Source organism: Echiichthys vipera (assembly GCF_963691815.1).
Source record: "Echiichthys vipera genome assembly, chromosome: 12".
NCBI lineage: Eukaryota > Metazoa > Chordata > Actinopteri > Perciformes > Trachinidae > Echiichthys > Echiichthys vipera.
Window position 1 is genome coordinate 23,442,326 of NC_139837.1, and position 109,560 is coordinate 23,551,885.

A 109,560-nucleotide genomic window follows, 5' to 3' on the forward strand; every position below is an offset into this window, starting at 1 on the left:
AGAACGGACCTCGACGGAGACGCTATGTCCGTTTTTTATACAGTCTTTGGTGTCACTTAGGGTTCTTGTGACTCTGTTTCTCATTATTTTCACTATTTTTTTCTAACAATCGATAATGGAAAAAATAATTAAATTAATTCATAATGAAAATAATAATTAATGTTCAAAATGAGCTCAACTACAACAGTAAAACTTTACATGAATGCATGAGTAATATATCCACAAATATACATAACACTTAAAATAATAGGATAACAGTCACAGGTTTTATACTTTTAATACTTAACTACATTTTCCAGATTTCAATCAACTTATAACAGAGGTTTTTTTTTGTTTGTTTTTTACAGTATTAGTATGTTTTACTAAAGTTAAGGTCATGAATATTTCCTCCACCACCGTCTTGTTTCATTTGAATAACATATCCAGTATTTCATAAGGAAAATAAAAAAACGTACATTATTTTGTGTGAGAGCTGTCTCTGGTTAGGAGCCACTGCTGTAGGGAACAAAATGTGCGTCTTCATTATCTCCTTTGTTGCAGGAAAATTACAGGTTGTCTCTCCGAAGACACGAAACACCCTCAAACAGACAAACCGCTCTGCTTAACATAAACCAGCAGCTCTATTAGAATAAGTAATAGCTTGTTTTTATTCATTACAATACATTAATATTCTTTTCAGTGTGGCCTGCACACTTTAATTTGGGCTAAAAATAAAATAAAATACTTGTCTTTTTCACATTTCACATTTTCACATTTTCATTGTTGGATACATTTATGGTTTAAAATATGTTTTAATACAGTTGTGTTTGCATTTCTGGGTATTGGACAAGTCAGATCCATTAATTTCAGTGCTGTAAGCCTGTCTTTAAGTATTATTAAGCAGATTAACGCCCACTTATACTTACAATGTCCTCCCTTCAGCAACCAGTCGTCTGGCTCTGCGTCAAACACAAAGAAACAATGTGGCAGAAATGATCTGCAGAGGAAAAAAATGGCTGTTAAGGAATTTGTTTAGCTTCTTCTTGTCACCGTTTCACAGCTAAATCCCACAAAATGTAAATTTACGCACATGCAGTGATGGAATGTAGCTAAGTACATTTACTCAAGTACTGCACTATAGTCACACAAGTGCTATGCATTTGAGGTACTTTTCAGGATTCACAGCATTAGTTACTTTACAAATCCCAGCTTTATCAGACAAATTAAATATTAAATGTATTTACAATATGCAGGACTTTTACTTGTAATGGAGCATTTCTGCAGAGTGGTATTAGTATTGTACTGCACATGACCTCAGGGTAACTCAGTCTGGTGATGAAGGGCGGACGTGAGCTCGAGCTGAGAGAGACCCAATGTTGGTGAAAGGTCTCCTGATCCCACACATGGAGTGGAGGCGGCCCGGCGGTCAGAGACCGGAAAATATGACTGCGGTCTTGTCCCAGTGCAGTTTCCTCCCTGGTGTTATCATCACTGGGAAAACCCCACAAACCTCAAGTGCTAAACTGTGAAAACACTACACTATCAGTAAACTAACAGTCTGCATTAAAAAAAAAAAACATACTTAAGTAAAAATATCTAAGTTTTATCAGCAAACTACTTATTGTAACAGTATTGATAGTGCAGTAAAAGGATTTCCTATTATATCTGAGGTTTCTGGGTTTATATTACTGCTGCATTATGTTGTATTTTAACTCCTTTATAACGTATATTGTCGGGTAGTTTATTCTACAGCAATGCATCATATTCAAAAGGATATTTATGTTTGTTTTGTCTAAAATACGTTCAGCTGATGCCCCAATCTGAAGCGGCATATTAGCATAGCTTCTGTGTCAGTACCATCGTTCTCCAGTTGGTAATAGACTGATAAATATAGTACCTCATACAACCGTACTTCAAATACCTAAACTATCCCTTTAAGTAACTTTTTTAAAATACAAAGCAGTATTTTCAAATTTAAGGAGAATTGCTATCGCCGTTGACAGTTAGCTACCTTGTGTTAGCCACTGGGGCTAACTAGCTTACTGTGACTTCTGCTATCTCACAGAAAGATTAATCCATAATTATTTCTACAGTAACTTTGAAGTTGATATGATGGAAAGGGCTGTCTGACAGTAACGTAAAGCTATGAAAATATAGTGTACTCTCTCACAGATATTTACTTTTTTAGGTGTTTAAAATACGTTCAGCTGCTGCCACCATCCCAAGAGGTACGTTGCTAGCTTCCGTGTCAGTACGGTTTGATAAGTGTACATACAACCCTACTCTAAATACCCAAACTATCCCTTTAAACGCCTTTTTTAAAAATGCAAAGCAGTATTTTCAAAATTTAAGGAGAATTCCTATCGCCGTTGACAGTTAGCCACGTTGTGTTAGCCCCTGGGGTTAACTAGCTTACTGTGACTTCTGCTATCTCACAGAAAGCTTCATCCATAATCATTTCTACAGTAACTATAAAGTGGATATCACGGCTTCAGTTAACCGTTGGGAAGGGCTGTCTGACAGCAACGTAAAGCTGTGAAAACAAAGTGTACACTGTGACAGATATTTACTTTTTTAGGTTTTTAAAATACGTTCAAATGCTGCCACCATCCACAGTGGCACGTTGCTAGCTTCCATGCTGGCTCTGTGTGATTGTTCAGTAAGTATCTCATACAACCATACTTCAAACACCGAACTAACCCTTTAACAAAGCTGTCATGTGACTGTGAGATCATAGGTTTGACTCCTGCAGCTGACGTGTCCTGTCAAAGTGCCCTTGAGTCAGAGACAATTTGAATGCCCATCTTACAGCAGAGAGTGAGTTTGTCTTTTTCTCCAGCCTCCCTCTGCAATCATGTATGTTTTCTTAAAAACAACCCAAGAGTCAGCATTTCAAAAGTTTGCCTTTTTAAAAGAATCACACATTAACATAACACTGATCAAGACACGGCATCTTTATTTTGCAGTGGGAATACAAATTGAAAACACAACCATCCATGGAGCATTCACACAACTTCTTTTTTTTCTCAGTCTCAGTGTGCTTTTTGTACAAGCGCGTCTCGAAAGGGAGAAACAGCAAAAGCCCGTCACAATCAACGCAGTTAAAGGCGACTTAAGAAAACATATTGGGTAATAAATGCAAATACCTTCTTTTGACACATTCCTGTCATTTGCAGAAAGAAAGGCAAAGCAGTAATAACCAACAGTGACTAAGGAACGTTAAAAAAGTGCGCTTTAAATAAAATTACTTTTTTCTAAAGCTCAAAAGGGAAGATAATTCCCCTATTAAGGATTTCAATCATAAATCGTCATTTTTGCTTTCTAATATAATAATATGTACGGTCTGTTGTTGGATCGAGCAGGATGTTGCACCAGTTTTTGAGTAAGTCTGAACGTAGCGGAGCAGTTGTTATAACTTAGTTGAAACGGGTTGTGCCAAACAAATGAGTTACATTATAATTCAATGGACCCTTTGACATTCTTGGAAACATACTTGTTCACTTAGTTAGATGAGAAGATTGACACCACAAGATTGTGTAGTATTCAGTTTGCTGCTGTTTACACGTATGAGAAAACCTTAATAATTTAAGATAAGAGCATGGACGTATTGTGAGACAGCGGGCCCCTGGGCACAGACATGTAAGAAGCCCCCCACTCTGTCTACGTAGGAACGAGACACCCACATTCAAAGAATCGACTTTTAATCGTTCGGTGGTCGTTTTGTTTCGCTTTGTGGTCATTTTACGTCCATTTTTAGTTGTTTTGCATGTCTTTGTGATTGTTTAGCATCTATTTTTAGTCATTTTGCATCATTTTGTGGTGGTTTTGCATCTATTTTGAGGCGTTTTATATTTTCATGTTGTTTAGTTTTCTCTGTGGTCATCTTACATCTATTTTTAATCATTTTGTGTCTTGGTTGTCAATTAGCATCTCTTCGTGGTCATTTTGCATCACCATAGGAATTTTTTTTCCCTTTGTGGTCCTAATTGGTTGTTTTGTGTGTACTTTTTTTCAGCAACATTTTTGAGTCAGGGTCCCTGGGCCTGTGCCCGGTAGGCCCGTTCACTAATCCATCTATGAGCATGGATGGTGCAAAAATTGAGTTTTATGTGAAACTAACGAGCTAAACGTAGCAGTTAGTGTTTACTTACGAGTCACAGATTTAAAACTGGTGCAACGGGTCGCTGATCTTTAAAGTGTAACTTAACAACAAGCTCAAACGTGTTTGTTGCACCTTAAAACACACCCAGCATCATGTTGGGGTCAGTTTTTCAGCAGGTGTTGAGGCGCTCTTTTAAGATTTGTCCAAACCCTCCACCTTCTTCCCTACCACCATAATCCTCTTCTTGTCACGGGAAAACTTAAAGTTTCTGAAATCAACTTTGTATTATGAAAGACAAGACATTCCTCAGTAACTACATTCAATCCAGGAAAGGAAAAACAACACCAGCATTTGGTGCAGATGCATCATACAGTAAAGAGCTGGTGGACGTCAGATAGACAGCTTTCTATACCCAGTGCCTCTGAATCTTTTAAAGTAACTAATGGACTCCAGTGCCACCAAGTTCAGATACTCTGGACGACCCCAAGCTGCTTTTAGTGTGAGTGTGTGTGTGTGTGTGTGGGGGGGGGGGGGGGGGGGGGGGGGGGATAAAGGATGTCTGGGTGGAGATGAAGACTGTGAATACCATTTTTGTTTACTTTAGGATTGGAGGTTTTAAATGCTTCAAATCCAAACCACTGAACAATTCACTTCCTTCTAAAGAAATGTTCTTTTAAAGAAATTAGTCGACTGAAATTTTGTTTTCAAAGTCAGTTTTTAAAGGATACGTCCGCTGATTATCTACATTTTTATTCTTGTCAACAAATTCAAAAAGACCAAAACCATCAATGAATGTATCTAAACAGCCTTGTATATCTTCTTCCTCTGTGCCGTAGAGCTGCATTGTTGTTTAAAATAGGGCTGGGCATTAATTCCATATTCAAAATCCTTATTAAATCACATACCGAGATACCGCGTTACACAAATGCATTGTCTAAATTGATAATAAAAAGCACGTATTAACTCAGAAAATCTGAAGTGAAGTGTTTTGCGTCTATATTTTGCACTAAAGTTCTTAATAAAATGAGAAAATACTCTATTTGTTATGTATTAAATTCACTCAGGATTATACAAAAATACCTTTACTGTGGTTTTTTTTTATTTATTTATTGCTATACTGTGACATATATCAAATGATCGATATCGGGATAGAAGATTTTGTTAAAAATACAATCAATCAATTAGCCACATTTTTTCAAAGTACCATATTATAAAAGCAAAATTTAATAAAATTTTCTCACTTGCACAAAAAGCTTTCTTCACTTGCTCTAGGTGGTGTTTGCCTTTAGTGGAAAAAGGGTTGACGCCTCAGCTCTTTCTGCTGCTGGCATCCTCACAGATATTATATTAATGTATATTAATTTACGGCTGCACGTGGACATGAAAGAACAATTAAAACCAAATTCCCGAAGACCTCTCTCCGTTTGTCTTAATCATGTGTACGGTGATATGGCCATGGTGAATTGCTTTGTTTGCGGTTATCAACCTCTTCTTGGAAATGCGCCTAATTCACATTTTATTTTTTGAAACATTTCAAAAAGGTAGCTTAAAATGATCGTGACGGTTGAAAGGAAACGTGATCCTCCATCACCACGAACACACACACACATTTTTTTTTACTGATACTAGCACTCCTGATCATGGCGCGTTACATTAACGCAACCACCGGCACAGATGTGGATTTTTTATTCTTGTAAATTCTTCTTGTGTGTTTGTCTGTGTGTGACTTTTTTTAAGTGTATTCCTTGGGTATCATTTCTGTACATTTTTGTACATTAGCCAAATTCCTGGCAATAAAGTTGATTCTGATTGTAGAGCCCCCAAAGTGGATTAACTCGCCGCTGAATCTAGTCCCCAACAAAAGCACTTTAAATAAAAAAACTACAGTGATCAGCTGAGGGGAAGTTAGTGATTTTTACTGCCCGTTTTCTAAAGTTTTGCATTGATTTGTTGACACACATTCTTGGTTTTGATCTTTTTATGAGATTCTGTGATAAAAATAACACATGAGAATATCAGCAGCCTTATACTTTTTAAACCTGACGTATATATTTGACAAATGTTCACACTCATAACGCAGAAATGCTTTCTTTCAGACCATCATCATCATCATCAAAATGCATCATAACGCGTCATCGATTCTTCTCAGATCAGAAGAGAAATTGTTTTGTAAATCTACTTGGAGTCCGTATATATGCACAGCACAGAATAAAAAAGGAGCAGTGGTGATAGTCAGGTTTCCTTTCTCTCTCTCGGTCAGATGACCTTCAGCCAAACATTTAGAAAAGGCTGCTTTTCGTCACTGGTTTGTACTTTTGAACCACAGAGTATAAATTTGTTTGGTTGCCAGGACGCCCACTAACACTCAATAAAACTATGATGACAAGACAAAAAAAAAAGCTGGGCAACATTTCTCAATACAGTGTAAAACCTATGATAAATATACAGAAATACCATGACTAAATGTACACACATATATTACTGCATAAAAAAGAGCGTGTGAACTTAAGGTGTGTTCGGGTTGGTTTTGGTTCGCTGTGAGGAAGCATGTGTTACAACAACAGCAGCCAGGCAGACTGACGATGTTTACTGAACACTGTTTAATCTAATGTTCCCCTGTATGAGTCAGCTCCATTACCCAGGAGGCCACACTGCAGGCTTTGCGCCAGAAAATGCTTCTAACGGCGGCTTAATGCACGTGAAAAAGGGGTCTGTGGGAGTTCATGTTTTTTGGAAAAAGCAGCGAAACACAGGACTGCTTTCTAGGCAACAGTAGCTTTGTTGCGTGGAAACTCTCCGGACAATTTAACCCTTTTAGTTTGTGTTCACACTGCGAACAACCAGCATGGACGAGTCGGAGGAAAACTATTCCCACAGAGCAGCATGTGTAAATCATGAAGCAGATGAGAGCCAGACAAATCCCCCACTTCACCTCGAGGTCCAAAGTAGGTGTTGTGGAGCTTTCTATCATATCTTCATCAGCAGTTTTCATGTGAATGTAAATGTTCAAATTTCCACTCTTCCTCTGAGCACTTGTAATATAAAGATGTAACCAAACTTTACACACTTTCAGCCGACATTAAACTTTTCACAGGTCAATAATGCAGAAATCAGGGCTAAGACTAGGTCCTAACCTCCTGATTTAGGAGTAACTCTTAAAAATAAGGGGTGTTTCACTCCTTATTTTAGGACTCCTAACTTTTTAAGAGAAGTGTAATTCACAAAGCATATTGGTGCTAAAGGTAGCTCCGAAATCTATAAAAACGTCCTCTGGAGAACTCCTAGGTCACTCAGAGTAAATAAGGAAGGATCCAACAGTCAAGATTTTGGAGAGATTAAATGATAGTGAGCTTTTAAAAAGGTATGGCCTTAATGGAGATGGCATTATGAACGTGGTAGAGTTGGTCAGGGATGCCATCACATCACCAACCAATAAAAACCACCAACATCACCGCAGATTCAAGTTGGCACAACTCTCCACTGTTTGACCACAGGGAAAATGCAGCTGTGCAGCTCAGACGATCTTGGCGTCTCTTAGTTTAGGCCTTCCCATTCCTCAGTAAAAGCTGGTCTCAGAGGCTTTAGGAACAGGTTTGAACAGGTTTCTGAACTAAGAACTTTTACTGAGAACTCTTAGAGCTAAGATCAAATGTTCTGTGAATACGGCCCTTGGACACCACAGATATCGCAGCTTCTACAATTCTTACGGTTATGAAACCGTGGTACTGCCAAGGCCGGCGCTCTCTATCTATTGAAGTGTAATGAACACAGGTGTGCAAATGGAGGTCTATTGCTTTTCACCATGAGACAGTAAATTTGGGATTTTTTCCCCTCTATTTTGAGAAATGCTCTTTGCCTTGCTTCGTGAATGAATAGATTGGCATACCCGACTAAAGTTACTGCCCTTTGTCACGTTTGTTTTTTGGTGAAAACAGAAGAACAAAGCAGCAGGAAGCGCATCATCCAATTGTGCATTAGCAACTGAAATCAAAAAGGTGCGACATCGCTAATTTGAACATCTATATTTTTTAGCTGATCAAGACCATGTGACACGACTGAAAGCTCCAGAACCTAAGTGAGGTGAAAAAAAACTTCAAGATATCATTTTCAGAGGTCAGCAGGGAGCTCTGAGGCACTGTGGGTCGTCATACTGTTTTTGTTTTGTCATTAGCATTTCTCTCCAAAGATCATCATCATCATCATCGTCATCGAGGCTGTTTGCAGTGTGAAAGCACAATGTGACTTGTTTTATGGCCTGCTGCAAAAAGAAGCCTCGTCATTCTGCTTTTCCACAAACCATTGACCAGAACACCTCCACTTTTTTACCATCGGGGAACAAATACTGATTCGAAAGAGCCTCAAATTTCTGACAAGTAGTGCAAATTCCTTGTGGCTTGATAACGGCCAAGGTGCTCTCCGTTAACACATTCAGTGCTTTATTTAGCGTTCGATACGTTATGAAAAACGAGCAGCCGCTTGTTCTTCTCTACTCAGGCTGCCGTTTGAACAAACCGGTTCACAGGGAAAGGGTGAAAATAAAGGCACAGAGATTTTGGACTTCTCTCCCAGTCTCCCTCCCACCCTCTCAAGCAGCAGCAGCGGCTCAGAGAAGTTTCTAGAAGGCTCTGTCGACCGCAATCACCATCAACACTCTTCTCTGCCGCGCTCTGTTGCTGCCCCTGTGAGCTTCAGCCTTGATGTGTCAATCCAGAGGATATCAACCGCCCTTCCTCTTCCTCTCCCCGGGGGGCCCTCTCACAGTCGCAGTGGGTAGGAGCAAAAAGCAGCAGCGAAAAAAAAAAAAAAAAAAAATCCACCTTCTCCTCCTTCGTCTATCTCTGAATTTTAAAAAACCTGATCCATTTATAGCCTAACGCGATCATACAAACGTCACGACAAACACTTGAAACATAGGACACAAGCAGCGGGAGGGGGAGGGTTACTTTTATCTTTTCAAAAACCTTTACAACATCACAGGTGTTTTTTTAAAAGGTTTCTGCTAATTTTATCTGCATCTCCCTATGGTCGTTTGTCCGCTCACCAACAGCAGCTGTGGTTGGCAGAATTTTTCGTGTTATTTGGACCGCCGCCAAGGAACGCGCAAGAGAGGATAGACAGTGACCTTCCATCGATAATGCAAAACAACGCCTGACTGTTTAAACACAGGTCACCTCCATGTTTGTGGGACACGCCTCAGCTCTGCCTCTAATGTTGCACGTTTTTGACGCTTTTCTCTTTTCCACCGCAGATTCAATTTAACATTTGTGTATGCCATCTGCTTCAGCCCAAATTGGATTATTTTGCTACTTTTTGGAGACAAAAATCTGCACATTACCAACAGGTATCACAGTCTGGAGCGTGCCCGGTAACCATGGACGACTCCCCCTAATTAGGTCGCTGTATTTCACACATGCATAGACTGTCTGCGTTGGCAACTCAAATTAAATCAGGCCAGACGGGGGAAGCTATGGGGAAGCAATCCATCACACTGAATCGATATCAAGTGCAGTCTGGAGGATACGACCACTATAACAGGCATTATTTTAGTGCTTTGACAGCACACAGACACACACACAGACACACACACATACCCCAAATGACAGACGGCAACTGGCACGCGCACAATTCGGGAGATTTCAAGATAAAATGTTCCAAAAGCACAAGATCATTTCAAAGTGTTTGACAAAAGGAGTTCCGTGTTGTCGATTCTTCAGCGGCCACAACCACCACAAAAAGAGACGAAAAAAGAAAAGCGCTGCTGCAGTGCATTCTGGGTGTTTGAGTCAATTATTTACAGCCCGTGGAATGATAACGTACCAGTTTTCTGTTTTTATTTACACACATTATCACCTTCTTTTAATCCTGCAGCGACGTCCAATCCGGTGTCTCCGCCCGCCACCACACTGTGATGTTTTCACTTTTTTTTTTTTTTAAATGAATCAATACTCCCACTGGTCCGTCTTCATGTCCAGGTAGTTCAGAATGTTCTGGGCAAACTTCACTGCCTGCTTCCGCGCCATCTTGGTGGTCTCATCGCCCTGCGGGTCCACGGCGTCCAGCGTCAACAGCTGTTTGGTCAGCAGCTCCTCTAGCATCATGTAGCTCTTGTCGACCCGCTTGCCGTCGAAGCCTAGCGCCTGAGCCTGGAGGTCTGAGAGGCTCCCCAGGACCAGCCACACGGCCCGGTGCGACGGGTGCTCGCTGGGGCCCAGCTGGCGGCGCGCCAGAGCCTCGCGGAGGTCCAGGAAGGTGATGATGGCTTGGACCTCCACGACGGCGCGGCGGCGGGCCTCTCTGATGCACGGGTTCTTGGCCGTGTCCACCTGGTCCAGGTGAGTCAGGAGGCTCTGCAGCTCAGCTTTGGGCCTGAAACTCAGATCCCCCATCACGCAGTGGCGCAGGACGCCCTCCCGCAGATGGGAGACGTGAGCTCGCACCGCCTCGATCTCACGGATGGAGTTGTTCTGACCCAGATCGTACCTAAAGACACAAACACTGAATCACTGAAAAACTCCTGAACATCAGACTACAGCTCCAGAAAGATCAAACCTGTATATAACGTCTTTACTGGCTGTAGGATCAGAATCAGTATTTTTATAGCACTCATGTAGTCTGAATCTAACAGATTGTTTCAGGTGTCATTATTGCTACTTGTTACTGTCTTGAGAATTACATGAGATCAAATTCTTTATGTGACAATCAAAACTAATTGTGTTTTTTTATGACAGTTTCATTATAATGCTTAAAGGGATAGTTGTTATTTTATTTAAGAGTGGAGTTATGTGGGGTAATTTTCCGTAATTGCATTATCTACAGTAGATGACGGTTAGCACGCCTCCAGAACCGACATGAAAGCTAAGCAATGTGCTGCTTTTGACGGGGGCGGAAGATAAATAGATTTTCGACACCTTAAAACAAACACATAAAGCATCAATCAGTTTCGATATAAGCTATATTTAGAATATTTTCAGTGCTTAATCCTATTGTCAGAAAGTCCTATTTGAGTTTATAAGGGGGGACCTGAAGTGTTATCTCTGCTCCCTTTAAAATCACCAGACTCCATTGACAAAAACAGTAATTGAACCTCACAGAAACACAGGAGTTACAGGTCTATCGCTGCCTTGCTTGGTTTGTTATTTTTGTTAGATGCTAACCATTTAGCAACACCAAAGTCACAGAATAACACAAACAAACTAACCGAACAAAGCAGCAATTCTTGTGTACTGTTACATAAAAATTCTATTTGTATCAATGGAGTCTGGTGGCTTCTACCAGAGCAGAGCTAGCACTTCAGTTTTCCTGTGTAAAGTGGTGAAAATAATCTAAATACAGCGTACACTTAAACTTACATGTTTTTTTTAGGTGGCTAAAGTACGTTGCTTGGCTTATACATACGGTAGCTTCTATTCATTTAACTTTCTTGATATCTGAATGGGCTGTACTTCGTTGCAGAGAAATGCTTTTAAACCAGGAGGTAAAATGTCCCAGCTGTGCCAAGCTGAGGTGTCTGAAAGCGAAGGAGGAGGAGAAGCAGCGTGTCACACCAGCCAGAGAATCACAAGGAATCCCGCCAAAATAAAAGCACAAGTCAGTGATTACCATTATAAATCTATATGCTCAGGAGTCATTAGGAACCTTTTCTATCAGTCATGAAACACAATTTTCCTCTAAAAAAACATGAAAATAGATTCTGTATTCCATTAGGATATGCATTTCAGTGCATACTGTAGCAAACCTTTTTTTACACCGTAGTTTGTAACAGCAGCAGAAAGAAAAACATGGATGGAGTGGTACTTGAATCGTCGCTCGAGTCTGCTGTTCTACATTGCAGAGTACTCAGTGGGCGTATCATTGTTATCAGTGCTTCTCTGGTGATGGGAGTCTAAATTACTTTTGAGAGTGCAGCCTGATTCAAATCAAACATCAACAACAATCCTCAGTCCCTCCTCCACCCAGCACCACCCAGGCTCCTGCAGATGTACTGTAACATCTGCACTGCCAGGACAGCACAGTGTGTTAGAGGTGGGACAAAATATCGATATGGCAATACATCGCATTGTACGCCATTCGATAATAATCGATAATTAAATTAGTTGCAGCCCTGATCCATACCTGCGCGTGTCATCTCCCTCCCCCTCAAGATCCAGATGTTTCAGGAGCCCGTTTATCTCCTCCACGACCTGCTTCCTGTAGTTTCGGATGGCGGCGTTCCCGGAAACATCCAGAGCATCCAGCTCCACCTGCATCTCCGTCAGGATCCGTGACAGGTGGGCGCAGCTGTCCCTCCCGCTCAGCCCCATCAGCAGAGCCACCAGCTGACTGCGCGCCACGCTCACCTTCACCATCACCTGGTTGATGCGGTGCACGGCCTCGTGGGTGTCCCCCGACAGCGGCAGGGAGAGGGTCTGCTGCTGCGTGCGCCCTTCGACCACGTCTTGTACGGCGCACAGGCGCGTCAGCGCCCGGTAGCGTGCCTTGCGGAGCGGAACCCTCCCTTCGGTCTTGATTTGGGTAAGCCTCAGCACGATCTCCTGCAGGGCGTCCACCAGCTCATCGTTTATTTCGGCCACCCCGCCTGAACGTTGAGGCGCCACCACGCGGTCATCCACCAGCTGCCGCGCCGCGTTGCTCAGGTCCTCGATGGCCACGCGGGATGGATGGGTGGCGTTCTCCTCCAGGTAGCGCAGGAGCCCCTCCACCTCCTGTGCCGCTCTCTTTCGTGCCCCCTGCAGCTCCGGTTTACCCTCCGTGTCCACCTGGTCCACATCCAGCAGCAGCCGCGTCAGCTCGCGCTCCAGACGCTTGTAGTCGCGGTCGTGCTGCAGGCCACTGAAGGTGCAGACCTGAGGCCCGAGAGAAGCCACCTCCTTCTGGACCTCGTACAGCCGCATCATGGCAGGGTGGTGCTGATGATACGGCTGCTGCTGCTGCTCCATCGGATGTTGCTGCTGCTGCTGCTGCGGGCCGCCATGGTCCATCCTCTTCCCACCATCAAAGGGCTTTCCAAACAGGCTGGAGAACAAGAAAAAGGAAGCATGAAAGGAAAATCAGAACAATACGCAACAATCCAGCAGAGCCTCAGCGGAGCTAACATTGTCAACTGGCCATAACGGGTGGATTATTGTAGAAGTTTCCCTTCAGACACTCTCGGCCTGAACAGGACCTCCGACTTATGTCTGGATCTCCGCCAAAGCCACTGGCATGAAGACAAAATCTACATTTATATCTCCACCAGCTCCAGAGGACTTTACAACAATGTGGTCGGATTTAAGTGCTCTTAGCCCTGTTCTCACAGGCTAGTGAATATGTAAATAATGTGGCTACAGCTGCAACAATAAATGGAATATTCAATTAGTTGTCTACTATTGAATTAATCACCAACTACTTCTTAAATGTGAATATTTTCTGCTGTTTTTCCTCCTGTGACGGTAAACTGAATCCCTGTGAGTTGTCGACAATACAAGACATATGAAGACGTGATCTTGGGCTTTTTGTTAAACACTGATCCACATTTTTAACCATTTTCTGGATCAAACAACTGATCGATTAAACTTTTGATGATTTTCTCCATTAATCAACAATGAAAGAAGTCGTTATTTGTCCTAAATGTGGAACAAAAATAAGATTTTGGTGAATCTTCCTCTGCATCTCCAACATTCCTGCATTCCAGTAACATACGACCTTCTGATAAAACCACGACGGCTGTTACGTCCGCCCACTGGCACATGAATAGAAATCATACGACACATAAAAATCAGCCAAGGATCATGTATCACTCATTTGCAGGCAGTTCTGTCCTCATTAACATGTCAGAAATCCAGCCTGAGGGGATTAAAGAGTCATTGAAAATGAAAACAATCCATTTGAAGTGTGAGCAATCCTCTCGCTCCACCACCGTGCTGTCACTTTGCAACCTGCTGCTGCTGCTGGTCTCAAGGTTCGGTTTGTTTCGGGTTCAGTTTGTAATTCCTTTTGTCATATCTCTAACGATATATACCACAATATTACGACAGCGTATTAGGGCCAAGTATGAATTTAATTTAAATTATGGACACGGGGAGTGAGGGAAGAAAATCTACAAGAAAAAAGGAGCAGATTTATGAGAAAAAAGGACAGAAAAATAGTGTTTTCTTTTACACTCCCTGTTGAACTACTCGCTTCAGGATCACCACAGACGCTGCTGCATGCCGTGTACTTTGTCTGCAGCAAACTGGGGAAAAGGGTGGCTACTGATCATGCATGACGTCATCGGACCTTGCACACAGTCTTCATTCTTTCTAAACTTCAAAAACCCAGTATTTTCCCCAGTTTGCTGCAGACAAAGCACATGGCATGCAGCAGCATCTGGGCTGATCCTGAAGAGATGTAATTCAACTGGGTTTGTAAAATAAAACACTATTTTCTGACTTTTCTTCCTGCATACAACTGCAACTTTTTTCACAAATTATTCACCCCCTCCCCTGGGTCGTACAATATAGCATGTTTTCTGGCAACTCAACAAATAAATAAATACCAGGTTATTTCATTTGTGTATGCGCCTGTGTGAATTACACACCTGACAAATTAAAAATGCTGAGTATCTTCTCATTTTATCAGAACTTAAGTGCAAAATGAACATAATGTGCTATCGATCAGAATATAAAGCGTCGTCAAAAGGACGGAAATATTGTCGCAGTTCAGCTGCTGTTTTTTGGCATTGCGACAGAAACAATATAGACAAATATATATATTATTACACATTTTTCTACCGTTTTGATGATATATTTGGTCAAAACGATCACTCAGCCTCTCTGGAGAAATATCTAAAGGTGACGCCTTAATTAGCCTCAAAAAAGCCCCAAAAGTACTGATGCATCGGCAATAATTAATGTTCTTAAGGATTTTAAACATTCTCAACTTTCTATTTATTAATGTTCTCTTTAATTCTGCCTTGTAAGGTGTCCTTGAGTGTTCTGAAAGGCACCTATTAATAATAATAATAATTTTAATAATAATAATAATAATAATAATAATAATAATAATAATAATAATAATAATAAGCTACCCACAGAATATTTAACTGAAGAAATCTTGTTTCTGCTGACCTGCAGTGATTTCACCCTGTGATGTGAAGTTTCCACACCCAACAGTAAAAAAGGAGATTAAAGACCGAGAAAAAAAGTTAGTATTAGTATAGAGGTAACACCCTGAATAAGTCTGTTGCAACTGTTTTTTTGTTTTGTTTTTTACAGTTAAGAGGTAAAGGATGCAGTTCTTGATCTTGAGTTCCTCTATAAACATACAGTACATGTATTGGGGATTAGAGCTGCAACTAACAATGACTTTCTCCAATAATTGATCAGTTGTTAGGTCCAGAAAACGGTGAAAAATGTGGATCAGTGTCTCGCAAATGTCTTGTGATGTCCACAAACCAAAGATATCTAGTTTACTGTCACCGAGGAGGAAAGAAACCAGAAAATACTCACATTTAAGAAGCTGAAGTCAGAGAATTTTGACTTTTTTCCCCTCTTAAATTACTCAAATCAATTAACTGATCAAAAATAATTGGGTTTAAATGGTTTGGAGCCGCTAAATCAAAACAGCTTAGTATAAATAAGCAGAACACTATGACACAATAACCCTACTCACATAAAACACTTTGAATACTGTATGTCCTTCTACACGCTCTCAAAATGACTGAATTGTGATTGATCTAATTGCTTATTGATGATTTATTTCAGCAAAACACGTTAACGTTGTGGTTTGTGGCAGTTTAGTAAAAAATAAGTTAATAATAGATGGTAAAAGGTTTGGAAAAGTCCCACAGAGCTTTCCCTGCAGCACCGAAACATTACACAGATCTCTGGGGTCAGAGGTGAGGGTGTGTGTTGCCAGTAGACGCACAGTGAGGTAAAGCACGGGTAAAGACGACTAGTCTGCAGCTTGAAGTGAAGAGAGAAAGAATGGTTCGTGGTTGCTTCTTTACCGGCTGTGAAACAAAAATGAAAGCTTCCAATCCAGAAACTTTTCATAGGCTGCCATTGAGGTACGATGACCGTGCTCTGATGAACCAGTGGCTTATTGTTTTGGATCTGGACACTGAGACGCTGATGGAGACGCTTAAAGGCCCTACACATGATACGTGGTAAAACCGCTTTGCGCCGGCCGTCCCATTCATTCCCTATAAAAAAGGCGTCAGCGCCCAATGTAGCGCCGCGCACCGCCCGGATTTACCTCTCTGCCGCTGCTTGAACTTTGACCTTGTTGCTGCTGACCTTTCAAAAACACAACCAATGAGATAGAAGCTTTGAGTGTGACGTTTCCTAGGCAACCAGAGAGCGACATCAAGCGGGTTAGAAAGATGGAGGAAAAACGTATAGTGTGTCCGAGTTTCCCGAACTATTTAACGTTACATTAAAGTAATTTCACGATCTCAGAAGGGTCTCTGCGCCCAACCTTGCGGTGAGCCCAGCGCACAAAGATGATCATGTGAAGGCCCCTTTAGGCAGAGGGATTACCGTGTCTGCAGCAAACATTTCGAAAAGGTTCTGACCCAAAGAACCCAAAGAAGGCGTGCTTGAAGAAGAATGCCATTCCACGAGTACAGCAACTGGCTACTGGATGGACTCAGGTAATCCACTTGAATGGACTTTACTATGAGAGGAGCTGGTACAGGGGCCAGAAGGTAAGTCTTTAAAACACTCTTTTAATAAACTCTGGGTTCACTAACTACACTGTTGCTGCTTTGTTTTCTGTGTAGGGACTCTTCTCATGCTGCTGCAGAGGTTTGCTGTTATTTGAGCAGTATTAGTGGTTACAAAAGACGTTTTAATGCCTTCACCGTACTGCCCCGAGCTAATGAGTGTTTTAGCAACATTTGACTGTTAGCGTCTGTCCGGATTTCTCCGTTAGTAGTTTGTACAAGAATAAAAAAATGTCTCGAAGGCTTATTTGATGAGTGTATTTGTAAGAGCCTGGGATGATTTTACACCGGAATTTCACTTTAAGGTTCACATAAGACAGAATATGAGATGCTTTGCCCTTTACAAATCATGCAAGAACATGAATGAGGTTAACCTACATTTTCGACAAGAGGAAACACCCACACGACAACCCTTCAGAGTATTTCTGAGTGTTTCTATCGAGCTCCATGTCTGACACTACTGTGACGGCTGTCCCTTGAATCCACATAAACAGGATCCAGCCTGTCAACAGACTTTAAACACTGAGGGGGAAATAAACTGACCAACATCCAAAATATGAAAACAGTTTAGCGAGTCAGTGTCCACGCTGCAGGAAGTGTTTAAGTGTGTCGCAGGAGCCTCGAGCTGAGAAATGTATTAAACACTGCTGAGACATCTGCCATCAGCACTTCTTACTGGGATTAATAACACGTTTCTCCCTTAAGCACTTTAAATTATCTTCAGAGCCAAAAGACCCAAACTTTTGCTCATATCAGCTTCTCCAACGTGAAGAATTGCTGCTTTTTCCCCCTCAGTTTTTAATCATTTTAATGTATTCTTTTTTCGGGGCAAAAAGTTGTCTTTAAGGTCCCATATTGTAAAAAAAAAAAAGGAGATTGTAATGTTTTTTTCTTATTAAAAAGCATGTTGAAGTGCTTTCTAAATACTGTGAAAGTATAAAAACACTCAATTCCCAGAGAAATGCACACAGCCTGTACTCAGAAACTGAGTCTTTAAACGAACCGTCAGGAGTTCCTGCACTGTTGTGATGTTAAAGTCATTCATTTTGCAGGTGAACCAGAACTCTCCGGTGTGGCTGCTGCTTCAAGAGCTGCACCTGAACATCAGTATTTACTTCACACTGAAAATGAAGAAAGACTGGTCCAAAGTTTCCCGCCATTACGGACCCACACTGAGCAGAGATATTATACAAAACACTACTATGTACATGAATGGATTACTAAACGGGCCAACTGGGCACAGAGCCGGGGGCCCTGACTCATAAAATGCTGCTTGAAAAAAAACACAAAATGATCACAAAGAGATGCCAAATGACTGAAAATTGGCACAAAACAACCACATAGACAAAAATTTACGACAAAGACTTGCAAAAGGATTAAGAATGGATGTAAAATGACCACAAAGAGAAACAAATCGATGACATAAAAATGTAAAATGACTAAACATAGATGCGAAACCACCACAAAAAGATGCAAAATGCATAAAAATAGATGCAAAACCACCACAAACGATGCAAAATGACTAAACATAGATGCAAAACCACCACAAACGATGCAAAATGACTAAACATAGATGCAAAACCACCACAAACGATGCAAAATGACTAAACATAGATGCAAAACCACCACAAACGATGCAAAATGACTAAACATAGATGCAAAACCACCACAGATGCAAAACAATAACAAAGACAAACAAAACAACTACACATTGAGGTAAAATGACTACATATAGAGAAACAAAAGGATGACATAGAAATGTAAAATGATTAAAAATAGATGTTGCTGAAGTTGATGCAAAACAATTACAAAGACGAACAAAACAACTAAAATGGACGTAAAATGACCACAGAGAGACCCCAAATGATGTGCAAAACGACCCTTTGAATTTGGGTGTCTTGCTCCTACGTAGACAGAGTGGGGGGCCTCTGACATGTCTGTGCCCAGGGGCCCGCTGTCTCATCATCAATGACTGTGTATAAAATCTGATGGGAAACGGCCAGAAGAAGCCTGAGTCACCGGTTCTGTTTTCCATTGAACTCTGTGACTTGACAACATCCACGTTAATCACAGTCCCTTCACACGGAGGCTCCGACCCCTGCGGGCCCCCGGACGCTTGTTATCCATCCACGACTACAATGCAAATGTCTGCTGAAATGAAAAAAAGAACCACCAGCAGCATTCAAATGAATTCAACGGAGACAAAGAAAAGACAGGAAAGAGATTTGATTCTTCAACATCTATCCGCGAACGCCTGCGTCAGAGTGAACTTTCTACGTCTGCAGGGTTAGAGCGGTATAATATGCAGGATTAGGATGAGGTGCTGCAGTTTCTGCAACAGAACGTGAAGCTCAGGAGGAGAGACGGGTGCATCACGAGACAAGCTCTCATTATCAGCCCTAAAAGCATGATGCCATTGTTTCGTATGAACCAGAATGGGATGCTTTGTTATCCACGCCACCAAATAATTGGAATAGACAGGATTATGTTATCAGCATTGCCCTCAAATACTTTTACATAAGAGGTTGGAGGGGCTGGGCAGCATTTTCCAGGATAGACTGTGGTGGATGGATGCACGCCGGAGCCAGAGCTTACAAATCTGAGTATTTATTGGGATAATCTCAGCGAAATCCACTCCAGCCTGGCAAAAACATTTCAGCCTCTTAATTTGATCCCAAAAAACAACAACAACAAGGGAGGCTGATGTGATAAAAAGCTAAGAATAGGTTTGCTGATGTGGATCCTTTGAGTCACACATGAGCATGCAGGCTAACTGAGCTGGAGGTAACATGCGAACCAAACCTCCTTCCTTTGCTTTCCTTTTTTTTTTTTTTTTTTAATATTGGCACCTTCCTCCCTGCACGGCTGCATCACGCACCCGGTCCTGCACAGGGCTTCTTTGCGCATTATGTTACCAAAACAAGAAAAAAACCCACCTCAATGCATTCTGCTACACACACACACACACACACACACACACACACACACACACACACACACACACACACACACACACACACACACACACACACACACACACACACACACACACACACACAGTTATTTCTCACCTTTTTAAAACTCCGAACACATTCGCACACATTTTTACGGATGTCTGTTTCCATCAGCCGCAGCAGTGGCATCCAGATGTCCAGTCACAGCGCTCCCACAGTGTCAGAAATAAAAAAAATAAAAATGAGAGAGAGAGAGAGAGAGGGAGATGCTTCAGTGATGGTCCGGTCAGCTTCAGCACCAGAAGAACGACCGACCGACTGACTGACTGACTGCGGTCGGCGGTGTCGCCCCTCCCACACAGGCCACCAGAGAGGCTCTTCTGGTTTAAATCAACTCACTTTAACACTAGAGACCTCACCACAGCTCACATACGATCTAAACAGCCTTTCCGCACCAGATAAAGCTGCAGCCGAGCCTCGTTCAGCGCGCACGCAGCTCCGTGAAAGCCATTGTGTGTCTGTGTGATCACCTGACCCAGCCCCACCTCACCATGGGCCGATAGCTCCGGTTTTTATGGGCTTTAATACACAAACAGCACTCTGTCCCTGTGGTGGTTTTACCCTTACCTGCATAGCCAGCGCACAGCCATCTGAAGTGTCGTGGGGAAGTGCGCACCTCCTCTTGGTTAAAGCTAAACATTAGCCTACCTAAGCTACCTTCTAGGAGTTACTTTCCGGGCCGAAGTGGAGCCAACTATCGCGGAGTTTCTCTGAGCTCGTTTTTTCGGGAGGAACAAAAGCGTTTCACCGGCGTTTGTTTCTCTCGATGATAAAGAACTGTTGATGGGTGTTTAGTTAAAGTGTGATAAATCCACACCGACGTGGGAGAAGTTACACTGACGTGTTATTTTACGCGGTGATCGGGTTAAATACTTTTAACGGAGTGTAAGTTTTTGGTTGTCCAACATTGGCTGCGCTTTATTTTGACGAGGGGCCGTGCCGACCGGAAATAGGCGGGCGGGTGCTGTGTGTGAGGACTAAACATGTCTCAACAAGTAAATACATACATGTATGAATAAATAAATACAAAAAAGTAAAAAATAAATAAATGATAAACTAAATAAATAAATATAGAAATAAAAAAATGAATGAATAAATAAATATATATATTATTATTATAAATAAATTATATATAAATTATAAATAAATCCATAAATAAATGTATAAATAAATAAATACAGGAATAAATAAATGTATGGATAAATAAATGAATTAATGAATAAATGAGACCTCCTGGGAATGGCTCACAGAAATACAGAAATATATAAATGTAGGTGAAAAAATGAATGTAAAGCATTTATGTATGCATTTAGTTATTTAGTTATTAGACATGATGTATAGACCAAATCAAATACTTGATGGTAGGATAGAAACTGCATTATGAAGGGGTTAGCTGCATATGTCTGACAGATATGTAGCTCCAGCCTGGAGTAGGCCCACCTGAATCACTCTGTGTTATGAAAAACTCTCTATAAATGAAATGCATATAAATGCAATAACATGCACCTATGGAGAAATATTACCAGCCTATTTGTACTTGAGTATTTTCATTTTATGCAGCTTTATACTTCAATACAACTTCTACTTCATCTCAGAGGGAAGGAAGATTTTAACTTTAATTTTAAGATGATGGAATTATTAATGCAAAATATAGCCTAAGTCGACTAACACATTAGTTGGGTCTGTCTGACGTTCCTGCCTGATAAAGGGAAGGTTTTGGTCTCCACCGTACTCTACGGGGGAATTGTTGGCTCTATGTAAATCTAAATAGGTTATAGAGTGTGGTCTTTACCTACTCTGTAAAGTGTCCTGAGATAACTTTTGTTATGATTTGGCACTATAAATAAAATTGAATTGAATTGTATTGAATTTAATTCAGAAATAAATATGATCCTTAAATTGCTTTTACTTTTTTATTCTTACTTGAGTCAGATTCTGAATGTAAGACTTTTAGTGTTCCTGAGGTTTTGGAGGAAGCCCCGCCCAGCTGGCTGTATCCGGGGCTGCGCCTGTGAGGTCTTGGAGTAAACCCCGCCCAGCTGGCTGTATCCGGGGCTGCGCCAGTGATGTTTTGGAGCACCCCCTTTCTTTTCTGGTGGAGGTCATGTGACCAAACTGCTGGTTGTGCGCACAGAAGGACACCGACATGAACTCCCCTCAAGTAAACTGCAGGACAACATGAGCCACACTACGGGTGCTCTGTTACTGTGAAGGTTACCGACTCTCCTGCAACATTACTGTAGTGTTGCTTAATAACAATGTTGTCAACAACAACAACAACAGCAGCAGCAGCAGCAGCAGCGGGCTGTTTATGGAGGGTGTTCAGTCCTTCCACCCTCCACGCTGCACGCAGCTCACCAGCACTGAATATGCGGCAGTGCAGCTCCAAACTGGCAACCCAGCAGGACAACATATCAAAGGTGCGTGCAGAAAGTCAGCAAAACATGCAAAATATACACAATGTAATGTTGAATATTTGACTTACAGGAAGTGTGACGTCCTCGGCAGCTCGACTAAACTATGTGCGTGCGTGCGTGCGTGCGTGTGTGTGTGTGTGTGTGTGTGTGTGTTGCTATGATACTGTTGCTTGGGTGGTTGCCATGTTTTAATTATGTATGCACAATAAGATGAGTAATAACAGTGAACTTGTTCATGCAGGTAAAAAAGTAAAGACCTTTTCAACGGAATTCCATTGCTAGGCAACAGCTGTGTTCCCCGGTAACTTCCTGTCAGCTGATGTCGTTCACATACACTGCAACAGGAAACAAACTTTATGTTGATGTTATCTTTGAAAAGGTCCATAAAAGTATAAAAGCATCAGGATTAACCAAAAGTCAAAAGTAGGCTACTCTGTATGCAGAACGCGCCGTTACAGCATTTTATTGGATTATAATTAGGAATGCATCACTCTAATGTTGCTGCAGGTAAATGCAGATTCAATTAGATAACTTTATAATACATCAGAATTTATTTTTTTGTTATTAGAGGTGTCACAATTCCATTTCGTTTTTCATTTAAATATTTTTCCCTCAACTGGTTATGCCCTTGTTTAATTTTGTTTAATGTTTAATTATGTGCACAAACCAGATGCATTGTCTGAGTGTTTTATCAGTAATTCGCGACACAAACAAATAATAATGAATAAATAATTATTTAAATGAATAAAAAGTTAATAAAAAAGGAAACATACATCTTAAAAGTTTGACTCCCCTCCGTCTCTTTTCATGTCGTTTATCTCGTCTTAATTGGTAAAGTAAAGATGAATAGATCGTTGCGTTTATGCCCTCACAACTGTCACATATTTACATTTTTTCTTTAAAAAGATGGACAGAAAAAGATTTATACATGTTTTTTATGTGCCACATTAAGGCCATATTGTCTTTTTTTTTTAATTTAAAATGCTGCTTTAGATTCAATAGATTTTCCAAACTGTGACACCCCTGTGAGTTATTTTAATTATCATAATCTACATCTGCAAAGTCACTAGAACATGATGTCAAATAAATGTAATGGATTAAAAAGTGTCATATTTCCCTCTGAGACGTAGTGGAGTAGAAATATAAATATATAAAGTAAAACATGACCCTGAGTAAAGGTACTTAGTTACATTCAGTACCTCAGTGGAGTATCATCATATTGAGCCTGTAACAAAAGAGGAAACCACACACGTGAACTCAGCGGCTCACACTTTCCTACCTGTTTTCTGCCTCGCCGCTCGTCTCATCGCTCAGTCTGCTTAGAAATGATGAGCTGGTTCTTTTTTTTGGTTGGCTGTTTGTTTAAACCACATGACCTCCGCCTGTTTGTGTGCGTGCAACACTTCTACTCTGTTTGCTCAGTTTATTCAAACGAAACTCTTCACTCACTGACACCACACCTGCACAGCGGCCTGCCCTGCCCTTCAGTCCTACACAAGGAAAGGGCACGTTTTACAGTTTCATTTAATGATTTGATGATTTGATGTTAAACACGTTTGTCAAGATAAACTTTCTCTCGTGGAGAAGAAATCTGGGGATGCCCCTAAAAGTGTGATTGAAGAGCAAAGATTGCCGCCAAGATTTCTAAAAAACAAACAATTATATTCAGCACTTTAGGCCAATATTCTGATCCTAAACATGCAGCCATCATTTAATTTGGATTCACTCATTAATGATAAGCATTTAATTATTAATTTAGTTATCATATACATTTAACTTACATCTAATAGTCTTCAACACACACATTAAGATTAGATTAGACTAGATTAGATATTCATTACAATTTTTATTTGTTATTTAAATGATCAGCAGTAGACTGTTACTGAAAATGTTTATTTAGATATATATTTTATTTTATTAATACTTTATTTAAATGATCAGCAGTAGACTGTTACTGAACATTTGTTTATTTAGATATATATATTTTTTTACTCTTGCTGTGAGGCGACAGTTCTAACCACCAGAACACCGTGCCGCTCAAAAGCTTGAAAATGCACCTTGAAAATGCTTGAAAAGTGCTTCAATTTGATTTGGAAAGGTGTAGGAAGCCTTTAAAGGTGCAGGGTGTTGAGCTCTCTGAGCCACTGTAGAAAGGTCCATCCTCTCATCAGTATAAGTGACCTTGTTTCTTCTGCGTAGAGATCCGCCTTCAGACCAGCAGCCAGCTCCACGCACGACTGGATCGGCCCACCGAACTCTCTCTCCAACCTGCGGCCGGTGGTTTACCACGTCCCCGAGAACGAGTCGGAGCTGGAGAAACGTCTGAGGCACCTGAGACAGGAGACGGAGGACTGGAACCACAGCTTCTGGACCAAACAGAACATCAGCTTCAGCAAGGTTATTACAGAGCCCATTCCTCTGCTGCACAAAAGTGAGGGATTGTTGTGTACATTTATGGACAACAGCTTCAGTTTATTAGGAATATATACAGCAAAATATCATACATACAAATACAAATAATATCAGAACACATGTTGAAAATAAGGAAAGTAAAATCATGTACGAACTCTGCACAAAGTTCAATTTACAATGTATGTTTGCAGGAGTTCAATTTGTCTTTTAAAGTATTTCCAAAATCAGGAAAGTAAAGATAATAAATGAATTATCTGCATTAACATACACACCTTTTTGTGGTAGAATGCTTTCTTATATACATAATAACCAGGATAATGATCCATCACAATAAGCAGCGAATAATACGCCCCAAAAACGTAAATATAATATAATTTTAAGCAAAAGAGATCTGCAACAAACAAAAGTATATCTCAAGTAAAGCTGCAAATTTGTTATCAGTTAATCTGTCAGTGATCTTTACTGGGTCTTTAACAGTTTAAACCATTTGTCCAAAATATAAAATACTATTTCTTTTAGTTTTTTGTCCTCCCATTTTTATTTTTATTGAAAAACAAAGAAAACAGTATGTGCAGAACAGATGCCGTGCAGACAAAGAGCAAACAAACCAAACCAAACTAAACTCAACAGAAAGAGAATGCTAATGTATGTATAAGTTGATAACCGCATAAAATAAAAATCAGTTTACACATAAGAAGGAGAGCATACACAGGACCAGATAGCGTACTAAGAATAAATAAAAAAAATCTGTTGCTGGTTGTTATTATTCTGTCGAACGATCACTGAGTTTAGTTGACTCATATTTTCAGCCGTTATTCACAGAAGTATCAAGTTAAACGTGGACGTGTTTGGGTGAAGCCTCTGAATCCACAGACACCCGTCCTGCTGCCCAGCCTCTGAGTGGGCTCCAGAGCTGCTGACCTCTGACCCCTGGACGTGATCTCTGTCATCAGTGTTATTGAGCATAATTTGCTGTGTCAGCGGATGTTGGTGTCCTGCTGCAGCATGTGGGTTCATGTCTCCACCAGCAGAGAGCAGCATCGCACAGCAAATGGGCTGTTACTTCTCAATAGATAACAACTGATGATGTCTGCAGCAGTAATCTAGATTGACTCAATTATTTTCAGAACTTAATGTGGTTTACTTATTTAATTTAATTAATTTTATTATTTGAAATAATTCATTATCCATCCATCTTCAACCACTTCTCCCTGTCGAGGTGGACTCAGCCGATCCCAGCTGATTCATTACTTTTTTTATGAATATTTTTTCTTTGGATTTATTTATTTATTATTATTTATTTTAAAAAATTGTATACTCCTATTTGAGTCTTAGGGTTGGGTGGGAACTAATTCAAATGTATGATGCATTTGATAAAAAACGATATTCAAAGATTTATCAAAAACATATTTCCACAAGAACACAACATATCGATTTGTTTGTTTATGTTGTAATATCGATATGAATATAAATATATAAACTGTATGATTGTGTGTCTCTGCAGGAAAAAGATGCGTTCATCTTTTCACAGCTGAACTCAAAAGGCTTGACTGTGCGTGACGAGCAAGGTGAGGACCTGCTTTTTCTCTCTCCCACGTCTCCCCCACCTTCATTCCCTCCCTTCCTCCTCTTTGCTTCCCTTCCATCTTTTCCACCTCACCTCCTTCCCTCTGTCTTCCCTCGCTCCCTTCCTTCCTTACCTTTTTACCCTTGTCTCCTCTCCTCCTCCTCATTTCTTCTCCCCCACCTCCCTCTTCACCTTCCTTTCCTTACCTCCTCCTCCTATCTCCTCTCTTTCCTCATCATCTCCTTCCCTCTGTCCTTTCTTTGTCCCCCCCTCCCTGTATGAAATAAATAATCATGACAGGGTAACGTAGTCCTCTGTGTCCCTCCTCTCCTCCCCCCTTCAGGACGACGGCGGAGCCTGAACAGTGAAGAAATGGCCGTGTTTTACAAAAGCTTCCTGGACACAAACAGAACACGACATGCGGATTATAACAAGTGAGTGGTTTTGCAGCCGCAGATCTCCCAGGGTGCATCAGGGCGGACGGACGGGTCCCTTTAAACCACTCAGACAGTCGTTTACTTGCCGTTTACTCCTATTTTCTCCCCCACCTTCATTTCCTCCTTTCCTCCTCACCTCCTTCCTTCTGCCTCCTCTCTTGCCTCCTCACCTCCTTCCTTCTGCTTCCTCTCTTGCCTCCTCACCTCCTTCCTTCTGCCTCCTCTCTTGCCTCCTCATCTCCTTCCTTCTGCCTCCTCTCTTGCCTCCTCCCCTCCTTCCTTCTGTCTCCTCCTCTCCTTCCCCTTTTCTCTCCCTCCTCACCTCCTTCTCACCTTCTGTCTCCTCTCTTTCCTCCTCCCCTCCTTCCTTCTGCCTCGTCTCTTTCCTCCTCACCTCCTTCCCCCTTTCTCTCCCTCTTTACCTCCTTCTCTCCCTCTTTACCTCCTTCTCTCCCTCCCTCCTTCCGTCTCTACTCCGTGGTAAAGAGATGGTTAAAACTGGGTTTAACTTCTCTAACACACTCCCTCTAATCCTCTCCTCTCCCTCCTCCTCATGTGCAGTGAATGGTATCGACGTAACTTCACCATCACTTTGCTCATGGCCCGAGTCGCCCTGAAGAACATGTGGAGGACTGTGACTGAGCGACGCCGCAGCAAGAACAGCAGCAGCACCACCACCTCATGATCAATAAAGCATCCATCCCTCCTCCTAACTTTGTTTTTCTTCATTGTTGTGTGCTTCTGTTACTCTCTTAGAGTTAGAAATCACCCGCTCATAGCTGAGGGAAGATGGACATCTCTCTTTTTGTCTGCCTTGTATTTCTGATGTGCGGCTGATTCGATGAGGGTCCCTCTCAGGTACTGAGATAAGTTTTCACTGCTCAGTCGGAGACAAAAAGAAGAGCTGCTGATTTGATTTATTCCGTCTCTACTTTCTTTCCTATAATTACATTTTAAAGCAGTCTGATATCTTCAGTGCTGAGTGTGTTTACACACATTGGATACACTTTACTACAAAACCCACAATGCACCACCAGATTGTCTACGTTTTATTTGTTGTTGGACATCTCATTGCAATTTAAGATTTTGGGTCAAAGAGGTTAGTGATTCAGTGGAATTTGGCAAATCTTGTACGTTTTACTCCACTAGATAGAAGTGTGACATATTTAGTTAGTTCATTCATATTATTAGGTTATTAATACTAAATAATAGCCTAAATCAACAAATAAATATGATTTATTGTTATAGACTACGCTACCCAGTAGTGTATAAACTCATTAATTGCTCCACATTTATCAGCTGCAACATTAAAGTAATGAATACATTAATACATTGACAATTATAATACATAAATATTTTAATTTTTAATGGGCCATTCTGCCGAATAAGCACTTTTGATACTTTGAGCATATATTCACTTAAAATCAAGAAACTTTACTTGTTGGGAGGGGAAATTCAAGAGCACATAGGGTTGAGAAAACAACAAAAACAGGGCAAAATGAAGCAAACAACTACGCACTAAAATGATACTAGCATCAGGGCAAAATATAAAAACAAAACTAAATATATACAATAATATAGATTTAGGTGCATGAAATATCTACAATGATTACAGTTTAAGGTACATATTGTAGTTTTGAGGATCGTAAGTAGGAATTGTAAGATTTTGATGCAGAACTTTTACTTTAAACATAGTATTTTAAACTGTGGTATAGATAATTTTACATTAATACAAGATCTGAGTATCACCATTAATAACAAATATATAAACAACTAATAATTATGATATTATATATTACTTAGCAGTTTTTAAATAGTTTAACTATTCTCCACCTTTACAAGCTGCAACATTAAAGTAATGAGCAGATGAATGCATCAATAATTATGATCCATTATTGTAATGATTTGAAATTGGCCATTCTGCATCGCCAATGAGCGCTTTTACTTTTGGCACTTTTATTATATATTTTCACGTTTGTAAATAGGATTTTTAATGCAGGATTTTCACCCTGCACTGTGGTATTTTACTTTTTACAGTTGTACAGTTCTGCCCTCACGTTACCAGTATCTTTGTGCATCTACTGTGGTAACTATTGCATTAAATAAATAAATCTGGCAGCTCAGTTCGCAGCGCAGCTTCCCCTTTAATCCGCGCAGGAATGACATCATTACCGGGGAAGACTGAGGGGGGAGCCGAGTGACGCCATTTTCACGCACCGCGCAGTCAGCCAGTCAGTCAGTCAGTCAGTCAGCCAGTCAGCCAGTCAGTCAGTCCGAGAACCAGCGAGCTGTCATCGGTTCTTTTAGCCCTATGAAGCCGACATCAAGTTAGTTTTCGCGGACTCGTTCCTGTCATGGAACCAGAGGAGAACCGGCTCCGACTAAAGCCAGTGTGTGTTTTTGACAGTTAAGTGGCTAACAGCTATGTAGCTTTAACGGCGGTTGATGCAGTGAAACCAGAAGACACAGTTTGGGTATTGTGTTCCTATAACTTCTATATTTTTTTTACACTTATCGTGAGGAGTTGTGTGTCAAAGAAAGCTCCATTTAAAAAAACAGAGACGTTAAAAAGGGGCCAGAAGAACGGACGTTACAGTGACGTTACAGTTACTTGGCAACGGATGTCCTAGAGAACGGTAAGGGCTCCGTGTATTTCTTGGATTTGTATCATTAACCAATGAACCCCTGAAATGTTCATGTTTGTTTTCATGTGTCATTTTGTCAAACCACCAGCATTTGAGCCGCCATACTGTTTTATTAGTTTTAAAAGATGTGTGGGTCCGTGTTGACAGTTAATTTGCAGGAATTAGACACCCCTAAAGCCAGAGCTCCTCAACAGGGGGTCCTCTGAGTTACTGCAGGGATGGAGTACTGAACGGGCCTACCGGGCACAGGTCATGGTCCCTGACTCATGAAATAATGCTGTAACCGCCCCACAAAATTACCGAAAACATGACCAAAAAGGGCACATAAGTGGACTATAGGGATGCAAAATGACCACGAAGAACCTGTACACAAAACGACCACATAGAGACAAAAAATACCACAAAGACACTCAAAATGATCAAAAATAGATTTAAAACAATTACAAAGACGTACAAAACAACAAAAAATGGACGTAAAATGACCACAGAGAAACGTGTCTAACCAAAAGTAAACACAAATATGACTAACAATTACCACAAAGGGGCAAAAATGAGTATAGGAAGGCAAAAATAACCACGAAGAAATGCTAAATAACTGAAAATAGACACAAAATTACATAAAGACAAAAAAATGACCAGAAAGACACGCAGAATGATAAAAAAAATGTTAAAATGGCCACAGCAAGATGCAAGAGGACTAAAAATAGATGCAAAACAATAACAAAAATGTACAAAACAACTAAGAATGGACATAAAATGAGAGAAACAAAATGGCCACACATAAAAAGGACTAAAATAAGGTGCACAATGACCAGAAAGAAAAATAAAATGACTAAAAGTCGACTCTTTAAATGTAGGTGTCTTTTTCCTAGTGGGGGGCCTCTTACATGTCTGTTCCCAGGGGCCCGTGGTCTCACAATATGTCCCTGGATCCGCCAACTTTGATCGATTGATAATCGTTCCAACGTTTTTGTTTTCCCCCAAAATATGTCTGAATATATTCATTAACGTATTATTAGCAAAAATAAGATGTGTGAAAAAGTAAAGGCTTACGGGCTTATAGGCACTAAGGTAGTCATGCACAGATACAATTGAGCTGAAGGATTCAATGTGCCTTCCAAATGTGTGTTTAACATTAACATATCATGTATGGATAAATACATGAATATTAATAATGATCATTGTAATATCTTAGGATTGTATGCACCATGAAAAGCTGTGTGTATAGGCTTTAGACCCAATTTAATATGCAACTCAATTTATTACAATATAGTAGGGGGTCCCTGCTTCGTCTCTTTTTCAGCTAAGGGGTCCTTGGCCTAAAAAACAATGAAGACCCCTGCTCTAAATGAAACTGTCACTGAGCGTGCTAGCTCAGAGTTAGCCCTGGGTTAGTCCGTGTGACAGCAGGGAGGTACTGGCTAACTGGTTCTTCAGGTTAATCCATTTGTAAGTGAGGTAGCAAGGACAAAGCTGGAGGAACTATACGGGGCATGGACTAAACAAAACATGCCTGGGAAGATGCACTTGTTAGGCCAGTGCAGCAGCACCCGGAAGTCTTGATGTTTGTCATGTGATAGCTGGATGCCCCCCTTTCATTGATATTCAGAGTGGGGCTGAGGGCTGTGAAAGCTGCCTGTGTGAGGAGACGGCTTCAGAGAGGGGACAGGGGATCAAGTGTGGGACTCACAGCTGGGAAACGCTGAGAAGTGTCTATATGAATATTTTAGATTTTAGCACACAGTCTGTGAGTCTACGTGACGGAGAAATCTCAGGAACACCCACACACAAACACACAAACACGTTTTGTTTACCATGCCCTGCAGTGTTGTCATGTTTAATCCACCCAAAGGAGGGACTCCCCATGACAACCTGCAGGGCTCCTCCTCCAGGCTAACGCACCTCTCTGCTCTGCTGGGACGGCTTGTTGTCGGCTCAGAGATCCCACAAGGTTTTGGTGTGTTATACTGCTGGTGGGAAATGATAATTTTGTGTTGTCGCTGCAGATTTTGTTGTAACGCTGCAGGCACAGAGCCCTTGCAGGTGAGGCGTGTACACCAGCACACAGTGAAAACACTGCAGATGTAGTTCTGTTGTGTACTTTGACACATGACAATTATGGTTTTAGATTTGAATTGAAACATTGACAGTTTTATTATTGGACGATATTCTTTTTACAGAAACACAAAGGATTAGCTCTCTTTTACTGTACTGTTTCTTAAGTAACTTGTAAGCCTTTTAGTAATTCTGTTACTGTATCTTCTTGTTACTTATTGGCTGCCTGTATTAGGGCTGGACAATAAGATTGACATTCATTCATTCATCTTCAACCACTTATCCCGGGGTCGGGGTCGCGGGGGTGCTGGAGCCGATTCCAACTGACATCGGGCATGAGGCGGGGTACACCCTGGACAGGACGCCAGTCTATCACAGGGCACATAGAGACGCACAGAGACAGACAACCATTCATACCTACGTGCAGTTTTAGAGCCATCAATTAACCTAACATGTGCATGTCTTTGGACTGTGGGAGGAAACCGGAGAACCCGGAGAAAACCCACGCAGACACGGGAGAACATGCAAACTCCGCACAGAAGGGCCAGGCCGGGATCGAATGCTAACCACTACACCACCGTGTAGCCTTAACGATCAGAACGTAAAGCATTGTCAGAATGACAGATATATCACCATAATGTTGGACGCTGGTTTTTCATCGCATGGAAAGTTTCTTTTTTAATATATATATTCTTGACATTTTTATATAATTTTGACAAGATGTTTATCTAAGCACCCTACTGGGGCTGCAGTTTTCAAATGATATCCCTTCAGGTATTTCAGATAGCATTTTCTGAGAAATTCCAGTTAGTACGTGCTCATTATTATCAATTTAGACGACGTATTTGTGCATCACGTTAGCTTGATGTATGATTTCATTGAAAGACGATAAATGATCATATTTAATTATTTCCTATCCTAATCTCAGCTGATATACTAGCCTGATTTTGTTTGTTTGTTGTTATTTTGTTGACTGTCCACAGGCTTCTAGAAAAATAGGCAACATTAGAAATATCAATAAGTTATTGTTGTGGTTTCTGTGCCATCACCTGCAAACGTGAAATGTTTCTATCAACCATGAGAAGTGTCTGGTTAAAGAGGCTCAATTTAACACATTTAATAATAAAAAAAAGGAAATCAGGAGGAACTCGTGCTGCAGTCTCAAAGTGCTGTTTCATCCCAGTTTTTGGTAACGCAGTCTTATTCTCTGCACAAGCAACTTATATATGAAAGGCAGTGTGTGTATTAGAAACTTTTCTTTTTTTATTCTCTCTGTATCTTTCTCTCGGTAGCCTTCAGGGTGCCGCAGTAAAGAGCGGTGCCACCACTGTCTCTGTGGATCACAGCGTCTTAAACCTCTTTCACTGATTCCAATGATAAATGCAATCTCTCGCCCAGAGCTCGTTCATGGAAATATAAAAAAAGTTATTGATGCTCTTGATGTCATGTGAGGTCTTACCAGAAGTGAGTCTGCCACTCATCTGTAGGAGATGACACACACTTGAAATCAGCTGTAAATTCCCACAAAATCAGGCAGTCATGTTCCCGTGTTGGGTTAATAGAGTATAAGATGTTTTCAGTTTTCAGCTTTATTGTTCTGTCGCCTGTTGGACACCAAATTTGTCCATTATTGACATCAAACGTTGACATTTCCTGTGTTTCAGCCGCGGGGCGCCGTGTCTCGTGACGGCTCGATTTAGTAACCCTTTTCTTTGTCCCTGAAGCTAATTGCTATTGTCGTCACATGATGCATCAGTAAAGGCTTTAGTAAGACTGAAGGAATAGTGAAATCTGCTGCATGTTGAGGCTCACAAAGTGCAAAAAGAACAGCACAAGACATACGTGAATGACCGTGATCATATTATTTTTGCATCAATAAAAGGATCACTTGACTACTACTGCATCTATCTGCAGTTTCCTCCAGCTGCTCACAGATTTATAGCATTTTTAGCTCACTGTTTTTGTTTTTCTGGACTTAAAACTTAACCATTTTGTCTAGCTGGTGAGAAAGAAACATTCAGCGGTCAAAAAAAACAAAACAGAGCCAAAATAGAGAATTAATACTGAACTTTAATTAGTCAGGTGGCCAGAGACACAGCATCTAATGAATGCTAATGTAGCTCCAGCTAAAAAAGAAACTGGCTCACCATTTTAAAGATGTTATTATTCACAGGTTGTTTCTGTGTCCAAGTGGCCAAAAAGTTGTTTTCTTGCGTAATTAAAGTGAAGGACTGGTGTTAGAGTTTTTCAATCAACTTATTTTTGAGGTGTTCTGCACTGGACTTTCCTTCTGTAGTTTGCACTCTTTTTTTGTTTTCAGCTGCTGCAGACACAGCTGGTGTTATTATCTACCCTACCCAGTTTTTAAAGCTACTTATACCACACAGTATGGCTGCATAATACATGTTTTTTTTTTATCCTCATTGCAATGTAAAGTTGCACAATGGACATTTCACGAAAGACTGCGACACATTGCGAAAGAAACTCAGGGACCTTTCATTAATTGAAAGAGAGTATTCATAGAAAACCCCACTTTAAAATACAACTATTCTTCTTCTTTACTGGTGCATTTTCCGTTTGATATAACTGTTTTATTTATTGCGATATTCAACAAAGTTATCACATATTTTCCTAATATCGTGCAAACCTCCCAGACAAACGGAGAGAAAATCAAAAATGTTTTCTCTGACAGGACACAGAGGAAAAACAACCGTTGCGTCATTTGAATCACGGATAGACAGCAACCAAACATGCACACATTTATGAGTATGTTAAAAAAATGAACTGGTGAATTACACATGTAGAGGCTCTGTCAGACTTTCTGTCTTTAAAAATGAGGATGTGAATCACAGCTCTCATCGTGTAATAATGACTATCAGCCCCCACATCGCTGACAAAGATAGTTTCCTTGCAGGGCTGCTCTTCCTGCTTCCTGCTTTATCCTCGTGAGTGAATCCCAGAGCAAGCACTTACTGTTCCTCTTCTTTTTCTTCTTCGTTGGTCCCAAAACACAACCCACCCCCTCATTCGTAGCCTCCTTATATCAGTGCCATAACCTGCTTACATGAAGAGTTTCAGCGTCCCCAAGCGCCCTGCTTCAAGCCAGCTATTTACATTTCAAAAGTGAACTTCAGAAGTAGTTTTCTGTGGCTTTCCCTGTGGTGCTTTGTGTTCAGAGTCTGATGCCAGAAATAAAAGACTGTTAAATGAGAGCTGTTAAAAAAGCTTGTGCTGTCACTCTCACTTCTGTATTACACAGCCTGCAGTGGCGGTTGTTGTCTCTCTTGTTCTTTGGCATGTTTACCGTGCTCTGGGTTGTTGGAGTATAAAACAGGGATTTTTGGATATATTTTTTCCGTGTGGAGTCTCTTAGCTATTGTGTAATTACTTAATCATTTAAGTCATTCTTCAAGCTAAAACACAAAATGTTACCTGGCTTTGGTTTCTTAATTGTGAGGATTTTTATGGTTTTCTTTGTCTTATTTGATAATAATATAGAATATTTTGGGTACTAGACTGTTGGTCAGACTAAACAAGTAATTTGAAGATGTCACCATGCACATTTTTTACTTTTTCTGGCATTTTACAGCCCAATCGATCAGCAGGTTGATCTATGATGAAAAAAGTTGCAGCTCTAATTATTTTATTTTTAGGTGTTTGTCATCATTGAAACTGATGGTGAATTAGAGAAACAAATGGAACACCAAATACAAGATAAGTACTGATACCTTTGCTTAATCAGTTTGCCTCAGTTTGAGGTTATTATAATCTATACTTTCAATATTATTTATATTTGTGCTGCACAGCTCTGTGCACCTGGAGCTGCTGTTTTTCCATCTCCTCCTGCACACAGTTTCCTGCCCAGCTGTCAGCTGATAGGCTGCAGGCTGGTTGCTGAGTCACATGGAGCGATCAGAGCTATAGCCCTTCTTCCGTCTTCCTCGTCTGCTCCGGGCAGTCTTCACATATTGGTTTTTTTATTCCACACTTGAACTAAATGTGAAATCTGGCAATTCAGGACACGTACGGGGAAAAAAAACGTTTTTCACCACAGCAGCTTTTATACTCAGGTGGGCACGCTGGTTCAACTCATCGTATCATCACAACAGTATGGATAAGACGAATGTGAAGTCAGTCACTCTCAGTGTTGGTTTCATTTCTGTTTATTTTTTCTCCACAAAGCCATGCAGTTACTCCAGTCAGTGTGTCTGTAATTATTCAGTGTGTCATTTCTGTTTGGTGTGCTAGCAGAGATTTATTAGGAAGCTCACTACAAGTGCTGCCGAGGCGCTCTGTCATAATCCTCTTAAGTGTGTGTGTGTGTGTGTGTGTGTGTGTGTGTGTGTGTGTGTGTGTGTGTGTGTGTGTGTGTGTGTGTGTGTGTGTGTGTGTGTGTGTGTGTGTGTGTGTGTGTGTGTGTGTGTGTGTGTGTGTGTGTGTGTGTGTGTGTGTGTGTGTGTGTGTGTGTGTGTGTGTGTGTGTGTGTGTGTGTGTGTGTGTGTGTGTGTGTGTGTGTGTGTGTGTGTGTGTGTGTGTGTGTGTGTGTGTGTGCGCGTGCGCGTGTGCGTGTGTGTAATAGTAACATCTGTTTTACCTTCTTCACCTGATAGTCTGCCTCCTTAATCAGGATGATGCTGATTCAAGATCTGATTATGTGCTATGACGACATTATAGTAGCACTAAGATGCTGATGAGTGTTTAGGGTCAGTGTTGGGTTCAATTGTGTTTTATGTGGGATTATTGTGAGAGGAGGAATCAGCTGCAAGGAAAATCGTAAACGTGGCCTCCAAGATCATTGGGCAACCACAAAAGCTATTCTGTAAGAGGAACTTTTTAAAATGACTAATGAGCCGTTTCACCCGCTGCAGAGTGAACTAAACTGTTGCCTTCAGGGGGACGTAATCGTGGAAAGAGGGCAAACAGAAATGTCTATAAACAATCCTTTGTTCCAAATCCTGTCAAGGCAATAAATAAAATCTGGTGTTGTATGATGCAAGCAGGTGCTTTGAACAGTATATAATAGTGTATTTTGTAGACGTGTGTAAGTGTGCGGTATTTTTTATGTGTTGAGCTTGTTGTCTTTTGTTGTTTTTTTTTTACAGTGTTTTATGTTTTCATGACATATTAAAACAAAAGACCAATTCATGCAAAAAAATTGTATCTGTATTTTTCTGGTGGTTTCACGCTGTATGACAGTATATTTTTATTTTTCGCCTGACTGGAACTTATTATATTGGCGTATTCTACTGTCAGGAGTTCATACTAGATTATACAAACATGCTGTTCTGCGGTTTCGTTTTGTAAATGCCTGTTGAGGATTTACAGTAGATGTTTCAACTATGCACCGGTATGGCAGTTATAGAAAAATTCATATCATAAGGGAAAATAAAACTGGTATACCGACCAGCGCTGTGTATGTGATTTTTCTAAAGTTGTGGCAACTGTCTGGATAAAGGGAAAGCTAAAGATGCAAAACTATAAAATCCTGAGTAAAAAAACAGCTCAACAAATATGACGATTACTAGCAGCCACTCGTTGTGTGATTTAAGTTCTCTACTTGTTCCTTTTAGAGGTTTCCTCTCTAACAATCCTCACCTCCTATCTGTCATTATCTGTAAACCACATGCAGCCCACAAGCCACAGATCTGGATTTAAACTATCAGCAGGCTGCAGGTTTATCGTCCGCAACACCAAAGTCGCCCTTTTCCTCAAAGCATCTTAAGTGATGATGCCTCAGTATTTGAGAGCACTTCAGACTAGTTTTTACAAATGCGACATTACATTTAACCTTTTGTTAATTCAGCTTTTTTTCCAGTTGCTGCAACACCCTGCTGCTGTCAGTGCTTCGCTCAAAGGCACCTTGAGTGTCACTGAAGTGGGAAAAATCTCTCAACCTGAACCAAGAATTATTTACTCACACACATGATCTGAACTTTTCTTTAAGCCAGTGTTGTTTCTCGCTCTGAGCCTGGTATTGATCGTAAAGGGAGATGAGTCAGGCTGTGTAATGGCCACGAGACAAGAAAAGGTCAGGAGGACACAACTTTGAATGAAACATCTGAAGGCTACGTGCTTGCCCTTTAATGATTCTCTACATCAATACATCTACAGAATATCACAGGTATCTGGTGAACGGCAATCTGTTGCTCCAGGAAGTCCCTTTTCCCTGGTCGTCCTGTCTCTGACATCTTTGCAGTAATAAACATTAACCCTGATTAAACCTTTGTTGCGTTATATGTAATTTAGTTCTTAACAAACATAGATGTCATGAGACGAGTGGATACTAATAAGAGTTCAGAGTCCTGAGAGGACAGCAAGAGGCTTTCAGTTTCCTTGTTTTTGTCAGAAAATTATTTCTCCTGATGTTTGTTCTCTTTAGTTTCATGAGGATACCCCACTCAGATTAATTTAATGCAGTCTTTTTTCTGTGAAATATTGAATTTCCTTGATTGGATTTGTCGGATCTCTGGACACATACTGTATAAAACTGCGCAAGTTAAAATTAAATTAAATTTTATTTATAGTGCCAAATCATAACACAAGTTATCTGAAGACAATTGACATATAGAGTAGGTCTAGACCACACTTTATGACTTATTGATTTACAGAGACCCAACACTCCCCCCCTGAGCAGCAACAATTCACACTATCTACTACTAAAAAATAGTAATAATTATTATAGCTATTGTATACATAATTAATCCAGCAATCATGTGCACACAGTGGCAACAAAAACCTTCCCTTTAACAGGCAGAAGAGAACAGACACAGCTCTATGGAGGACGGACATATGTCTGCATCGGTTGGGGGGGTTAGAGAGAGAAAGAGATCAGACAGATCGAACAGAAATAACTTTAAAATGGATCTATAAATAATTTTGACTTTAACTTTCCTCTCCCTGTTGATAAATGGGCAGGATGCGTGAGGACATGTCCACCATGGTGTGCGTGAAGGAGGAGGAGGACCCTGGAGAGAAGATGTCCCAGGATGAGATCATCTCCCGGACCAAGCAGGTGATCCAGGGACTGGAGGCCCTGAAGCAGGAGCACCACTCCATCCTGGAGGGCCTGCTGGGCACGCTGCGATGCCTGAAGCAGGACGAGGAGGGCGTCCTGGTTGAGGAGAAGTCCCACATGATCCGCAAGTCCCTGGAGATGCTGGAGCTTGGGCTGAGTGAGGCACAGGTGTGTGAACACAGCACAGTCAATCAGTGGTGAATCAACTGAAGTATGAGGCGTGTTCTATTGTGTAGGGGTCTGTTATTAACCAATTACAAGGGCCTTGTAAATAATCTGAAAGCATTCACACACAGGACGTACACACACATCCTGTATTGATGCTGTAATTACCAGCCCACCAAAAGATCGAGACGGAATGCTGAATAGCCTCGGCTTCAACTGCCTATAACGTCTAATATCAATATTGATTTCATTCTGTTTATATCTTAATAATAATACAGTACCGGCATGTCATGTTATTTGAAAAAAAATGCTTATGAGTGGGAACCACAGCTGTTTAGTAACAGCTCCAGCAAAGATTTAACACTCTTTTATCTGAGGGTGTGAACCAGTAAACCAGTATTTCTTCTTATCTCAATGTTTGTGCATGTTTTGGATTTTTTTATTTATTTTTTGACCAATGACAAGCTCAAGATGTCTGTAAGACATGTGGAAACCTTCAGAAGCCAATAAAATAAACAACATTTTTGTTGCCTGAGCTCTACCTTTTTACTAATGTCAGACGTTAAGTGTATGAGATTTGTTTTCAGGAAGGCTCTGTGAGAGAGGTTACAGATGAATAAAGAGATTTTGGTAAACAATCATAAAATACACACCCGAAGACAGAATGCACCTGCAAATTGTTGACGATTAAAACACACAAAAAAGACATAGACAAGTCTAGCAAGACCGACAGGTGCAAATATCCATCCACCCACATAAAACAAATGACTTAAAAGGACAACACTGAGCCCTCCCTATTCTATAAGACACTATTTGTGATACATTTCTTTATAGCCCTCTTAAAACTTCTCTCAGCCTCAATGAGTTTTAGATATATTGGAAGTTTATTCTTTTTAATTTCAGCCGTGGATGAAAACCTACAGGTCTGGATATTTGTTTAAATTGAGGCGTATTTGTTTCATGGGAAAGAGGAGTGACAGATTTCAAAAAGGCTCCAGCAAGACTTCAAAAAATGCTTCTATTGTGGAAAGACCTTCAGTTGACAGCAGTTTGTCTTGTACTTAATAACACACCAAGAAAACAAAGCATACTTATAAATTCTAATGCAGAGTTCAGTGGCCTTTTTCTGTCTCTTTTAAATATCTTTTTATTTATACAAACGGTCTTACAGAGATCTTAAGAGAGAAGCTTTTATAGCCAGAAATAAAACATGATAAAATGCTGATTTTTTTCTCTCCACGGTGCTGCCTTCTCTACAGGGAGCGAGATGAAACAGAATAGTGTTGCATTGGGAATGTTGCATGATAGACGACTGTACCTTTACAGTAGCGAATACCACAAATGAAAACAAAATAAATGCAGATTTATTCCAGAGAACATTTGAAAACTGCCAGTTGGTTTATGTCGTTGCTCAGTTGGCAAACACTGGCACATGAGTCACTGATAAGTCACTGTTGATGCTGTAGCCTCTCATCGTCTCCCAGCAGGCTTTGCCTATTAAATATACAATACACTGCACCATGCAGACTCTAATAACGACCTTCAGATGTTTGGGTAGCTTGCAGTTTTTGTAAAGAAGAGTGCGATTCATATTTTTCTGCATAATGTTCCTGCTCTAACATCCCAAATGTCTTTATTCCTCAAACTCTTTGGGTAAAAACATATGTTGTAGGATGAAAGGCTGGGAGGGGTGTAATTAGACAAAGTGCCTCACAGGGACATGTACACATATTTAGTTCTGCAGTGTACTATTATCACAGTTTTAGTACACACACTAACTTACACATTATGCTGCCACTGAATCTGCCTCAGTCCGCCTTAGAATTGAAATATTTAATGTTGAATATAATTAGTGCATAGTATTAATAGCACAGCGCCCTTATGTATCAAATATTCTGATATTATAGCATTTTAAAATCATCAGATACCACAGGAATCAAAGAGATTTAGTATCAATGTTTTACAAAACAGCCCAGGATGATTGTAGCAGGGGATGCAGGGAATATTGTCTACTGCTGCATCCATAATATGCGATATGATTTACGCTTCCCCCGTCTTGGTCCAGGTGATGATGGCGCTGTCGAGCCACCTGAGCTCAGTGGAGTCAGAGAAGCAGAAGCTCCGGGCTCAGGTACGCCGGCTCTGCCAGGAGAACCAGTGGCTGAGGGACGAGCTGGCCGGGACGCAGCAGAAACTGCAGAAGAGCGAGCAGAGCGTCGCCCAGCTGGAGGAGGAGAAGAAGCACCTGGAGTTCATGAACCAGCTGAAGAAGTACGACGAGGACTTGTCCCCATCTGTGAGTGTTTAACATAATGTTTGACCAGACATCTCACAGTATATGCCACAGTAATACTTTGCTTCATCTCCTGCCAAAGGAGCAAGTTATAAGAATGCTGAAAACAAGGCAGAGGTAGTAAAATCAGCAGGTTTTTGTTTGGAGTAGTAATCTGCTCACTCGTGTGTCACATTTGCAAACCAGAAGTCCTTCAGAGAGCACATTCTTCTTAAAAGACTGCATAATAATAATATAAATTACTCTGCATTATAATCAATATAACAAATAATGCCTGACAATTATGGGATACATGTCCCAGATTTTGTGTGTTGTGAAGCAGTTCTTGGCAAAAATGTTCATAAATGAAATTCAGAGTCAAAACGTAAGGACAAAAAATGTCTGAAGTTGTTTGTAGTGGTTAATTTTCTCTCACTTTAATTATCATGTCTCCACGGTAACCCTGAGATGTTTTTAATCGAGTTAAGTTTGTTTCTTCCTTTTTTTAAAGAGTCTTATTTCTTCCTGGAACTTATCAGCAGCAGAGGTGATTTAAAAGTTATCAATATAAACTATCTCAAGTATTTTAACACTCTGAAATGTGCTCGACTGGATCCAGAGTGCAGAACGACTGCATCAGCAGATGAGTCAGAACTTATATAGAAGTTTATAAAACAATGAGTCATTGTCCTCCTTCTCTCCCCTCTCTCTCCCTCCCTCCCCTCTCAGGAGGAGAAGGACTCTGATTCCACTAAAGAGACTCTGGATGATCTTTTTCCAGATGACCAGGATGACCAAGCCCCAGGCAGTGAGTGTTCCTCTTCTTCCCTCTTCTCTCTGGGAGATTCTCAAACATTATCAGTCCTGGACGCAGATATGAAGTGTAGTTCCTGGCCTCAGGGACACAGATGTGATTGTAAGGGGTGCTCCTGTCAAGTGGAAAGAAAGATATTGAATAGTTGAAAGGCGTAGTTAACTTTAGCTTCTACAACATTAATACTTGTAAGTTGAAGGCGATGACTAATGATGCAGGTTTGTCTTCTTTTTTTTGTCTGACGGTTGCAGTAATATAAAAAAAAATGTCACTGCTGTAAAAATGATTCGTGCTCTCGAAACGAAACGTTCATCTTTCAGCAGCAATGCTCATGAATCGAATATACCAAAGTTTAATCAGTGGATGTCCCCAGAGTCACAATATTTATCACATAATATATGGAAGGGGTGTTACAATTTTAATTCTATACAAACTCCCACTTCCTTGCAAGTGTCTGAAGTAAAGAAAACTCAGCAACACACAGCGTTGTTTAACATGCAGCTAAAGATGCAGCATACGTTAGCTTACCAGTAGCCTGCAGCTGCACTTTTCGACACTACATGGCCAGAGTCGGAGAAACCACAGAACTAGAAAATCCTCCTGCTTCACTGAAGTCACCGGTGTGGCAACATTTTTCCTCTCCTGTGAAATATGTAAACAACAAACGGTAAGGCATAAAGAGGCTTCATGGTGCATTCAGGTACACCTTGTAAACTTATTGTGCATTCATGTTAAGTTGGCAAAAGTATCGATACTTTTCCGATGCCACGTGTTTAAAATGATACGATCTCTAATAATTATACATGTAGTAGCATCGAGAGTACCAAAACTAAAAATTAAAAAAAACAACAACAACCCAGACAGCACGTTGTAGCTTACTGGCTGTAGCATGCAGCAAACATTAGCTTACGAGTAGCTGCACTTTTCATGACGCCATGGCTACTGCAGGAGTCGGACATGATGGAGAAACATCAAAACTGTTAAAATCCCTTCCCTGGAGTTGCCGGTATGGAACTATTTTGCCTTCCTAGTGAGTTATGTAAACAAACAACAAACAGGACTTTGTGGTGCATTCAGGTGCACCTCTGAGAAACTAAAACTGTTGTTGTAAAGTACCCTCCTGCCATATAGGAGTGTGCTTAGGACTGTTGATCCTTTTCGCCGTGGTATCTAATGAGGTATTGAGCATCCTTTTTTTTATACCAGCATCGTATCAAAGTTTAGCAGTCTGGTGTTGTGACCAACCTTACATACATGTGCACCTAAACTCTGAGAAACTCAGACTTGTTAAGTACCCTTCTGCCATCTTATTGTGGCTTAGCTGTCAGTGCTGCGTGAAAAAAAGAATCATGCATTTGGAGAATTGGGATAACCCTAATATATGGTGGTGGTTTTTCTCCTGCCATACATTGCAATTCTAAACTTTTCTGAACTCTCTGAAGCGTCATAAATCTTTGTTTCTTCATCTCTGTCTACTTAACCTTCCCTGCCTCGCTCTGCCCCTCTCACTCTTTACTCCCACTCTTCATGTCCATCTCTTCCCTCAGTGTTTGATGGGGTGGTCTTTCAATAGCTCAGTAGCCCAGACAGTACAGCTGTGTTGGCAGTAAAGGGCCCATTAGTCAGGACCTAGTTTGGCCTGGAGGGAGGCCAAATGGGGTGAAAACCTCCCAAACAGATTGGTGCAATATAGTTCCAGGATTTCAACAGTGTGTTCTTTTTGTGTGGCTGTATTCAGGTGAAATGATGTTTCACCAAAGACCACAGCAGTGTTGAACGTTGGCTTACAATACAAAAAATACTTAAAATCTAAACATTTGGTATCGTATACCATGGCAAAAAAACATTTAAAGCACATAAAAAAGAACCTGTTCTTCTTTGTGAAACCGAATATAAAAGCCTCCTTTCACAGGGATTATAACTACAGTTAAATAACAGCGCCCCGCAAGAAGAGCTACAGCACTGATTTGGCTGAATTAAAAGAAATGCACCATAGCTTTGAGGTTGTTTGGGACAACTGGCAGACTGACCTACAAGCCTCTGGTCTCCAAAACAAAATAGCAAACATTTTCTTCCAAAACTTGGCTTTCTATAAGAGTTTTTTTAAACCTTTTTTTTGCACCAAGGTGATTCCCGTTTGGCTTCTGGCATCAGTTTGTCAGCCAGTTTAAATTGCTGACAAATAGACCTCAGACTGGTTCACACTCTGCAGATAACTGTCTGCGCCAGACTGCAGCCCTAGAATATCGCCAGCTGTGTCCTTTTTTCAAAAGGAAGAACGATCAAGAAACAAAAATTTCAGCTACATATTTGCAGCACATTTTAAATCTCCTTTTTTATTTTTATATATGTATACCGTATGTTTCTTCTTTCAAAGAGACCAGTGTCCAGGGGTTATTCCCTGCTCTTGCAGCAGTGTTTGGTGGGTGTAATTTTAGGTTTTGATTCAGACTTCTCTTTGGCCTAAATTATGACTGCAGTGCAGGTTTTAGCGCAAATGAAGCAGAGCAGGTTGTTTTTGGGACACTGTGTCAAATTATAGGACTACATTTCTTTCATGTTTTAAGATGGAAAGCTGGCTTTGTTATGCTGTTTTTCAGCATTTTCCCTCACGGTTTTAATAGGGCTTTTGCTGACTGAAAAGGAATATGAGTAGACAGGAGAGACAGACTTTTTAATAGAACATAGCTGTGAGAAAGATTGACTCTCTACCTTTTTTTCTACAGTCTATGCTTTCTACAGCATGAATCTCAATAAACAGGGTGTCAGTTTAGAGGCTAAAACTGCATAATGATTAAAAAAGAAAGTGACATTTCTCCTCTGAGTTATAAAGACCGTAGCGTCAGTGTAAAGGGTTTATGTCAAAAAGTCCTGGAGCTGCTTTCTTTCTTTTTTTTTTTAAATTTATTTTGTTAATGTTTTAGGGCTTGGCACTAATAAACCCAACTCTTAATATCCATTTGAACAAGTAATGAAACATTTTAAAATAGTTATCATATGTCAGATAACCAGTTTTTCTAAGATTAGAAGATGCATTTAATATTGGGAATTGTTCAGAGCACTTACAAAATTAACTGTTAATTAACTGTAATTATAAGGGAGGTTTGACATAAACACAATTAAAAAACAGCATATTTTAATGCAATAATTATGCAACCTCTCCCATTTTTTTCGCATAAACATGTCTCATTGTTGCACACACCCACACACTCCTGCTCACACCTACTTCACTGCTTACAGTAAATACAATTCGGCTACATGTGAGGAGGGTATATATACAACAATTAATGGACTAAAAATAAGAAACAGATGGGTGGTTAGCCTGGAGGGTAGAGAAGCAGTAGTTTATTGGTGTATGTTGCCAAACAATCTCTCATCCTCCTCCTCGGCATCAAATCAAAGTTCAGAAATGGATGAAATGAACAGATGACCAGACTCAAATTGTGCTTAAATTAACATGTGTTTTGAATGAATGAAGAGTTTGGATAGACGACAGAGAACGGTAGGACAGTAGTAGGTCGTGCACTGTGAAGAAATGCACCATAAAATGCTGCTTCCACTTACATTAATCCTCTCTCAGAGCGAAACAGAGCTGTCTTTATGTGAGTGTGTGTGTAACGAAGGAGTAGATTAGATGTCTGATTCAGAATGCCTGAAAAGCTTTTGAGGTTTTAGTAAATTGCCTTCAGCAGGGAAGAAGATAATGGTGATGACGGCTCTGCCTGTATTTGAAGTGGCCTTAGGCTTATATACACTGATTTCTCTGTGCAAATATTTACACTCAGTCACTCAGTGCGTTTAAATGCAGTTTGAAAACCTGATTATATTCAGGTTAAGGCAATACTGTGGTTTCTCAAACGCCATGTAAACACCGTACCCCGGGTGAAATCGGAGTTCTCATATCCCTATTAACAGACCTAGATAACTACTTCAGTACCCCGATATTTTGTGCATGTAAACAGCGTTCCCAGATTATGATAAAGTGACACATCTGCACGGCGAGTAACATCACAACCAAGAAGACCCGTTTCTGTCATAATTCTGGCGCCCCCCCCCCCCCCCCCCCCCCCCCCCCCTTTTCCAAATTGTTGCCATGTTGACAAATGTTAACCGGGAAAAAAAGCAGTATCCCGTCCAGTTGTATGTTGGCGGAGCGCCACTTACGGCACCAGAGATATAGTTACTCCCGTCATTTTCCCATTCTCTACCACTCATGTACACGGGGGAACTTTGATGAGTTTTAATCGAACCTGCAGCATGTATTGAAGGAGTGACTGTTGCACCTCCATAAAGAGACTATTAGCCTCTAATATAGTTCAAGCGCCTTCACTTCCCATAATGCAACTTGATGGCTTTTTAGCCTGACTCGTATTCTGTGTAAAACTGGTTGAGTTTGGGGTGTCTCTGCGTGCGTGCCTGCGTGCGTGCGTGTAAACAAATACTGTTTTCTGTTTAGTAGCTGGTGATGGATGTTAATACTGATTGTCGGTACACTGTGTTGCTGAAGATGCCGTTGGACACATTTCTAGTTCTGGCAGCATAAAGAGGTCTTGAAATGGTCTTTTGACAGTCATATTGACATCATAACAGCACTTTAACTACAGTTCCAATGTGTTTATAGGATTGTGTCAGACATGGACAAAATGTAGCTATTTGTACTTAACTCAACACTTTCTGTTTTGTTTTTGTGGAAAGAATCTCAACCTCATCTGTCTAAAACAAATATAATTGACATTTGTAATGAAAATGTATGAAACCTTCTATTATATATGGCCATAATCAAAGGCAAAACTTGTGTGTGTGGACGCGCTTGTCTGCTCATGCACGTAGTCTGGCCCAGCCGTTACTCTTGTGTAGGTAGAGGCATGCAGCTGTGGTGTGAGTGGTTCTGGTATCACTTGGAGTTGGGACATGTAGAGTAAATATAGAGCTGCCTGCTGTTTTAACAAGAAACCCAATCAGGTGGTTTCCTGACCTGTTGCTCACACACACATTCGTGCATTCTTACATACTCACACACACACACACACTTGCAGACAGACAGACAGAGAGAGAGACTGCATGTCATGAGAGACATTCCTCACCATGTCCACTCGACCCCATTAAACGTGACCCACAGAAACCAGCACATTTGCTGTGCACCGTAGCAGAATGACAACATTTTTTATGTGTGAATAAACTTGTTTGAGGGTCATATGCTAACAGCAAGTGGCCGTGTGTTGGTTTGTTGTAGTTTCAGCTTTTTACTCATTTGTAGGAACTCAAATAACTAACTGCTTCAGAGGATGGTTTTAAACACATCACATAAAATTAATAATAATAAGCCAGTATTTAACATGCTTATTTTGACCTTTATGTCTATAATGCTTGGCAGATTGCTGCAGTATCATTTTCTTTTTCAGCATCATTTTATATAAAAACTACTAAATTAACCAACAAGGAATGTACAGATGAGTAGAGAAATCATATCATCATCTATTTTAAATGCTCAAAAACATTACTTATTTCCATCCTCTAAGTCATGATGGTTTCGAGCTTTTCTTTATTTCATGAGACAAAAAATTTAATTTCTTTGGGTTTTGGCTAGCCTGGCTATTGCCAGACCAAGTTCAATCTACGATTGCACGTTGGCCTGGGAAGGCTGCCGTCATTTTCTTCTATACCAGAGCGGGCATAGTACAGTCCTTTAACCAATCAGACCAACGATCTGGGTGATGTGCTCCATTTGTTTGGCCACCAGCGGGTCAACTGGTAGATTAAACATCTACCTAAAAAACAGTCGGCAGTAAAGCTAAATAAAGTAAATACTTCTTTTCTTTGGAGGAAGTGCTCCAGGGCAAGGTTCTGCTCAGTTTTCATAGGGCACACTCACACTGTCGTTCTCTCCCGGGCCAAAACCGTTTTTTCAGCTAAAGCCTAGTACCTTTAAGCAGTGTGAGTGCACCCGTTCTGCGCATAACTGCGGCCAGCGGGCCGTCCACGGGCTTTAGCAGAGCCATTTGCACATGTACGAGCACGAGCGTGCGCACGTGTACGAGCACGAGCACAAGCCCTACGGCGGTAGCGGTATGTGCGCCTGTTCGGACATAGAAAATAGAACGACGGACCATGCGCGGACATTTAACAACAACAACAATTGCGGTGAAAGGTTCACGTTGGTGTGATGCGGAGGTGGAGTGTTTACTGCAGATTTGGTCAGATGAAAATATTCAAAAACAGTCGGACAAGACGCACAAAAACTCCCAGGTCTACGGAAAGATTTGTAAACAAAGCCACACACACGCGATGAATGCGTGTGACGTGTTACAGCGTGAGGATGTATGGACAGCAAGAAGCATTGGCCGAGGCCCAGGCAGTGTGAGTACAAACGGGGCTGGGGCGCGGGGGGAGAGGGAGGGGGGACAAGTACCCTAAAGCCCGGGTCGCGGTGCGGAAGGACAGTGTGAGTGCGCCCATAGTAAACTTGCCACCAAAATAATTTAAACCTACAGTGCCAGTTGCATCAACGGGTAGCGGTTGCTGCGCTTTGGTGGCCGCCATGTTAAATATAAATTGTATTATGTGTCATTATTCACAATTTCATGGTACAAATGACAACAAACACTGACTCTTCCTGTGATTTCTTTTCCTCAGATCTCAGATCATAAGAAATAAGACTTTCTAAATGGGTCAGACATACATTTCCTTGCTTCCTAAACACAATGCAGTTCTACTGAAATGGTCAAAAGCACAGACGTGTGTGTGCTAATGTCTAATCTTTTCTTTCTCTTTCCTCCGTGCGTCTCCAGTCCAGCCGACTCATGGAAGCGCTGCAGCAGCGGCCGCCCAGCAGGGGGGCTACGAGATCCCGGCTCGTCTGAGGACCCTCCACAACCTGGTGATCCAATACGCCTCCCAGGGCCGGTACGAGGTGGCTGTGCCCCTCTGCAAACAGGCCCTGGAAGACTTAGAGAAGACCTCTGGACATGACCACCCAGACGTGGCCACCATGCTCAATATCCTCGCCCTTGTTTACAGGTGGGTCCATGAGATATTGTAGTGAGGTGAAGAGCCAGTTCCAAAAGTCGAAGGCGTTTGTGTCTCTGGTCAAGTGCAGAAGCAGGAGGTGCTGTGTGCACGCGAAACGAGGACTACTCGAGGAATCGAGAACTGATGCCCATCCCTAGTATTAAAAAAAATTCTGATTGCATTTTCAGATGAGTTTGTTAAAATATTTTTCAAAGAAGAAAAAGTTGCCAGACATCTAACTTTATTGCGAGAGCAGGCTTACTACGCACACACCACACATTATCTGTTTTGAAGACTCTGCTGAGCTCTTTTTTTATTTGCTCTGGCAGGTACTCTCACAGTCAGACACATTTTCAGCCAAACAGATCCTAGGCAAGCAAATCACATCCTTTTAGCTCATGTGTGGTGGGTTTAAGATGGTGACTGACAGAAGAGCGTCATGCTTTACTGCCGTTACTGAACGTTAACTGGCATACTGCGTCAAGAGCATCTTATCAGGCTCACATCAAACTGTCGAACTAGGCAGTGCTGATCAAATATGAATTGAGATTCTGTAACTCTATTGCCTATTTCTTGCATAAAATGTTATCAGAAACAAGGTTAGTGTACTGTTTAACTGTCATTTGATAAAGTTTGTGACATTTTTTTCTGTTTCAAAATGGTCCAAGCACCGCCCCAACTTGCATGTGTCACTCAGTGTTGCGTTGTTTCATTGCTCTGGTTGGTTGTTGGTCTGTCTAATTGCTTCCAGATGCATTTTGGTCTGCACAGTTGTTGATGCCCCTTGGAAACTGAAAATGAACGGAGAGGTTCCAGTGATGCCAGGCTAGTTAGCCTCATGAAAACAAAGGTCTTTTATTGGCTTGTAAATCCTGAGGTATTTTACAAGCCTTCCCAGGATTTTAGAATGGACTGAAGCCTATTAGTAAATGTTGAGATGGTGTTTTGGTAGGTGTCTATGAAAGGAATATTTTTAACCTTGTTGCTGTCGTAACATCATTTGAAAACCCTCAGAACCTTTTAACAACTCTGCTTTTTTTTCCAAGAGAAAGATGTGATAATAGTTCCAGCATGTTGTCGTTCTGTCACCCTCACAAACACAGTGGCACGTCTCTTGAAAACCTTTGGGTAACATTTTTGTGTGACAGGGATCTCTATAGGTCCTCCCAAACGATGGTTGGATTCCTTTCTAGGCCAGAAGTGTAACACAGCAAACATAGCAGACACAATCAGAAGATTTACAGTATAGTAATAGAACTGGGGAAGTGTTCATTTCCCAGCTCGAGAAGAAAAGAACAAAAGTGCTGGACATGTCTTTTTACAGTGGTTGGACCCATGTTTTCTTTCTTCCACAAATCTTCTCCATTGAATAGTCAGGAATGAGAGAGTAGGTCGTCTTGTTGTCAGCAGACTGTTGCATTGACTGTGGGAACTGCTGCAAAGCTATTTGGACTGCGCCACCTGAAAATAATGGTCCGTTAATGGAAATTGTTAGCATAGTTTTATGTTTTCTCTGTGCTTGTCTTGTTCTTCTGTGTCCGTGTCTTTCTCTCTGACTCTGTTTGCTTCTGTCCGTTTCAGGGATCAGAACAAATACAAGGAGGCGGCAAACCTGCTGAATGACGCTCTGGCCATCAGGGAGAAGACTCTCGGCCGAGACCATCCAGCTGTGAGTACATCTGTCTCTGCACAACTCCAAAGTTATTCAGTTGTGCCCTGTTGTTCTGGACAATGTGTTTTTTGTGACCTTGCTTTAATCAGTTTTATTTTTAATTATTATTATCATCTTGTGTCTCAGTTTAACACAATAGTTTGTCGGGTGAATTGTCTTTACAGTCAGGTGCAGAAAAACATGTATATAGACATAAATAAATACTCAAAAAGAGATTTAAATGTTAGATATACACTTGACAAATTTCTGTTTTTTGCTTAGAGTTATGTGAGATTGTTTGTATGGAAAATATGAAGCTACAGAAATATGTGTAATCCAGGACAGAGAATGACTGGGACCAGAAAATAATTGTTCCTTTTCAATAGACACCAATGTACATTTTTCGGGAGCTGAGGTCCCATGGGGGTCTACCGGGAGCTGTATTACAGGGGTGGGACTTGCCAGCCCTAGGGCTTTTATTGTTAAAGGGAAGAACGGAAGGAGTGGATCTGGTACGCGCTGCCCTTGTAAAGGTTGAAGGAGTAATACAGTTTGCTGCCCTGCTTTAGAGCCTCCATGTTGTGGTTTTATAATCGTCATAAGTCGACAACACAATCAGATTGGTTTATGACTTTATTTGCGGTGCAAAAGTTTGCAAAAATGACATCAATTTTTCAACATGTGATATTCGTCTTATGTGTGAAAGTCCTCAGGAGAAAAACAACAGTTTGAAAAAATATAGTGATAAATTAATCACACGCAAAAAAAACCTGCCCCGGTGGAGGCTTTTACTAAAGCCAAAGTAGACAAACTCCACCTCTAAAGATCACTAATTATCACGTTATATCTTGTTTATTTAATCCAAACAAAAGCCCAATATTAAAAGAAAACATGTTGTGGTGTTATGAGAGGTTATGTGCCTGGGCTGATTTTGTCCATTCCCCCTAAAGCCAAGCAGTAATTTTATATTTACTGTTCAGTCATGAGTGGTACTGATTTCTAAGCAAAAAAGAGCATTTCACCAAACGTCAAACTATTCCTCTAAAATAAAGAGCTCTAACGATGAATTATTACCTTTACTGTAATAAACATTTTAAAATGAGTTAGTGCAGTTAATGATAGAAAATAACAGTTCTCTATCTCGTTAAACTCACTCACTTTAATTTACTCTTTAATCCACACATATGTCTGGCTGCTGCAGTGTCCCGGTTTCCCCCTCAGGGATCAATAAAGTTCATTTAAAAATATTTGACCCTGCCTTCCATTCAGGTAACACACATAATAACACTAACAGTCGTAATAAGAGTGCAGCCAAAGTAGTGTTTGATTTACAGTTTTGATGCATTTATCATCATTAAAGAGCCCATAAATCTATGAATGAGATTCAGAGTTGCTAAGTGGTACACTGAGATGCAGTGTACTCCTGTTTCATGAAAGTGTAATATTAAACTTGTTCTCCGGTTTCCTCCCACAGTCCAAAGACATGCAAGTGTTAGGTTAATTGATGACTCTAAATTGCCTGTAGGTGTGAATGGTTGTCTGTCTCTGTTCGTCTCTATGTGCCCTGCGATAGACTGGCGTCCTGTCCAGGGTGGACGCCGCTTCACGCCCGATGTCAGCTGGGATCGGCTCCAGCCCCCGCGACCCCAACAGGGACAAGCGGTTGAAGATGAAAGAATGAATGTCAGAAAATGGGTTGGGGCTCAGTATCTGTTTAAAAGGACCAAACAGATGCTGAGTTTCCTATGATAGCAGCAGGGTCATTTAACCATTTTATAGCATAGTTTATTACAGTCAAGAACAACACTTTTTGCAGTCGAAGACAGTAGTACATGACACCCTAAAGCTTCTCGGGAAATGGTGGCTGTTTTCACACTTTTTTGTCCAGGGTTGTGACTGCAGTGACGATCAGGGTGAACACAGTAGATTTCATAAGTAATTAACCCAATCCGGTTCTCAGACCGCATTAGCTTGTGTTTGTCAGAGAGACTGTAAATATACAGCAGGTCGACTAACTGTTTTAACCCCAGCAGGCCTGTTTCTCCACCGTCTGGACCTCCATCATTCTCCAGTTTGTGAAACTGAGGTTAGCCCTCCTCCCCACTCCTCCCTTCCCACCTGCCAGCAACACCTGATCCTTCTTTTCTATTAGGAAATTTTAAGTCATTTATCACCAGAAAATCGTAGTTTCGGCAACAATGTGGCCATTATCTGAAACTGATTCTTGCTCTTGGTCTCTTCCTTCTGATCTCCTCTACTCGCCTTTCTTTTCACCCTAGTTTGAATGTTTGCTATTATTGATGCCTACCAACACACTAGGGGTGCAGTTGTTCAACAAGCTCGCAGTTCAGTTTGTGTTGCCGTTTTTTAATATTTGCAAGAATACAATTTTTCCTCTATCCAGAGAGAACAAATATTATTTTAAAAGCAAAAGGGTTACTCAGCCTATTTCAACCCAACTTAAAATATGATTGTGCATCCTCAAACGTTACATTTTTTGCCTCCACGTGCCATCCCCACTGATCTCCACACTGCACTCTTTACTCTCAGCTTCTATTAGGAGCAAGGGAACGGACCTAATAACTTTTGTTTACTTACGGAATAAAAAAAAAATGCAGCTCACATGTGAAAACGGGGCCACGGTTTGTGTAGTGAACAGCTCCAATTTTTAGGCTTTGGTTCAGTTTTGTACTGTTCCGTATTGCATCCCTACAACAAATGTACATAGTGTTTACAGAAAAGCTAATTGGGTGGTCTGGAGCTTTGTCAGTTGGGTGGAAGGTGAAGGTTGAGCCTGGTAATGTGTATTGTCACCTCCCTGGAGGAGAAGTAGCTGAAGGTAGTGTGAAAGGTGGAGTGGTTATTGAACCAGAATCCTGGACAGGTCCAAGGTTGTTCCAGGGTGGATGTAGGGAAATAGTTAAGTGCCTCTGTGCCCCCACCAAACAAGAGTCAAGAAGCCTCTGATTGTGGTTTCTTCCTACGCGTCAAACAGCGCTTTTAAGTATCCAGGTCTCAAGTCTTGAAGTGGGTTCCTCCTGGAGAGGGTGCCGCCTGGGGACACCGTGGATCTGCAGGCAGATGGCCAAGAAACTTGAGGAAGGGCAGGAACAGCCTGTTCTGCTTTTTGACTTTTCAACTATTTTTAAACATAAAAAAAGAGTTTTGTAAGTGCGATTGCAGTAAACTTCCTTCCCTCTATCGCTGCTCCCCGTCCTCCAGTCACCTCCCCTCACCCTTCTGCTCTCCCTCCCTCCTCCCTCCTTTCTCCCCACTCTTCCCCACATGGCCACCAGAGCCTGTCTGAATCAGAGATCAGAGGTGACCTCCAGACGCCTCCGTAGTCTCCCTCCTCCTGAGTTCACCACATTCATCATACATGTGATTATGCCCACCATAATCACTTCCTGTTCCCTCACGTCTTCTTCCTCCTCCTCATTAATTCCTCTCTCACCAGATCAATGGCACTTTGCTGCTGTGGCGGAGTCTTGCGGTTGCACTTGGGTGAAAATGATTGAGGCTTCATCAACAACAATGAATAATTAATGACATAATGAATGTGTTTGTGCTCCTGCTGTCAGGTTGCTGCCACCCTCAATAACCTGGCCGTCCTGTATGGGAAGAGAGGGAAGTACAAGGAAGCAGAGCCTCTGTGTAAGAGAGCGCTGGAGATCAGAGAAAAGGTAGGTCAAAGGTCGTCACACACAAAACCGATTCATTAGTGGTGAAACAGATGATAGGAAAGCTGTTTCTGTTCGGACAGAGGATCATTGCTTTTCTTCATCAGACTTAAAACTTTCACTTCACTTTTAGAAAAACTCTGTGTCCTACTTAGTCACAAAGCAGTCAAACACTAAGCCCTGAAAGTTTCACTCAAGATGACTCCCATGAGTCACTAGTTTTAAAGGACAAACCCTTACTGTTGTTGCTCTGCCAGGTCAAGTTTTCCATTTGAGCAGTTTACAGCGATAACAATGACAGATTTGCCACTCGAAAATTCAAAGTCAAACGATGGGGTGAACACTTCACACAGAAGTAAACAAAACAGCTAATCATCTCCAGCTGATCACTGTGAATTTTGTCACCTGAAAGTACAACTGTAACTCAGTTGTCTCAGCTGTAGTTAACTAGAATAGGATGGGTGTTTTTTTGGTAATGTTTCATGTGGATGTCCCATCAAGCCATGATTGGACAATCACTTACCAGTAACCCGAAAATGGCCTTACCCCGGTTAAGGTAATAATCGGATTATTGAAGTTCCCCTCGTATACATGAGAGGGGGTAAAATGGGAAAATGACAGAGTAACTCTTCCTCCTGTACAGTAGGTGACGCTCCGCCAACATACAGCTGATATGAATACTTTTGAACAGAATTACGGCCGAAAGGGGTCTTATTGGTAGTGATGTTACTTGCTGTTGCGAAGTTTTCCCTCTGTATAAAAGTAACGCTCCATTATTATCTATTAATATAGTTTTTTTGCACGTTGTTTTCGGTACTGTTGCTTCCTTATTTATTCTATTTCCGGGTCAAAAGCCACTACCACAGAGTGGGGAGGGGGGAGTTATAACTCCGGGGTACCCTACCAGAAACCCTGGTATGCCCTTAACCCATATATAATCAGGTTTTTAAACTGCATGTAAACGCACTGACTGTTTAGGGGAGGGGGCTTTAACTGTTGAAGAAGCGATCAGATACTCTAATTGAGGCCATTGAGGTAAAAATATTACTATTAATATGTCACATTCATGTTGTTCTTGTTTGACTCAGTCCGGCTTATTCTGCCTTTGTTTTGTATCGTTTAAAGATGTGTATCTCTATATATCTCAGGGGAGATGGTCAGTATTTTGTCTGACCTCTAGTTTGGTGCTTACAGAGGTGCTGCTCAGCAATCCTGAAAGTGCAGAAAGCAGTTTTTATTCACTGCTCAGTGTCTGTTCCTCTTGCCTTTGAACAAACCCTCCTTCTCTCTCCTTCTTGAGAATGAGATGTCAGCTTTGGTTAAGCTGAGCGGTTTCATTTTTTTCCCTTATGCTTACTTAAACCTCGGATGATAATGCTCTCGCTTAAGCTGAAAGATTTGGGTTTTTTCTGCCCAAGGCGAGCTGGCTGCTGCAGAGTTGCTGAATAGGAAGGATTCCTTTCTCCTGCAGTGATATAGAAGCTCAGGAAAACTCAGTGAGTTTGGTTTGCATCAGGGAGAATAAGGGATGAAGCTTTAAACTGGTAGAGAAGATTCTGAAACTATTCTGAAACGGTTTATTTGAGAGGAAATAAAAACATGTCGGCGCTATGATCCAGTATGATTATTTGAGCCTGTGAATATTCTCATTTGTCCAGGTCATCGTTATGCCCAAAGCAATTTCAGTCAAAAGCAACTGGACTTGGTTATTTGTCTAGGAAATAATGATTATGTGCTTTCTTTCTGGATAGAAAAGTTCAGATGTGATGCTGATATAAGTGATTATATTGAGTAGTTGATAATATGAACACTGACTTTATATTTGAACAAACAAGTAATACGTGTCATCTAGCTACACTGCAACAGTGACTTAAAGACAGTAAATGTGCCACTAAACTCAACTAAAGGATAACTCTGATGATGTTTTATTTTACTCACTAATACTCACTAGAGTTTTGTATATAAAGCGCCCATCTAGGTATGGGCATTGCAAATGAACATATAGGCAATAAAATCCTTGCTGTGGGCCTGGTTTATGCTTCATGCTTGTCTGAGCACCAAATGCTGAAAATAGTCCCCAAAAAACACCACTTTCCTCCTGGTTATTTCATTAAAATAAAAGTGTATGTCCTCAGTAAGGACCAATAGGCCTGGGGCCTGAGTGCCACTGAGTGTCTGGCAGGGGACGTTAGAAAGTATTGAAATACTATTGTTTGTTGGTTTTTGTCTTTTTGTTAGATTATATGACATTAGAAAAAGTATATAATATTAGCAGCCTAATCCTTTTAAATCAAACAAAATGATGAAAGCCTATCTCTACATGTGTGAAGAGTATAATTATCTTTTAGTGCATGAAAAAGTTTCCCTCAAACTTGAACCACATAAGGAGTATTTAAATTGTAAGTTTTCTTTTCTGCTCAGATGTCTTTGAATAAGAAACTGAAGCCCCGCCTGCTGCTGGTGTCTTTGTGAAGACGGCTTTGTTGAAATGTGTGCGTCTGTCTCAGAGGGATAGAAACTAAATCTCTTTGAATTTCTTCAAAAAGTCCCCATATTCTGTAAATTCTTGGATGAAACGTGGATTCAGTAAGTGCCCTGTGAGTAGAAGCATTTCAGCTTAATCTTAGACGAAGGTAGTGTTTCTAACCTTTTGGTATTTCAAGACACGGCGTCCGTCGGTCAACACGATCAATTCCTCAGTGACCCAGACACCGCTGTCCTCTGCAGTTTATGGCGATCCTTTTTATTGACAGGAAAGCTGTCAGATGTGTTATACGCAGGAGGAGGAGGAGGCGAGGACTGAGTGAATGCCGTAGATGCTGGTAGATAGCTCTGCACCATCCTGTGGATCACTGAGACACTGTCAGTCTCCAGCAGGGAGGGGGATGATCCCGCAAGAGTCTGATCTCCTGCAGACCTCCTGCAGATTTGTACCTCAATAATCTCAAACCCAAAGCTACTTGGGTTACTTTTTTATCTCGGATGCTCTTTAACTTTTCACAACATGTTATTCTGTCTTAGTTTTCCCCCTGCCTTCCTTTTGTTCCTGTCCCCTTTCCCCTGTTTTTTTTCATGAAGTTATTTCTCAATGCAGCAGCAATCAGCTTTTCTCTGACTTAATGTCCTTTTCTCTTTTGCATTCTCTTCTCTTCCTTCATCCTCTTTGGAAAGGGACGTACCAGGAAGGAAAAAGAGATGCAAAGTCTCAGCCCTGTCTCCTCTTCTTTCTCCTCTCTATTCTGCATGTTTCAATCCCTCTTCCCTCTCTGATCTCCCACTCTTTACTGCACTCCGATGAAACCCTCTCTTAATGATCCGTCTGCATTTCTCACACACTCGGTAAACTGTCCTCTAATGGCGTTAAGCCTCCTCATCATGCAGGAAAAGCTCATATCCACATTAATGCAAACACATCCACTTTTGAAAGATTTTTTATAGCTAGGCCTGTGGACATTCTCATTTGTCACCAGGCTTTGGTCCAGTCCCAGCCTGGTCAGTTGCGTACATGAACTGATGAAGCCTTGGATGAGAGGTGAAACGTCTTCCTAGACAAATAACCAAGTCCTACTTTGTGCAAAGAGGAGATGACAATATTGTTGCCTGTGTTAAATGCCTGTTTGTTGTTGCATTGATGCGTTTGCCCACTGGACTCTGCTTTTATTTAATCAAGCCGGTCAATAGTCTGCAGGTCGAAATCTTTTAGGGGACATCTCGGTGGTTCAGAAAGCAGGTTAGATCAGTGTGAACAGCAGTTGCAGATTTAATTCCCAATATGACTTCTTGAGTCTATGGGTCTTAAGTAGCATGTGTTGTGCAGGTGGTGTGTACACCACTATTGAGAGAACTGCTATTAGGAAGTAATATTAGACTCCAAGATCAGCAACATTTCCAATAAGCTGTAGAAAGCTGTAGAAAGCAGTGCAAGCATGAACGCAACCTGGCAGGAGATGTAACAAATATTCCCGATGGCCAACGATTTGGCAGCTTAGTCTTCCAGGGAAATTCAAAATTATAATTATTAAGTAGACATGAGAATTTAAACTGGGTTACACATTTGCACCTAAATATTGATTCAGAGAATAAAGAAAACGAATTACTTATCAGTGAATTTCTAAGCTTTCTAGCCACTTATGCATTGGATTTATATGAGAATAGACAAAGTGCTAAATGAGCAGCTACAGCATGAAGCTACAGGCTGTCGACCAAATGGCTCAATGTGAGACACAGGTTGTGGTCAGAAGCTCATTTTGTTTGATGTAACGACTGTTGTTTTAAACCCCCACCTCCTCTCCACTTGCTTCCGTCCCAGGTGCTGGGGAAGGACCACCCAGATGTGGCCAAGCAGCTGAACAACCTGGCCCTGCTGTGTCAGAACCAGGGCAAGTACGAGGAGGTGGAGTACTACTACATGAGAGCGCTGGAGATCTACCAGACCAAACTGGGCCCCGACGACCCCAACGTGGCCAAGACCAAGAACAACCTGGTGAGAAGGGGGTGGAGGCAATATTTCACTGATGGAGGAAAGCTGCTTTTGTCAATAAGTCAATTTAAATCGAGTTTAAATGCTTACCACTTACTAAAGAGTCATCATTCTGTATGTTGGCCTGTAACACTCTTGGTATGAGAGTTAACTTGCTAATGGAAACAAACACTGTAGAACTGAAGCTCAGTAACATCAGAATATTGCACAGCAAAATTCATGTATGTAAGGTTCTCGCCATAGACTGCATAAAAAAATCGACGCAGCCTCTCTGTCGAGGTCCATTCTCTCAACTTGATCCAATCGTCCTCATCTACAGGAGACGCCATCTTGTCAGACTTTAACTCCGCCTCATTTCCTCTTACCAAGAAAGGGCATGTTGGGGGAGGGACATACGTCCATCTGGCTGCGGCTTACACTCAAGAGACCACGCCCCTTATTATTCATAAACCTTAACCTCCAATAAAATAAATCAGACCTCCACGAACTGTTCAGCAGCATCTTTAATATGCGTCTCAGTCGTATATAAATAGACATCAGGACCGCTGTCAATGCTCATGCTCATACATGTGCTATCGTGCTTTGCTAAAGCCGACCTCTCTCAACCGGGCAGCGGCCGGCAAACATGCCATGTCTTTTTATTGGCACTTCCTTATTGGATCAACCAGGAAATAGCAGTGGTTGGGGCTTGGTTCTCACGCATCCTGGAAAATCTGGAAAACATGGAAAATGAGAGAGAAAAAGTCGAATGTCCTGGAATTATTTCAGACATTTGCAATACAAGGATTGGTATTGAAACGACTCCTGCCAAACAGTTCCCGTCATAACAGCCTAGTTATTTATTAAGACAGGTGCCAGATACTCTTGCTGGCTCTTTTTTTTATACTTAATTTTTATTGTTTTAAAGAAAGAGACGGTAGACAAAAGTAAGAGTAACTCATTGCAACTTGGTTATATTAATAAATCTAAAGGTGACATAATTTCTAAGCATGTAAGAGATGATCTCAGAGATAAGTTTAAGCTACAGACTGCACACCTTTTAAAGTAAGACTTTAAAATGTTCGTGAAAAGTGTCCTCGAAAATGATCCCAAGAAAAGAGTCTGGACCCTGTATATGTGGCTCTAAAAGATTGGTAACGTAGAGACTACTCATACTGTTTAAAATGCTGGTGTATTTAGATGAGAATGAACTATTTTTATTTATCTGAAATGCTAATCTTCACTATTTTGTCCCTGATTTGATTACAATTATAATTTTCTTAGTGGTTTTAGAGACAATGATTTTAGTTTGACATCTTAGCTCAACCTCCCGTATGTTTCAGTTGTTAGTGAGTGGTAGAAACATACAATACTTTATATTTATATTTAAAGAAATGGATCTGCTGTGAGTGTAATATGAAGGAAAACCTCTTTATCATTCACGGTGTCATGCTGACTCTTAACGTTAAGTTATCTTGTGTTCCTCAGGCTTCCTGTTACCTGAAACAGGGCAAGTTCAAACAGGCTGAAACTCTGTATAAAGAAATCCTCACCCGCGCTCACGAGAGGGAGTTCGGCTCCGTTGACGGTACGATAACCGCACACATTTCAGCCATTATCCTCTCTTCCAGAGTGACTTAAAGCAGCACAAACACATCCCTTATTCTAATGTAAAGGCTAATATTCTCAGGCTGCTGTTATCATTTTTTTTAGCTGTAAACAAAAATGACATTTCAGCTGAAATCCTTTAGAACCTGTCCTCTCTGCTGCTGTGTATCTGAGTGAACGTTTGTCAGCACTGATTCACTCGTGTGTGGGTTTCTCTGCAGATGAGAACAAACCAATATGGATGCATGCAGAGGAGAGAGAGGAACAAAGCAAGGTGAGGAAATCTGTTGATGATACAGATTGGAAAAAAAAGATTAGGAAAGGTTGTTGAAACGTGTTTTATGTAAACGACAAGGAACAGTAAAGCTGGTGGGCTCTGATGGGACTTTGTGGTGCATTCAGGTCTCTTTCTGCCTTCTGTACCAGTACCAAAACATTGTGTGCCTAGGACCTTTTTTTATTTTTACTTTTAACCATGGAATTGAAAGAGATGTCAATTCGTAGTTTTTTTTATTGATGATATTGAACGAGACAGAACAAACATGCACACAAATAACAACAACATTGAACAAAACATAGATGTCTGAATATAATAATAGGTGTAATATTCTAAGAAGGAGTTGTTATTTTTTATACTAGTATCATATAGAAGTTTAAAATTCTGGTACCCTGACAACCTTATTAACGAGCATACACATATTTTCACATATTTTGTTGATTTTGTTAACTACGTTTAAATTCAGGACGATCAAACACAGAGCAAACCACGGACAACAGTGTTGAACCCCTCTGACAGATTTGTGATCAGATTTAAGATGAAATAGGAAAGATTGACTTGGTTAGAGTTGGATTAGCAGATTAAGTCTCTGTAATAACCATCCAGTGCTGATGAGTCTTCATGGTTTAAAAATGTTTCAGAGAAGGAATCCTGACTGGACTATAAGATTAAATACCCCTTCATGTTATCTTTGATGGTATTAAAAAAAGAGCCTCTCGCTTTGAAATGGGTTCATTTTCCTCCTTTAAAGCACAAGTTACTTCTTGTTTTAGTTCACTAGTGTGTGCTTCTTGTGCAGACTCAAAATCTTCATGTAAGTAGATGTGATTTCCCCTTTAAGCAGTTTTGTTGTGAACTAATGAACACGAGTTTTGTCTCACAGGGGAAGCAGAAGGACGGCTCTCCGTTTGGAGAATACGGAGGCTGGTACAAAGCCTGCAAAGTGGACAGGTCAGTTTGATGAATTCAATGTTTCAGCATCGCCCCTTCATCACTCAAACAAGTATAAATGTTTTCCTTACAACAAGACGTTCCTAAATGAAGATAACAACAATACTGAACAATGCTGGTAATACTCTTTTTCAAAGAGTATTTGTGTCTCATAACTTTTAGATCACCATTAAAGTGTAAGTCTGGCGAAAATGGACCCCATGGTCTTTTTCAGCAGACTGCCCGGAGAGACGCTAACAGCCCCAAAGGGCTACCTTTGCGCTGAACGCATCCAAAACAGCTTTTTTTAACCACTAACACTGCTCAAAATAACAGCAAACCTCTGCAGTAGTATGATATGGGTCACTACACGTAAAACGAAACACCAACAACGTAGTTAGAGAACCTGGATTTTATTTAAAAAAAGACTGTTTTACAAGTCTGTGCCTACCGGTAGAGCCATGTATACAGGAAGTCGATTACTGAATACACTGGTGACACACAGCAGATGTGAGTGAAAGACAGTGCAGGCACCTGAAAAGACGACTAGCCTAAGCCTTGAAGTCAAGAGAGACTGCGAAAAAAGGAACAGACTGAATTTTGTGAATCAGAAATGTTTTTTTCTGTTTATTTTCTCGCTAATCATCTTTTGACCCTTTGATCTCTCCCAAAATTATCTTTTTATTTCAAGACTACATTTGGAGTAGTGTACGTCATAGTTCTGTTGGTGTTCTAAGTTGTGGATAGATTTTGTATTATGTGTCCTTGAAAAGTCATGGACAAGATTTGAAATGTTTTCCATGAAATGAACCTTGAATATAGATTCAGATTAATTTATTCAGGACATATTGGAGTCCATTGCGAGAAAGAACTCAGCCTCTGTGTCATCGTTTTGGTACTACATCAAAAAAAAAAGTATGAATCCGTGCATTCGCGTCGTTAATGTGAACGATTCGCTCTGATGATATTCCTCTGTCTTGTTTTTTTGCAGCCCCACAGTGACCACCACCCTGAAGAACCTGGGCGCCCTCTACAGGCGGCAGGGCAAGTTTGAGGCGGCCGAGACTCTGGAGGAAGCTGCCATGCGTTCCAGAAAGCAGGTGTGGTCTCCGGATGATGTGACTAATAAAACAGGATTCCTCGCCACGGTCGAAACGCCACGGTCAAAACGCCACTGTCTGTGTTAACACTGCAGAGATACCGACGGACCGCACGGCATTTACTGCGGATTAAAATGTTCAATCTAGTGTAAATTTAGGAATGAGAAGATAAGCCTTGAGATGCTGAGAAGCCTGGGGCGCAGCTTTTAAACAGCCTCTGATGGCGTTTTAGTTCTCAGACATAACAGGGTTTCCTGTGGAGATGAGCAGCGGTTCCTGAATTTGGACTTCTGTCTCTCAGTGGGGAAGTTAAACATTATACTGGATTCCTATGGTGCCGCTACAGTTACAGCTGGAGAGACTTTATTATGTTTTGGTAATCACATTATAAATACTGCATAGAAACTTTTATGAAAACAAATATTTAGAGCTGTATTAAAGTTCCGAAAAACTAGGAAACCTACAGGTAACTATCTATATAGCACCTTCTAAAAACAGAGTTCACGAAGTGCTTTGACAGACAAAGAGAGTACTCACATGTTAATATAACAACAGACTAAACAAAAGCAAGATTAAATGATGGTAAATAGAAACAGGTAGACATAAGATGCAGAACTTGGTTGGCAGAAGACAAAGATCAATAAATAAAATAAAAATTAAAATGTGGGCTTGGTGAAAAAATGTGAGCAGCTTTTACAGATATTGATGCACTTTGTAAGAGGAAGACGTCACAACTAGAGTCAAAGATTGTAGAGTTTTAAAGATTATAAAGTCTGTGTAATGAAAGAGAGAGGAACATAATATAAGTATTTAGACTCGGACAAAGTCACCGTCTGCTTCCTGTTGGTGTTTTTTTCCACTCTTGAATAATTGACTCTTCAGACAGGGTAAAAGGAAACTGCTCTGTGCTGGAACACTATCATTGTCCAGCTTTAGTTAAGCCAGCAGCTGCTCGACTTTGCCAACAACAGAAATCTCATTGAATATGCTTTCAAATAAGCATTTTTTATATGAAAACTTAAGTCCCTCTTCACTGTGCAGAGTAATGATCGAGGTCCGTTCTCTCAACTTGATCCAATCGTCCTCGCCTACTGGAGTCGGCATCTTGTCAGACTTTGATTCCTCCTCATTTCCTCTTACAAAAACATGTGACGTTGAAGGGGGGGGGGGGGATTGGGGGGGATACGTCCATCTGGCTGACGTTTACCTCCGAGGAGAAGTGAGGGCCAGAAGCTAGCTGTCACTCAAGAGGCCACGCCCCTAATTATTCATAAACTTTAACCTCCAATAAAATAAAAACTAGCCTGGCTCAAAAAAAATTTGTGTTTTTTTATACCAGGCCTTAAAAAGGTTTAATGATGCTGTGAAAACAGCCTGTTTAACATGGGGGTCAATGAGAAACTGCTCTATTATGAAACCTGCCCCTAGTGGACACTCAGAGAACTGCAGTTTTTGGCACTTCTGCATTGCATCAACCAGGAAGTGGCTGTGGTTGGAGCTTGATCAGGATGCATCCGGGTACATGGCGAATCATGAGAGAGATGATGAATCGGCTGATTGACAGACAGACTGAGTCGCTGCTAAACCCTAAGAAATTACCCACACTTCCTCAAGATATTGCCCACCACTCATGTAACTGATTTATAGCAATATTTAGGTGTGTTTTGGGTACGCTACTACAAATTTTTTAAATCCATTCCTTCAATCCTCAATTTAATGTTATGCTATTTGACCTTGTTTCGTGCCGAGGATGAATAGCCTATAGCTTCTTGTAGCCTATTACCGCACAGCTGACTCTGCTCCTGCACAGTCCTGTCACTGTGTCAGTGGAGGAGTGAGACTCACTCGTGCATGGTTGGAGATAATATTCCCCTACAAATCCACGGCGCAAATTCGGTCATGCTCTCGCTTAAGTGAGTGGCTGCATTAACTGTAGTTGACATTGTAGGAACAAGTTTCATTAGCCATTAGGTGAATTTGACTCAAGTGACTCGCTCTACCCAGATCATATTAGTGAGAGACTCAGAATAACCTGAATCCTTAAAGTGATCCGGGTTGACATCACCAGTTTTTACATGAAGGAAGGAAGTTTTAAGTTTTGACATTACAATGAATTTACTCCAGACTCCGGAAACACTGAGAATTTAGTTTTTAGTTTAGTCATCATAAGAGTCATCTTGTGTCCACTAGTAACAATATTTCTACAAAATGTTTGGTAGGAGCGCCTCCTGGACTCAAAATGAGTTAGTTGGATCAGGATGCATAAATCTAAGCCAAGAGAAAATTCCAAGGCACTCCCCTCTTGATAATTAAAAATGTTATATTGTAATGTTAACCATAACATGACTACACCATTAAAATAAAGACATTTTTATTATCAAGAGACTTTTCTCTGAAAAATATTTTTAATTGTGGACGAGGGAGAATGACTAGATAGCTTTGAACATTTTTAAACTCAGTGATTGAACATTTGTTTTATATCAGATACAAATTATATGCATAATGTGGAAGTAGTGCAGATCATCCGGGTATTTTTACCCACAGAAGTTGAACTTTTTGGCTTCATGCGCCACTGAGCAACTTTCATAAAAATGATTGTGAACATGTCTCAAGTGTCATTATGGGTTTTAAGGGTTCTAGCTCCACTTTTCTATCTGTGCGGCTGAACAGAGAACTGTTTTTGCTCCTAACGTTGCCTGCAGTAGGAAACAATGAGTGTGTGCCAGGGTCTTGGTTCAGTGCAGCAGGTGGTAGAAGTCTACAGCTTTAATAATAATTGGATTGGATGGTCTATGTGTGTGACAGTGTGCTCAAACGGCACGTGGCGGAGGTGCTCAGCTTCTGCTTTAATTGGATTAGTTGAATTAGAATTAATTGCTGCCCTGTGTTCATATACAGTATATGTACGTACATATGTGTGAGTGTGTATGTGTGTTTATCATCAGGGTCTGGACAATGTGCATAAGCAGCGCGTGGCAGAGGTCCTGAGCGAGCCCGAGGCCTGCGAGAAGCAGCGAAGCCGAGAGAGCTTGACCTCCGACACGGTGAAGTACGAGAGCGGGCCAGACGGTGGCGAGGAAGTGAGTATGAGCGTGGAGTGGAATGGGGTAAGTACAGTACACAGCCCTCGACACATTACTGAGAGTCCTCAGACCTGTTTATGAGACAAACAGCCCCATTTCTTTCTGGACAGAAGCCACATACAAAGAGATCAAGTCTGATAAACATGTTGAAATGCATTTCTGACGTATGTATAATGATAACAGTGCAGTACCCTCCACGCAGATTATTTTAACTCTGGAGCTCCAGCTGCTTTAATTGGCACCTGCACACTAACTCAAAACCGCAAATTTATCCAAACTATTCCCGTATTTAAGGAGGTCAGACCTGATTTTCATTTTACTGAACGCTTGAATCAGATGAGTTTTTGATCATCTCAGGATGATAGATCAGATCAAAACTGCTGAGTAGGGCTGCAACTAGCAATTATTTTCGTATCTCCATTAGTTGTTTGGTTTATAAAATGTGGATCAGTGTTTCCCAAAGTCTAAGATGAAGTCCTCAAATGTCTCGTTTTGCCTACAACTCAAATATATTCAGTTTACTGGCACAGAGGAGGAAAGAAACCAGAAAATATATTTAAGACACTAAAATTGGAGAATTTTGACTTTTGACTAATAGTTGGTTGACAACTTATGAATGAATCAACTAATTGTTGCAGCTCTATTTCTGAGTCCTTATGACATTTGTGTACAACAAATACAACATTGTGACTTTTTATTTCACCTATAGCCAAAATCTCTATTGCAATATTCTTACTCATCACTGTGCATGGTCTATTCTGCATTGGACAAACTATGTATTAAGATAAAATCATCCTTGTTTTATCTGCTGGGTACTAAGATGTATATATGAGTCTTCATTGCTGTATTATACAAATGTTTATCAGGGTTCTCCAGTGGTTTCTGTCAAGAAAGATCCCATCAGGTTGTTGCTTTACCTTGTTAATCACAGTCACTCTAATTTACCACACAGCTGACAGTATTAGCATCATTTTTTTCTGAGCTGCACTGATCATGCTGATTGACTGTCAGAGTTACTCTCCTGCAGTAGCTGCTTCTTCTCCACTTTGATTAATACGTGAAAAGCTGCTCTCTGACAGCAGGTGCCTCAGTCGTAGTGTTTTCACATTTCCACACTGCTTTGATCGTAATAAACCACTTAACTCTCTTTCTGTAGAGCTTTCCCCCCTCGACTAACTCTGACTCTTAAAAAAATCTGCTTTCACAGCAGTAAATCCCCTCTGGGTACACATGTTGACAACACCCACCTAACTCCCTCTGCTGCAGAGCCACACGTCTTTATTTCACAGTATCTGCAGACTTTTCTCAGCCTCTAGTGACTGCAGTGGCACGAACATGTAGATGTAGCGTCTCAGTAGGCTGACTGCCATCTTATTTCTTCTGCTGCTGCTGCTGCCTGCTCACATAGCAACAGTAGTCATAGCGCCCTGAACAACCAATCAGCATCTCCCCCTGTTCCACTTGGTCTTGGCTGTGGGAGGTTTGTCACTGTCAGCCAGTTATTAGTAAACAGCCTCCTGCAGACAATCTCACACCACCAGCTGATCTCTGAACCTATTTATAGATCAGGGAGGCAGCCTGGCTTATCTGGAAAGAGCTTTAGCTGGAAGTAGGGCTGCACAATCAATCAAATATTAATTGTCATCACGATTTTGACGTTTTAAAATGCTCCGCTCATAGAAAACTCTACTCCGTATCAGATCAACAGCTTCCTAAAGTAACACCCCACCAGGGGGAGATCCAGATGTTTTGGCTTCACTTTCAGCTGTCATGCAGCTGCACACACACCCTGCAGAAGCTGCGAAAAACTGTCCTGAATGTTGCGGCTGCTCTCCAGAGCAGAAGAGTCACAAACAGCAGAGAGCAGACGGGTGAAGCCTAAATCAAATGTCTGCAGCAGAAGGCGAAGAGCTCGTTTTATTTATATTTTGCTTCCAGGAGATGCACCGTGATCTTATTTTGGTACACAGATTTGGGAAAGCAGTGCTCTGTTTAGTGCCATACAAATATTTCAATCAATCAATCAATAAATAATAAATAATTGTGATCTCAATATGGATACAAACTAATTCTGGCTTCTCTCATCTAGCAGTAAATACATTTAATGTTTGAATGTTGCCGTAGAGTCAACAAGAATACCACAATTTCAAAACATGCCTGAATTCATTTAGAATTTAATATAAGATCAAACTTTATTAATCCCTGAAGGTAAATGAAGTGCTACAACAACACAGGAGGACGACCTGGAAACGGATGTGTAAATTAAGCCATATGTAAAAACAAAAAATAAATAAAAAGATAACAAAAAGTAAGAACACAGCGTACGTGTGTTTAACAGTGTGCATAAATGCGAGTGCAAAAGAAATACTGCTGTTTTCTAAAACCTCAGATCAAAGTGGCATAGAGGAAAATCAAATATCACCTTATTTTTCAAAAACAAATACCTGGATATTGATATTGTAGGGGTTGATTGTCGTTTTCACAATCTGTTTACACAATGAGATTTTTGATAAATAATCATCAGTAATGTGGATCTAATGACTAAGTGGGTTTAATATAACAAATAGAGCAGTCTGGAAAATCATTTTGTTGTAATGCAGCCTTTAAAACCAGTAAAAGACAACGCTGATGTCATATTATGATATCCAGTCTATATTAGGGATGGGCCCGAGTACTCGTTTGTGACACCACTATTCGCACTGCGTAGGCTATAATAGAGCGAGGCCCGCTATACCTGATACGCGGGAAAAACGGCATTCTTTTTTAATACACACTCTACACAGCGATGAGGCGCTGCTGTTGCCTTTTCCCACATGTTCCATCAGCCCTCAGTGTCGCCGCTCTGTCATTATCATTTGCTCCAGCCTTGTTGCCGTTGTTTGCCGTGACAGTGGCTTGTACTCAGGCTCGACAAAAGTAATCCGCTCGCTTAAACTTCACGGCAGCAAAAACAGGAGGTTCATTCGTTGCCGTAGAGCAGACTGTGTCCACTCTCTCATCTTCGCGCACCGAGGCGCTGTGAAAGACCGCATTGCTCCTCTCCGCTCGCTCCCTGCAGCGCTCCTGAAATCACTTTAAAAGCACAAAACGGAACCGATGCATAACTGGAAACACCGAGCCACACATCCAATTGTTCAGTGGGTAGATGAGAATGCTAATAGTCACGGGGGAGGAGGAGGAGAAGAGAGAGGTGCTTCTATCTGCAGGTGACGCATAGCAACAGGAACCTGTCTTAAAGTTATATCTAGACACTAAAGGCACCAAATGACGTGCGTTTAATAATTTTGTTAGTTTGTAATATTGAGAATATAAATATATCATTTCGATGACGCTATTCATTCCAAAAGTGACAGATTCATGACCTTGCTGTGAGCTGCGCGATTAAAGAAAAGAACGTACCTCCCTTTTTTTTTAAATTTAGTTTTTTTTAGTGAAGAGTTCTCGAGTACTCCTCCAGGTAATGCATGTATTCAACTATTGAAATGCCTTAAAATGCCCATCCCAAGTCTATTTACAATATTGATGTATTGCTTAGCTCTGTAGATTTCTGTTGAGATTAGTATATGTGCATAATGAATATAATCAAGAATAATGTGTAAATAATAAAATGTAAAATGAAGATATAATAAACATGACTATACTTTATATAAAAACATGGTGTCGGAGGTACGTTTACCCTCCACTGCTTCTCTGCAGCTGTCATATAAATCACTTCCACTTGAGCTCTCTCCACATGCAGGTGTGAAAACATCTTTCACTTTATTTTTAAAAACGCCCTTTGTGAAGCAGTGTGACTCATCAGTGTGTTCATCTGACTCAGCCTGGGCTCTGTACTGTACAATTTCTGTGATGTTTGATCTGTGTCCACTGGGCATTTCTACGTATCCCTCTCTGTGTTTTTTTATGTATCTCTCCTTTTCCTTTATCTGTGTGATGAGCTGCTGCCTCAGAACGTAAAGTGTGATTATCATTTCTCTTCCTTTTGCTCGCTTTGTCAGCATGTTAGCAGCCAGAGAGGAAGGAAAGCTTGTTTGATGGATGTTAAAGTTGCAAAAGTGAACATAAATGCTAAAAACACAATAAATGCTGATTATTGTTAAGTCGGCTTGTGTTAAATATCCTTTAAATATGCTCCAAAGAGCTGTGATCTCTAATAAGTTTATTATTATGATTACTAATGTGCTGTTTTATTTACACTCATGCATTTGGTTAGTTGTTTTATCCAATCAGAGGCAGAATAGTGCATTCACTAATTTATCAACAATTAGAAAAACAATACACCGTTTCTAGCTTCTTAAAATGTGGATTATTTGCTTGTTTTCTTTATTTCTCTGTGATAACATGTTCAATGTGTTGTCATTTTTCAGTGTGTCTAAGCAAATTGAATAAGTGAGTTTGGGTTTTGAGAAATTGTGTTTTATTACTTTGCTGTTTTCTGACAACTTTAGTCCAAACAGTTAATGTGTTAAATAAGAAATGAGTTCCTGATAATGAGAACAATCTTTGGGTGCAGCCCTTCGTAGTTCCTGGCTGCTCTCATGCGTCTCCTGCCTGCATCCTCTCTGTGTTTTATTCATTTTGTGGTGCTCTAACAAACGTTAACCTTGTTCCACTTGATGCTTTAACGTGCCTGCAAATGTTCCAGATATACAGACACAGTATCTCTCCACCACGGTAAACTGTGCAAAGGCTCTACCTGGTGGGGGAACTCTGAATTACACCACAGTGGACTGATGTTGACGTGCAAAGATGAAATGCAAAAACAATACTTTGTTTTTATCAGTATTTATTTGTATTTAAATAAGAAGTCGGGTTCTTCAGCACATGGCTTTTGTTCAGCAGCTTTTACGGCTTGAAAAAGTCCAAGTGGCACATATTATATAAACCATAAACAGCCTGGTTTATGAGCATATATTTGGTGTTACCTTCCCACCCAGTCAGAAGCGGTCCGGTCGCTGTATTCTAACATGTTGCACTTGATTCAGTCAGCCGAGACCTTTTTTTATTATTATTATTATATTTTCACTGTCACCCCTGAAGCAGGAAGCATGAAGGTGTGATTTGTTTTCTGGACAGAACTGATAACAAAGCTGTCCTCCACCCTGCCAAAAATCACTCCTTTCCTCCTCAGTTTGTTTAGTTTTTTCTGGTTCTTGGAACTCTTTAACGAGTCAGTGGGCGAGACCTGAGGACATTTGGACCGGACTGTGGAAAACCACGTCTGATGGCCTCAGAGGAGCTGAAATACTAAAGTCTGCAAAAAGTGTTTTTATTTTTACCAGAAACTTCAGGAGGTCGGAACTGATTTTAGCTTTCAGACCTGTTTTTTTTTTTTATTTGTTGTTTTTTAACATAATTCTTGTGATTTGGTCCACAAAAATAAGCTGCAAGTGATATTTTAGGTACACCTAGTTAAAATAATGCAGTCTAATACAACACTCCTGCAATAAATCCTGCCTTCATGGCTGTTTGATGTTCAGTTTGAGTTGAAAGGTGTGGATATAAACATGGTTGACCAACATTTTAGAAACACTGTAGTTGTACCTAATAAATTGGCAACTGAATGGACCTAAAAATAAAATGAAGCCCCTGTCGACACGCATACAGATATTTTTGAACAATTATATTTTTCGCTTCCGTTGAACAAAAAAAAAGACCTTTGTCCACACAACTTTCATTTTATATAATACCTCACAAGAACGCAAATACAAAACAATCAAACTTTTTTTTGCATATAATTATTCTCCCACCACTCTACCTCTGCACTTGTCGAATTTACCGTATTGTCCCGAATACAAGACATGTTTTTTTCCCTGGAAACCTGCCTGAAATAGGGGGGTTGTCATATTTTTGGGGTCTAGATTAGCAGTGCGTGCTTCTAAAGACACAGTCACTGAGTCGGACAGTCACAACAGCAGATGGAGCCAAAAATCTCTATAAGGAGTTCCTTTCATGAAGGGCCGTCAATCACAACACAGTTTACAGAGACACTGTTACAGAGACAACTAGCTTAGCTTATGGTGACAGGGGCCTGAGACATGGAGAGACACAGTGATGTCCCCAAAAAAGAGGCTCAAAAGTCTGAGGAGGAGTTCTGACGCCATTTTGTTATAATGGTGATTTACGCAGCAGAGTCAAACGGCTTTAAAGCAGCAGAGAAACACGGGAGGCTCTGCTGTCGCAGATTTACGGAGCTGCTCTATTAGATGCAGGAGGTGTCACTTGGTTTTGTTTTTATTTTGAAACTGACTGATCATTTTGTTTGTTTAGTGGGTTTCTGAAGAGGACTATTTCTGGTTTGAGAAGAAAGACTCATTTTGTTTTGGTCGTTGGAACGGAGAGTGTGAAATTATTGGATCGAGAGAAAATACTTGTTTTTAAGTCTTTTTCCAAAAATTATTCTTAAAAAAGGAGGGTTGGGGTGGACCGCTGGGACAGTGGTTAGAGCAGTCGCCCCATGTAAAGAGGCTGAAGGTCCTCGAGGCATCAGCCGCGGGTTTCACTCCAACCTGTAGCCCTTTGCTGCCCCCCCCCTCTCTTTCTCACACCACATTTCCTGTCTGTCCTATATAATAAAGGCTTGAAAAACTGCCAGAAAAAAAGAAGGGTCGTCAAATTTCAATCAATAAAATTCATCTATCTTTTTATGAAGTTTCAGCGGGTCAGTTAGGTGGCAAGAAAAGGTCAAAGAAGATCCTGAGCATGTGTAGTTAGCTCATTTTTTCTTTGTGGTATTAACAAATCAAACAGTAGTACAGGATCAACCTTACTGTCCATCAGTGAGAATCTTGTTAAAGGAGTTTTATCACTTTATAAAAAAATCTGTTGAAGCAATACTGTAACAACAACCTCTCCAGCTAATGCACGAGCTGGTGGAGAAGTGCTGTGTCTGATCTGGGAACTCTTAAACACATTATCAGTCTTTTAATCTACTGTTTCCTCTTTTCTAACTCTTTTTCCATTTCTATCCTCTCTTAAATTGCCCCTGTCTTTCTTTCTTCTCCCTGCTCCGTCTGACCGGTAGGCATAACTCCAGATGCCTTGTAATGGTTCTAAACAAACAAACAAACTTGTCTTCTGCATGACGGACGCCTCGCCTCGCCTCACCTCGACTCAACCCCCTTCAAGCTTTGCCGTTTTCTTCAGCTCTGACTCCCCCATTCTCTCTTTTCTCCTCCACCACCTGCGGGTGTTTCTGGAGGGGATTCTTCACGCTGGTTCAAACCAGAGCGATAATGTTGCTTTGAAACTCCCCTCTCTGCTGTTTTTTGGGAGGGGCAGGGGGAATGTGGAGACAGCTTGTGTGCTTCCTTGTTGTCTTTGAAGCATTGTGTGTATCTGCTGTGGGTGTGAGACGACAACATTAAACTCTTACCATGTTCTCTCTGCTGTCCTTCAACACTAGCGTCTCTTTCTGTCACTCTCCGGTGTCTTTGAACTGTACTTTCACTCACAGTGGCTGTAGACTAATTTAATAGGTTGTCGGGGGGTCAACAGTAATGCCCTTAAACCCCGTTCTCTCTCAGATGTCCTTTTAAAAAGCATAACTCTCTCCATTTTGACCTGGAAAACCCTCCCAAACACAACAATTCTGACCGGAATCATTGAAGTTATTTGCTTTCTTGGATGAAAAAACAATCCCAAAAGCACCAAAAGAATTTCTGTTTTAATGTATAAATAGTTCTTCTTCTAGTACTTCTTTGCTCTCATTTGTCAACCTTATGTAGAACATAACATAACTTTGGTTGTTTAAAACACAATAACATCTAATTTAATGTGCTTAACGAGTGCAGTAAACAGTATACTTTATACAGGGGTGCAGTTCTGCCGGAACGCACCAAGGACACTTTTTTTCTCCAAGTGAGAAAAAAAAGAATAGTATAATCTTGTTGGCGTTCAGGCTGAACAAATAGTTTATTATCATTTTTGATATTTAAGTTGGCTCAATTGATTCAAGATGTCAACTTCTGCGCTAAATCACATGAAAGAAAACACTCTTGATACAGACTGTAGTGACAGAGGTTAACACCGATGACTTCGGCAGGAGCACAAAATAAAAGCGTCTCCTCCTGTGATTTCTGAACACAGTCAGGGAGCAGAAGCAGGAAAGGCTTTAACTGAGCAACTGTAAGATATTAATTGAGTTTCCTTTTAGTGAAATACTCTGAATGAATTAAAGTTCCCTCTGGTAAACAGTTAACTACTTAGTGTGTGTCTAGAGCTTTTATTGTGAAAAGTCAGAGCGCAAGAAGTGAAGCTATCTGTGCTGCCTTTGTTGAGGTTGACAGTAAAATCGTTTTCTGTCTGATCCATAGATTAATGACGTCGAGCAGAAGACCTCTGTGTTGTTGTTTTATAATCCTATAAGGAAAAAAAATCAACCTTCATTAGTTATTTATTCGTGGTGCGTCAGCTGTGTAAAATCAATGGATCCGAAACAATATTGTCACTTTTTCGCTGTGTGAAAGTACTCAAAGGAAAAACAACAGTTCTAAATATATTAAAGTGCAAATCAATCGCACAAAAAAGTCTCCCACAGTGTGTAAAGGTCTTTATACTGTCAATTCGTGTTAGGTCTATGTAGACTTGTCACAGTAGGTTACACAAACTTGGAAAAAGCTTACCATTGTAATAATGCTTGTGCGCACATGCGCCGTGCGTCATAGGTGCGCTCCGGTAGGAAAAAATCGAGCACTACACCCCTGACTTATTCTGTGGATAAATATGTAATTCACCTCTGCTGTAAGATCCTGTAAACGCATGAAAAGTGCTTGAATTTTACTTTGGAAAAGGTGTAGGAGCCCTGTACACCTTTCCAACAAGTTCCATGAAAATCAGGCCGGGAGTTTTTTACTCGCTATGTGCAACTTTTTCGACTCTACATGCGGTTGACGTCACAGCCAACAGAAACTTTCCAGGTACAAAATGGTCAGAGTTAAAGTCACTTTTTATCCTCCCACCTCTCCATCGCTCTTTCCGTGGAGTTCAGAAGCTTTTTTCGTCTCACACCTGAACGCCATCAGTGGTGACTTGAAGCTCATAATGATTCTCAACGTGCTGTAAATAACATCAGCGTGACTCGTCAGCATGATCGAGAAAGCACCGTCACTCATGGCTCTATTAGTCGGTAACACTTTAGTCACTCTGTGCTCTGTGTCATCTGTTTGTAATGATATCGGACTGAACTAACCGTGTGATGTCAACGAGAGGACACGTTAAAGGTAACAGGGTTCATGCACGATGTGATTACGCTTTAACAGAGTAGTTTGTCCGGTGAAAATGTGATGTAAACCTCAGATATTTAGGGAAAAGACGTGAATGTTTTGGCCTAAACATCGAGCATCCAGCCTGTTACCTTCTGTATAATATCTCTGTATATAGATGTCAGGATGGGCGGAAATTTGGGAATTGAACTAGTCTCCTCGTCTCTCGGCTCCTTGCTTAATAATCCTTCTGCGTGTCCTTTCTGTACTTGTTTGTGCATCTTACGGTTTGTCTTTCTTAACTTCTAATAAAACCTAAACTCTTTGCTCACCTGAAAACCTGTGCCTGTCGCCTCTTTGTGTGTTCCCTCTCTTTTCTGTGTGTGTGTGTGTGCTTCATAACTGAGTGAGCTCTAAGCATTAACAACACCTCTCAGCTGCAGCACTCTTGGTACTGAAGTGTGAACAAAGAACACATAATTGTCCCTCAAGCAGTAAACACAAGTGATCAATGGAATCGTAGAAATGTTTCTCCAGAAGCTCACAGAGTTTGTCAGACATCATTTATTTAATGAATTACCTCGAGATGATCTAGATTGATCACTGAGGGGGAATTGGTTTATTAAATTTAACCAGAGTTCATTCTTGACCTGAAACTGACCAAATAAACGTATAGATTTAGCTTTCATACTAAGGTTAAGAAAGAGACGTTTTAGGGGTTGAACCAAAAGAACCACAGTTTTTCATGTACAGTTAATCTATTGGTACTGTGAGCTAACATAGCATGCAAGGAGAACGTCTTTTTTTAAAGTAATGAAATATTAATTAATAAGACTAAAATTTTTGACTTTTCCCAAAAAAGAAATAATGTCAGAAAAAACAAATTCTTAAATTACACATGAAAACTATTGCTCTCCTCTGTTCATCATCTTAAAGGGGACCACCTACTTAAAGGAGCCTCCCTGCCTAAAGGGGACCTCCTACTTAAAGGGGACTTCATGTTTAAAGGGGACCTCTTTCTTTAAAGGGAACTCTTACTTAAAGGGGACCTCCTACCTAAAGGGGACTTCATGTTTAAAGGGGACCTCCTACTTAAAGGGGACTTCATGTTTAAAGGGGACCACCTACTTAAAGGAGCCTCCCTGCCTAAAGGGGACCTCCTGTTTAAAGGGGACTTCATGTTTAAAGGGGACATCCTACTTAAAGGGGACTTCATGTTTAAAGGGGACCTCCTACTTAAAGGGGACCTCTTTCTTTAAAGGGAACTCTTACTTAAAGGGGACCTCCTACCTAAAGGGGACTTCATGTTTAAAGGGGACCTCTTTCTTAAAGGGAAACTCCTTCTTAAAGGGGACCTCCTACTTAAAGGGGGCCTCCTGTTTAAAGGGGGCCTCCTGTTTAAAGGGGACCTCCTACTTAAAGGGGGCCTCCTGTTTAAAGGGGACCTTTTTCTTTAAGTGGACTTCATATTTAAAGGGGACCTCCTATTTAAAGGGGACCTCCTGTTTAAAGGGGACCTTTTTCTTTAAGGGGACTTCATGTTTAAAGGGGACCTCCTACTTAAAGGGGGCCTCCTGTTTAAAGGGGACCTCCTGTTTAAAGGGGACCTTTCTCTTAAAAGGAACCTCCTGCTCCAAGAGGATCATCAGTCTCCTTTACACCACAAAATGAAAGTTTCAAAAGCTCCTGACTCAGAGCACAAAGTTCACAGTGTCGTAGAGGAGGAGAGCCCTGAGGGGAGAGGAGGCCTAAGGGTGACAGCTGGAGGCAGAGCCGGGGGCAGAGAAACGCCCTGAACATAGCTAAAAAAAAGGGAAAATGGAGGCAGCGGGCAGGTCTCTGACACACCCCGCCACACACTTTCTATATACTCATAAAGGATCCATCAGGTGTTTTTGGAAAATCTTTCTTACTGGGTCTTTGAATGCAGGACTTACCGACTGACTTACTCACGCTTTTCTTCATTATCAGCAGTTTCCTCTCTCATTCATCGACTCTTTCCTTCAGACTAACATTACTCTGCCAGAAACACTGAGACTGTGGCCCTGAAGATTTAAATTAATCATATTTTATCATGTCTGAGGTCAATGTTTATATAACTATTAACCCAGTTCTGGCTGTCAGAGACGATACTGTCAAACCCTCTTTTCTGCTTAGGATCCAAGATGTTAACATGACACAAACACTGTTAATTGTAATTGTTGTTGAGAAATAATGTTTCAATAGTTTGTAAAAGAACATTTAAATGAAGTAGTTATATTTTGAAGATTAAGTCAAAGACACAAAGAAGTGACGACACAGGTGTTTTTTAGTTATTTTGTGCAACAAGATAAATCATCTGTGTGGATGTTCAGTATAGGGGGACAATGCAATTAACAACTTTACAGGTTTGCAAATAAGTGCATCTGCATTACTGCATGGTGAATGCTCATAACATTGTGCACTGATGTGTGTATGTTGGCATTTGACCCCTAAACCTTGGATGCAGGTATAGCCTGAAGTCTAACTAAAACATTCAAATTTGACATATTACTGTCCCAAAAATCCCAATCATTAAGACCAAATGTATTCTGTTGTTGCTCTAGCTTTTGAAAAGAATATTTTAATTAATCATGAGATACTCAATATTTTACACACAGTCAGATTGCATTGCAGTTTTACAGACAAGTTGTAAGTTCTCAGTCTGTTGATTAAATTACAAAAATCTATCATTTTGGCAAACAACACGTTGTTCTGACGCTACACACAGGATACACGCTCCTCGTGTGTGTGTTTATGCAAGCTGTTTTTTAAAGGGTGTATGAATGTGTGTAACGCTGTGACCTCTCCCATCAGGACGGCTCTGGCTCTCTGAAGAGAAGCGGCTCCTTCAGTAAACTGCGAGCATCGATCCGTCGCAGCAGCGAGAAACTGGTCCGCAAGCTGAAAGGCGGCGGCTCGTCCCGAGACAGCGAGCCAAAAAACCCCGGGTAACTATCCCAAACAGACACCTGACTGACCCGGGTGACGGGTGACTCTCACTTTATGCACTGGAGGACTGGAGGAAGGAGCCGGCCCTCCAGCCCGCAGCTCGGCTGGGTGGCGTACTAACCAAAAATAAAAGAAGGGACGCGCTCTACTTTGCTGGCGGTGAAGTAAAACTAAAGCTGTTTGCACATGAAATGATGGAGGGAGCTTTTACTGGCACATTGGTTCTGTTTTCCCATCACATCGGTTTACTTTTCTGTCTGGTGCAGTGAACAACTTTTCTTCTTCATGGTTGGAGTCGGATGTCAGTGAGAATAAGGACCGCTGCGGGAAACGCTCATCAAAACAAAACAGCTGTAAAGAGCTTTACTACTTTCAGAATAAGAAAAAAAAGATGGAATTGTCTCTGAAAATAAAGAAAAAAAACATTTTAAAATGATATTTCGAGAGAAAAGTTGCAGTATTTTGAGGAAAAAAGTTGCAATACTTTGAGGAAAAAGATGCAATATTTTGATAAAAATAAAGTTGCAGTATTTTGAGAAAAGTTACGTATAGTCCCAAGGGAAAGTTCAATAAAAAAGGTCATGTAAGAAAGCAGATGCTTGGTACTTTGATTCTCAAAATCTTTTCGTCTAAATTGTTTACTTTATTTACAAAACATGAATCCTTTATTCTAAATATTACGGCTTTTATTTTGGAAACAAAACAACCTTCTTTCTTCATATTCCTATTTTTCTTTGAATATGTGAACTTTTGATGGGTTTTCCTGTCAGTGGTCCTCATACTCCGCGGTAAAGAGCAAACATGAAGGTGATAAAGTAGAAAACCAAAGGTAACAGGAAGCAGCAGCTGTGCAGAACTGTTCCGATGAAATGGGAAAATAAGTCGACTCACGCTGTGACGAGCGACGTGCAGAATCTGCAACGAGACACAAACTAATGTCTGCTTATGAAACGCCTTTATTGCTTGTTATGCCTGGAACTCATTTGTTTGTTTTAACCACTAAATGTTAAAGCTATTTATTGCATTTTGTGGCTGTTGGACTATTTATTTCAATTTGTTTTGAAATATAGTTCAGTTTTGACTTTATTAGGATTCTATTATTTTCATTTTTCTTTGTGAATTTTACTCAAACTTGTCTGCATGGCTGTTTTTGGTTGTTTGAACTTTTATTTATGAATAAATTTGTTCCTTTGAATGTTTGAACTTGCATGCCTCATCTGTGTGCTCCCTGGTTTCTGTTTTCCTCTCTGTGCTGCGCTTCTCTGTGGCTCCTGATGATGATGTCACGGCCTCCATCATCATCATCATCATCATCATCATGATGACCAGTAATAATGTCAAATCACTGCAGAAATGTCCATTTTAAAAAGTCATGAAGTGCTTTTCTTAAAGATATCACAACCACCATATGAAAAACATCTTTTTATATAAAAGTTCACAATATAAGTAAACAGGAAATGACATCAAACAAATGTCTGCAGCAGCTTCAAACTGTTTTAGTGCCAGTTTTAGATGTTTAAAATAATATCTAACATTAAAAATAGCTGTTTCAGATCTATGTTAAAATCAACGGGCGATTCTAACCGCCAAAATGTTTAATGTTTAAATGGTTAGAACTTAAAAACCCCTCCAGTCAAAAATGGGTTGCTTCTGTTTATGCCTCGTAAAACGTCTGATCTTGGCTGTAGTGTAGTCAATGTCAATCTGAGATTCAAACGTACGCCGGAAGCCGGTAAAAGAAACCTGAACCTGTCAGTACAGAGAGTGAAAACACGCTGTCAGCGTAGCTGTCAGCCGCTGACACTTACATGAAGATTAATATATTTGTCTGCTGCTATCAACTATCGTAAATACACGTCTGACATTTGTAACAAACCAAACCAAACCGCATGAAAATCGGTCGAAAATTCAGCAAGAAATCCGTAGTTTGTTTGACTTTTTCCTGAAAAGACCTGCCCCCTTCTGCCTCTGATTAGTCAGCTGACTACTGGAGCAGCCTCTGTAGACGATGGTAGAATTAGGGCACACTCACATGGTCCATCCGTACTGTGCCCAAGCACGTTTCACGGCTAAAGTCTAGTTCGTTTAACCAGTGTGAGTGCAACCATACCGGCCACGGCCCGTTTGGGAGAGGTGGGCTTTTGTAAAGCACGTTTGCAGATGTACGAGCACGAGTGTGCACACGTGTACGAGCACGAGGCCTACAGCGGTTCTGACGTCATTTTATGTGCGCCTGTTGGGACATAGTTGTCACCTTGAAACATCGACTAAACGGGGTTATGCCGCATCACAATGAGTTACCATGTTTTCTGCGCTGCTTTCCATTATGTGGCCAAAAGACAACAAAGCGACGCATCGCGATGATGTCATTAATGTGTGTGACGTGTTACGGCGTGATGACGTATAGGCAGCAAGAAGCATTCGCGGAGACCCAGGTAGTGTGTGTACAAACGGGCCTTGGCCGCGGGGGGAGAGGGAGGGGGGGACAAGTACCCTAAAGCACGGGGCACGGTACGGACGGACAGTGGGAGTGCGCCCTAAAAGCAACAACATGTAGGATCTCTCAGGCTCAAGCTCCCCCTGTAGTTGGATAACAGTATTTTCTTCGACTGCTGTTGTAAAAGTACTTCCTAGTAGAACAGAATGAGAGCCAAGTGTCAACGGTGGTGAATCCTCCTTTAGCTCACGCCAGCGAGTGAACGCTGGGCCAATATTGACAAAACCTTTGCTTTCTGCGGTTTGGTTTCATTTAGGGCCATGACATCAACACAGTCTACACACGCTGTACCAGCCAACAGAGGGGCATTCACACGCTACGCTAGACAGCTGGGCTCTCAGATCAGAGGCGGTGACGTACGTCGTAAAGTCGATTTGTTTGTAGGTTTTTTGTGCACAGGTTTCGACCCGAAATCCAAAGTTGCGTTGGATACAGACTCTGTCAGGACACGACAGATGTGTCAGTAAACTTACTGCAAGTTGATGGACCATCACAAGAGTCATGGAGATGTTTTTTGAAAGTGGAAAAACGACATGGTGTTGCTTTAACGTTGATATGACGAACTGACTAAAATCAAATGAAACATTTGCCGAACCCTGCAGTCGGTTAACTAAACACCACAAAAACATTTAAAATCATGTTTTTAATCTTTAGTTTCAGCCATGAATCCTGTTTTTTTTGTTTGTTTCTTTCAGAGAGACATTTGTGAAGTTTAAACATTAAAAGCAAAACACACTCCGAGTTATGAAAATGCTCTCACAGAAAAACAAAGATATGTTGTACGATGATAATAATATATAATAATAATCACATTTCTGGTCAGGATGGACGCATTTCTGCAGTTTGATTTCACTGAACTCCAAGTTTTTGTTGAAAGCATGAATGTTGGTGTTTGCATGAACTTGTGAGTTTACAGCTGACCATTCAAAAAGACCTGATGCACCTTAATAAACATGTTGGTGCCACTTTCTGATGAGGGGCCTGTTATGGGCGGGTAGTGAGGTGTCACTCAGGACTTAATTAAAGGCTAAAAACTTGCTTTAAGGATTACTGACGAGCCATTTTGTTAGTAATTGTTGTTGTTAGTAAATAGATTTTATTTCCAGATGGTGCTTGTTTTACTAAATGAACCTAAAATCTAAGATTAAAAAAGAGCGTCGTATTAGAAAGTGGTGCCAAAGTTTGACATTTAACTTTGTAAGTTTGATGAACAGGAAGAGAAGAAGATGCAGAGACTTTGTTTTTGTGAAACTAACGTTTGTGTGTGAATCTCATAGATTTCATTAACCAGCACAAACACATAAAAACATCCTCCTCACACCTGACTCTCCCCCCCTCCCCTCACCTCTGACCCTCCTCACCCTCCACCCGCCTGCATGCCACTACTCTGGGTGCAGCATGAAGCGAGCCAGCTCTCTGGGGGTTCTTAACATGGCGGACAAGGCTGCGAGCGACCACTACCAAGTAAGGAGGCCGGGCGTCGGGCCAAAAGTCTCGGTTTATTAAAACCCTGATGGTCAGAACGTCCTGGAAAAAGGTTTTTTTTGATGGATTGAGATTTTTATTTTGAACATGTAAAAGAAAGCAGGAATTGTCCCAGAAAATAATGATGTTACACAAAATAGAAACATAATTAAAGACATGAGTGACAAACATTTGCTCAAGTTCAGAAAAAGGAGTGGGAAGAAGTTTCCACTTATCTAGTCCCACCCTTCTCCATAACTCATTTTGATTAAGCTTCTTCAGTCATTATTATTCTTATTATTATTATCATTTTCATTTATTATTTTTTATTATATTAGTATTTAATGTATCCAAATACATTATTATCTACACACAAAATGTATTACTTATATGTTCATATTTGATATAATTTCATGCACTTTTCTCTCAAAATAAATAAATAATGGAAGCATTCATGAATATATATGTATATTATACATTTATATTATATATATATATATATTCACTATTGATATTGTATCAAACCATAATTCAGAAATCCCCCCCCCCAAAAAAAGAATGAATAACAAACAATACAATATAACATAATTCATTTTAATTAAGCTTTCTTAGTCAAAATGATTTAGTCATAATTTAATGTATTATTATTAATTATTATATATATAGGTATTGTATCCAAATATATCCTCTACAAAAAGTATTACGTATATGTCCATATCAAATATATATTATCATTTCTTGCACTTTTCTCCCACAATAAATAATATTAGCATTCATCAATATATATGAATATATACTTTGTATTATTTATTTTCCTGTAACAACTATTAACCGGGAAATCCTGTAGAGTCGCTAACAGCCGGACGTGGCTAACGCTGATTAGCTTGGGGCAGTACGGTGAAGGCATTTAAACGTCTTTTTTAACCATTAATACTGCTGAAAATAACACCAAACCTCTACAGCAGCATGAGAAGAGTCCCTACACAAAAAACGAAGCACCAACAACGTAGTTAGTGAACCCAGAGTTTATTAAAATGTGTTTTAAAGACTTACCTACTGGCCCCTGTACCAGCTCCTCTCATAGTAAAGTCCATTCAAGTGGATTACCAAAGTCAATCCAGAAGGAAGGAGCCCATTGCTGCTTTGTTTTTTATCTATTTACTTACTTAAACAGATACGATAAGTGTTTCCAAGGCTTTAGCACAGCGCTAACCCAGCAACCATTTGAAAGCCCAGTTCTGATAAATGTCCTTGTTTTCTGGGTCGTACCCAGTGGTGGAAATACATTTGCTCTGACTCTAAGTTTGAGCGACTTTGACTTTATTTGTTTTTCTATTTTCTGCTACTTTATACTTTGACTCCACTACAATTCAAAGGGAAATACTCCACTTTTTACTCAGCTCAATAATACAGTTAATAAATACATTATGATATATTATTACTGTTATTATCATTGCTTTATTATTATATTTTCTGTTTATTTTTACAATTATTATTATCACTATTATTTGTTTTTTATTTTTTTATTTTTTTAATGTGTGTTTTATTTATTTTCTACTTCTTTTTGTCGTGTTTAAGTGGAAAAGAGGCACGATAATACCATGTTTTGCTTGATAATGAGGCTTCACAGTAAAATCAACAACAACATATGTTCTACTTTCACTGACTTTTGTCTTAAATGAACATATGAAAGCATCAATAATAATAATTCAATACTACAATTTAATACAGTTCTGAAATGGGCCATCCTGAATAACAAGTACTTTTATTTTTTGCATCTTTAACTATATTCTGATGCTAATCGTATGTAACTTTCTTCCATCCCTGTGTAGTTTTTTACTGATGTCAGTCGTATTGGTCGAGTTAAAACAGAATCTTGGTTTTTATAGATGCAGACATTTGTCGTTCAGTTGGGAATATACTTTTCTTTCCCCTGTGTTTTCTCTTCAGGAACGAAATAATAGTCTGAGGAAAAGTCGCGACCTGAGTGCCAGCCACACCGACCTGGCGCGTTGAAGGTTAATTGCACCGCTGGTGGCGAGGTCACTTCCTGTCTGGACCCTTCTCCACATTATACTCCAGCATCAAACCACCGAGCCACAGTGCTCACTGTACAGGTCTCAATGGTTCATTGCACTTTGTCAACGTCTGTGGTGCTTTTCAAGAGGAAGAGGAGTGTACAGTGACCTGCTGTATGTGTGTGTGGGTTTGAGTGTGTGTGTCTTTTATTTGTATGTGCTCAGACTGTATGAACTGTGTGTGTGTGTGTGTGTGTGTGTGCGTGTGCGTGTGCGTGTGTGACTGTCCTCTCCAGTCTTGTTCATATTTAATGTTATCGCTTGAATGAAGGCAGACGCAGAGTGAAGCTTTAGTTTTACAAACCTCACTGATTTAGTCGCTCACCGCTCCAGCTGAGTCGTGGTGGGTGAAGCCAAAGATGAGCTCAGCTGTTTGAGCGACAGGATCTCACCTTTGTCGTCTAAACTTAACCGTCACCTTTTATCGTCTGAACTTAGCGGTCACCTTTTATCGTCTGAACTTAGCGGTCACCTTTTGTCGTCTAAACTTAACCTTCACCTTTTGTCGTCTAAACTTAACCCTCACCTTTTTTTTGTCTAAACTTAACTGTCGCCTTTTGTCGTCTTAACTTAACGGTCAACTTTTTGCGTCTAAACATGACGTCACCTTTTGTTGTCTAAACGTAACGGTCACCTTTTGTCGTCTAAACTTAACAGTCACATTTTGTCGTCTAAGCTTAACAGTCAGCTTTTGTCGTCTAAACTTAACAGTCACCTTTTGTCGTGCACAGGTCACATTTCCCTCTCACACTGGAGTCCGTAGAAAGCCCTGTAGGTCACATACAGAAGTAAAATGACGCCCAAAGGTTAAGAACTTCTGTTTTTTCCCTCCTGATACTTTTCCTAACTGTCACTTTGGCTTCACCCCGAGGTTCAGCTGAAGCAGCGAGAGACAGAAAAGGTTTTTAACGACTTAAACTACAGCGACTCTGCAGAGAACCTGTCCAGCAATGACGTCTTTTGTAGGCCGACCCGGACGCTAGCTTAGCTCTCTGCGCAATCTGCAGATTTCCAATGGAAGTTCTGAACCGGGTTTTTTTTCTTTCATTGAGAAAATAGGATCATTAGCAAAGTAATATTTATGATCCAAGATCCTCACAAATGAACAGACACGAGAAGACGTATTGTCTGCGTTAATGACCCTGTTAAGACCAAACCGTTGGAAACCTGTTGAGGGAATATCTTTCAAATGTTCCGTCCTGTGTCGATTGAAGATTTTTTGCTTTTGCTGTATGAAGTTCCATGTTTACATTTGGGTTTTTGTGTAAATTATGTTTTATTTGTTTCCGTCCTGGCGCTGCTCTGAAAACTTTATCTTTATATCTTCTTGTAAAAAAAAAAAAGAAAAGAGAAATGCCTGGAGAATAGTGGCACTGTCCTCCTAACCGCTGAGCAGGACGTCGGCCGTTTTCCCGGCACGCGCAGGCCAAGCGACGCCCTCAGGATCAAGACCGTAGTTTCACACTCTGGCTGCAAAGTTAAAGCCGCTCCACACTTTGACACAGAAATGTTAGCACGTTGATTTCTGACTCCCAGTGTGTTAGCGCTTATTTCAAGACAACACTTTACCGCGGGAGTAAAGTCGAACTAATCCAACCAAAAACAAACGCTAATTATGAATGATTTCAAAACACTTATTATCAGGCAGAGATTTACGTTGCAAACATAACAAAATATATACAGTATATATATATATTTGATGTTACCAAAATAAGAGGGAGTATTCCTCCTATAGATAGTTATAAGTGCAGATATAGTTTAATGAATATAAATATCACCATAGACAGCAACTCACTTTGAAATCCAAAATGTTATGCAAGACGGGACACTACAGTGATTTTAATGCACTGGTCAGTTTTGATTTTGGACTATTTTGCCTCCATAACACGTCTTGTTTCAGACTCGTGGTAAGAAAACATCAGAAATACACATTTAGGTTTTTATTTTCCTTAACTTTGTCTGTTTGTGAATGTAGATTTCTCCTAAAATCAACAGAAGTCAGCAGGAGATAATGCCTCATTTGCATATTTAAACAGACATTTCCGTAAAACTTGTAACACAAAAAATGTTTGTGTTGATGTCATGAGTCACCTGGGGAAGTTTCACGGTGATGTCTGTCCGTTAAATATGTTCACCCTGTTCACCTGTCGTGTTTCCCCTGAACATTCATTTACTGACCTAAAGGGGAAAACACTAAAAACTCCTTATTACAGCAGCTGGGAGTTTATTTTCCACCACACTGATGGGACTGCAAACACAAACCTACGGTGCAGAACTCCCTTTCATTTCCTATCAATTTAAAAAGTCTCCCTTCAGTCTCATCTTCAGACTTTATATAATTTAAATCTGAATTCTTTGGTAAAGCCCAGTTTCACGCGTGTAAATGTGCCGTACTGACCAACCAGTCGCACCGGAAACATAAGACTGACCAAAATTAATTATTATTATACCGACTTACTCAAATCAGATGAATGACCAATGCCTTCCCTGCATTATAATGGTTTTACAGGCGAGAACAACCACGTTCAGTCGTTTTGCAATAAACTTCTGTTTGACTTTACCCTCCTTCTCACAGTGAATCTGAACTGAAGCAGAGAAAAATCTCCGTTTTCTTCTTTCACATGAACATTATTTCCCAAATGATAATAACAAAGATGAAGCCCTGAAATGTAAATATAAAATCTGAACAGATTTGATAACTTGAATAATATTGGTGGTGATTTTTTGGCAATAATTAAGTCAAAGTCGCAGTTATTTTTTTAAAAAGCGAAATGAAGTTCTTCTTTCTTTCTTAATAACCATGATTTTAGTAACGAGTGTGTTGAAGCTTCTTGTCGACTGTTGATCGGTCTTTTTTTTTTTTATTCTTGTCCACAAAGTAACGAGGCACATAACTGAACTATGTCTGATGCTTTTGATCAACTGGGAAACATTTTGGGCAACTTTAGACTTTAGCAACACCTTCAGCAACGGGCAACAAAGTGATAACGTGATGTTCAGATTCAATAAAATCACAATTTAATGTTTTAACCGTCTAAATTCACCACAGGAGAAATTAAAAGTAGTTTATACGGAAACAAATAAATGCCAAAATAGAGATTAAAGACAATGGATTTAAACTATCAAAATAAATCTGAGTTTATGTGGTTTGAGTTTTTTCAGAAGGGGATTTTAAGTTTTGCAATTTCAATTTACAAATTGCAGTTATCACCTAATAAAACATAATGTTGGTTGTTGAAATTTAAATGATCATCTCTAATTTTGGTCTTTTTTTCACTTCCCTTTGGTTTTTAAATCAGAAATTGACATTTTGAAGTTGAAATAACCTTGTGGAGAATTTAAACCACAGAAGTTCATTATATGGTTATAAATAAATACAAACAAAATAAAATATGTTTAAATGCTATACATTATAGAGATATTTACATTTCATTCACACAGTAATTTTACAACTATAGAAGATTAAAATCATTCTGGCCTCTTTTAGCTTCCGTAGCTGTATTTATTTGATGCAATTTACTTTTAAGGACAACAAAAGGCAAATTTTCTACACACAATAATGATTGAGATGTTTTTACAGTTTATTTGCTCTCAGTACACGTTGTTAAAATGAATGCTTATTTTTGTGTGTGAGTATAAAGTTGCTCAAACTGTTGCCCCGTTGCAGAGAACTTCAAATCTGTCCTGAAACTATGACGACTCATCAGTTTTCAAAAATCCAGATTGAGATTGAAGAGTGATTACGATGACGTGAATGTAAACTTATGGCAACAATGAACGTGTTTTTGTTTGTGTGTTTCTTGTTAAATGAGTGAAGGTAGAAAGTATTTCTCTCCTTCTGTGGTTTCTCTTGTTGCCGTGTGGAGCGCTGATGTGGACGCTTAGAGGACGTTTAGTTTAAATAAAAACCTTCATCGACAGTCTAACAACATTCATAAAACTTTTCTCCTGCAACACAAACTATTAAAATGTAATATGTGACATTCAGCTGAATATTTCATGTCGTTTATGCTACATTGATAATAATGTGGACGGGTCGTTTACGTCTCTAACCAGGAATTAGAGTTTTCAGAACAACAGACCACATGAGCAGGCGGTAAAATATAATATTTATGTCCTGTCTGTCTCTATCATAAAGGCAATAAAAAAAATAAAAATAAATACTTAAAAACTTTAAAAGGAATCTGTGTGGACAAAAGGCTGACTAACGGTAGCTCAGCTTGTTTCTCTGATAACTTCAGATCCAAACGTCCTATGACTAAAATCCTTCATCTGTTAAAATATAAGAGTTAAAAACAACCAAATTTTAAAAGTGTTGTAAAATTGTGTCTTAAAATTGCTTAAAAGTCCATTTATGAAGCTTCTGCAGACGACAAGAGGAAACGGCGTGACGTCATTGAGCAAATGTAACGAGCGTTTCCTTGGATAAAATGACACATTTTCTGGTTTGAACTCTGACGCCCAGTCTCCTGAACCCAAACTCTTAACGGGCACAATAATTAAATAAGACTGAATGTCAAGTTTTCCTCCATTGTTTTATTTTGTATGTGAGATGATTAAATATAAAAACAAAAGTGCCCCCTTCTGCTCTGTCTTATCTTCGTTTGTACAGAAAAAGGTTCCTGGATGAAAACTGGCATTCATATATAGCTTTTATTATTGTGTTGACGGCACATTCCTCTTATTACGGAGTTATTAGAGAGTATTAACGATACAACAATGTGTAAAACTGTGAGTTTTTATTCTCTAATTGAGCTGTAATTGTGGGGATGTTTGTCTGCAAACTGATGTTCTACTGCGCACCCTCTGTATCTGAATAAAATGGTCAAATTCATGACGTTTTGATTATTTTTTTTATATCATTTATCTGATGCAAATTAAAATACATTTTATGAAAGTATTTAAGCACAATTCTGATGTATTTGTACTTAAGTTATGCTATATTTCTACTTCAGAGGCAGATATTGTTATATTTTAACCCCAAATTGATGACAGCATTAGTGTAGTTAAAATGATACATGAATATTATTATTATTATTATACAGTATCATAATTGAAATGAGCGCCACCACTGTGGAATGACATTTTAGTCACGACTAAATAGCTAAATACATGAAGTAAATATTTTTATGAAATAAATCTTGGAATGAATTGGATGCATTTAAATATCCCACAAAAATATCTGAACATTGTTTGTTCTTTGTTAAAAAATGTTATTTCCCTCGCAGACAGGTCATCAAGCAATTCAAAAACATATGAGGACTTCAATTGAGTAGCAGCATCTTAAAACAGCAGTTCCAGATGTTTAAAATTAGCATAAATAATAATACTAATAATACTAATAATACATGTTCATTTCCAGTATGTGTGTTTCTGGGTGGAGTGGTAAAAACCAAAACACTCCACTCAACCCAACGCATGACGTGATATCATCTCTGTGTTGTGATTGGTTAAACGCCCTGTCAGTCATGCATGTAGGGCGCGTCCCGTCGCTCCTGTCACAGAGAGCAGAATCGTTGCTAACAGCAAAATGTCTGCGCTGCCCGACGGGAAGAAGCTGGTCCGGAGCCCCAGCGGTCTCCGCATGATGCCGGAGAACGGCGCCTTCAACAGCCCCTTCTCCCTGGACGAGCCGCAATGGGTCCCGGATAAAGAGGTGAGGCACCCGGGGAGGATTAGTCCGACACAACAGAAGCTTTCGGAGCCGCGGGCACCAACGAAGAAGCTAGCGCCTTAAAGAGTGCTGTTCCGGTTGAGATTTTCAAAATAAACTCGCTGTTTGTGAATTTAACATTGGCTGTAAAAAAAGGTTAATATTACAATGAAAGGGGACTCTTGAATAAGTATTACTTGGTTCCTTTTTTGATCATTTGTATTCGTCTGCATCATATGGAGGACTAAACATGACTTAAGTCTCTATAAACAAATATATGTATAAATAAATAAATACACTAATACAATAAATGAATGCAGATATAAGTAAATAAATGCATGAATGAATCTGACCTCCTATCTCATTAACATATGAAAAAATGTAGATGAACAAAAATTCATAAATAAATGTAAAGCATTTATTCATGCATGTATTCATTCATTAATTCTTGTATTTATTTCTACACTTATTCACACAGTTATATATTTATTCATTTATTTATGGAAAATATATAAAACCAAGAAAATCAAAGTAATAGAAGTTACAGTGCAGTATAAGCAGTTGATCAATTGTTTTGTTTACTGAAAAGTCTTCAGTCTTGATTTAAAAGAGCTGCAGTTGTAAAAGCACAATGACCTCATAATTGAAGTGAAGTACTGTACAGCACTTATAATGTAAATGTATTTAATTACATTACGGCACAAAGTGACAACTCATAAAGGTGACTCACAAGGTAAATAACAGTAAAAATACTTATTACAAATAAATATTGAAATAAAACTCTATCAAGGCTACTGTGGTTGGCTACTCAATAAGTAAAAGTAGAAAAACAAACAAAAGTCCTGCATACAATTACTTTATAAACTGCTGGGTAGCTTAATTTACACTAATACATCATAGTTTGTTAGTTATTAATATTATTTTATTTTGCATTAACTCAATCTGAAGCAACTAAAACTATATTAGTATTTTTTGTGGCAGTAAAAAGTACAGTATTTGCCTCTGGAATATAATAGAAAGTTTATTTGATGTAGCACGTTTTTACAGACAAAGTCAAAAAGTGCTTCACATGATAAAACTATTAAAATAAGACCTAAAGAGTAAAATGAGCACACACAAAAACACCACTGTAAATAACACTAAAACGCCTTAAAGCACAAAAGTACATGAACATGAGACAAAATCCATTTAAATAAGTATAATAACAAATATAGTAGGGTAGATGAAATAGAATTACTCAAGTAAAGTACAAGTACCCCCTCATTGTCGTTAAGTACAGTACTTGAGCAAATGTACGTAATTGTACATTACACCACTGACAGCTTATAAAGGGGCTTTTATTTTTGAGGTAATGCGTCTTAACATCCGGTTTCCTCCATACTAACGGTGGCTAACTTGGCAGCTAACTCACACAAACACAAAACCGTTAGATAACTAGCTAGTTAAGTGAATAAACTAGCTGTCAAACGCGATAATGATGTTAAGTCTTCACCGCAGATGATTAAAGTGACAAAAACAACCGTTGCTAACAGCTACTTCTACCTGTAGCTTGTCTAAATGTAGTTAGCTGCTATGCTAACTGTTAGCTCTTTACAGCTGTCAGTTAGTTTGTGTGAGTGCAGGAAAACTACAGGAGACAAACACCAACTGTGGCTGCACACAGAGGCACTTTGACCGGACTGACACTGAACTACAGCCAGCGAAAGTGAATCATTTCTCTGCTGCTGCTGCTGCTGCTAAACATTAATCTGTAACCGTGTGTACAAAGAGTAGCATGCATGATTCTAATGTGTCAGAGTAAGTATTCATGGCCTTTATTAAAGTAGATACAAACATAAAAGCACTCAATTGAAAATAAAAGTTCTATTTTTATTGTCCTGCATGGGATATTTAACTTGCAGCATGTTGAAAACACATCAAAAATACTTAAAGTTTGGAAAATGAACTGGTTTTGTCTTTGCAAATGTAAATAGTTCATATTTCTTGTAGAAATCTCTCACTTTTTATTGTTATGTATGGGAAATTTAACTCATCCTTGCTTAAAAAAAACAGTAAAAAAATAGCCATACGGTGGCACAGTGGTTAGGGTCGCCACATGTCAAGAGGCTGAAGGTCCTCCAGGCAGCGGCTGTGGGTTCGACTCTGACCTGCAGCCCTTTGCTGAATGTCTCCCCTCTCTCTCAGCCCATTTCCTGTCTGACCTACGTAATAAAAGGCTTGGAAAACTGCCAAAAAGGAAAACAAAATAGCCATAGTAACGAAAACAGCATGTAAACAAATTAATTAATAATTAAATCAACGGAAAACTACAACTATCAACCAACAACTATTTTTATAATGGCTTTAAATCATTTTGTTAGGAAAAGTGACGTGTTTCCACTTCTAAAATGTGAATATTTGTTGGTTTGCTTCATCATCCGTGATAGTAAATTCAATATCTGCAGGTTTTGAGTCGTTTAAAGACATCAATAGTGTTACAGCAGCAATACCAACGTGTCTGTAAAAGAATGTTGTGTTTTACTGATGTCGTAATGGTAGAAAAGCTCTAAAAGCATGTATGAAAAAACGTCTCTCAGATCTTCTTTTTTTCCGTCCAGCTCAGCACATTTTGTAACATCCTGTTTTTCCTCTTCTCCTCCCGTCTTCCAGTGCCCCAGATGTATGCAGTGTGACACCAAGTTCGACTTCATCAGAAGAAAGGTCTGTTTCATGTTGGTCAGCTTTTTCTGACTCAGACTAACACAGAGGAAGATCAGACGTGCAGTTAGGAAATAAGACAGTGAGGCTTTCATTTTTGATTTATTTGGCTTCTGTTCCTTTATTTTGGCGTGGAGGCACACGACTGACATAATAACACTGCAGGTCTGTGCCTCTGCGGATTCGGGTTCCAATTATCTTTGCATATTTGATAGAAAACACTTTAAATGAACTCATAATTTTCAGCACAACAGCTTTAATGTTTTTGTGCATTTAAGGGGAGACACTACAGGTGAATAGAGTAAAAAAAACAAACAGATATCACCATGAATATTCCCAAGTGAATTATTGACATGAAAGGTTGAATATGGAGAATGAGCAGAAAACCGCCATCTAGTGTCTCAAGATCGTAGTCACAACAACCAAGAATAACTCCAGCAGTCAGGTTGCCAGGTTGGTCAGACCCGGTCCAGTAGCTACAGGAGACCGGAGTCTGTTTGAGTCTGTTTGAACCCGTCCCCTCCAGCAAATCACACCATAAATACAAGTATTAGAGGAGTTTGACTGACAGTTACTGTTAGCCGTTAGTGTTAGCCGTTACAGCTAAGTAAACATAAAAGTTAGCTTACAGATGAAGGAGAAACGTAGCTATTTGGACGTGTGTTTTAATGCAGTCGAACTCCTTTCTCTCAGTCCATGGAGTGAATGCTCGGCCTATATTGACTCTGGTTTTTGCCCGTCTCCGCTCACTCAGCTGCTGGATTGGCAAACTCCATTTCACCCAGTGCCAGCCTACAGTAGCTGCACCCAACAACAGACAACCCTGGCAACCGCAATATTGGTCGCTATTGGCTGGTACCATGCAAACAGATCGTGACAGAAAGTCATTGTAGAACCCATCAGAAATCTTTTTACATTAATTCAGACTAAATATATTTTTTTTCTTTTTCTTTTTTTTATTTCATTCTGTACCTCTCAAAACGCCCTGTGGGTGTTTTAATTTTTTAAATATAGCTTTTAATGAAGATTCTACATATTCAACCTTTAAGACATTTTTTGAATTACAAGTTTTCTGAAATGTTGTGTTTAAATATGCAAATGAGGCATTATCTTATGAAATATGAGCTCATTTTAATACATTTGCAGAGCAGAAATATGAACATGGGATAAAGCCAGGATCAAGAGAAGTTCATTCATTTTATTCTTTTCCATTTGATGCTGGCTGGCACCTCTGCTGTCTTTACTGCTCTGTTACTACTCCTCTCCTCTAAACTTCTTTTCATCTCGTGTCACGTCATTTTTGCTTCACTGTGCACTCCTTTCCTTCCCAGCATTAGTTTGATCTCCTGTGTTATGTTTTCTCAGTTTCTCTTCAAGAGATGAAACTCTCATCTTCAGCCTCTTATCCGGGGTCGGGTCGCGGGGGCAGCAGCTTTAGCAGGGGACCCCAAACTTCCCTTTCCCGGGCCACATTAACCAGCTCTAACTGGGGGATGCATTTTAAAAACTTTATTTAGCTGAAGACGGAGAAGTTTCTCAACACATAAAGGAACACTTCATCCTTCAGTTTATCACAAACATTCAACATCAACACCGAGTCGAAGTCTCAAAATACTGCGACTTTTGGTCTCAAAATACTATGAATTTTGGTTTTAAAGTTCTTTTTTAACTTTCAATATCTGACTTTTGGTCTCGAAACATTTCTCAAAATACTACAACTTCTTGTTGCGAAACAATATCTGAGTGTCTCTAGTGGAGTAGAAACATAAAGTAGCAATAAATGTAACCACTCAAATTAGATAAAGAAGCTTGAATTTGTTCTTAGTAACATTCCACCTCTGGTTAAATGTGACAGATACAGTTTGAGCATGATTGAGAAACTGTGAGTAACAGTGACTTTAATCTGTAACCAAATCTATATAATTATATCAAATTTCCATAAATATATCACCAGGCGACTCTAGTCCAATACAAGCACTATGTAGATGCATTGAGCAAATCAACGATTGGATGGAGCCGAATTTTCTCCAATTAAACAAAGAAAAAAAAGGAAATCATTGTTTTTGGAGCCAAAGAAGAACGATTGAAAGTCAGCACCCAGAACGGTAATGCTAAAGACCACAAACCAAGCCAGAGACTTAGGTGTCATCATGGACTCAGACCTGAACTTCAACAGCCACATTAAAACAATTACAAACTCAGCCTACTATCACCTAAAGAATATATCCAGGATTCAAGGACTTATGTGTCAGCAGGACTTGGAAATACTTGTCCATGCATTTATCTTCAGCAGGCTCGACCACTGTAACAGTGTCTGTACAGGTCTCATTTCTGATCTTCTGCTCCGCTACGGACCCCTGACCCTTATTCCTGCACACTAAGGAGACTGATGAAAAGCACATGAGTTATTTTCACATTTTTAGCAACAGTATTGATTAATAGGCTTATATTTATAAACAAATAGGTTATTTATCGTGGTTTAGTGGGAGAAACCAAGCATCTATATGTAAAATCAGACATTCAGCACCCCCAGAGCCAGAATGGAATAATCCACTGGAATTTTGCGGCGATTCGAATCAGGCTCCTCGGAGAATAGTTAAATATTCGGGGTCACCCCTACTGCTTGCACTGTACTGTAACTTCTATTACCTGAAATTAACAACTGGAAATTCTTTTTCAGAAATTCCAGATCTTTTAATTATTTTATTTGAAATTCTTTTTTATATTCAAATGTTTAAATATAATTGTGTGTTTCTTTCAATGTTTTTAATGTGTCATGTAAAGCACTTTTAATTAACTTGTCGTTACACTGTGCCATATAACAAACGTGCCTTGCTTGTGTCTCCTGCAGCATCACTGTCGGCGGTGCGGTCGGTGTTTCTGTGATAAATGCTGCAGTAAGAAGGTGGCGCTGCCTCGCATGTGCTTCGTCGACCCGGTGCGGCAGTGCGCCGAGTGCAGCCTGGCCTCCCAGAAAGAGATGGAGTTCTACGACAAGCAGCTCAAAGTGCTTCTGGGAGGTGAGTAGTCCTTTTTTTGTAAAGTAGAATATACTGCACGGTTTTAAATTTGGTGCGCATGTTTTTGCTGATTTAATTCCTCAGCTTTTACCCATCAAGTTCCTCTTTTCCCCAAAAAAAGTTCCTTTATATTTTGGTAAAAATGCTGATTCCATCACGTCGAGAATAACCTTTACCGCAAAACCTCAGAATTAAAGATGCAGCTGTAAGGAGATTCAGTGCAGACATTTGAAATAATGTCAAACTATCCTCCTGATCTCATCTCGGTGCTAATTATTTCAATTTTAGAAAATGTCTCCTCCCTTTAATGACAACTCTATATGCTTTTTAATCAACTACTTTGCTGCAAATAATGTTTGTGTCTTTGTAGAATAATGTGCTGATTATTTTCTCAATTAGTCAGTTAATTAAGAATAAAAAATGTTTTTAAGAATTTGTCATAGTCAATAATCAGATATCTAAATTACTTTTTTTTAACTTTTATGTAAGAATAACTCTCAAACCCTAAACATATCCCGTAAACACTCATATCACCGCTCATTTGAGAAGTGAAAACATGACAAAAGAATCATTTAAACTTTGAAAGTGAAACAAGTAATAATCCATCATCAGTGTGTTTTTGATCTATCCACTAATCGTTTCAGCTGTAATATTCTCTCTCATTTACCTTTTGTTTGTTGTGCGACTTTAATAATATTCCCTGTAGAAACAGACTGATTTTTAGTAATTGAGTAAATAAACAACAGCACTTAATTCAGAAAAGTTGGACACATAATTTGCTGACAAATATTGCTAGAGCTGCCAAGATTATTCCATTAGTTGTTTTGGTAATGGATTTAATCTGTTCGAGTCATTTTTTTAAAAAGAGAAAGTCAAAATTCTCTGATTGCAGTTTCATAAATGTGAATAGTTTCTGGTTTATTTCCTCCTCTGTGACGGTAAAACCCATATCTTTGAGTTGTGGACAAAAGAAAACATTTGAGGATGTCATTTTCTGACATTTATAGAGCAAACCTCTAACTGATTCGTAGAAAAATTCAAATTATCATTAGTTGCAGCCCTTAACATTACACGCCCCCCTGCAGTTTGGATATTGCATTCGTTCATGTTGCAATTTGGATTAAATTGTGATTAATGGTGTCGCCCTAAGCAACATTATTTATTCATAGATTGTATATTGGTTTGCATGTTGTTTTTGTAGCCACAGACCTTTTCAAAGATAAACATTCCAAAACAGTCCCAATTAACTACCTGTTGCAGTGAATGTGAATGACATCAGCTGACAGGAAGTTACCAAGGACCAAGGCTTTTACCTAGCAATGGAATTCCGATGAAAAGGTCTATAAGCTGCTCTTAACTTATAGTGGTATTAATAAAGCTGTTTGAATTGACTCTGTTTAATAAACATCAGTCTGTGAAATGAAAGAAAAGCCTTTAGTGTCTCCGTCCTGCAGCTGTTTGCTTTCTCAAAATACGTCTTTATGAGCTGACATGTGACACACGCTGCCTCCTCACTGTCACTCTACACAGGAAGCAGAAATACTATAAAAGCCACCCCCACCCCCCCCCCCCCCCCCCCACCACCCTCCTCCTCCTTCTGCCCTAATAATCCATCGCGTTGTTGTCGAGCGTGTGGGTCAGCGTGCAGCTATAAATATGCAGCAGCAGCAGCTCTTAATGAAAAATCCATGAGCAGCCCGGAGCTTCAGGAGGGGCCTCGTGCTTTATTGATGATGGAGTTATTAATAAAGATCAGCAGAAAACAAAAGGTCACAAGAGACACAAAGTAATAAATCTCTCTCTCTCTCTCTCTCTCTGTGAAATTTCATCTGTTGATCTTCTGGAAACTTTATTTTGTGGTTCAACACTTTGGTGGATTTAAAGCTTCAGGCGAATCCTCAACTACAGTTGGATCTTAGGCTGCGGCTAACCACTATTTTGTGGATCAATCGATGAGTTGTTTGAAAATTTGGTTATTTATTAAAATGTATGGATGGAAATGTATTAAGGAGCAACCTCATTTGCAATATAGCTGAGATTAAAAAAAACAACACACAAGACAAAACAGAACGTTTGAAAGATACATAGGCAAATCAGAAATATCAGAAAAGTAAAGTGACACGGAATAATGAAAACAGAGAAGTCAAGATAAAAACAGGAGCAGGTGGAAGTAAAATAAGATGCAGTTATGGATTTAAAGTGTCCTCACTATAAGAGTGTGGTGAGTTTCAGGTGGTTTTGCAGAGGGTTGAAGGTGCACAGGAAGAAAAACAGGACTTTCCAAATTCAGTGTTAACAGAGGGACCCTGCAGTGTGAGCCGGCCCTTTGAGCGCTTATGATGGAGACCAATGATTGCATTAAAAGATACTAAAGAACTGATAAAGGATGTAAAGAGACCAGAGAGAGAGCTTTAAAAACAAATCAAACCCAGTGTCTATCACGCCTGTTAGGAAGCGAGGGCCATTCAACCTTTAGCTACAGGTCACAGTGATGAGTGTTGAGGCTGTCACCTGTAAATAATCTCAGGGCTGAGTGATGAACGGTGTCAAGTGGGTGCAGAGTTGTGGCTGATGCTTGCATGTATAAAAACTCTCCATAATCTAAAACTGACATTAAAGTTTCCCCAATAACTTCCTTCCTGCCGTGAAGAGGAAAGGATGAGTTGTTTCTGGAAAAAAAAAAGCCAAATGTTTTGCTTTGTCCACAGTTCAAAGATGCATTACATCAACTGCACATCTGCACGTTTCATTTTATATTTGATGTTCTAGATGTAAGCACAAGTTGTAGTACTTGCTGGGCATTTCAGCCTGCCGCACCTCCGACGGTGCCATGGTGCCGGCTGCAGGGTCATCAGCCGGGAGCCACCCTTCGCAGATGTTTCGCTCCTTTAATCCCGGAACATCTCTGGGTGGAGGAGCAGCGAACAGGGACGTCTCCCTGACGCCCCCTGCAGCCAGCGGAAAGATCCTTGTTCACCCCACACTCTGTCCCCTATGTTATTGCTGTTGTGGTTATGGAATGAAACCCAAGGGACTATGCATGGCAGGGACGTCCATCTCCCTGAGTCAGACGTGGGCTGACCGCATACCACAGCATCTCAGGGTGATGGAATGTAGCAGCAGGAAAGCTTCCCTACTGCCCCCTGTCTAAGCTCCCTGTTTTCCCCACGCCTTATCATTCCTCCTGAGCCACAACCAGAAACTCCCTTGTTCTGCCTCCTCTGCCAGGACTTTGAGGGCAGTCTTCAGCTTGGAGTCTTTGATCCCAAGGGACTTTAGTAGCCGCTGGGTGGATGCTCCAGTGTAGCCTCTACACCCGACTTCCACTGGGTATGTGAAGGCTCTCCACCCTGCTTGTGAGCACTCACTTGCCAGCTCAGAGTATTTGTCCCTCTTTCTCTCAAAGGCAGCCTCCATTCCCTCCTCCCAAGGAACCGTCAGCTCTACCATGATGACTGTCTTGGTAGAGGTGGACCACAGCACAATGTCTGGACGTAGAGAGGCTGTGGTGATCTCTTGCGGGAACTTCAACTGCCGGTCCAGATCAGCTCTCATGTTCCACTCGCTTCCAGCCGACAGGAGGGACTGTGGGCTCTTAGTGATGCTCTGTGGCTTGCCCCCTTGCTTGACAAACTGGATCGACCGCTCTGCTGTTCTTGAGCTGGCGCCATTCGCTTCCATTCTGCGTACTTCCAGGATTTCTGCTAGTTTCCGCAGAACGCGGTCGTGGCGCCATCCATATCGTCCCTGTGTCAAAGCCACTTTACAGCCAGAAAGAATGTGCTGCAAACTTGCGTTCTGGGAGTCACAGAGGTTGCAGGTCGCCTCTGACCCGTACCACACATGCAGATTCCAGGGACTCGGAAGGGTGTCATATGTGGCCCTGATGAGGAAACTCAGCCTCGCTTGGGGCATTCTCCACATATCTGCCCATGTAATGACCCTGTTGACTACGGCCTCCCAATTGGTCCATCTCCCTTGTTGCTGTTGGGCCACAGCCTTGATCACATGTGTCTCCTCTTCCATCTTCACCACTTCTGAGACCACAAGGTCTTTCCTCTCCTTCTTTGAGGCTTTAGACCACACTGTGGGTGCTGTTCCCCATCCAAAACCAGCCCTGCCAGACTGCACTTGTCCTACCATCTCCTGATGTTTCAGTCGGATGATGGCTTGGTCTACTGTCTGACAAGCGTTCCATTTACGTCCTGTACGAACTTGGGCCTTGGTGTTACGGACTGATGGATCAGGTGAGTCTCTCAGCTCGAACACAAGCCTCACCTTCTCCTGTTTGTAGCCCAAGCTAATGGATTTCCGTGGCAGCTTCAGGGTGGTTCTTCCAAACAGAGCTGTGTTGGAAAGACATCTGGGAAGGCCCAGCCATTTACAGATGTAATTGTTGGCTTTTGAATCCATCTTGAGGACAGTTGTGGAGGTGATATCACACAATTTCAGGGGCCACATCAGACGATGGAATAGGGTGAACTGGTAACACCAGACCTTGAATTTCCCTGGGAGATAGCTTTGGTCGATTTTGTTCAGGCCATCCAAGAGCTGAGATGTGACTGAGCCAGCCATGTGCTTGTCAGACAGGTCGGCAGTGTAAAGTCTTCCAAGGCTCCGCACGGGTTCATCCACCACGCGTGGGATTTCCTCACCATCCACTGAGAATGAGATGTTGTCATTCCTGACCCCTTTCCGAATGGAAAGACTGCGTGACTTGGTAGACTGTATTTTCATCCGGGCCCATGTTAGAAGCTCCCCGAGTCTTTTCAAGAGTCTGGAGGTACACGCTGCTGTCTGGACGAGGGTGGTGACGTCATCCATGTAGCTTCGTAGGGCCGGGAGTCGCTGACCTGTTTGGGATCGGACTCCTCTGACCATCTGTCTTCCACCTATCAGGATGATCTCGAAGGCTATTGTGAAGAGGATTGGAGAAATTGAGCAACCCATTGCTATCCCCTTCTCTAGCTGGTGCCAACCAGTAGAGACCTCTTGAGTTGTGTAGCAGACTTGAAAGTTGTTAAAATAGTTCACTACAAGGCCTTTGGATGCAGGGTGGGATATGAAAAAAGTTGAGTGCGAAGCTGATAAGTTGGTGGGGAACCGATCCATAGGCATTTGCCAGATCCAACCAAACAACGTGTAGATCTGCTTTGTTGCGCTTGGCTGTCTGGATTTGCTCCCAGATCATAGCCGAGTGCTCCACACAGCCAGGGAAACCTGGGACACCTGCCTTCTGACAACTGATGTCGATGTAATGGTTTGCCAGAAGGTAGTTGGACATGCGCTTTGCCACCACAGTGAAGAAAATCTTACCTTCCACGTTGAGCAGGGCTATGCCTCTGAACTGGTTGATCTTATGAGAGTCTTTTTCCATTGGGATAAAGGTTGTGATTGCCCAGCTCCATGCTGATGGCATGGCTTGGCTTTTCCAGGCAAAACCCATCAGCTTCCATAACAGCTTCAGGAGTCCAGGACAGCTTTTGAACACCCTGTATGGTACTCCATTTGGGCCGGGTGCTGATGCAGCTCTCGCTCGCTCAACCACCTGCTTGACCTCGGCCCATTTCGGGGGAGTAGTGTCAAACTGTGAGGAAGGCTCAGGTGGCTGAGGTACATGGCCTGGCGATCCGAGGGGGTTGTTCTTTTGGCTGTCACTGAGCTGAACTGTGATGTATTCCTCCAACTCCTGCTCACTGGTCTGCAGTGTCCCATTCTTCTTTTCCTCCAGCAAGCCTCGGGCATACTTAAAGGGGTCCCGGAAGAAACTTGTCCTTGCTTTCTCCTTGCGGCTTCTGCGCTTCCTGATCCTTTCAGTTCTCCTCAGGTGTGCGAGTCTTACTTTGATCTGGTTCCACAGATTCTTCAAGCCGTCCTTATCCTGGTCGTGGGCTTTTCTCGATTGTTTCCGCAAGAGGCGTCGTTCCTTTACGAGCTGGAGGATTTCCCTCTCCCGTCTTCCGATCTGTTTGGGAATAATCCTCCTCTGAGGCATTTCTCCAAATCGCTCTTTGCCTTCTTCGTAGATAATATGTCCCATGATGTTCAGTTTGGAGGTTACGCTGCCTCTTAGCACACTTTGGAGGGTGGTGCATAGATTCTCATCGAAGCTGCTCCAGGATTCTTTGTCATTGGATTTTGGCCACTTGACTTTGACTTTCCGGATTGGCTTCTCTGGTGCTCCTTTTGGGGGTTCGCTGCTTGGTGTTTCGTTGTGCTGTGGGCTGTGCTGTTGTTGCTGCACCTCCTGCTGGGAAGGCTGGACCACCTCTCTCTCACCAGTTGCAATGGTTGGATCAGTAGCACTGTGGTGCTCAACCTGGCTATGATTCCTCCTTGTCTGATCTGCTTCCGCAGTGCAAGCTTGCATCTGGTTGCGGCCGCCACCGCATTTTGCCTTCCCTTGGTGAATTCGCAGGCCCCGGTAGGTGGTTTTTTTGGCCCACCCACAGCCACATTCTCTAAGGATCTTCATATCATTCGTCATTGTCATGCCGGTCGTTTCCGGGTTATCCGTCCTGCTTGGTCCATCTTCCATCCCGCCTCTCGGTGGACCACCGGGCTGTTTTTTCCTTATATTGCTTGTAGTTAGATTAGGGAGTCCAAAAAGCTTGCTTCGCAGACATGTGGAAAAGGGTAACTAGCCCCTCCACCCCTGATGCAGTCGTTCCTGCTGCCAACTAGTCTTCCCTAGCAGCCCACCAGACTTTTCCTGGATGCCAACTGCTCTGTTCACAGTAGTCACTGGTAAGCCAGCTAAAATAGATGTAAGCACAAGTGATAGTACCTGCTGGGCATTTCAGCCTGCCGCACCTCCGACGGTGCCATGGTGCCGGCTGCAGGGTCATCAGCCGGGAGCCACCCTTCGCAGATGTTTCGCTCCTTTAATCCCGGAACATCTCTGGGTGGAGGAGCAGCGAACAGGGACGTCTCCCTGACGCCCCCTGCAGCCAGCGGAAAGATCCTTGTTCACCCCACACTCTGTCCCCTATGTTATTGCTGTTGTGGTTATGGAATGAAACCCAAGGGACTATGCATGGCAGGGACGTCCATCTCCCTGAGTCAGACGTGGGCTGACCGCATACCACAGCATCTCAGGGTGATGGAATGTAGCAGCAGGAAAGCTTCCCTACTGCCCCCTGTCTAAGCTCCCTGTTTTCCCCACGCCTTATCATTCCTCCTGAGCCACAACCAGAAACTCCCTTGTTCTGCCTCCTCTGCCAGGACTTTGAGGGCAGTCTTCAGCTTGGAGCCTTTGATCCCAAGGGACTTTAGTAGCCGCTGGGTGGATGCTCCAGTGTAGCCTCTACACCCGACTTCCACTGGGTATGTGAAGGCTCTCCACCCTGCTTGTGAGCACTCACTTGCCAGCTCAGAGTATTTGTCCCTCTTTCTCTCAAAGGCAGCCTCCATTCCCTCCTCCCAAGGAACCGTCAGCTCTACCATGATGACTGTCTTGGTAGAGGTGGACCACAGCACAATGTCTGGACGTAGAGAGGTTGTGGTGATCTCTTGCGGGAACTTCAACTGCCGGTCCAGATCAGCTCTCATGTTCCACTCGCTTCCAGCCGACAGGAGGGACTGTGGGCTCTTAGTGATGCTCTGTGGCTTGCCCCCTTGCTTGACAAACTGGATCGACCGCTCTGCTGTTCTTGAGCTGGCGCCATTCGCTTCCATTCTGCGTACTTCCAGGATTTCTGCTAGTTTCCGCAGAACGCGGTCGTGGCGCCATCCATATCGTCCCTGTGTCAAAGCCACTTTACAGCCAGAAAGAATGTGCTGCAAACTTGCGTTCTGGGAGTCACAGAGGTTGCAGGTCGCCTCTGACCCGTACCACACATGCAGATTCCAGGGACTCGGAAGGGTGTCATATGTGGCCCTGATGAGGAAACTCAGCCTCGCTTGGGGCATTCTCCACATATCTGCCCATGTAATGACCCTGTTGACTACGGCCTCCCAATTGGTCCATCTCCCTTGTTGCTGTTGGGCCACAGCCTTGATCACATGTGTCTCCTCTTCCATCTTCACCACTTCTGAGACCACAAGGTCTTTCCTCTCCTTCTTTGAGGCTATCTATATCTATAACCTTTTAATGTCTTTTTTTTATTATTGCTAAATTCTGCGTATTCTTTCTGTGTTTTAATGTGTATATTTGTACATTTGTGTCCGCTAAGCACAAAGTCAATAGGTCAAATATCTGGTATATAATCTGTTTATATACTTGGCAATAAAGTGGATTGTGATTCTGATATTCAGTTTACTGTGACAGAGGAGGAAAGAAACCAGAAAAAAAATTACATTTAAGAAGCTGGAATCAGAATAGTTGGTGATTAATTTAAGTATTTAATCGATTAAGCGACTAATTGTTGAAGTTCAAGCCAGATCAGGGTTTTTGGTTTATATCGTAGAACTTTAACAGACAAAAGTGTTATTGGATTATTGTGGAGAGTACCATTGGGATTCTGAATCTGTTTTCCAAGTGAGACCGACACTTCTGTCCTTGTGTTTCCAGGAGGCACCTTCGTCGTAACCTTGGGAACGTCGGAGAAGTCTGAAACCATGAACTGTCGCCTCTCCAACAACCACAGGTGAGCTTTTTAAAGTTCTGCTTAAATTCCACCTTTCAACACACTGTAATTGCAAAGTGTCATAAACATTTTCTGTCAATAAATGCATCCTATGTGTCCGAAAAGGAGCTGGAAGAAGCCAAAACCTTACGGTTACAATTTATTGCAACAAAATATTTAGCCTATCTGAACAACATAACAAGTGCAAAAAAACGCGTGCGTGCGTGCGTGCGTGCGTGCGTGCGTGCGTGCGTGCTTGCGTGCGTGCGTGCGTGTATGAGTCTGCTCCGTTGTGCCACATGAAAAACAAAAAGCGCCGCTTCTACCCAATAGATAGAGAGCGTAGAGAAATGTAAACAGTGGGATGGTGTACTGCAGCGCTGCGTCTAAGAGAAAAAAGAGGCGTTTGGTTGTTACAGTCTTTTGCTATGCTGTTACTGAGGGTCACGGTACTTTTTGTATCGGTGGCCAGTAGAAGCAAGTGGGGAAACAAGTTTTTTTTTTTTTTTTTTAAACTTTCTAATTTTACTGCAAAAAGGCATGAAAATATAAACGAGTGGTCTAATTATTATTCTATTTAGTAAGTGACTATGATATAAGCGGGTTAATGCCCTTCAAGGTTTCCAGTTATCAGTTATTAAGAAGAAGAAGAATTCCTTGATTAGTCCCGCAACTGGGAAATTCGATTTTTTCACTCTATTATTATTATTCATGTTACACACACACAGGCCGAAATACACACACATGCACGAACAGGCCCTATATGCATGCAATCACCCCGAGCAGTTGGGGGTCTTGTCGGACAGTTCTCGCCTACATGTCGTCCATTTTATACCTGATAATTGGACGCCTTGTAGAGAATTAACACTTCTACGCTAGTATAGTGTCCAATTCATATTGCTGTTATTAGTCAGACTGCCGGTTTGATTTGTTGTCTTTTCTTTCAGATATATGTTCCTGGACGGTGAAAGTCACTTCGAGGTGGAGTTGTCTCGGATCTCCAGCATGCAGATTTTGACCGATGGGTCGAGTCCAGGAGGTGAGACTCTGTTCCAAACTCTTCAAAACTCAAGCATTTAAATGTACGTTTGTGACTATTTTGTACAGGTGTTAGACAAAGAAAGGGTCAGGTGTAATGCTATATTTTTCTATTTTATGATTTACTGGAGATTCACTAACCAACTGAGAGATTTCTTGATTAACACTTGTTTAAACCTTTTCCTCCAAACTAACAAACTCTCCTCTCTGCGGCTCTGACTCCGCTGATCCGGCTTCTTCTTTTTCTTCTTCTGGGCTCAGAGAATGACATTCACACATACACCAGTCTGCTGGACAGTCAGTATATCTCTGAAGGTCAGCTTTGGATCGCTCTTCGTCGTCACTCCATCCTTCTTTTGTTGTTGTTTCCAGATTCTTTGGGGTTTTCATCTTGTGTGCATGAAGACAGATGAAAATGAAACCAAAGATGCTGTTTCATGACTCTGCTTCATGTTTTTATGCCTCACTGAGTCTGAAAAAGCATTTTCTCTCCCCACAAATTTCATCTGTGTTCCCATAGTGGATTGTTTGGCCCATAACTCTTTCTGCCCCCTGCATGCTGCATGTGTGGCCCTGTTTGTACTTGGTTTGAAAATTGATTTTAGTGATGCAAACACGAGTGGACAACGGACCTGTGTGTGACCGGTTCTGTTTGGATTTCGTTTCTGCCTACTTCGCTTCTGCTAGAAGGTCAAAGGGGGCTCACCGTTATTACTTACACAACACTGCGTTCAACTTGCCGTAAAACTTTTACGACAGGATACGGTACGATACGGTAAGGTACAGTAAGGTTAGGTAAGGTACAATACGGTAAGGTACAATGCGGTAAGTTGCGATAAGTTGCGGTACTGTACGATACAGTAAGATACGATAGAGTAAGGTATGCTACGGTACGATATGGTACAGTACGTTGCAGTGCTGTACGATAAGGTAAGGTACAATATGGCACAGTATGTTGCGATACGGTATGATATGGTACGATACAGTACAATTCGGTACGATACGATATGACTTTATTGTCAGAGCCAGATCTGAAATTGTTCTTGCTTAACAGCAGCTCATTTACAGCATCACAGAAAGGACAAAGCCAGGACCCAATAATACATTTGTTCAACATAATGTTACAATGTCAGAAGACAACATTTAAGGCCCGTTAGCGTGCATTTTTATCTGCGATGAAGTCCTGTAAAGTGTTGGCACGCTGTCACCTAAACAACCATCACGTCCTGCAACGATTATACAATTTCCTGTTATGTGAAAACATATGTGGTCAAATTTAAGCCTTTTCAAACCGGTTGTAAACAGGGTCTGTCCCGTCTACAGCTCCTGATTCACTGCTATCATTCTTCTGTACTTTTATTTTGAAAAACCTCACTGTTATCCTTCAGTTCCCCTGACATCTCTTTTGTTGTTGCATCTGTATGTTTGTGCATTAATCATTTTTAAGAGTTTGTTGATCTCATGGGGAAAGGGGGATGAAGGGATATCTTGACTTTCTTTTTTAAACTTTGGTTTGTTATCTTATTCACTAAACATGTAAATAACTTGCAGCTGTTTTTAATGAGACAAAAAAGTAGACTTTTTTTTTTACAAAGTGTCACACCTCTTTCCCTAAGTGAGGGTGAGGCGAGAAAAACAACACTTTAAAATGTCAAGATAACTTTCTTCCAAATGTCATCCAGTCTGCAGTGACTTCAATCTTTTTCTTTTCTGCCTGATAGTTTTGAGAGACGATAAATGTTCTTTGACAAATAGGCCTATTTAGTTAAATACATCCGTTTTACTGAAGGTGCAAGTGCGTGTGTGTTTGTGTGTGTGTTGTGTGCAGGAGGGACGTCGCGGGCCAGCGGCATGCTGCTCCACTACAAACCAATGGGCTCCCAGGACGCCCAGCAGCTCCGCATGGAGGCTGCAGACGACAAGAAGGCGGCCTCGCTGTGGTTGGCTGCGATGCACAAGGTACGACAGATAATGGTGCTGCACTTCATGTATAATACATGTCTGTTTTATATTACTAAGTCTGTAAACATAGGCTCATCACATCATTACATACCGTATTCTTCGCACTATAAGTTGCACCTAAAAACCTTCAAATGTCTCAAGAGCCGACAGTGCGCCTTATAATCCGGTGCGTCTTATATATGGACCAATATTGAGCCACAACAGGTCTCGCAACTACGGTAAGCATGTTGAGATATATGACTGTGCGAAGCGTGCCGTTTCATTTCCATTTGTGTGTTTGTGTAGAGACCCCAAAATGGCTCCTGTTAAGAGACACGCTTACGACGCAGAGTTTAAACTCAAGGCGATTAGTCACGCAGTAGAACACGGGAATAGAGCAGCAGCGAGAGAGTTTAACATGAACCAATCAATGGTGCGGAAGTGGAGGAAGCAACCAGACGACCTGCGCCAAGTAAAGAAAACTAAACAGAGTTTCCGAGGGAACAGAGCGAGACGGCTACAGTAGGAGGACAAACTTGAACAGTGGGTTGTTGAACAGAGAGCAGCAAGTAGAAGTGTCAGTACAATCACTATTCGAATGAAGGCAACAGCGCTAGCCAATACTATCCAGCTGCAGACCCGGAGGACAAGCCCCTCACTTGTCACAAGCCCCTTGCTTGACGGAAGTGACGCAAAAGTTTTTTTTTAAAGTGAGGGGCTTGTGTCAAGTGAGGGACTTGTGTCAAGTGAGAGGCTTGTGTCAAGTGAGGGGCTTGTGCTCCGGGTCTGCAGCTGGATGCTACTCGGGCTAGCACGCAAACTTAACATCAATGAATTTAGAGGCGGCCCTTAACGTAACCCCAGCCTCGACTGTAGCGTCTATTCTATGCTCCTTATAATGTGGTGCGCCATATATATGAAAAAAGTTTCAAAATAAGCCATTCATTGAAGGTGCGCCTTATAATGTGGTGCTCCTTATTTATGGTGCGGAAAATACGGTAGTTATTTTCTCCTGTTCTGATATCAGACTTTCGGTTTTGTCTTTCCTTTTGGGTAAAATGTGGCCACTGGGCAAGTTGCAGGGCCCACCCTCCTAAAAGTCCTCTTACTCAGCGTTTCTCCATAACAAAAAATGTCCCACAGGGATTTACAAGACTCTGGAGGTCACGCATCCCTCTGAATGGGTTTCGATCGTTGGGTGATCAGCGATACAGTGGAACGGCGCTCTGGGACTTCTTTCTCCAACTGAGAAATACAGAATAGTTACAGTTTAAATAATCTGGTCTACATTCAGACAGTTTTATGAGCACTTCAAGATCCGACCATTATTAAAGCGTCTGCCGTTAAAGAATTACAATGAAAACACACAGTTTTGACATTTAAGGTGCACGCACCAGCACACATCCCTTGCTTCTGCATTATTGTTTTGTCAATTTTAATCAAAGTAGCTCACATAAAAGAGGCACATACAACATTTATAAAGCACTTGATTTAGCTTTTATTTGTCATATGAGTAATAAAGAGCATGTAAACAGCTGAAAAGTAGCCTCTGCTGTGCTGCACGGCCGGGGTGAGAGAAACACTTTATTATTATACAGAGTTTGAACATGATGCCCTGTAAATTCAGAAGGATTTTGATTCTATTGTTGTAGTTTGTTATAGTTATTATAATTCATATATATAAAATATGTTATATATAGTTATAATTATTTAATGTTTATTTGATGTGGACAGCAATTGGACAAACGAGATGCATTGTTTGAGTGTTTTAGCATACGTGCAAATTCCCAACACTTGTCCACAGGTGGCTTTTGAAAGGATAGAACAATTAAAATAGAAAGAAAGGAAAGAGAAACAAACAAAAACCATAAACAAACCCAATAGCAATAAAAAATACAGCGCAGCTGTAGATGCATTCTCATTCTGCATTAACATCTTAAATATCTCTTCTGTTTTTCCTTACAGGCGGCCAAACTGCTGTACGAAGCTCGGGACCAGTGACCTGCAGACGTCCTGCAAGACTGGACCTCCAGACAGCACACACACACACACACACACACACACACACACATACACACACACACACACGCACGCACACACGCACGCACACACACACACACACACTCGCACACACCCAAGTGTTTTTGTACCGGTTCTCTCCAGGAGGGGTTCGGTATGGTTTGGATCTTTTTATGAACGCCAGTTCTGATTCTGCTTCTCCGTCTTGATTCCTCGCCGGTTCTTGATACCCGTTCTTATCATGGTGATTTCTGCAAGAAATGTTTGTATAAAAAGTACACTTTATTACCTCTATAACCAGTACTTTGTACATCATGTTTACCACGTGTAGGCTGATTAATCGCCTTTCTCTCTTCTTGCATTTCCTTTGATTTGAATACATAAATCAGGGCATGCAGCGTTAATGTTTCCACGTAAAAACGGAACAAACTGAGCAGGAGAAGAAGCTTCCCAACATTTCTCTAGTTTCTCTTGATTTTGGGAAGCTTCTTCTTTTAATTCCTGTTTTTTAAACTTTCTCAGATGTGAGAGTTGTTTTTGTCTTCTCACAGTTTAGAAACGTGACATTACAACTTTCATAAACCATTTTTCAGAACGTCAGAGATGCAGTAAAACTTCAGACAGAGACACACTTTTTCTCAGTGATTTTATATGCTGCAGTACAAACCATTGTTTTGTGTGGGTCCTCAGGAATTTTATTTCCTGAAAGAATTAACGAGACACTTTATTTTTTATTTTTCATTTCGCTGACCCTCCTTCTACAAGAGGAGCTAAACAAGCACCAAGTAGGGAGTGAATGTCTTTGCTCGACGGACCTTCGGCAAGACGGCTTGAAGCCTCATCTTCCAGATAAAACCGTGTCTCACGCAGATTTAAAGGACAGCAGCTCCACCTTTAAGACCCTTTAACACAGATAGAAAAGCAGCTGCGTGTGTTTTTGTATTGTCTCATTCAAATGTTCCCATAGACAGCATGGATGTTTGCTTCAGTGCCATTTTACATGGGAAAATAAACCAGAATGCAGCGACAGGGCGAGTTCCG

General features: G+C 40.8%; 4 protein-coding genes across 13 annotated transcripts; 3 read left to right on the forward strand and 1 right to left on the reverse strand.

Moving 5' to 3' along the window:
* Positions 1 to 2,942: 2,942 nt before the first annotated feature.
* On the reverse strand, positions 2,943 to 20,524 carry bag5 (BCL2 associated athanogene 5). Of its 2 annotated transcripts, none has more exons than XM_083924418.1 (3): positions 20,345 to 20,524; positions 12,194 to 13,093; positions 2,943 to 10,561 (listed from the first exon to the last, which is right to left on the reverse strand). In XM_083924418.1, exons 1-3 carry the CDS (start codon positions 20,365 to 20,367, stop codon positions 10,021 to 10,023), a joined length of 1,464 nt encoding a protein of 487 aa, XP_083780544.1. In that variant the 5' UTR covers positions 20,368 to 20,524; the 3' UTR covers positions 2,943 to 10,020. The 2 variants fall into 2 exon arrangements, with proteins under 2 accessions (XP_083780544.1, XP_083780543.1); XM_083924417.1 differs by having other exon boundaries at positions 19,835 to 20,524.
* A 1,343-nt stretch (positions 20,525 to 21,867) lies between these two features.
* coa8 (cytochrome c oxidase assembly factor 8) lies at positions 21,868 to 27,323 on the forward strand. Its single transcript, XM_083924883.1, has 5 exons — positions 21,868 to 22,197; positions 24,394 to 24,591; positions 26,111 to 26,174; positions 26,517 to 26,607; positions 27,172 to 27,323. The coding sequence occupies exons 1-5, from the start codon at positions 22,036 to 22,038 to the stop codon at positions 27,293 to 27,295; spliced, it is 639 nt and encodes a 212-aa protein (XP_083781009.1). The 5' UTR covers positions 21,868 to 22,035; the 3' UTR covers positions 27,296 to 27,323.
* A 1,527-nt stretch (positions 27,324 to 28,850) lies between these two features.
* Positions 28,851 to 84,063, forward strand: klc1a (kinesin light chain 1a). Of its 8 annotated transcripts, none has more exons than XM_083924824.1 (16): positions 28,851 to 29,246; positions 38,226 to 38,493; positions 40,556 to 40,786; positions 41,492 to 41,570; positions 48,365 to 48,593; positions 50,166 to 50,253; positions 53,817 to 53,918; positions 58,225 to 58,398; positions 59,863 to 59,962; positions 60,204 to 60,256; positions 61,143 to 61,210; positions 62,181 to 62,289; positions 65,235 to 65,396; positions 77,411 to 77,544; positions 81,440 to 81,506; positions 83,457 to 84,063. In XM_083924824.1, exons 2-16 carry the CDS (start codon positions 38,227 to 38,229, stop codon positions 83,520 to 83,522), a joined length of 1,929 nt encoding a protein of 642 aa, XP_083780950.1. In that variant the 5' UTR covers positions 28,851 to 29,246; position 38,226; the 3' UTR covers positions 83,523 to 84,063. The 8 variants fall into 8 exon arrangements, with proteins under 8 accessions (XP_083780950.1, XP_083780953.1, XP_083780954.1 ...); XM_083924827.1 differs by having other exon boundaries at positions 65,235 to 65,369; XM_083924825.1 differs by lacking the exon at positions 28,851 to 29,246 and adding an exon at positions 31,201 to 31,298.
* A 5,021-nt stretch (positions 84,064 to 89,084) lies between these two features.
* zfyve21 (zinc finger, FYVE domain containing 21) lies at positions 89,085 to 108,697 on the forward strand. Of its 2 annotated transcripts, XM_083924482.1 has the most exons (8): positions 89,085 to 89,240; positions 91,887 to 91,937; positions 94,786 to 94,954; positions 103,467 to 103,542; positions 104,469 to 104,560; positions 104,821 to 104,874; positions 106,388 to 106,518; positions 108,466 to 108,697. In XM_083924482.1, exons 1-8 carry the CDS (start codon positions 89,115 to 89,117, stop codon positions 108,499 to 108,501), a joined length of 735 nt encoding a protein of 244 aa, XP_083780608.1. In that variant the 5' UTR covers positions 89,085 to 89,114; the 3' UTR covers positions 108,502 to 108,697. The 2 variants fall into 2 exon arrangements, with proteins under 2 accessions (XP_083780608.1, XP_083780609.1); XM_083924483.1 differs by lacking the exon at positions 104,821 to 104,874.
* The last annotated feature ends 863 nt before the right edge of the window (positions 108,698 to 109,560 follow it).

Coding starts and splice junctions, on each gene's coding strand:
- bag5 (XM_083924417.1), bottom strand. CDS start 19,866: ATGTGTGCGAATGTGTTCGGAGTTTTAAAAAG. Junction 13,094..19,834: donor GTGTTCGGAGTTTTAAAAAG/GTGAGAAATAAC, acceptor CTTGTTCTCCAG/CCTGTTTGGAAAGCCCTTTG. Junction 10,562..12,193: donor GAGGGAGATGACACGCGCAG/GTATGGATCAGG, acceptor TTGTGTCTTTAG/GTACGATCTGGGTCAGAACA.
- coa8 (XM_083924883.1), top strand. CDS start 22,036: ATGTTGTCAACAACAACAACAACAGCAGCAGCAGCAGCAGCAGCGGGC. Junction 26,175..26,516: donor GACTGTGCGTGACGAGCAAG/GTGAGGACCTGC, acceptor TCCCCCCTTCAG/GACGACGGCGGAGCCTGAAC. Junction 26,608..27,171: donor CGACATGCGGATTATAACAA/GTGAGTGGTTTT, acceptor CCTCATGTGCAG/TGAATGGTATCGACGTAACT.
- klc1a (XM_083924824.1), top strand. CDS start 38,227: ATGCGTGAGGACATGTCCACCATGGTGTGCGTGAAGGAGGAGGAGGAC. Junction 40,787..41,491: donor ACGAGGACTTGTCCCCATCT/GTGAGTGTTTAA, acceptor CTCCCCTCTCAG/GAGGAGAAGGACTCTGATTC. Junction 48,594..50,165: donor ATCCTCGCCCTTGTTTACAG/GTGGGTCCATGA, acceptor TGTCCGTTTCAG/GGATCAGAACAAATACAAGG.
- zfyve21 (XM_083924482.1), top strand. CDS start 89,115: ATGTCTGCGCTGCCCGACGGGAAGAAGCTGGTCCGGAGCCCCAGCGGT. Junction 94,955..103,466: donor GCTCAAAGTGCTTCTGGGAG/GTGAGTAGTCCT, acceptor TTGTGTTTCCAG/GAGGCACCTTCGTCGTAACC. Junction 104,875..106,387: donor CAGTCAGTATATCTCTGAAG/GTCAGCTTTGGA, acceptor TGTTGTGTGCAG/GAGGGACGTCGCGGGCCAGC.